The sequence below is a fragment of the Toxorhynchites rutilus genome, chromosome 1 (genome assembly GCF_029784135.1).
Source record: "Toxorhynchites rutilus septentrionalis strain SRP chromosome 1, ASM2978413v1, whole genome shotgun sequence".
Lineage (NCBI taxonomy): Eukaryota > Metazoa > Arthropoda > Insecta > Diptera > Culicidae > Toxorhynchites > Toxorhynchites rutilus.
The window spans coordinates 19,903,505-20,047,683 of NC_073744.1; the positions used below are offsets into that span (position 1 = coordinate 19,903,505).

The 144,179-nt window shown below is 39.2% G+C and overlaps 6 protein-coding genes across 14 annotated transcripts; all 6 read left to right on the forward strand.

The window, feature by feature from the left end:
• The first annotated feature begins 16,936 nt into the window (after window positions 1-16,936).
• LOC129761987 (neuropeptide CCHamide-2) lies at window positions 16,937-38,123 on the forward strand. 3 transcript variants are annotated; one of them, XM_055759895.1, is made up of 5 exons: window positions 16,937-17,120; window positions 17,188-17,357; window positions 27,361-27,471; window positions 37,043-37,335; window positions 37,525-38,123. In XM_055759895.1, exons 3-5 carry the CDS (start codon window positions 27,399-27,401, stop codon window positions 37,630-37,632), a joined length of 474 nt encoding a protein of 157 aa, XP_055615870.1. In that variant the 5' UTR covers window positions 16,937-17,120; window positions 17,188-17,357; window positions 27,361-27,398; the 3' UTR covers window positions 37,633-38,123. The 3 variants fall into 3 exon arrangements, with proteins under 3 accessions (XP_055615870.1, XP_055615871.1, XP_055615869.1); XM_055759896.1 differs by having other exon boundaries at window positions 17,193-17,357; XM_055759894.1 differs by having other exon boundaries at window positions 16,937-17,357.
• Window positions 38,124-47,859: 9,736 nt separating this feature from the next.
• LOC129761747 (uncharacterized) lies at window positions 47,860-89,212 on the forward strand. The gene is made up of 7 exons (XM_055759496.1): window positions 47,860-48,111; window positions 76,107-77,111; window positions 77,177-77,519; window positions 77,610-77,733; window positions 77,799-77,877; window positions 84,244-84,383; window positions 88,741-89,212. Exons 1-7 carry the CDS (start codon window positions 47,954-47,956, stop codon window positions 88,947-88,949), a joined length of 2,058 nt encoding a protein of 685 aa, XP_055615471.1. The 5' UTR covers window positions 47,860-47,953; the 3' UTR covers window positions 88,950-89,212.
• A 2,292-nt stretch (window positions 89,213-91,504) lies between these two features.
• On the forward strand, window positions 91,505-106,605 carry LOC129763134 (adenylate cyclase, germination specific-like). 7 transcript variants are annotated; one of them, XM_055761924.1, is made up of 11 exons: window positions 91,505-91,725; window positions 96,465-96,840; window positions 99,056-99,934; window positions 103,998-104,133; window positions 104,260-104,477; window positions 104,554-104,577; window positions 104,656-104,781; window positions 104,845-105,325; window positions 105,379-105,660; window positions 105,715-105,988; window positions 106,051-106,605. In XM_055761924.1, exons 3-11 carry the CDS (start codon window positions 99,666-99,668, stop codon window positions 106,272-106,274), a joined length of 2,034 nt encoding a protein of 677 aa, XP_055617899.1. In that variant the 5' UTR covers window positions 91,505-91,725; window positions 96,465-96,840; window positions 99,056-99,665; the 3' UTR covers window positions 106,275-106,605. The 7 variants fall into 7 exon arrangements, with proteins under 7 accessions (XP_055617899.1, XP_055617898.1, XP_055617900.1 ...); XM_055761923.1 differs by lacking the exon at window positions 96,465-96,840 and having other exon boundaries at window positions 91,505-91,841; XM_055761925.1 differs by lacking the exon at window positions 96,465-96,840 and having other exon boundaries at window positions 91,505-91,841; window positions 99,092-99,934.
• A 4,570-nt stretch (window positions 106,606-111,175) lies between these two features.
• LOC129777612 (nucleoporin Ndc1) lies at window positions 111,176-113,276 on the forward strand. The gene is made up of 3 exons (XM_055783988.1): window positions 111,176-111,312; window positions 111,379-111,710; window positions 111,764-113,276. The coding sequence occupies exons 2-3, from the start codon at window positions 111,394-111,396 to the stop codon at window positions 113,175-113,177; spliced, it is 1,731 nt and encodes a 576-aa protein (XP_055639963.1). The 5' UTR covers window positions 111,176-111,312; window positions 111,379-111,393; the 3' UTR covers window positions 113,178-113,276.
• Window positions 113,277-131,344: 18,068 nt separating this feature from the next.
• Window positions 131,345-133,208, forward strand: LOC129779790 (adenosine deaminase 2-like). The gene is made up of 3 exons (XM_055787496.1): window positions 131,345-131,348; window positions 131,675-132,711; window positions 132,765-133,208. The coding sequence occupies exons 1-3, from the start codon at window positions 131,345-131,347 to the stop codon at window positions 133,206-133,208; spliced, it is 1,485 nt and encodes a 494-aa protein (XP_055643471.1).
• A 1,977-nt stretch (window positions 133,209-135,185) lies between these two features.
• On the forward strand, window positions 135,186-136,948 carry LOC129776720 (small glutamine-rich tetratricopeptide repeat-containing protein beta-like). Its single transcript, XM_055782525.1, has 3 exons — window positions 135,186-135,670; window positions 135,868-136,305; window positions 136,369-136,948. Exons 1-3 carry the CDS (start codon window positions 135,345-135,347, stop codon window positions 136,622-136,624), a joined length of 1,020 nt encoding a protein of 339 aa, XP_055638500.1. The 5' UTR covers window positions 135,186-135,344; the 3' UTR covers window positions 136,625-136,948.
• Window positions 136,949-144,179: the final 7,231 nt, after the last annotated feature.

Genomic DNA, 144,179 nt, shown 5'->3' on the forward strand with positions numbered 1-144,179 from the left:
CTTCTTCTTTTCTTTGTTCACGGAGACTTTAAATTATTCTCCTTCGTTGCTTGCCAATAAGTTGCTCGTTATTGACGGCATGGGTTGGGAAGCTCACAAATGAGCAGAACAAATATATAGGAGAATGGAAATGCTTCTAGTTTTCATCAATTTAAACCGTTTACACATCAGGTGTTTATAAAATACAGCATAACAAAAAAATCTTTTCCCGATTCGTTTGGTATGTAAATCGTTAAAGTCTGTTCGCGGCAAAAGTAGTTAATAATGTTAACTTTATTTCGTAGAAACGTGACCTGTTTTTTGATTTGGAACCCTTAAAGAAAGATGTAGTTCCACGTCAGAACGTTCATTCATCAGACTCAAGTACCTATGATCTAACGTTTACAGAGTCAAATTTCGCCTTAAAATAAAACTTATTCTCTATATACAGGTCGGACACGATTATCAGAGGTATTTTTTTTTCATTCCGAATAATCGAATCATGAAAACATGAAAAAAATAAAATCTCCTGGTAAACGTAAACTAACTATGATTTATTTGTATCTGGCGCCCCCTGGGAGGAATGTTTTGAAAAACAAAAAAAAATCATCGCCTTGTTACAGCCGATGGACCAAAATATTATTGAAATGGTCGAGTAGCAAAAGCTCATGCGTGAGCTTCTTGGACGTCAAGGAGAGTTCGATGACATGGTTAAGGGAATCAACATTAAGGATGCTATGTTTCGGGTAGTGGAGGCTTGGGACGAGGTACCGGCTGATTCCATTGTGAAGTCATGGAAAATGCCTGTATCCCGTTGTCGGCTGTAAGAGAACGTATATTTTTGATTCAGCAGATATTGATGGACCAAGACAATACCGTGCACGACGAGGATGTGGAGTTTGAGGCTCGGAACGACGATGACATAGTCAACATTGTTTTGCATCCAAACCCATCTTTCACTGATGATAAACATTTAATTTATCATCGCGTGTTAATTGTGGGAACAGTGAAGTGCGCTCAACAATTCCCACCAGCTGGAGTGAATAGCTTCTCACAGCAGATACTGGTGAAGGTCTATAGAGAGACACTTTTGATCGCCGAATCATCGCCATTTCCACCGCCGACGTAGGTGCGCTCGCTCACCAATACACCTACAGCAGTGTAACAATAGACGCCAACACGTGATCAACTGGACGGTGCAGAACGGATCGAATATTATCTGCGCGGGGTGCGCATTTAGGTGAATACGCATAAAAATACATTTAGAGCAAATATATATAAATATTATATTTTATTTTATTTTTTTCTTGAAATAGTATAATTTTTTATTTTATTATTGTGAAATATTTAAAAAAAATAGAATTTAAGTGCCATTTACAATGGCAGAAGGTGGGGGGTCTCCGAATATGGAGATCTCAGACAATGAAACCAATGAATCCCCCCCATCAGGTAAAAAAGGGAAAACACTTAAACCACTGGGTCGAATTCTTCTGAATCTATAAATATGGCATATGACCTCACAAGACACATTGACTGGAAAAAATATGCGGACGCGATTGCTCTAGCCATCAATTCCAGAGATGGTTTACCTCCATTGGAGGAGTATAACTTCCTTTCTCGTTTGATCTATGACAGCGCAGTTCGCGCTCAAACGAAACCCATCCCAGGTTCCACCATTTGCCGAAGGCCTCCCAATCTATGGTGGGATAGCCAATGTTCCAAGCTTTATATAGAAAAATCGAATGCATTCAAAGCTTTTCGGAAACGTGGAACTCCTGAAAATTTTCAAACGTATTTAGCCCTTGAGAATCAGTTCAAAAATTTGATCAAAGGGAAAAAACGTGCTTATTGGCGAAATTTCGTGGGAGGTTTGTCACGAGAAACGTCAATGAAAAAATTATGGAAAGTGACTCGAAACATGAGAAATCGCTCTTCAACGAATGAAAGCGAAGAATATTCACATCGATGGATTTTTAATTTTGCACGGAAGGTTTGTCCCGATTCCGCTCCCGTGCAGAAAATTGTTCGAGATATACCACAAGATAGGTGCGATCTTGATTCCGAGTTTTCGATGGTAGAATTCTCTCTTGCTCTCCTTTCATGTAACAATTCTGCTCTGGGATCGGATAGAATTAAGTTCAACTTGCTGAAAAACCTCCCTGATGTGGCGAAACATCGCTTGTTGAATTTATTCAATCGGTTTTTGGAACATAATATTGTTCCAGATGATTGGAGACAAGTACGAGTTATAGCTATTCAAAAACCCGGAAAACCCGCGTCCGACTTCAATTCGTACCGCCCAATAGCAATGTTGTCTTGTGTACGGAAATTGTTGGAGAAAATGATCTTGTTTCGCCTTGATCGATGGGTTGAAACGAATGGCCTACTCTCAGATACACAATATGGGTTCCGCAGGGGCAAGGGGACGAATGATTGTCTTGCGTTGCTTTCTTCAGAAATTCAAATGGCTTACGCCGAAAAAAAACAAATGGCTTCAGTATTCTTGGACATAAAGGGGGCCTTTGATTCTGTTTCAATAGAGGTTTTGTCAGACAAATTACACTCTCGGGGACTGCCGCCTCTATTGAATAATACGTTATATAACTTGCTTTGTGAGAAACATTTGAACTTTTCTCATGGAGATTCGACAGTAAGCCGGGTCTCCTACATGGGACTCCCCCAGGGCTCATGTTTAAGCCCCCTTTTGTACAACTTCTATGTAAGCGACATTGACAATTGTCTTACACAAAATTGCAGCCTAAGACAACTTGCAGATGATGGAGTGGTGTCTGTCGTAGGATCAAACGAATCCGACCTGCAAGAACCCTTACAAGATACTTTGAACAATTTTTCAACCTGGGCCATTGGGCTAGGGATCGAATTCTCCACGGAGAAAACAGAGATGGTGGTTTTTTCTAGGAAGCATAGACCAGCAAAACTAAAGCTTCAACTTTTGGGTAAACCGATCACTCATGCTATGTCATTCAAGTATCTTGGGGTCTGGTTCGACTCCAAATGTACTTGGGGGGCCCATATTGGGTATCTGAGTAAAAAATGCCAACAAAGAATAAACTTTCTCCGTACAATTACCGGCACATGGTGGGGAGCCCACCCCGAAGATCTTATAATGTTGTATCGAACAACTATTCTCTCAGTGATGGAGTATGGCAGTTTCTGTTTTCAATCAGCTGCCAAAACACACCTCATTAAACTCGAGCGAATTCAGTATCTTTGTCTCCGTATTGCGTTGGGATGTATGCCCTCAACGCATACCATGAGTCTCGAGGTTTTGGCAGGCGTACTCCCACTAAAAGATCGCTTCAATTTATATCTCTTCGGTTTCTCATCCGGTGTAAGGTTATGAACCCATTGGTGATCGGACATTTTGAGCAACTGATCGAGCTAAATTTTCACTCTGGATTCATGAGTTCATATCATGAATTCATCTCCATGCAGGTTGTTCCTTCTTCGTATATTCCCAACCGTGTTTGTTTTCCTGACTACATCAATTCCTCTGTACATTTTGATCTGTTCATGAAGGAGAAAATCCATGGAATTCCAGATTATCTTCTATCGGGGATCGTTCCTACGATCTTTAATGCAAAGTATGGGCGTATCAATTGCGATAATATGTACTTTACTGATGGGTCCTCTATGAATGAGTCCACAGGATTTGGAGTGTTCAACGTATTTTTTAGCACCTCACACAGTCTTCAGTATCCTTGCTCAGTGTATATTGCTGAATTGGCAGCAATACACTGGGCGCTGGACAGCGTCGCCTCACGACCTGTTGAACACTATTACATTGTAACGGATAGTCTGAGCTCTGTCGAAGCTATCCGTTCAGTGAGGCCGGAAAAGCACTCGCCGTACTTCCTTGAGAGAATACGAGAAATTTTGAGTGCTTTAACCAGACGCTGTTATGTCATTACCTTTGTCTGGGTCCCTTCACATTGCTCAATTCCGGGTAATGAGAGGGCTGACTCATTAGCAAAGGTAGGTGCAATTGAAGGCGAAATTTATCAGCGTCAAATCGCCTTCAATGAATTTTATTCTTTAGTCCGTAAAAATACCATCGCTAATTGGCAACGCAAATGGAACGAAGATGAATTGGGCCGGTGGTTCCACTCAATTATCCCTAAGGTTAGCTTCAAACCATGGTTCAAAAGTCTGGACTTGAGTCGAGACTTTATTCGCACCTTCTCCCGACTCATGTCCAACCACTGTTCGTTAGACGCGCTACTCTTTCGTATTAATCTTGCCGACAGCAATCTTTGTGTTTGTGGCCACGGTTACCACGACATCGAGCACGTTGTTTGGTCGTGCGAGTTGTATCTTGTCGCCAGATCGAATTTAGAAAACTCCCTCAGTGCTAGAGGAAGACAGCCCAATGTGCCGGTGAGAGATGTGTTGGCTCGGTTAGACCTTGATTACATGTCCCAAATCTATATTTTCCTTAAAGCTATCGATGTTCGTGTGTGATTATCCTTATATCCTTATATCCTTTGCGTGCAATTGGTCCCCTTGCTACAAACAGTAGAATAAGTTGAAATGTAAATACACAATAGATATACGAATAGATTTAAGAATTGAGTGTGTGAGATTATCATTATTGTAACAATTTCCTTATATCCCATCCTTTTCCTGAACAAATATGTCACCCTACTAAACTCGAGTAGGACGCGAGTAATCGGTTTTCTACCTTACTTACCTTAGATTTAGAAAATATTTATGTATAGTAATAAAAATATAATTAAGAATTCGGCTCCTTTAAACTTATGTAACTGAGCCTGTAAAAATAAACGAATTTAATAAAAAAAAAAAAACATTTAATTTCGACCACCGAGGGAGTGCATGCTTCATCATTTATGGAACCACATCAGGTTTATGAAGATGAAGAGTTCGAAAATTGTGCTTCATATAAAAAAGCCTTATGTGGAACCCAGAACGTTATTACTTGGGCTGAGGAAAACGGTTTGCCATTGGAAAACAATTACTGCTGCGAAAATATCAGAAATATTTCAGAGACAATCATTCATTCCCAAAATGTTAGCTTTTAATTATATTATGAGCATTTTATGAACAATGGAGAGTCAATGGATGTATGAGAACAATATGACTTTAAAATTTTTGAAAGGGACTTCCTACAAAATGTTGATTCCCGCTAAAGAATACCCTATGCAAAATTTTAGCTCAATCTAACTTTATTTAGTACACCAAAGTTCATTTTTAGCACATGTGTTGGCATCCCGATTTATTACATTAAATGAGCTGATAAAAAACAGAAAATGCTCTACTCCCCAATACGTGTTTTGGCATCCCGATTTATTACATTAAATGAGCTGAAAAAAAACAGAAAATGCTCTACTCCCCAATACGTGTACCTCACATCCACGTTTTCATACTAAGCGCACGTTCATGGGTCCAATCGCAGAGCTTTTCATTGATTGATCTCCTAATCTACCCTTTAAAATTATTTTTTACTATAAAATTTCAGTACTTCTACCAAAACTCGACATTATAATATCAGATTATTTTCAGACACAATTTTCGTGCAAGATTTTTCATCCACTTGCAAAAAACATGTTTCTCCGTTACATAGAATAAATGTTTGTTACAGAAACTATGATAGAATGAAGACAACCCCAAATAGGACAATTCCTTTCTCGAGTTTTGCTCTTATCAACAAATTCCGCGATCCATTTTTATTAATATTGATAGAAGACGATATAGGAGTGCGGTTTATCACATTAAAATCCATTTCCACTTTCGAACGAAGATCAATTTAGTCATGCCCGCTACAGAGCCGATACAGTCCCGACGAGGCCATCCTTGTTTTTGATTGACTATGAATATCCTCATTCAGAGAAATCCAGAAAATTTCCTTTGCGAAAAATTCCTAGACCGGCACTTAAAAATCTTTCAATTTAATATCCGTGGCATGCGCGCCACGCTCAAACTTTTGTAGACTACTTTCAACTTTTTTCAACTAATACAACTATAAAAATGAAAATCTCTATTCAAATGTAAAACGACCTGATTCAAATCATTAGCTGCAATGAATAACACAGTATCATCTGCAAAAAGGTTAATATCACAAAATCGTGAAACTCGTCGCATGTCATTGATGTACACAATAAATAACAGTTTCGTGTCCCCCTAGACCTTCGCATGCCAAATTTGGCTCCATTTGCTTGGTTAGTTTTCGAGTTATGCATAAATTTGTTTTTCATTTGTATGGCAGCTCCCCCTTAGAGGGGTGTGGGGGGGGGTCTGTGGTGGAGTATCTAACTACCATAGAAACATTTATTGCACCCTTAAACCTCCACATGCCAAATTCCGTTTCATTTGCTTAATTAATTCTTGAGTAATGCAGAAATTTGTGTTTCATTTGTATGGCCGCTCCCCCTTAGTGAGGAGGAGGGGTCTCGAACTCTCATAAGAACCTTCTCCGACCCCAAAAATCCCCTACATACCAATTTTCATGTCGATCGGTTCAGTAGTTTCCGAGTCCATAAGAATCAGGCAGACAGACAGAAATCCATTTCATATCAGGTACACCGGGCTGGTTGAAACGATTTTTTCGAAGTTCAACTTGAAAGTTATCTTAAAAAATGATGTTTTTCGATAAAAAATAGTGATTCACACTGGATTTTTCGAAAAATAACAATTGTGAAAATGTTTAGTTTTCATATTCATTGTTCCAACTTGCCGTAAAGCCGGTTAAGTTGAAACGCGAAACTATCATAAATTTAATGTGCGATTTTGCTTCTCGAACTATCTACAACTGTTTTGTGAAATACTAAATTGGAAGAACATATATACATTTGGAAAAAGGGTTTTGGTACACATGAGATGTAGGGGAGTAGTCTAATACACACAAAATGGACACTACATACTAGGTATTAATATACGAAACAATAACATCAAGAATACTATTTCAGACGCTTTAACGTCAGGGTAGAGCCACTCAAAACGGCGACTAATGAGGTTTATGGGATCATTCAAATATTCAAATATTACGTAACGCACTCAAAAAGGGAAGAGGAAATGGCTTGTGGAAACTTGTTTATTAATAAATCCAACTAAATCTAAATAATTTTATGCAAATGACCATTTGTTACATGTTATGTAGAGAAGAGGGAGTCTAAAATAGTAAAAAAATGCGTTACGTAATATTTGAACGAGCCCTAGCTGCAAAATTAACAAATTTTACTTGTATCATGTCTGTGTATTCATAAATTATGTAGAACATACTGAGGAACGAAATATGAATGATTCATATTTTTTATATTTATCATCATTCATTCATACAGCAATCATCAACAAATAACGTCCGGCATCTGCAGCCATGTTTAAAAAATAGTCGATTTTCACTGGTTTCAATTTGAAAAAAAAACATGGGGGGAGTTCAAATGCTCAGAGCTATACGGAAGAAGATTTTTCAGTTTAGTTTTCAAAACCACTACACTTGATTATCCCTATTTGATTACCTGACGTGCAAGTTTGGCGACATTTTTCAAAAAATCAGTGTTTTCGGGCCGATTGAGTCTGCGCGCAAAAATGTTTGCCTTGATTTCACGGAACAAGGAAAAGTAAACAAAGGCGCGGATTGCGTTAAAGCATTCCAAGATTCTGGTAATGGCTGTCATATGGTGGGTTGAAAAATAATGTTTACTTTATATATATTTTTGTCACGTCAATCGATCATTCCTAGTAAAAGTTATGGTTTCCGTTTTAACTTACCCCGATGTACCTTATACAGGGTTTTCCAACTTTAAATTCCGAAAGTAAATTGAAATAAAACACACTTAGAACTCGAATTTCGATGAAACTTTTATTTCAAATTAAAGTTTGGTTTATGCCATTATGTGTGAAATACAACATCATTCAAATGTCCACCTAGGGCTTCCTCGCACACCTTGATCCGGAACAGGTAATTTTCGATGACTTTTCGGCACGAATGTTGTCTTTCGAATGTTCAAGAGTTTGCGGAGAGTTGGCATAGACACGGTCTTTCGCATAACCCCACAAAAAAAAGTCTAGCGGGTTCAAATCGCATGATCTGGACGGCCAATTGGCATCACCAAAACGCGAAATTATGCGTCCCTCAAATTGCGTTCGCAATATGGCCATGTTCGGTCGTGTTGTGTGGCACGTGGCGCCGTCCTGCTGAAACCACATGTCATCCGTATCCATATCTTCAATTTGTGGCAAAAAAAATCGGTTAACATGCGGCCATAGCACTCACCATTCACAGTTACCGTCTCATTTTCAAAGAAATACGGCCCGATGACTCCACCAGACCATAATGCGCACCAAACAGTGACTTTTGGCGGATGCAATGGCCTCTCAACAATCACTTGTGGATTTTCTGAGCCCCATAAACGGAAATTTTGGGTGTTCACATATCCACCGAGCTCGAAATGTGTCTCATCGCTGAAGAAAATTTGATGCGAAAATTCAGCATTTTGCTGCTGTTGTTCGTTCACCCAATCGACGTATGCCCGACGCATTCCATTGTCACATGGTCACGCTCTAATTTTTGTACCAGTTGGACTTTATATGGATGTAGGTGCAAGTCCAAATGCAAAATTCGCCACAATGATGTGTTTGACAAGCCCAATTGCTGAGCACGCCGTGGAATCGAAACATTCGGGTCATCCTCCACACTGGCAGCAACAGCAGCAATATTTTCGGCCGAACGCACATTACGATGATGCACAGGTTTCACAATATCCGCTACGGATCCAGTTTGTCCGAATTTACGCACTACATTAGCGATTGTGTGCTCTGTAGACCGTCCATGACGACCAAAATCCGTCCGTAATGCTCGAAAAACATTTGCCGGTTTTTCATCATTTTTATAGTATAATTCAACAAAATTAACACGTTGTGTGATGCTAAAACGATCCATATTGTAAAATGGCAGACATTCAACTAACGATATGACGCTTTGGTTGAGAGCTATGTCAAACGGTTGTCAGCGCAGGGCTGTATACTTTCGGAAGCCCGAAATGGAAAACCCTGTATAAAAGAAGATTCTTTTATGAAAACCAGTCTGCAGCTGAATACTAGTGTTCGGACGATAAGAGATCGTTTGATTCAGGCAAAACTTACTGCCAAGGTACCATAGAAAGTACCCTTTCTTCGGAAACGTCAGAAAAAGTCCTACTTCAATTGTGGGACTAAATCGTTTAACAGTATAATATCGATATTTTCTCATAATAGTCTCGAGGATCAGAATATGCTATTGTAATAATTCAATGTAGATTCAATTTACTTATATTGTGCAATGCGGTTCTCGCTCACCGATGCATCACAACTTCTAGTTTCAACACGCAATACACCGAACTTGGCTATAACAAAAAATCACGTCTGTATACTTGTGTACGAGAGAGAGAGAGGAGCAGGGTATCCTCTACTTTGCCACAATCCGGTAATGCTCGAAAAGTCGGAAATAAAGAAATTTATTATTGCAACAAAGCAGCTCCACACAATATTCCTTCCAGCCTCTCGAAAGAGTCATACCGTCATAACCAAACATTCGCCGCCAGAAACCAATGAGGAAAAGCTGCCCCATTCAACAAGTTCAGCCGGGCGTATGTTTCATACTTATTTCAAATTGTGGCTGCTTCCGCGATGAAATTTGAATCTATTTTCGTACCTTCTTTTCAACCCCTTCCACGCAGTTTGGGGCATCGGTTGATAAGTGCTCTATCTTCCTGTGGGAACTTTAATACGCGCCAAAAGAATGATGTATCACTTATGATAATATTCCTGTTTTCTTCACGTTCAAATCGATGATAGGCAATCGCAATTCGTCCCTCAGTATGGGGGGAAGATTCTGCACCGGGTCACGTTCCCATGCGGAAACCAACTGCTGCTGTTGCTGTTGATGTACAAATTAAGTCTTTCGATTACCCTTTGTTGTCATATTCACCCCCAATGTGCCGATAACGTTTACCAAGTTCACGTGTTCCGGCGATAAATAAGCAAACCACAGAGTGACCAAGTGGGACGAAGAGGGTTCTACGTACCCTCGTACGTATGCTAAAGCATATTAGGGCACATTACAGCAAATTAACGTTCTATCTTTTTGCGGGCATTATCAATGGCCGGAAGCTCATCACATGTTACTAAAATATTGTCACGCAAAAGCACAAGCAATTTTGATTGTTACTATCAGTGGAATTCAAGTAAAGTGTCACGAGGTATCATAAACAAAAATCAAATTATGTACACACTCGATTGAGAAATCCATTTCGCGTAACAAGAACTAGTCCACAAAAATCGAACTATAAATATCGAAACATCGACAGTTGCAATATTCCAAGGTTCGGTTCGTTCTCAATACAATCAGCCGTTATGCAAGGATAGATGCTGTTGCTGGTGGTTTTCCTTCTATTGTTGGCAATGCTCAAGCTGCGAGACACCCGAAAGACAGATACTTCCGCCAGCTATGAACTATCTCTTCGATGCGTCGAGGTGATTGGATTCACCTTGCATCAACCCAAGTGCAGCGTTCGCTTGGAAATGGTGCACTGTTTTTAATTTCCCCAACGATTTTCTTCTCACAAGGCGTGATGTTCTGGAATCGATATTATAGGTAACCAAGTTCGATGATAATTATTAGATGTGCAAATAAAAACCCGCCGTCTGAAAAAGGTTGTGATAGTAGTAATATTTTTGAGGCTCAAAATTTATCACCATTTATCATGATTAAGAACTTTCTTCGGTGTAAGATATTTTTTTGCGAGAAGCGTCGTTTGTTGGAAGATATACGTTGCGTGTCTTATTAGAAGAAATACCGGCTGAACCTAGGTTGAGCTCGATTTGAAGTCGAGAAACGTCGATCGACGTTTAATTGTAAAACCGGTGGATGAATTTGTATCGTATTTTCGCGAAAAAATAGAAAAAAACACTTGCTCATGATTACATTAAAACTTGACAGTCCAAATCTTTTAACAATATAACGATGGTACTAACGTTCCCAGTGGATCTTTTTAATTTCTATGAAAAACAAGCTGACCCGGCAAACGTTGTTCTGCAATAAAAATTATTTGTAGGAAATACGTTGGTTATTAAATAAAAAATAACTAATGTATTGTAAGTACGTGTGTTACATGTTTTAAAGATCTACACATACGTGAAACGTTTGTGACTCTTGCGTTCATACTTGTGTTTGACATACTGAGGAATAAAGTGATTATTACCGATAAATATACAAAAAAACACAAACCATTCCTTTTATTAGTTCGATGTATTTCATTAACGAATCTGCCATGTTTGTTCTCTTGAACACATAGCAGACCCAAATTGTCTTTATAATTTTTGTTTTGAAAGCGTATTTATTTCATTCGAAAATTCATAACAATTTACGCTTCACATAAAAGGGACACGAAGCTCAATGCCGTCTATATCGCATTGCGTTTCAAGGTTGCCTAATTTGCACAATCCGTCGAAGTCGAACGGATGACAGAATGCGATATTGCAATCGATTCGGGTAATTTTGACCCGATCGGATTTCAGAATACGAGTGAGTACAGGGTGTGTCACATCAAATTGCATCACGGAAAAAACGCTGTAGTAATTCGCCCAGTAGACCGATCCTTTTGAAAATTTTAGACAGTAAAATAAAAACTATTAAACAACTTTTGGCATTTTCTTTTTATTCATACTTCGAGCCCAAGCCCGTATGCTCGCACCTTCCTCTTTACCCCGTCCATAAGGTTCTGTACAACGTCAGGTTGTAGTTTTTTTTGAACAGAAATCCATTTTCTCTTGAAGTCCGCCTCCGATTTGACAACTTTTGGGTTCTTCCGGAGGGCCTGCTTCATAATCGCCCAATATTTCTCTATTGGGCGAAGCTCCGGGGCGTTGGGCGGGTTCATTTCCTTTGGCACGAAGGTGACCCCGTTGGCTTCGTACCACTCCAACACGTCCTTTGAATAGTGGCACGAAGCGAGATCCGGCCAGAAGATCGTCGGGCCCTCGTGCTGCTTCAATAGTGGTAGTAAGCGCTTCTGTAGGCACTCCTTAAGGTAAACCTGCCCGTTTACCGTGCCGGTCATCACGAAGGGGGCGTTCCGCTTTCCGCAAGAGCAGATCGCTTGCCACACCATGTACTTTTTGGCAAACTTGGATAGTTTCTGCTTGCGAATCTCCTCCGGAACGCTGAATTTGTCCTCTGCGGAGAAGAACAACAGGCCCGGCAGCTGACGAAAGTCCGCTTTGACGTAGGTTTCGTCGTCCATTGCCAGGCAATGCGGCTTCGTCAGCATTTCGGTGTACAGCTTCCGGGCTCGCGTCTTCCCCACCATGTTTTGCCTTTCGTCGCGGTTAGGAGCCTTCTGAACCTTGTATGTACGCAGGCCCTCCCGCTGCTTGGTCCGCTGGACGAATGAACTTGACAAATTCAGCTTATTGGCGACATTCCGGACCGAACTTCTCGGATCACGTCTAAACTGCTTAACTACGCGCTTGTGATCTTTTTCACTGACGGAGCATCCATTTTTGCCATTCTTCACCTTCCGGTCGATGGTTAGGTTCTCGAAGTATCGTTTTAGTACTCTGCTGACCGAGGATTGGACGATTCCCAGCATCTTACCGATGTCCCGATGTGACAACTCCGGATTCTCGAAATGCGTGCACAGGATTAATTCACGACGCTCTTTTTCGTTCGACGACATTTTTCCAAATTTACGAAAAATTGACAGTGAAGCATGGCCAACGTGATCTATACACTCTTATCTGATTATAAGCGAAAGCTGAAGATATAATTCCTAAAAATTAAATTTCTACAGAGTTTTTTCCGTGATGCAATTTGATGTGACACACCCTTTAGTTGATCAATAGACGTATCTGGAATTTTTGAGGAAATTACACCATCGATTTCCTTAAGGCATATTATGTCGACTATGCAAATTAAAAATGCGCATATGCGCATATGAATTCTCGCTTTTGTTATTCAACCAAATACATTCAGCAAGGTGTGGAACCCAATACGTGTAATGTTGCAATGAAGCTCATTCTTCATTTCATTCATTGTTTTGTTTGAACACATGTGCTGTAATATCATGACAAGGCACGCGTTCAAGCCTGACAATAGCAAAGGCTGTGACGGTGTTGCCCATGTTAGCGTTTCGCAAGTGAGTGTATTTTTCCTCACACCGCTTCTGATTGTCTAGAATCACAGTTTTTCGATCTCTACCTCTTTATCGTTCGCAAGTAATTCTACGTTGAGATGGTGAACGTTAGGAACATTAGGAACGTTAGTACCATTGAAGAAGGAGAACGTCGTTTGAATGGTGTATATCAACGATTATTGTTTCTTCTTCGAATCACAATTTCTCGCGTCACTGTGCAGTCGCCTACTATGACTCCAGCAATGCTCTCAACAGCATACGCATTGAATGTATACACGTGTTCTCCAGTCGATGTTTCATTAAGATTGATGACAATAACGTGATTGTCACCTTGCAATCCGAGCATGTATGATATGTAGAATTTTAATAGTCATTATGTTTATTCAAAAATTCTTTCAGCTCGCCGGGAACACGCATGGGTTTAGAATTGAGGTTATTGGCGCATATGTGAATGAAAGTTCGATGAAGCGAACTTAGCGCCCTTTGTCATTTAACAACGTAAATAAATTCGTTCTCTTAGAAAACCGAACGACGAGTCAAAAATTTGTATATTGTTTGTACCAAAATACTAAAACCGCGATTAAAAATATGGGGGTATGGGGGTTTGAATTTGTGGTTATATGTATTGTTGAGGAAAAATCAGTTTTTTCTGCATAGAGGCACTCTAATCGGTATTTAATATTTAGTTATCGGTATCCTAGCGGTATCGTATATAGTTTACAACCTATTCTCATGCTTACGAAGTTTTTTGTGCATAATTTTACCAAAATCGGTCGAGCCGTTTCGGAGGAGTTCGGTAACTAACACCGTGACACGAGAGTTTTATATATATAGATGTATTAAGAAGGGACCCCTGTCTGGAAGGTCGAAAAATAATGAAATTTCGTGATTTCTTTTTCCAGATGGCGACCATTTTTACTAAAAATGAGTTATTTTTCATGACACACAGTTTAGAAGCTCATAAAAAATCGAAAAATGAAACATCAAAAGCGGCTATGTAAGGATTCAGATAATTTATTTTTACATGCTGATAAAAAAAACTCAGCCAAATCGATCGAGTAGATCCTGAGATATCGATACCACCAGCTGAAAAACATGGTTCCGAGAAAAACGCGTTCAAAAATTGTCCCGTGCCATGGCACGCCATTTTTGTTCGGCACGCACTCAAACAGAGATGCAACCGTTTGAAAATTGAAACTTGGAACTTTCTTAGTTGCACGCTGATATAATTTGGCACAAATCACTTGATGGTTTTCTTCATTTCCTTCAGAAATATTCCAGGTGATTCAGTTTCGAATGTGCATGACAACTATATCCATGGTCACAAGACCGCAATGAGCATTGCAATTATTTTTTGGACGGGTTATTCAGAACAGATGTCAATATGGCACGTGACAAACACCTAATTGTCCATCACGTTGCAATCAGCCCACGTGTATGACAGAGAACCCACAATTTGTGAAAGATGAGTTAATTATGATTGATTAGAATGAATTAACTTTTTGCTGCGCATTGACAATGCTGTTGCCAATTACGTTATTATGAGATTGTTATACAATTTCTTTTCTTAAGTTCGATAGTTCTCTTGATCGTTCATTAAACTGGCTGTTACAATTAGGTTGGAGAAAAAGTAACCCATTGTTTTCCCGGTAGATGTCTTTAGTGATCAATATCTCGCGTAATATCGACCATGCAATTTAAAGTTTAGGCTCGTTGTAAAGGTGACATTTCACACCTAAAAAAAATTGTTGCTATTTTTTGATTGTTCCATTCAGTTGTGCGTTACAGGGTGTTAACTGTGGAAGAAAACAAAGAGAAATTTCGGCTTGTTTTACACTTTTTTCTTTTATAAAGGCGAAAATGCAATTTTTAAAAATCCTTTTCTAGTGTTTTAGTACACTAAATTAAGATCTCTACAGTCAACAAATGGACGGTTCGAAGCTAGCGATTGACCAGAAGCGTTCAGAATTGGCCAACAGAAAAGGTATGGAAATTCACAAACATATACAAAAAAACGGAACGTCAAATGTGTTGCGAAACCCGAGCAAAGAATCGTCCGATTTGAGCCGTCTTTATTTTGTTGTATTCGTCTCTACCCGTAAATCAATGATTTGGTGAGAAAAAAATGATTTTTTCTAAAAACTTTAAGGAAAAGTTCGATTAAAATTATTTCTCAATATATTCTACAATGATCGTTATTAGTCCAATTGGAATTCGGATTGCGGAATTATGCTCGGTGTTCTGTTGGTGTCAAGCGAAAATGGCAATTAAAAAAAAATAGCTTCAAATGTGCGGATAGCTATTTGCGGATTTGATAGGTACGTTTTGACTCGCTGAATATTACACAGATTGATGTCAGCAATTTAACAGGTATTCAATTTATCTTCATTTATTTAAATTAGGTCATTTCACAACATAAAAAGTTTTACGACGCGAAAAGTTAGTGTACATAAAGCTTGGGCTGCTGTCCACTCAAACGTGAGCGCTTCTGAGAATTGTAGAAATGCATATGATTTGGCATCAAGAGCACAACTAGATATTAACAAATGAAGCATTAAATCAATGTCCTTGAAAAACAATAAATTATACATTCCGCCGGAGCGGAAGTTATTCCATGGTTCCAATATACATCGCCTATGGGAAAGTTTATTTTCCTCAGTTAACGTGACGCATAAACAATAGAGTTTTCACCCTTCCGGGAACGAACGCCGAATAGTAGAAATGATCCCTTCTAGGTCTGTTTTGAAAGCATTTAGGGCACACAAGTAGAGAAAAAAGTTGTCTCTCAATCGAAGAAATCGATGAAAGAATATTTCATTGGACAGCAATAATATTTGGTATCCTTTTCGCTTTTCTCTGTTATGCAACACAACACGATAATAAAAAAAATCAAGTAACATGTGAGCTTAAATTATTCGAATTCGCTTAGTTGATAAACTGAGGCACGGAATAATTGGAAAACACTGGCTGTAATTCCTCTGATGACAATCCTTGCGATAGTGATTGTAAACTGAATTAATTTCTTATTTTCGTTTTGCCCATAGTATAATTGGTGATGTAACTTTTCATAATTGACTAAAGCCTTCCTTCGTTCACCTCCTTTTGGCTTTGTTTACAAAAATAATCACTAGCGATTGTGAAACGTAACGCAAGGACGGTTGGATGCAACTATGTTCCATGACTAATTGTTGCTGTTCTCTGTGATTCACATGATTATATTGTCGATCCTATGGATATGCTACTATCAAACATCGGATTTTAATTGGAAATTGAAAATTCGGTGATGAATGCAAGTTTTGTTGCTGACAAAGTTCAACAATTGTTTTCGCGGTGATTAAGACGATTAATGAATAACAATTAAACACCTACTATTCGCGGCGTCAGCCCACGTGCATCCTCGGCGCGGCAAGAAATCCGTTGACTGATAAGCGAGTAAGTAACGGCTGAAACTTCTCGGTTATCCTCCCCGCACGAGAGCACAAACCTCGAGCACCGGTGATGGCCTCGGTGAATCACTAGCGAAGGCAAAGGTTGGTAATTTCGGGACACTGCTGTGTTATCAGCTTTCGTTTCTGTTTTCGTATTTTCAGAAGCTACCGTTGGTGCTGCTGCTGCTGCTATCAGCGAGGGCTATCCTCGCCAGCAGCCAGCCAGCAGCAGCAAAAATTTTCTACCCTATCTGTATGTTGTGCTCATCCCCCCGACACAAACGCACAGCAGCCAGGGCACACGGCGCACGGCTGACACATGGACTAGCCTGATATAAAAGGTACAACATTGTCTTCAGGTTCAACCATTTGTTGCTGCAGCTTGCTCCTGTCAAGATCTTACCGAATATCTCCTCGTTCTGTTCGCAACGAGGACGCGACAAGAGTTCGTGGATGTGTGCGGCGCGCTCAAACCAAATTTTCCGAGGATAGGATAGACTTAGTCAGTGACCGTTACATCCCAGTCGGAGGAGACGCTTGGTGGTCGTCCAGCTCGAGCTTGGAAGTGTGTGAGGTTGTGTGGTTCTTGATTTTATTAGATTATCATCTCGTTGCCGTAATTTTTTTTCAAGTGCAGTCGGGAAAGTGGTGATAAAGAAGTAAAACATTGTCCATTATTGGTTCGATAAGTGTTTCGGTTGAGCACTGATAAACGATATCATAAAACGAGCCGCGGTGGATGTGAGGATCGTTGCTGTTTTAAACTTAATCCAACCGCCGTTTCTTCGTTTCGCTGAATAACGTACGTAAGCATTTTTAATTAATATTGATTACAATCTCCAGTGACGGCTACTGCCCCTGTCATCGATAGGGGTGACTCTATTTCCCAAGATGGACATCTCGTTAGGTGTTAATAATTAAGCAGCTTTCTGAAGTGATTCACATCGCGTTGGGAGGAGCAATTCGAATGCACATTTCCCCTCGTATGCGCACCAAATTGGGTTTGTTTGGTGGAAAATTAGAAATTGTGCCTTGCAGGTGTAGCACGTGGCTCTATCAGCATATGTGCCTAACAGATTTACGGCTCTAGAGAGTCCAGTAACTGTTGAGTTTAGTGCATATGGTGTTTTTTGTAGCCATCATGCTGCTAGCGGAATCCACCCGAGCAGTTTAGGTAAATTTGACTGGGTAAACGACCGGAACAAGTTGGCGAAACAGCTCAGCTGTAGCCATAGAAGTGCTTCTGGTGGAAAGTTTTGGCTCTGTTTGTGTATCACCTCGCACAAAGTTTTGTATAAAATATTTAATTTAGACAAGTTCACATTCCACATTTATTTCCGAATGTAGCATGCATCTGCATTGTTGGTGTTAATGTTTAATTTTCTTACTAAAGGCCATGGACTCTATACACGAAATAGTGAAGTAGATTCCAATATTCTTTCGGATTTGTTCTTTTGTCACAAAGAGTTTGAACATAAGTACACTAACACAGAAAGCTGTAGTTTATCCGGAGACACAAAAAACAGTGCATGCAGAGTCAGTTATATTCTTCTCGCTAGTGTTTGGAAGGTGAAACGAAAGACTCAGGCCTTGAATCATTGATATCAATTCAATTTCAAACTTTTTGACTGCTTACATCTCCATCCTAATCAAATTTTATCATTCAAAACTTGGCTAACCAAACGTACCGTTTTGAACGAAACAGCACTGTTTTTCGACTATTTTTCAATGTCCCGTTTTGACATAGGACTATGTTTTTGATTTCTATATAGGGGGTCACTCAACGAAAAATGTAACGATTCATTAAGGGTTTTCAAACACATATTACTTAAAATCGTTTTTGCGACAAATATGTTGTGTTATATACCATTAGACAGAAAATTTATCCTGCAAACTGTGGATATAGTAAAAAAAGTTAACAATTTGACGATTTAAACGGGCATGTTTTCTTTCGATTGCACTAACCACTCGCATCTTTTTGCCTAAAATCGGGCGTTAGCTCACGATGTAAGTTTATGCGTATATTGAATTATTCTCCATTTACCGCTACACTCAGGTTTTTTTTTACGCGGGGGTTACGTACCTCGTAAAAAATCCGCGTAAAAAAACTCGTTAATTCGAAAATCCGCGTGAAAAAAACCATGTCACATAATAATAGATATCAAATGGGACTATCCTTATGTATAACGGAAGTAAAAAAGTTAAGTGTTGCTCGCTTCCGAAAACCCGTAGTTTTTTCCTGCAATTTCGTTGGTTGCTAGTAGCTATAGTTCGATTTTCCTCACGAATGAGGTCATCTGCATGTTGCTAAAAGATTCTCTAGTAATTTGTAATAGACATTTATCAGTTATTGTGTTGTATGTTGCCCAATCAATTCGTGCTCAATTCTCGTTTTTATGTACTAACAATTTATGTAATTGTGGTCCAGGATGTCATAATATCGAGCATTTTGTTTGGTAAAGTAAAAAATGCATTTGATGAATTTAACTGGCTGCTGATTTAAAAGAACGAAAGGGTATACTCGAGCATATCAGATTATGATAGCTTGAGTAGTCTTCTTCTTCTTCTTGAATGGCACTAATGAGTAGTCTTCTTCTTCTTCTTCTTGAATGGCACTAACGTTCCTAGAGAAACTTCGCCGTCTCAACGTAGTAATACTTGCGTCATTTTCATTAGTTCTTAGTTGAGATTTCTATGCCAAATAACACGCCTAGAATGTATTTTGAGTAGCTAGCTCTAGAATACGCGTGACCGAAGCGCAAGACGGAGGAAATTTCTTTAACAACAAATTCCCCCGGCTCGAGTTGTCGCGATCTTTATATTCTACTCCACATATATATCTTCCTAAGAAACCCTTTTCAATTTTTCGTATGCACGTGCCCATTTTCCTTTCCCTTTCCTATACATAAGCAGAACTCAGCACAGAATGAGATCAATTCACTACAGCAGCTACACGAACTTCCCAAGAGAGCACTCATGGTCATAGAATAATCAATTCACATCACCAGGCTATAAAGTTATTACAAACAACGTTCGTGGTAACGAAGGAGAAAATGCAATTTTTATCCATAATATATTTCAGTAGTTATAGATTTATTTGACTTAGGCTTATATTTATGTAGATCTTAAACTATTTAGACTTTCAAAATGATACATGATGTCTCTTGGTCTTCTTCTGCAAAATTTGAATAAACAGAAGAAAAGAGCACGGTTTAAATGGTATTTTTGTGTACATTATTGAACGGAATGTGGTTCCGGATTCTACCACGTCATCTCATCTAATCCGTTGAAGGATACAAATTCATATAGGAAACGGTTTTTCTCAGGGCTTTCATTTGATGTATCAAATGAGAAAAAAATACAGATTTTGAACAATGAAAAAACTTAATTCAAATGCAATGACTACACACAATCACAGTCCTTTGTCAAGACTCCGTTCGTGCCCCTAGGCTCAGACCCATCATCTATACCCAATAAGTTATAGATGGACGGGATTAATTTGCAATATCTCCGCTCCTCACAGTGTCTGTATGAACGAACGCCGCATTTGCAGCTCGAGCGAGCACTTCACTCGTTCACTCGTTCATTTCACAGTACAAATGTGTGCGAAAATGGACATGCTTCCAGTTTTTGTTATTTTAAATCATTTATGAATTAGGGCATCATAATTCGATTAGTACGCAAATCGTTGTCCGTTCATCCGTCAACATCCGTTGACAGCAAAACTAGTTATTCACGTTGAAACTATTCCATAAAAATTTGACATCGGTTTTGATCTGGCACCCTTTCTGAGGGGCGTTATCTTGACGTAGAACTAGTTGACTCAGATGAAATACTGGAGGCTAAATTTCTCAAAACTGTGCAATTTTTTCATGATACTGCATTGGAGTACCTTGAAAAATGAAATACTAGTCTAGGAGATACATAACAATTCTATATTGAAATCCATTCCGGTCATTTAAAGTGGTACTAGTAAAAAAATCCAGCTTATATAGATTACAGGAATTATAATTAGTGAGATGAAAAGGTGGAGTAAATAATCTGTACCAGTTGCAAATCGTTGTGGGCAAATATTTTTAGATTAATTTTTAGACTGTAAGGAATTCGGGAAGCCTACTGATTATATTTAGTGTCGGAAGGATTTTTCTACGATGATCAATATTGAGACAACAGAAATGTCATGGTATTAAAGCTATGATAGTTGTCAAACAGAACTTTGATCAATTATATGATAAAACTTGCATAAATCATAATCTTCTTCGCGAAATCTCTTCAGCATCTGAATATTCTATGGTTATAGGAAGCTAAGCAGCTATATTCAAGAATGTTTGATTGATCGGATTTATTCTTGGTTATTCACTCAATAAAATTCTTCAAAACATATTGAACAATAAATATGTATATATATTTTTGGTTCGCGTGTCCCGTTTTCATTCATTAACTATTTGGTCTTTTTGGTTTTTTTAAACCCATCTGATGGTGAGAAATGATGCATCGGAAAATCGTTAGTTAATAATTGATAACTCTCTATTAACGAACTATCAAATTCAACAAACTGTTACCCTGTGATCAAACCTTAAACTGTTGGTCTGAATATAACGTTTACATGAATTTTGAAATCGCTCCGATCGAAATACCACATTTTTCTACGATTTCACGGTAGCTCACATTCGCTTTCGATTTTGAAAAGATCAGTTTCCGAATTCCCACCGACCTTTGGCCCATCGCCTAAGTATTGAATAAATATGCTTAATATCATCTAATATTTACATAGTTCGGAAATATCTTATGCTTCTACCTTTGTCGCGATACCGAAAACGAAGCTTGACAAACATACAACACAATTTTGACAAATATTTCGACGAGATCGAATAAACCAACCTTGTTTACTTTTTATTTTCCCACAGCAAATCGACAGAACTTCCCACGAAAATTATGATCGCGCGATTATGTGTGAATAAGCAGTGTAGTTGTATTTGGTGCATCGAGGTATCCTGACCAGATTATGTAGGGATAATCAAATCACATATTATTAATCGTTACTAGTAGTAGTTACCAATTGTTTCTTTTCATTTTTATTTGTATAGATAATTGAATAATTAAAACCCTTACATTCTTTGGGGTATAGGCTTCATTTTAACATCATTTACAAGTATCGATACAGCCTATAATTTTTAATGCTAAGCATTTGCAAAAAATAATAATAAAAAAAAAAATGTGTTTCCGTTAGCAAATTCCGTAAAAAACGGAAAAAACAAGCATCTTGAATTTCCTAGTTTTTGTAGATGTTTTATCTATTTTGTTTGCTGTTTTCATGTTAAATGCTAGAAAAGGTAAGCTACTATACATGGATGAACAAATGAGGTTTGATGCAGAAATATTCATTAGAATTATCTTTTGAGTAGTGTTCGAAATCTGAATAAAGTTTCAACGCATGATTCATATTCCAGCAGTAGATGTTAGAACACTCTATTTTCAGGTAAATACAGCAATAGTTCACAAATTGGACAATCCAATTCTGGAGCAACAACATGAAAAGACCATTTGTGAAAGAAATGTTTGTGAGTTCTTTTCTTGCAAAACGTAGGTCACTGGCGCAAACCAACGAGGGTAAAATTGATTTTCTTAGTCAGTTTTTGTGTGGAATGACGAATGAAGTCGTCAGTGGTACCCAAAGATTTCGGACCTAATAGAGGGCGAATGGGTCGAGTGTACCCACTCCCCACTTTAAACTGTCGCCTGGTATATGCAGACAGTGGTTTTTCTAAATTTTAATTTCCAAAGATACGATGAACATATCATTTGCATTTTTGCTGTTCGAAATTTGTGTCAGTGACATATTTTTAGTTTTTCACCATGAATATTTGTAAATCATTTTTATTGTAATCAAATGAGAATAGGCTCTATTGTATCCAAAAATCAGATTAAATTCGCGAAAGATTACCATTTTGAGTAACAAGTTTCATGACCAACAAAGCTTAAGTGTTCGAAATTTGTGACAAAACGGTACATGGTTTTCTTGTAAGCTGAGGTTTTTTTTATATCATATATCCAAAAATCAAAGATTTTTTTTTTATCTTCGCTTATTTTTCGTCGGCATATTTCCGCCACTTCAGTGCCAATCACCGACATCAGGGAGGCGACTTCACCTGTCCCTACCTATCAGACTCACCTATCAGTTGTTAACTCATGAGCCGGGCCAACTTCTTTTACTTCCCCTCCGAAGGAAGACGTAACCAGAGATTTTTCGCCTCAGAAAATCCCAACGACGCCAGCTGGGATTGAACCCAGACCGATCGGATTGTGAGGCTGTTACGCTAACCACACAACCACTAGCGCCGTCAATCAAAGATTTGATTTTTATCGTTTTTTGAAAATTAACCGTTGGTCCAAAAAATCATTTTTTCCCCTTTTTTTTTTTTTTTTCCGAAAATGACTTTTTTCAAAATTCACATATCAAATTGGATAACAAAACGACTAGCTAATAGGGTTTAATTTGATTTATCGATCATCTGAATCGATCCAGTAGTTCAAAAGTTTTTGTTTTGTGAAAAAAAAATGCATTTTCGCTGTTCGGAATTGGACATAAAAGTGTTCGGAATATGAGTCAGTGAAAAAAATGGTGTACGGAATTTGAGACAAATGTGATTAAATACATTTTTAGTTTTTCACCACGAATATGTATTTGTAAATCAATTTTATTGTAGTCAAATTAATAAGGAGGCTCTATTTTTTTCCAATTCATTTGTTTGTAAGGCTCAATCGCATGAGCTTTGCGGAGCCACTAATTCATGATTTGTTTATACAGAATTTCAACTTAAATCTATGTTTAGTAGGTTTCGACCGATTACTCGCGGTTTACTCGTGGTAAGAGTGGCAACAATTTTTGTGGGACGGGTCAGGTTAGGGATATGGATATGAGGTATCGTTATCCCAATCGAGAGTTTCCGCACGCACTGTAGCATTGTGCATAATGACCAGGGATAGCATCTGGTGTTCAACTATCTGTCGAGGGTGGGCGACGTGAGATGAGGGAACAAAGGGAGGCTCTATTGTATCCAAAAATTTTATTAACTTCGCAACAGAGTACCATTTTGAGTAACAAGGCACTGCTTAATGATCAACAAAGCTTAAGTCTTTGAAATTTGCGACAGAACGGTACATGGTTTTCTTGTAAGCTGAGTTTTTTTTACATCAGATATCCAAAAATCAAAGATGTGATTTTTAGCGTTTTTTGAAATTTAACCGTTGGTCCAAAAAATAATGTTTTCCCCTTTTTTCCAAAAATGACTATTTTCAAAATTTATAGCTTTTGAACTACGGAATCGATCAGATGATCGACATATCAAATTGAAGCCAATCAGTCGGTCTTCTTTGAAAAAATATTAGACTTGCAAAAAGAATTTCCCATGCTCCTGTCCAATAAGCTTCCGCAACCAAAACATCTCAACTTTGGAAAATCATAATTCAAAAACAAAAAAAAAACTTCTCTGATATGTTATGTAAAAAACAGCATTCAAGAAAAAATATAAAAAAGGTCCCGAAACCATGTTAACTATAAAAATCAAATTTAATCAACAATTACGAGAACAAAACACAATTTTTTGCAAGGATAACATTTTTCCAAAAACGACTAGCTAATAGGATTTAATTTGATTTATCGATCATCTGAATCGGTCCAGTAGTTCAAAAATTATGGTTTATTAAAAAAAATGCATTTTCGCTGTTCGGAATTGGACACAAAAGTGTTCGGAATATGAGTCAGTGACAAAAATGGTGTTCTGAATTTGAGACAAATGTGATTAAACATATTTTTTTCACCACGAATATGTATTTGTAAATCAATTTTATTGAATTAATATAATTTCGCGAAAAAGTACAATTTTGAGTAATGAGGCACTGTTTAATGGCCACCAAAGCTTAGTTGTTCGGAATTTGAGACAAAACGGTAATGTGTAACAACACATTCTGAACAAAACATCGCGATTCTTATCTGTGTGAGTAATTTTGTGCATGATAAAAAACATATAGCACACTTCTAGGATATGTCGAACTACTTTGGCCTGAATAATGCATAACACTACAATTTTACCTTGATTTTATGATTTTTGTCTACGAGACATGCTTGCAATGTGAAAATAGAATTAGATAATTTTTGTTGATATGTATTTATTTCAATAAGCATATTTTTGGCAGAAAAATCAATTAAAATTAAATAATTTAAAAGGTGGCTATTTTGGGTCTCCCTGTTCGGGAGTCTATGATGGTTTTTCATCACGTTTAAGAATTTCATGAAATGAAACGCCTTTCCCAGATGGGTTTTTTTTTCATATTTCTTCTTTGGCGGTTAAGGGTGCTGGATTATGTCACAATAGCGGTGGTAGATTTTTCAAAGCGACCTATGCAAAATGGTAACAAAGGTACAATTAATTAAGAAAAATGTCGAATATATTATATATTTTGATACGTATTTCTGTTAAAAAACTAAAATGTCTGAAGTTACCCGCGTGTCAAAAGTAATCAAACGACGGTACTAAAGGGGGACCATCTATTTGAACATATCTGTAAATCAAACAAAGACACCACCATCGTAAAATATCGTTCGCGACCTATAGTCGGAGTCCATTTATTTAAAACTCCTATTTCCGCTCAACTACGCGAGGAATAATCGATGATGAATTATTGATATACACTTGAGATAATGAATATTAGTATTTGTTTAGCGTGACAAATCGTTCCGCTCACAAGTGGCAGATTTTGAAATTTATACAGAAGTGTAGGGGAGGTGGGGGTAAAACGGACATGCTAAGAAGAACTTCAATTATATCTTTGGAAACTCATGTTTTCCAAAACTTTGATGCAGTTTCTTGCAATTCAATATACTGTTTTTCTTCCTACCTACCTAAAATATTTACAAAAAAGTGTTTTTCAATGTTGTTTTTACTGAAATTAAAACAGACCGAAAAGTACAACATTTTTTTAGATGCGGGTAATATGGACAGGTTTGTAATATATGAAGCTTAGAGCCATACAAATGAAACCAAATTAGGCATATTGAGGTTTTAGGTTGCAATAAATGTTTCTATGGTGGTTAGACTCTCCACCTTCCTCTCTAAGAGAGGGCTGAAATACAAATGAAACACAAATTTTTGCATTACTTGAGAACTAATCAAGCACAACTTGGTATGTGAGGGTTTTTGGGTATGAGAAATGTTTCTATGATGATATAACACCCCTCCCTCCTCTCGAATGGAAAGGGGGTCCCATACAAATATTACACATATTTCAACCAAAAATATTCCAACCAAACATGACAATTGAAAATTTATGGAAAACTCTGAAAGAAAAAGAGGAATTCGGAAAATTAAATTCCCATATGTTCTACAATTACATAGTGACAAGTGCTGTTAGTCCATTTGATGTTTGCGCTAGCGAAATTGTTCTTTGTTCTAAACTGGAAATGGATTTCAATGTGATGAAACGCACTCCTATATCTTCTTATATCTATACCAAAAAAAGGATCGCCGAATGTGCCGAATGTCTTGAACGAGAATTGTGTCTGAAAATAATCTTATATTATAATGATGAGTTTTGTTAGAAATACTAGGAATTTTTAAGTAAAAGGTAAATTCAACGGGGTCGGATAGAAGATCAATCAATGAACAGTTCTGCGATTGGACCCATGAACTTGCTCATAGTAAGAAAACGTGAATGTTTGGAGGTATTGATAATAAAAAAACAAATTTGGGCGGGAAGAAGTTTGCCGGGTCAGCTAGTGTTTAATATAGAAGCAGCTAAAATTACATACACACGCAGAATCATGTATGTTTTTCGGTTTCTGTTTCTTTTTTCCACTTTTGATCAGTATTCATTGCCATAGGGTGGCTTAAATATTATAGAATAACATGTAGAAGATATTCTCATCAACAGAAATCTGAAATTCAAAATGTAACTATACAAATCAACCACCTGTCTATATTACCCCCACTGTCCGTATTACCCGCGGTTCCCCTACATTCATGTTTCGATTTTAATGATTTCAACCATGTTCATAGTCAAGAATTTTATTCATAATAATCAAATTTGGCCAAACTGAATAAATCCAGCAATTTCTTAAAGAACAAAATTGCCACCATTCGTCATTCCAATGAAGAAAACATTCCATCCTCTACTGAAATATTATTATTCCAATACGGTCCTCAGCCAGGTGTTTAGGGCTCACTTGGGATCGCTTTGAATGCTTTCAATTGGCGTATTTTTGTCCTTCATCTGCCGTTGAGGAAGTGAAGCAATTTAATGAAGACCAATGCTAAGAACACATTTCGCTGGAATATTAATACGTCATGAAACATTACTAAAGTGACCTTTCATCTTAATTTACTACGCGAAAGGATAATGGAAAGAAAATCAGCACTTGACCCAAAAATGATGAGAGAAGGTATTGCCCAACCTAGGTTACTCCCAATTATCCAATGACTCAAATAAGCATAAGCGTGTAAGAATCTCGATTTAAGAACCACTTGGCAAGACATAACACTAATCCAAGTTTCTGTTTATTCTGCATATATGTTCATGTGGAATGCAATATAAGAAAACTTTTTCGGGGCAGTAATCTCTCGGAGAATAAACAACTGAACTTTACCTATTACTCCAAACTTCGCGTTAAGTTAACGTGGAGTCCGCTCTAAAATAAATGTCATAATTCTCACTCATCCCAGTCTGTATTCCACTTTGTTCAAAGGACCGAAAGTATTAGAATTATTAAAATACATTCACCCACGCCCCTCTTCCTTTTTTATTTACAGCACAAATACACAAATCTACAAACGAGAAAAAAAGCAGAATGTCCCAGTTGTCGGCAATTTGCATCAGCCTGGTCATCGCGTCGGTTCTGATCCACAACGCCAGCGGAAAGAGTAAGTATCTACCTACTACCTACTGGAATACCTTTTTGGTGGAATTTTCGGATAGCACTGGTTACGCACAATCGCGTGTCCGTCCGAAAAGTGACAGTGTGGGAATGTATGGTTCAACTTTAAACGGTCACGGCGAATCCCATCAGTGTGTCTCTCCTCAGTGATAATTAATGCATAAAGCCATTAATTGAGTAGGAGAAGGTGGATGTTGTTGGTGATGATTGTCGCTATTATTAGATGCTTCTAGTGCGTTACAGCGACCGTTGTTCTGTGAGAAGATGGAACAGCTTGAACTTTAGTGAGACTTAACTTTAACTTCTGCGAGATAACTTTGAAACTATTTTATCACTTTAGCGCCAACGACGCACCGATAGCGATTAAAAATTCTAATCGGGGATTATGAAGACTACGTTCACTTCAACGAACGGAGAGTTTTTGAAATGCAGAATTACTCGGAAAAGAAAAAAAAAAGAGTTGGGAGGTCTCAATGAATATGTTGTTATTCTCGATTTCCTGGATAGTGCCCGTCAGTTCAACGGCGATTAAACACGACAGAGCCCGAACTTCGCTAGGTTAGAGGGTTAGAGTGCTTTTCTTAATTATACGAACACGCATGAATCTTTTTAATCAGATGAAAATCTGAGGACCAAGTCATATTTTTCCAGATCTCAACCAGGTTATTGAATCAGTACACTTCTTGCGTTGTTCGACTGGTATATAAGTATGTACACTGGATTCTTTTTTATGCGATTTTTTACGTTATTTTATTTTGCGCAATTTACTCGAAATTACGCGTTTTTTTACGTGATGTTCTTGGCACTGCCGCTTCGTTGGAAGAGAAAGAGTAGAAAATTCTATGAGAGCGTCAATAGCTTCATGTTCTTTTTCGGACATGCTACTATAGAGATCCGTCATTTGCAGGCGGAGTTTTTATATTCCACATTCTTCGTGAGTGCGAAAAAGATAGCAACGCAGCTGTTCAAAAATAACACTCGGAAATGTCAAAATTCGAGTTAGAAACAAAAAAAACAAAGGATTGAGGGTTTGATGCAGTATTCTATAACCAGAAAGCGTGTCCCTAAGCACATCAGTTAATCACATTATCGAGCAATAAATACGCGATTTTTTCGGTTTTATCCAAATAAAACTGTATTTCCTAGAGGTTCTAGAAGAATAGATCCTCAAATATTGTAATGTTCGTATCAGTTCGGTAAATTTATGGTTTATTTCGCTATTTTATGAATAACATATAAATATTGCACGAAGCTCTGTAGTAAATTCTATTTATCAAGCACTGAAATAGGTAAAAAAAAAGATTTTATATAAATCAAAGAAGTCGATTTTTAAGGATCCAGTTTTTTTCCATTTTTTTAAGAGCAATCTTCCAGTTTTGTGAAAAATATTATTGGCAACCCTGCTGGTAGTGCAACTACTTTTTTGCATCAGAAATCAAGTTTTCGTTTCACTTTATATGGACGTTAAAATAAGATTGTGTACGCGGGTAACGAGGTTCATGTCAGGGGAAGTAGTAGTGTGAATTGATGTCAGGTTGAATGAAGAGGCAGATTTGTATTAATTCGTCACGTCAATAAGAATAACTATTTGCTAGAATAGTCATCCTCGCTCTTAACGCTCATCAATTCATTTCTAGTCAACCCAAATCATGTTGACAGCGAATGCCGAAGTAGTCCTATTCGAAGCGAAGGGATTAAGAGGAGAGTCGATCTCCATTTTTCATCTTCTAAGATTTCGGGTCCTGCACAATTTCCTGGATATCGTTTCAATCTTAAATATTCGGAAGACTTTGTAGAACGTTTTAGAACTTGATTGCAGAGTGTAATGTAAAACTTTGTCGAATTGGTCTTGAAATCCGCTACGGCGTTGTGTGCAATTTTGAATATTGGTAAATATCATTGATCATCATTTCGATAGCAGTACCTACATAAACATTATCCAAACTAACCTAATTTTCCAGATCGAACTGAATATCAATAAAACGGAGGCAACTTTGTTAAAAACATGATACCATACTTCTGTGTGCTTATAACATATTGATAGATATAAATATAGAAATACGATAAACATCATAAAGGTCTTCGATGTGAGTGAACCGGAGTAGGATTTTCACAACTGGAAGAAAATAATATTATTTTGGGGAGTAAAAAACTTGAAAACGTCGAAAAAATGAAAAAGGCCGGATTAAACTGTGAAAATAAAAAAAAATTTCAGCAGGACGAATGCGTTTGAACGCAATGTGGTACGTTGGGTGCCATGTAGGGGTTGAGAATTTCCCCTCTTTCAAATTGTATTGGTCGATAGCTAGCCGGTAGCCCAGATAATTGATACTTCGCTTCCGCCAGAAGCTCTCTGTCCGTTGGATGTTTCTGTGTTGACCGCTAGCCATGTTTCCAAGTATACCTCTGTTATTGATGTTATTCCTGCTATTGATGGGGTTGTTTCGATTGTTGTTTCTGTGGTTGTTGTTGTTATTGTTACGGTTAGTGTGATTGCTCCTGTTGTTGTTGTTGTTGATACTGTTATTGTTGTTATTGTTGTTGTTGTTGGTGTTGGTGTTATTGTTACGATTGTTGTTACTGTTGTTGTTACTGTTGTTATTACGGTTGCTATTGTTGTTGTCGTTGTTGTTGTTGTTACGGATGTTGTGATTATTCCTATTATTGGTGTTATTTCTACGATTGTTGAAATTATTCCTATTCCTGCTGCCATTGTTAGGGCTACCATTGTATCTGTTATTATTATTATTGTTGTATCGGCGATTTTGTTTACGCCGTTTTCTGGCTTTATCTGCCTCTTCTTGTTGTTCTATTCTACGGAGTTGCCGTGCATTATACTCAGACCAATCTGGCTTCCATCTCCTTGTTGAATCCAAAATTCTCCAGCCTGAGTTCTCTGGAGGGTAAAATGGGGGATTAACTGGAGGAGTAAGTTCCGCACGCAACTCATCAGCTAGACTCCTGGTTTCCTGTTGATATAATAACGGCTGACAATGTTCTTAATTCCTCTAATATTTCTATTTCGACTTGACTATCCTGTGGGGTTTGATTAATGTTTGCCGCTATTTCCAGTGACAAATTCCCCAGTTGTTGAATTTCTTCCCGCATTTGGCTGAGATCGCGATTCAATTCCATCGTCGTTGATTTAATATAATCCGCTATATTCTCTTTCGTGTTACTCATTGCGATGTCAATGAGTGAAGTAATATGATTTTTTATCGTCACCGCAAAGAGACTGCTGCTTTTATTTGCGGACAATTCATTTTTCAGATCGACGAGCTGACCCTCAAGTCTGTCGACGGCTTTATGTACAACACTTGCATTTTGTTGTTGCAGTGTCAGCCGATGGATCACTTCCGTATTGTATTGTAGTTGCTCGTTGAATTTTTTTTGCTGCTCGGTAAGTTCACTAAAGTCCAACTCGGCGCGTACGTAATTCTGGCCGTTACAACACGGTAAAACATATGACGTAATGTCAACGCTCTTCTTGCGATGTACGCCGATGCAGGCGGCGTGGAATCGTCGCGGGCAGCCAGCACATTTCCACAAATTGACACTGTCGTTGATTCCGGTATCACAGCAAATTTCGCAACTCATGTTGATTTTTTATTTACGTTTATACGTTACACTGGGTGAAAAACTAGGTCAATATAACTGAATCGTTTGCAAAATAACTGCGTTTATTCGCGGGTGCTTCGAGCAATTTGAAAACACGTCCACTCTGATCGAAGGCTAGAATATATGTTATACGATACACGACCGCATTTTTGACGCAGGACAACGCTGTTATTCAAGTCACTTGTTCATAACTTCGGATATTATTTTAGAATGCTGGGAAATGTTAGAAATAACTGTTTAGTAGAATGGTTTGGTCGCCCTCCAATATATTTCAAGTCAATGTATTGAAATTTTATCTCGAACGCTATTCCGGTGGTCTTTTTCGCAATGGTCATACACTCGACTACAGGCGACTATATACTTGTTGCACCAACACCATTATTCCAAAGCTTATTACTACATCAATCTATCTTTGGCACCGCATGGAAACAACAACAATTGCAATACTTGCAAGTATTAAATATCATGCTACGTGTTATTTAGTAATGCCTCAGTGGAATCGACCCTCTAGACATCGTTCGTGCAATGAAAACCAACCAGCACCAAACAAGCGTTCAACATACCATGCATAAAGAGCCATACATCGGTGGCTTGAAAAGACTAAATATATAAACACTTCTCACCATTTTGCGCTATTCTCAAAAGGAATGCATCCTGTTAATATTACTGGCCTCTGAAAAAGTTGCATTACTTTCTCATGCTCGAGATAAGCGCAGCTGTTATCCTTAGTGGAGCAAGTTTTGTTTCTGGCAAGCGAAACCAAATCACATACAAAATTCCAGAATGGCTTTTTTTCTTGATGACTAAATAAACTGAATAAACTCTTTCTGTTAATCTTAATAACATTGAAAAGAGTTGTATTGCTTCATTATGATCAAGATTAGCGCTGATGTCATCCTCGTTGAAGGCAGTTTTTCGACTGGAACGAAAACCCAAATAAAGTGCGATACACATTCAATGCCACCGTCATCGTTCCGTCAATTATTCTCTTGGATTTATCTTACCGACGTCGAACTTGGAAATTTTTTTTCGATGTTTCATTCTTTTTAGTTGACTTTACAACGACGGGTTTTTGTATGTGTAGCGCACATAACTCATAACATTTCCATCATATTCTAGCGCAAATATTGCAATATGCATACCGGAGCAGATTCAAATGGGGTTTAAGCGTAGCGAAGATGTGCTATCTGTAGGCACGAATTATGAAGCACGCACCTACATACACAAAGCTATATATCGAAGGCTTGAAGCGACTAAACATACACACACTTCTCTCCGTTTTGCGCTTTTCTCAACAGAATACCTATCTGTTAAGATGGTCGGTTCCGATTAGCGTAGTTGTAATCCTTGGTGGAGAGAGTTTTGCGACTGTCGTGCGAAACCAAATCACACACAAAATTGCAGAACTATTATTTTTTTGTGAGTCGATGAGCTTGGTGATTCCCCACACAAATGTGTAGCTCAGAACCTAAATCTAATGGCGTCAATTTGATGAAATGATTGTAATGCCAGAGACATCAGCGAGTGAGTAACTAGGTCACGTCTACAGTTTTTTTTCTCTTAAAAACGTGACCTGTTTTCTGATTTGGCACTCTTAATTAAAGACATAGTTTTACGTCAAAAACTGGCAATATACAGGAAAACTGGAAGGTTGGCATCTTTGGCTGTATTCGAAACGTACTCATTGAAACGAATGAAGAAAAAGTCACAGTAGGGTTGTGTCCGAGACACGACCGCTTAGTTGACGTAGGATTCCGTTAGGCTATCTGTTAATTTTGGATATGTTTGAAGAATTACATCGTTAAACTCTTTGATAATGATTAGGTGGCCTCCTGAAAAGGGCCGTTTTGTTTGGTTGTTGAGTATTGTTTGGTAACTCCACCAGTGTTTATCGAGTGATGATGACAAAAGGATGGTAAACAGTCGTTGGATAGTGCGAATCATATAAAAGATACCGAAGTGGAACGAGATATGATGAAAACCGCCCTCTGTGATCCTAGACGAGATGCCTCCTGTGTTATGTATGAAATAAATAAAGCAAAAAAAACTCACCAATGTAATATAAGATTATTACCAATACCGAACACAATTATCAATTTTTCTCATCAGTATAAACATGTTAATTTAATATAGAGAAAACATATTTGAAATGGAAAAGGTAATTTTCCTTTAGAATTTTTACTTTCTCTGTGTTTATTCAACCCAATTCGAATTTTAACTGGACTAACAACACCTAATACTATATGTAGAGCAATCTCTTTTTCTAATATTTCTTCACTTTTCCAATTTTTCTCGCTGTGTAAACTTTCCTTGGGTGAAACTGAACACAACAAAACAGACAGCTTAAACCAAACGACCCGTTTTCGAGCGGGAATACAGCATGGTTTTTCATTTATGAAAATTGAAATTAAACGTTTTATATATCAAATCATTTTTAATACAACTGCTACCATATATAATTTTACACTTACAATTGTGGTAAATTTTTCACAATACACGATCAGTGGAATATATATTAAATTTCACGAAGTAATCAACATTAAAGTTCCAAATTTACATTTTATTTGCTAAAATTAATCGTATCACTCACTTTACTTGCAATACAAAAATGCCCCCGGCTTGCATATATTTGCAATGCCGATTTCCCCCGGGCACCTTGGTTTTGATGTTTCTGTTAGGGAACAATTTTCGGTAGGAACAAAAGTTCTCCCTACTTTCATGTATTTGCAATGCCGATTTTCCCCAGGCAGCTTGGTTTTGAAGTCTCTGTTAGGGAACACATTCCGGTGGGAGCAAAAGCTCCCCCTACTTTTATGTATTTGCATTCGCTTGGACGGCGGAATGGTGTCGACATTTGGGTACGATATTAGTTTGTATGAGGCCAATAATTCTCTATCAGATTAGTCGGCCCTAAGGCAGTTTTAAATTGGTGAAATATGTATGAAAATATTTTGACGTAGGACTACGTCTAACCGGAAGATATAGGGGGTGAAATGAAAATCTAGGCACTGAACAAGTAGGAAAAAATGCAAGATTGGAACGCTTATAACTCGAGCATTTCTCAATAGATCGCAAAGGTTTTTGCATCAATTGATAGGAAATATATCTACGCATCTATCATAACGAATAACATTTCATTTTTCTTGAGATAAATAATTGAATAATTGTGAAATATCAAGCATTGTCCAAATGCACTATATGCCCATTTTTGATTGGTCCATTTTGTGCTCCTCAAATCGTACCGACCAAAACGGGCAACCAGAGCAGCAGCGAAATAGCACGATTGGAAAGGAAAAAGAAAAAAATGAACGAAACATTGGTCGCAGTCTCACACATGCGTAATTCTCGAGCCAGCCAGTCAGCTTAAAATTCCCCGCTCCGCTGCCGTAACGATCATTCTTTGTGTGGACACCGACTGGACAACATCGTTGCTGGACGAGCTGGACGGCGAGGGATCGAGTGCCTTTCTCAAGGCAAGAGGGCGGAGGTGGTAGCGCTGGAGTAGAGTAGAGTAGAGTTTTCAAAGGGCCTTTCTCAAGGCTAGAGACGAAAAGAACTGCAAAAGTTTAAAGTCTCTATAATACCGTATACTATAAGGTCATCCGTCCCTGTATTTACTGTTGGTTTTTCACTTACAGCTCGTTTATTTCTCGACAGATCGTAGAGTTCGTCTCCAAAACCTCAGTTCTTTTTCATTTTTATTTACTTTGTTTGAGGAGACTACAAATCTTACAATTCATTCGTCTCCGAAACCACAGCTTAAGGTACGGTAATGTGCTCAATAGTGAAATATATGATAGTGAACGAGCTGATGACCACCTGTGTATTCCCTATCACAGCCATCATTTTGATTGTACGATATGTGTATACGCCGAAAGATGCCCGACGTTGAACATTTAATAAGTACAAAGCCTTCAGAAAAAAATCAAGAATCAAGTTTTTTAAAAAAAAAACGCAAAAACACAACACCAAAGGTTCTTTTCAGAACCCCCAACATGTTCATAAAGAGTAAACAGTAAACTAATCCATTTTTCAGGTAGATAGGTAGGAATTCACGTAGGAGAAGAAAATAGAACAATATATTTAAAATATATATTTAGCAAAAGCTGTCCCCTTTGTATAGTCCTACGTCACTCCGGTTATCTCCCCGACATTACCCACCCGTCTTTTTTTTGCGTTGTTTACCAACTAGAAGTACATTGTTCTAACAATGTGTCGTCAATTTCGACCAATCAGAAGTGGGTATTTTCGTTAGGGTAGGGGTTGAGATTTTTCAATTGTTCGATAGTTAGTTCCATGACATATATTATTTTATTCAATATAAAAAATTGTTATGGAGTGTCGAAATCGATTGACGCAAAAATTTCATCAATCCATCATGAAACGACTGAGCAATAAGCGTTTGAAATTGAACAATTTTCACGATGTGCTCGATTTTCAATTTTCAATTTGTACCCCAATATGTTCCCGAAAGACGTAATCCTACGTCAAAAAGAGATGAAATGTTATGCTGTAGGGCAGCATGAGTAATCAGTTACTTATCTGAGTTCAGTTTCCAATATTAGTTTTGAAAATGACAAACCATGACAATGAAACCTTCAAAATAAATTCGAATTCGTTGTGCCTGTGTGATAGATGTAATTTTGCTACATAACTCCAACGCTGGTTACGTGAAATTAAGCTTGTGTTGCTAGACTTAGCTTGATGAGTCCATTTTTCCAAATGAACTGAACTTTCCAATTATGTAGCTACATATTTATGAGTCCTGTTCCGTTCTGCGGAGGCACTGTCACGGGTTTTTTCCTGCATAAAACCTGTGCAGATCCCCTCCCCCACTAACAAGCCCATAAGTGATTCCTCATTGTGCTGTTGTGCTATATTAGTGGGAACGTTTCCCTGCTCATCTCAGTATCAATTGAAGTTTCATCCTTGTCCCGAGAAAGCGTGGAGTGCAACCGCTACTTCATGCAACCCTGCTGACACTACTGTCTTTTCTGTTGTCCAACAATTGTGTGGCAAACACCGTCGATAGCGTCGACACAATCATTATTCTGGGTGCATTTGCGAATGGGGAAGAGCGAATTGTGCAGCGGTGGTGGCGGCTTGGAAAAAAACACCCCCGCCGATAATAATACCATTGACAATAATATGAGACAATGAGTTGCCAAGTCAACTCCATGTTCATCTGGAGTGTAGGCAGAGACTTAAAAAAACAATTAGGATTTGAATTCACAAGCAGTGGGTAAGAACATACATATATGAATTGAATCCTATCAGCAAGTAGACGAGCTGAACCAGCCGTGGAACCGTAAACGAACGTGACTAAATCGCAGCCCCAGGTGAAGCGAGGAATCTCGGCTGCATTCAAATTCACCCAAGCAATAATTTGTAGGATAAATTGAAAAGTTTGATTACGGGGTGTGGAGTTGTTGTCGAACAATGTGGAAAGTGGCTTCCCCTTCTAACATTGTTGAAAATTTATTGCAACATTTTGTAAAGCTTCGAAGATGATTCGTGTTCATCCACTTAATTGATCTATAAAGAACTAAAATTGTATTTCATGTGTTAATATGAAAACTGAGGGACTTGGGAAACCGTTTTTCCATAATTGTTATTAAATTTCGAAAAGTTGGTGGAATACAACACAACTTTCACTGGTGTCTTCCCGTTCCATGGGGGCAATTTCGATCAATTCTTCTGCCCCACAATGTACGAAACGTTTACTCTCTCATGCAATTTTCGTGGAAGACGACGGGCTCGCGCCTCCAAACTATTATTAGCAACAAGTTCTCACATCAACTCTGCCGTGGATGGGGGAGTTAATCACATTAAATGCGATCAGAAGAACTCTACCGTTGAAGGCATCGTTTCGCGACTCGTCCTAAATGAGTTACAAGTGTGTTTATTCATGTTTTTCTCTCCCTTTTTGTTCCAACTAGGAGGCTGCGCAGCGTACGGACACGCCTGCTACGGAGGACACGGAAAGCGATCTCCTCCGATGACCCAAGGTATGCTGTTCGATGATGGGAGTGGTCAGCTGGAGAGCTTACCTCCCCTACCGTACGCGAAATTGGCGCTAATAGATCGAAGCAAAAGTTTGGACGTCGCTCCCGAGCTGGGACCGATAACAACTAGTGAAGAGATGCTTGCGGCACGTGACCAATCAGCATATGAGCAGGAAAAGTTCGAGAGGAGGGTGCGATTTGCGGTGAATGCTATTCTGAGACAGTTGGTGAGTTTCGGAGTTTGAAAAAACGTAAGAGTGACACGTTAAGCTGCGTTCTTCTAATTACTTGATTATGTTTCTGCGATTTTTCCAACGAATCCAACGTAAACCAATCGCTACATAATTTAGTTGCAGCTTCCAGTTCAAGCAATATGTTTATTCGAATTTGTTTTCCATTTTTTTTTGCCGTTCCAGATCGGAACCGAAAACGAAAACCAACCAGCATTCCCAAAACAACGACCGGAAGCGAGTTATCAGAACAGCGAATCAACCCGACAGCTACTGGGCAATGAGGACAAATAAACATGTCCACTTGCAAAGCACAATTGACCCACCCTTATTCATCGATGGCCGCCGCCGCCGCACGGAGGAAGAATCCAAACTTTATTCATCGAAGCTTTCGAATTTTTCGTATGTGTAATAAGTAATGAGCAGCGAGTATTTATTGGTTTTATTCATTTCGGGGTAACTTTTTTGGAATTGTTCGCGCTCTAACGCTCTAATTGATTGGACAAAAGAACGCAACAGTTGAGTCGGGAGATGGAAATTGTAGCTTAAATCAAATGGGGGATAGAATATCATGTACAGTTTTGACGGTTTAGGCAATACCCTTCTAGGAAACCATAAAGGCAGGAGCTATACAGAAACTGTGTCAATATGCAATAATTGTTATTTACTTTAAATGCAGAACAAGCACAACAGATGATGCTTCAGGAAATAAGGAAATGATTGACGAAAGCACGAATAAGAAAGTGAGCAAAAAATATTTAGATAGTTGAATAAAACTCGTAAGGCTGGACAGTTTTATTGAACTATTTCAAACGATGTTGCGTTATAATTTTGATGCCGAAAGCTCCTACTTCTATGTTTTTATAAATATTATGGCTTTGGATATACCGTTGTGCCGGGACACTGTCAGCACTGAATACTGAGTTTTTTAATCTTTTCTTACAGAAACACATTTTTTTTATTTATACCATATCTCTGACATTTCTGTGTAACAGAATATTTTCGACGTAGAACTACGCAATTATATTATGCAATCCACTTGTTTACCACTTCGAATATTATTTTAGAATGCATTGAAATTTTTGTAATAACTTTTTAGTTTTTTTTGTTGTTACTAAAAAAATGCAAAAGTAAAAAGTTTCATTTGAAATTCGAACAATTTCAAACTGGTAGGCCTGGCATGGTAAACTGATAGAGAATAATATGGATATCGCTACCAGACTGTAGATTTACATATTACACCAGAATTTCTCATTCCCACTCAGATATCGATCACAAACTATAAACACTGTTGCTCCTATATTCCGCTTGAGGTGGAATCGAACTCCACAACATGCAACAGTAAGGTTTGTAAGATTTGTTTGAAATATTCGTTGTATCTAAATAAATGCAGTTTTGTCTCATATTCCGAACAGTCTCAAATTCCGAACACTTCATTTTCAAATGCAAATTTACTGAACTTTCATGTTATAAATAATTTAATAATAAAAACCCTGACATTCTTTGTGGTATAGGCTTCATTTTAACATCATTCACAGGTATCGATACTGCATATAACTTATAATACTGAGCATTTGCAAAAAAGTGGCTGCAAAATCAGAGATAAAACGTTTGCGTTAGCAAATGCGGAATTTGAATCAAGATTCGAAGCACAAAATCCAAATTTTTGGGAGTATAGTATTTTTCCAAAGAAGAATAGCTAATTGGCTTTAATTTGATACATCGATCATCTGATTTTTTTTATATGATGATGGTCCCACCTCATTCCCCTGCAAAGGTTTGAGCGGGACGAGTTATCTTATTGATAATTATTATACTACGGTATTTAAATTTTTCATCAACTAACCAGTATACAAATTAAATTGTAAAACAAAACGGACTTGTTATCTCGCAGACATAGATTACTAACGAAAGGACAATTTAAGCCATTATCTGAACGCATTTATTCCATGGCATGTCGAGAGAATTTCTAACCCGGGAAGACCCTAGACCGATCGGGAATTGAACCCAATACCTATTTCAGTATTAGCCAAGAATTTACAAGGGAAATCCCGCTTTATCAGATCCCCGGTCACAACCTGCAATTGCGATCATTCCCGAGCTCTAGCAGCTGAGCAAACCCAAGCCTAATTATAGCCAATAGGCTATGATTCTGATTCGGTCTAGTAGCTCATAAGTTATGACTTTTTTTTAAATTGCATTTTTAGTGTTCGGAATTTGAGACAAATGTAATCGAACATATTTTTAGTTTATCACCATGAATATTTATTTTTTATATCAATTTTATGGTAGACAAATGAAAGAAAAGGCTCTATTGTATCCAAAAACCACATTAATTTCGCAAAAAAGTACCATTTTGAGTAATGAGACACTGTTTATTGGCCAACAAAGCATAAGTGTTCGGAATTCGAGACAAAACGGTATATCGATATTCCAAAATTCTGGATACTCTTCCATATTCGCACTAGCACAAAAATTTCCCTATGTTGTCGTGGTACACTTTGATACAGAGGGCTTCCTCTTCTTATATCGAGCTGTGTGTGTATACAGCTCGGACTCGATTATATACAGTTTTTGATTTCTTTTCACTGTATATAATCGAAACTTGTATATAATCAAGTCAAAACATTTTTTTTTCATTTGTTTTTTTTGCAGATATTTTTCGTTTTTTGAAAATAAAAGAGGACTTTGATTTTTTATTCATCCCCTTAAAGTCAGAAAACACCTTTCTCACATGAAAAAAATAAATTTATCCAGATTATCACAGGAGGTGATAGACGATCATATTTGATGAAAAGAATCTCCCTACGCATATGTTCGAATTTCAACATTGACAGAGTTTTAGAACCTTTTTTTTGCTTCGGACTCTGTTACCTCAAACTGGCTCTACATTCAAAAGTATGCTACGGAAGACGATTCTGTTGCTTTCATTAGAAATATGAGTAAATTTAGTACAGGATATAGTAGTGGAACAGCAAATTTAGTGGATTTTAATAACATTTTGGAAGTGAATAACTTAAAAGTGCATAATTTTTAATGTGTTATTATTATAATTTTATCCTAAAAATTTATATTAAACTAGATTTTTTGTGTCAATTAAATTGAAGTTCTTTAACCGCTCTACAATTTGTTCTTTGACGACCAACTTCTATCTTTCTTAATTTGGCTGCAATACCGATATAAACAATTCCTGATGAAAATTTAAGCAAAATTTTCAAAAATCACGATTTTTAACCCACTGTACATGTAATAGCCACTTAAACTTCACCTTAACGTTGAAACGTTACATTTCTTCTTGATATAAACAATATTTTGAATATAAAAAATCCAAACTGTATATAATCGAGTCCAGAATTGTATATAATCGAATCACATATAATCGAGTCCGGCCTATATGTGTTTGGAATCAGCATCCGGCATGAATGATATCCGCTCACTCGCAACTGTGGTTTTATTCCAAACATATTCCGGTCTGCACAACTAGCGAGTAAAAATGTACATAACACCAAAAATTACCCCCGACTTGCGTGTATTTGCAAAGCGGGTTCCCCAGGTACATTAATTTTGAAGTCCGTGTTAGGGAAACACAGCTCGGTGGGAACAAAAATACTCCCGACTTGCATGTATATTTGCAGAGCGGATTTCCACAGGTACATCGATTTTGAAGTCTGTGTTGGGGAAACCGTAGATCGGGCCAATCAAAACTTGGAAGTTGGGGCGTTTAAATAACGCTTGAAATTTGCCAGTTATTCAATTGTTCATCTCATTAAAAATAACATTTTATGATTTGTGATAGATGCTTAGAAATATTTCCTATCAATTGATGCAAACATATTTATGAAGAAATGTTCGAGATATAAGCATTTTAAATACGGGTTAGCACACAAATCGGCAGAACAAATGAATGGGAAAAAGGAAATTCTTCCAGTATTCATGAATTTAAACCGTTTAGAGATCAGCAAATTGTAATGTATAGCTTATCAAACAAATCTTAGAGAATTTCAGATTCGATTGGTATGCAAATCATGAGAATTCGTTCACAGTTCGTTTCTGATTTGGCACCCTTCATGAAAGACGTAGTTCTACGTCAAAATAACGTTCGAACATTCGTTATGGCTTTCTATAAATAACATTATTCCCATCTCACCAATTTTATTCATATACAGCGGTGGGAAAAATAAAAGGTGCGAAGAAAATTTTTCAGTAAATTTGATTATAAATTGTGGATAAACGACTTACTTTATAGTTTGATATATCCATTTTATTGTTTAAACTTGAATTAACAATTAGTTACAAAATTATAGGATAAATACAGAAAGACACTAAAATATTCCGCAATATTCACATTTTTCGGTGGAAAATAAAATAGGTGCGAATCATTAATTAAAAAGAAAACATATTCATTGTTTCAAATGAATAGTATGTTCTATTGAGTAAATTTTGAGAATTTAGTCGGTAATCCATTAGTTTTCAATACAGCTTCGTAACGTCTTGGCAGAGGATCAACAAGCTTCTGGCATGTTTCTACCGGAATAGTTTAGCAAGCTTTTTGAATCGCGTACCACAACTCGTCCTGGTTTACGTGTTCTATATTCGCGATATTTCATTTTACCTCGTTCCAAAGATTTTTTATTGGGTAGAGATCCGGAGACTGCGCTGGTCAGCCCAGAACGTCAATTTCTTTTTCAACGAACTATTGTTTCACCTTTTTCGAGGTGTGTTTAGGATCGTTATCATGTCGGAATCTCCATTTTAATGGCGTTAATTACTCTGCATAAGGCAACATTATTTCATTCAAGATGCCAAGGTATTCATTCTGCGAAAAAAGCATCACCATTTCATAATGCATGTTGCCTCATTCTGTTATTGTGATTGTAATAATAAAGTTACTTACTCAGCACAATGTCAACAAGCAGGACCTGGTAACTGTGTGAACATCCATCACACCGCAATGAAGCGTTGTATTTTCATAATAACTATGTCAACCAATGATACTAAAGCTAAGGATATGTTCAAATTTGGACTCATAAATTGAATACAGATTTCCTGAGAAAAAAACTATGATGAAATGATTTTTTGAAACCAAAAATATGTTAGATGTGTACTTTTGCAAGGTATATTCTATGTTCAGAAATCGCCCCGTCGCACAGTTCTGAAAATAAGTGGTCAAAAATCTTTTCTCGTTTAACCTTACACTCATACTAAGTTACGATACTTGCGTACTTGCTAGATAGTTGAGTGTTGTCTTCAGAAAAAAAATATAGGAGGTTGTGTTCAAGACACGACCGCATTGTTGACGTAGAACTACGCTGTGGTTTAATTCAAGTCGCTTGTTTATAACTGCGGATATTATTTTATAATGCAATGCATTTTATAATATAATTTCGAAATAACCATTCTACCAGTTGGGTCACTCTGAAATGTTTTTTTTATTGTAGAATCATTTGACGATAATTGTTATGATCGCAGAACAATACTTTGCTCGAGATAAGCGCAGCTGTCATCCTTAGTGGAGAAAGTTTTGTTACTGGCAAGCGAAACCAAACCAAAACCAAATTCCTGAACGACATTTACTTTCTTGGTGAAATAAACTCTATCTGTTAATCTCAACAACCTTGAAAACAGTAACACTGCTTCATTATGATCAAGATTAGCGCAAATCCTAGTTGATAGCAGTTTTGGGACTGGCACGCGAGCCCAAATGAATTAATAACTTAATAACCTATAACTTGTTGAATAACTTGGTATTCCCCAAATATTTTTTTGGTGTACAACCTTAACACCTGCTTCACCATAGCGTCAGTTCAGTATCTCCGTTCTGCGCTCTGCCCAACAGAAGCCCTTTCTGTTAATATTGCCAGTCTACATTAGCTTAGCTATCATCCTTTATAGAGAGAGTTTTCCTACTGTCATGCGAAACCAAATCACTGACAAAATTCCAGAACATTTATTTTCTTGGTGGCCTAGCTTGATGATTCCCACACAATTGTGTAGCTCAGAACCTTAATGCAATGGCGTCAGTTTGATGCAATGATTGCAATGCTAAAGACATCAGCGAGTGAGTAATTTGGTCACGCCCACAGCTCAATCCGAAACGAAGACATGTGATGACGCAAAACAAGGAAGAACAAGCGATTGTCATTGCTTTGAACACAGAACGATACTGAAAGTTTGCCTTCCTTCCTTGCTTGAAACTTTAAACTTCTTCAGTTCAATCGTCTCTAACCTTCGAAGAGGCCCTTAGAGAACTTTACTTTATCCATCATATTACTCCTTCACCCATATTGCCTTGAGAAAGGCATTCGATCTCTCGCCGTCCAGCTTCGTTGCTCGTCGATAAGTTGCTCGTTATCGACAGCTCGATTCGGGAAAGCGCACAAATGGACAGAACAAATGTATGAGGAAATGGGAATGCTTCCAATTTTCATCAATTTAAACCATATACAGACTATGGAATTATAATGTATATCATATCAAACAAATCTTAGGGAATTTCCGATTCGTTTGGTATATAAATCACCAAAATCCGTTCGCGGGTAAAATAGTTATCAACGTTGACTTTATTTCATAAAAATGTGACCTGTTTTCTGATTTGGCACCCTTAATGAAAGACGTAGTTCTACGTCAAAATGTAGAACTAACAGTTTTTGTTTCTTGGAATAGTACCTTGAAACTAGCTTTTTAACTTAAGTTCTATCTAAATTGTATTATATTGGGTTGGGGAAAAAGAAATGTCGTATATTGTCAATATATGGCAACACTTAAACATAGCCGTATCTTAAACATACGGCTATTTAAAGACGACAACCTGTGCTACAAGTGTTGTTGTGATTGTCCTTTTCAGTCTCAAGTTATAACGCGTCAAAGATGGAGTCCACCAAGCAAGAAATTCGCCATACTTTACATTTTTACTACCTGCGAGGTAAAACTGCAACGAAGGCGGCCGAAAAAATTCGTGTAGTTCATGGACCCGATACTGTAACGATTCGCACAGCACAGCGTTGGTTTGATCGATTTCGCTCTGGTGTAGTGTCTGTCGAAGATACACCCTGTACTGGTAGGCCAATCGTCGTGGAAACCGATAAAATCGTTGAAATCATCCAAGTAGACTGGCATGTGAGCACTCGCTCGATTGGCCAGGAACTGGGTGTAGACCATAAAACCGTTTGGAACCATTTGCTGAAAACTGGATTCCAAAAAAGCTGGATGTATGGGTGCCACACGAGTTGACGCAAAAAAAATCTTTTAGACCGAATCAACGCCTGCGATGCACTGCTGAAACGGAACGAACTCGACCCATTTTTGTAGAAGATGGTGACTGGTGTTGAAAAGTGGATCACGTACGACAACCTAAAGCGAAAAAAGTCGTGGTCGAAGCGCGGTGAGCCGGCCCAAACCATCGCCAAGCCCGGATTGACGGCCAGGAAGGTTTCGCTGTGTGTTTGGTGGGATTGGAAGGGAATCATCCACTATGAGCTGCTCAACTATGGCCAGACCCTCAACTCGGTTCTCTACTGTGAGCAGCTTGACCGTTTGAAGCAGGCGATTGACCAGAAGCGGCCAGAAATGATCAATAGGAATGGTGTTGTTTTCCACCAGGACAACGCCCGGCCTCATATATCTTTGATGACCCAGAAGCTACGGGAGCTCGGATGGGATGTCCTATTGCACCTACCGTATAGTCCGGACCTGACTCCAAGTGATTATCATCTCTTCCGGTCCAAGCAAAACGCTCTTGGTGGTACTAAGTTGGCCTCAAAAGAGGCTTGCGAAAACTGGCTGTCTGAGTTTGGAGGTGGAGGTATAATGAAGCTGCTTTCTAATTGGCAACAAGTTTGCGAACAAAATGGCGCATATTTTGCTGTTCGATTTTCCGTACGCTCGGCGCAAAATATGTTAATAACAATAAAAATGACCAGAACTGCTGTACGATCGCGCCCCTTTAACCTCAATTCTCACCTGGTTTTCAGATTAACTTAGAAGTGACATTTTTCTCGAAATTCAGATAGTTTACCATTGTAAATATTTTGTGCGTGTGCTTGAAGATTCTATACTGTCAACCCTCAATTTCGAAGCACATTTGGTCCTTGTTTGCTCAATAAATCACAAAAAAATTGGAATCGTTACATGACTCATGTTTTGTCGGACAGAAAGGTTCACTGCTTGCAAATAAGCTTTCAACATTGTGTACAATCCATGCTTCATTGCAAGCAGCTTCGAAAGTTGCGTTTCGCGTGCCGCTGGGAACAAATGATTTCGTGTGAGAAGTACCATGCGTTTCCATACTGCTTGCTACGAAACAAGACATTGTAACAACTTTGCGATTGATAATAATTTCATATCCTCTCCCGTCTTCTATCATAGGAATTCCTCAAAGCGCAGTGTCCGAAAGCGACACCCCAGAAGTCCAACTCGGAATATATCTTTCACATTGGAAATGGAATTTCCTCTGCGGGATGTAAATTATAGTGACTTCGTGGTTTCCCACAGGCATAAATCATGTTCGGCTCCATCGTTACGTTCAAGGTTGTGGGTATTCTTGTTTCAAGACTACTCGACACGACTCTCCACCGAATTGTACTCGATTGGGAAGGCAGCAGTATGATTTATTGCGATTCAGCATCCCGCACCCAAAAGGTTAACGATCCCAAGCATCGGGCCCGCGGGGGGAGTATGGTGGTGGTATCCGGTATCGCAGCGCGGCAGCGCTGTTCGGTCGGAATAATCAACTTGACTGAATTAATGCTGAATGTTCAGAGAGATGGAGACGAAAGCATCGCAAGCAGCTGCTCATCGGGACAAACAAAACACCATCCAGTCTCTCCAATGGAGCCAACCTGTTGCGTTTGGCTGTGTGAAGCGTCATCTATCGGGGGCGATGTGTGTAAACAGAACCTCTTGTTTGGTGGTCGGCCCATGAGTGAATCGGCTCGACAGCAACGCGACGAGAGAGAGAGAGAGATAGAGAGAGAGAGAGAGAGAGAAGGAGGAAGAAACGAATGAATTCCGAAACCTCGCAGACAGCGTTCCGTTCATTCATGATTTTTGCTTCGTCCACCCACATCATCATCGCATCGCTGCCAAACCACCCCGCAAACGCTTTGCGGTATTTGCGAAAAACCACGATAATGTTACGCCGACAGCGTAGTTAAGCTCGTTTAATTGATTCACTTGCTGTACCAAGTGGCGGTTGGTTGGTTGGTTAGTTGTTGGCGGGCTGTTCTTATGACAGTTGTGGATGTTGGGATTGCGCCGTTCCGTCACAAGGAACAACTGATAGCATGGCTTTTTTTCGGGGATGCGATGGGTGGCGGAATGTGCGAACAAGACTTTTCTAGCGACCGGGTACATTGACCCGTTTATTAATAAATAAGATTTTTTGTGGTGAAGATGTGATGCCGCCCGAAAAAGATATCGTCCAAATGATCGCAGAGGGGGGAATAAAGAGGGTTTCATTTTGGTCTTTTATTAAAGGATTTTCCGTTTATCTAATGAACTTTATGGTTCCATTACATTAGTTTCATAATAAATTCGTGAATAAAGAAACTCCAACACAAATGTGGTAGAAATTCTGTGAGGAACCTGAAACGACGGAGCATTCGTTCCGTAACAAATATGCGTACTTTCTCATCGGTAATATTGGTGATCTCTGTCACAACCTCAGCAGTTCGCAAGACAATATTCCCGAAAACAATATTCCCGAAACCAGGGAAGCCTTATTTGATTGGGGCCAAAATAAATTCAGAGTTTTTACAGTACAGGATGACTTCGGTTCTTCCATTCTCAAACACACACACACATACACACACACACACACACACACACACACATCAATATCCGCTCTCCACCTGTACGGAATTGATAGTTTCAGTCGATAGTCGACTTTTGCACTACTCCTACACCTTGTACTGTGGTTTTGAGCACATAAAGCTTGCGGGAGGCATACGACAAGAGTGGCTTACACACAAATTGATGGATATCCTTCCCATTCTCCCATTGCCGCTGCATTCGCACCTGCCGCTCAATATAAACACACATCCCAGTGTGTCGTTAGCTGGTAGTGCTTCTAAGTTGCACAAAACGGAAATGGTAGCAAACTCCAACGAATTTTTAAACATTCCACAGGTGGACTTTTCCTTCCCTTGGACTGTCGGTGAGATCAGCAATTTTGTCGGCGTCGCCTATCCAACCACAGCAGGATTCAAACTCACAGCACGGCCTCCCCTAATCGCTTCTCCATCGTAATCGGCGTGATAGATTGTATCGCAATAAAAAAAAACCGAACCATACTCTTTCCAACCGCCAACCGCAACGAAGAAGACGGCATTGGGAGTGATGTTTATGGCCAGAGGTTGTCTAGCAGAGGAACCACCGCACTATGGGTGTGTGTATGTGTCTGAATGGGGTGGCTGTGGGATTTGCCACGAAGGACATTCGCTTGGCAGCGGCCGGTTTGGCTTTGGCTACGGGTTGCTCGATCAGCACATTGTCACAGCGGCTTCAGTTCAGTCCTCGAGCTCAACGCGTTCGCTTTGTTCCTTTCGGTTGGTCCGGTGGTTTTGCTTTTTTGTTTCCTGAGTCCACAGAGTTCAAGTGTGTGTGATCCGCGTTCAGGATGGAATCTGTGCATTGCAGCAACGCTGAGATTGATAAGCAGCTTGAGAAACCATGTGAGAATACCGGTTCGCACAATGGTTCGAAAAATGGGCTGCACAATGGTTCCCGCAACGGTTCGCAAATCGGAAGTATATCCGGAGATGGGATGATTGAAAGGTTATATGGACTCACATTTGATGTTATTTGTGGATAGAACCGCGAAATCGTTCTGTTGGCTGTTCGCCATGCCATGTGGATGTGGTCATTACAAGTGGAATCGTGCGATTACTCGAAGTTTTCTTGAAGTGATTTTTCGTGAAGAACTCAAACAAGGGATGAGGATATTCGTCTTGTGTTTTGTAGCGTTCGGATTGATGGAGACACATGATTTTTCATGAATATTCATAATATTTGCGCCTTCGGCATTTTCGGGTATATTGGGTTAGAATTTGATGGAGTACCGATTGTAATCGAAAAGTTTTATTTCAGCGCGTAGTTGGGTGATCTGTTGGCGATTGACTAATAATTAGGCTGATCAAACGTACCGTTTTGAACGGGACAGTACCGTTTCTTCGACCCTTTTTGACTGTCCCGTTTTTTACGGTACAAGTTGTATCGTATTTCGAGTATAAAGAAAGAATATTTATTTCTTTGTCGTTATTGTCATTATTTTTAATAACACAGTGCTACAACAATCAAACTTTTCTTCTGCCGTGAGTTCTTTCTATGGTTCTTCATGAGCTTCGGCATAAATATGGATGTCCTTGAGTTTGAGCCCATTTCATCCAAATGGAAATGAATTTTTGATGAATCTGATTTTTTTGGGTTTGGGTTACCATTTTTCTTGAGGCAAGATATCAGAAGACTTGAAAGGGTACCAGTCATATGTTTTACAAATGCATTGCTGCAAATAGAAATCGGTTGGTAATTGCGTCCAACAGTTCTTTTTTCGAAGTCATCTCAGCGTGACCTCCCTAATTATTTTCAGATACTTTCAGAAACCTTTACGAAGCTTATGAGCAGAGCCGGTGACTACATTGCGACGTTTAGTTTTGAGTCAAACACAAATAAAATATCATTAAAAGAAGCCAGAGAAAAAATGGTTGCACCGTGTAATTTTATCCGAATTCGAATTTGGATTTAAATTTTACTCATTGTTTTCGCCGAAATTTTTCACAGCTGTCATCGACAAAAAATTTATTGTTTGGCAATCGATATTGAAAGCTGCGCTGTGAAAGTTCACAAACATTTCCATATCTACACGGTTCGGTAGAGCAATTGAAAAGTTGTACTGTAAACACTATGTTAAATTGCATGGGCATGGTAACAAATGATTTCTTTCTCTTGGATCTTTTATCGAGAGGAGTATTTTTGACGGATTGCGCTCATATTTTTTTTCAAAGGAGAAATGTCCTGCGACATTAAATTCATTTTTCATGCCTTTAACACTAGAACTGGTTGTCTTAGAATCTCTGATAGCTAAGACAACTGTGAAACAAAACTTCGATGTGAAATGTCACCATTTCTATGACAAACTTTTTAAAAATCCAGATCCACTTCACAAAGTTTCTCCACCATCTGACAATGAACGAATAAAATTCGTTGTTGAGTACAAAGAACTGAGTGTTGAGTTTTAAAGCTGAGTCAGTGCCAAACTGACTCTGTAATAAAAAAACGTTTTCAGTTTCACGAATGCGGTGGTTTGTTGGTGTGTGTTATATAGTCTGACTAGCTGACCCTTCTCGCCCAAAGTTTATTTTTCGTTATCACATCCACGTTTTCTTACTAAGTGTTGTTCATGGGTCCAATCGCAGAAGGAGGGGAGACGGGTCAGCTATAGATTCATTTATTGCACCCTAAAACCTCCACATGCCAAATTTCACTTCATTTGTTCGATTAATTCTGGAGTAATGCAGAAATTTGTGTTTCATTTGTATGGCAGCCCCCTCTTAGAGGGTGGTGGGGTGGAGTGTCTAACCACCATAGAATCATTTACTGCACCCTATAAGCTCAATATACCAAATTTGGTTTTATTTGCTTAATAATTTCTCGAGTAATGCAGAAATGTATGCTTCATTTGTATGGCGGCCCCCCTAAGAGAGGGGGAGGGGTATCTAACCACCATAGAAACATTTATTGCACCCTAAAGTTTCCATATGCCTGCTTTGGTTTAATTTGCTTGATTAATTCTCGAGTAATGCAAAAAATTGTGTTTTATTTGTATGGCAGCACACCCCTCCCCAGAGAGACGGGGAGGGGTATCTAACCACCATAGAAGCATTTACTGCACACTAAAACCTCCACACGGCAAATTTCGCTTCATTTGCTTGAATAATTCTCGAGAAATTTAGAAATTTGTGTTTCATTTGTATGGCAGCCCTCCTTACACAGGGGGAGGGGTCTCAAACTGTCACGAAAACCTTCCCCGGCCCCAAAAACCCCTACATACCAATTTTAATGTCGATCGGTTCAGTAGTTTCCGAGTCCATAAGAATCAGAAAGACAGAAAGACAGACAGACATCACTCCATTTTTATATACACCCATACCTCGCTATACGGCATTTCGCTATAACGGGTTTCTTCAATTCAGGCACGTTTTCGATTTACGGCCTGAAATGTTTCGTTATAACGGCAAAAAAAAAATTGAGGATTGATTCAAAATCACTTTTGTACAGAATAAAAAAAATATTTGCGAGACAATAACTCAAGCAACAAAAAACATACATATATTTCATGTAACATGGAGTTGTTTATAGATTACTGTTGGTTTTTATGCATGTATGTTGTATGTATTGCATGTATTTTTGATTCAAATAAAACAAATTTAAATTAATGGAAATTGATTGAAATGAAATAAAAATAAAAAGATAAAATGCATTTTGAATGATAAATCATGTTATACATTCAACAAATTTGGAACCGATCTGTATTGAATTTGTATTAGAATAATTGATTCTTTATACGGCTTTTCGCTTTGCGGCCAAATTTCGTGGAACGTATCTAATCCGTAAAGCGAGGTATGGGTGTTGTTTGATTACCTAACACATATAGTTCTAAAACTCACTTAACCATTTGTCGATGCATTTCCTGTTTGTTCCACAAATAATTACTATTTTAATATAAAATCATCATTGGACACAGTTTTCGTTCAGTATGTTCCTGTTTTGATTTATTTTATTAGTTATTTTCACCTTCCAATGAAAGCATATGTAGCTTAATGCCGTCTACGCGAATATACTCTTCAAAATCCGAATTGGATTACGATTCCAATAATACAAAAGCAAAAGCATTTTTAGATTTTCCAAAATAAACTCGGAACTTGACAGTTCAGTATAGTTGTATTGGTGAACCCGAGTGCCAACCCGTGAAACATCTCAGTGCGAAACTAACAGCTTTCGGGGCGAAGCTAGTGCGACATTAGGTTGAAACTGAGTGAATAAAAAAACGTTTTGACAGCAGTTAGTGCGGCACTGGGGTTGAAACTGAACAAAAACGAATTCGATATAAGAATGTTTAATTGTTCGGCTTCATTCCCAGTTTTATTCACTCATTCGTAAATTTTTTTCCAAAAATTACATTTTTTTCTTACGTATCCCGTTTTTATTACTAAACCATTTCAGCCTACTAATAATTCAATCGTTTGTTTGAGAAACCCCGTAAGCCCATATAACGCACTTGCGAGAGAACGACAAAAAACTGTTATTCTTAAAATTTTGACCTGGTCCTCCGATTTGTTGGTATGAGGTTCGATTATTAGACCCAAGACATATTAAAGGGTGTGTCACATCAAATTGCATCACGGAAAAAACGTTGTAAAAATTCGCCCAGTAGACCGATCCTTTTGAAAATTTTAGACAGTAAAATAAAAACTATTGAACAACTTTTGGCATTTTCTTTTTATTCATACTTCGAGCCCAAACCCGTATGCTCGCACCTTCCTCTTTACCCCGTCCATAAGGTTCTGTACAACGTCAGGTTGTAATTTTTTTTGAACAGAAATCCATTTTCTCTTGAAGTCCGCCTCCGATTTGACAACTTTTGGGTTCTTCCGGAGGGCCTGCTTCATAATCGCCCAATATTTCTCTATTGGGCGAAGCTCCGGCGCGTTGGGCGGGTTCATTTCCTTTGGCACGAAGGATACCCCGTTGGCTTCGTACCACTCCAACACGTCCTTTGAATAGTGGCACGAAGCGAGATCCGGCCAGAAGATTGTCGGGCCCTCGTGCTGCTTCAATAGTGGTAGTAAGCGCTTCTGTAGGCACTCCTTAAGGTAAACCTGCCCGTCAGTCTTCCGACAAACACTTACACATGTCCACCCGATGTGAAAATTACATGTCTTTGTTTGAATTCAAACATGATTTTCGCTAGTGTTGAATGTCTATCCCAAACGCGAACAATGATACACAAACATAAACATTGTAAACAAACACGATGTTCATAATTCACGAACATCATGTACAAACATATCACCCGATGTCGCAGTATTCATTGCTTTCGTTTCGTTTCTTTTCACGCACGGAAAGAAATTATTCATCCTAAAATATTTCTTCGTAGAATACTTTTTCACAGAAACGAACTTGAAATTTAGTTCGCATTACAAAAATTACATGAACTAAGAGGCTATGAGTTCATGCACATTTTGCAAGTCTGATTATATAATCCTTGGTTTCGTGCAAAGAAAACATTCTCTGAATAGAAAGAAGTTTCTATGAGATTTTTTTGCGTGCATGTTGCCAATTGAAGTCTGGGGAAGCGACTGCACCATTGTCATGATAAATGCTTCCCTTCCCTTTTCATATCAACGCACCAACACACCGTGTGTTGAGTGGTGGTGGTGTGCTGTCTAATTCGCTTCTTTTACTCTACACACTGCTGTTGCTTGGGATGAAAATGCGAGAGAAACTGAACATCATGTTTGAACATCATGGGAAACAAACATGACACATTCTTAAACAACGGGTACAAAAAATAATGTTTGTCTGCAAACATAAAACTGCGTGAGTAGGGAGAACACTGTTCGTCTCGTACCCAGTGTTCAATGTGAAACACGGAAGACTGCTGCCCGTTTACCGTGCCGGTCATCACGAAGGGGGCGCTCCGCTTTCCGCAAGAGCAGATCGCTTGCCACACCATGTACTTTTTGGCAAACTTGGATAGTTTCTGCTTGCGAATCTCCTCCGGAACGCTGAATTTGTCCTCTGCGGAGAAGAACAACAGGCCCGGCAGCTGACGAAAGTCCGCTTTGACGTAGGTTTCGTCGTCCATTACCAGGCAATGCGGCTTCGTCAGCATTTCGGTGTACAGCTTCCGGGCTCGCGTCTTCCCCACCATGTTTTGCCTTTCGTCGCGGTTAGGAGCCTTCTGAACCTTGTATGTACGCAGGCCCTCCCGCTGCTTGGTCCGCTGGACGAATGAACTTGACAAATTCAGCTTATTGGCGACATCCCGGACCGAACTTCTCGGATCACGTTTAAACTGCTTAACTACGCGCTTGTGATCTTTTTCACTGACGGAGCATCCATTTTTGCCGCTCCTCACCTTCCGGTCGATGGTTAGGTTCTCGAAGAATCGTTTTAGTACTCTGCTGACCGTGGATTGGACGATTCCCAGCATCTTACCGATGTCCCGATGTGACAACTCCGGATTCTCGAAATGAGTGCACAGGATTAATTCACGACGCTCTTTTTCGTTCGACGACATTTTTCCAAATTTACGAAAAATTTACAGTGAAGCATGGCCAACGTGATCTATACACTCTTATCTGATTATAAACGAAAGCTGAAGATATAATTCCTAAAAATTAAATTTCTACAGCGTGAGTTTCCGTGATGCAATTTGATGTGACGCACCCTTTATTTGGGCCCACTAGTTCATCAATATAACAACTTAAGCTCAAAATATAACGCTTCAAAGTTGGTGGACTTAGGGGGTTTCTAAATAGAATAGAAATCCATTAACCGTTTGCAAAAATGTGACAGTCAAAACCAATGATTAAATGTTTGCGTTAGAAAATTCTGTAAAAAACAAGCATCGTTTATTGTTTTCATGATAAGTGCTAGAATTAGTACGAATCTACAATAAATGGATGAAAAAACGACATTTTATGCAGAAATCTTCATTCAAATTAGTGTTCGGAATATGAATCAAGTTTCTACGCATAATTCAAATTGCGAATACTTCATTTTTCAATGTAAATTTACTGAACTTTAATGATGCAAATAATTTATTAATCAAAACCTTGACATTCTTTTGATTATAGACTTCGTTTTAACATCATTTACAGGTATCGATACCGATATAGCGCCCTTGGTCCCGAAACCATGTAAAATATGAAAAACAAATACAATCAATAATAACGAAAGCGAAAAAAAAATAGCTGATTGACTTTAATTTGATATATCGATCATGTGAATCGGTCCAGTAGTTCAAAAGTAATGATTTAAAAAAAATGCTGTTTGGAATTTGAGACAAAAGTGTTCGGAATATGAGTCAGTGACAAAAATGGTGTTCGGAATTTAAGACAAAAGAGATTAAACATATTTTTAGTTTTTCACCATGAATATGTATTTGTAAATCAATTTTATTGTAGTCAAAAGAAAAAGAAGGCTCTATTGTATCCAAAAGTCAACATAATTTCGCGAAAGAGTACAATTTTGAGCAATGAGACACTGTTTAATGGCCATCAAAGCTTAAGTTTTCGGAATTTGAGACAAAACGGTACTTTTACTGTTCATAATGCTCATACCAAGTAAGAATGAGGCTGTTTTTAAGTTATGTTCTGCATCGAAGAGGGAGGAGTAAGGGGAGTCGAAATAGTACTCTGATTTTTGTTACATAAGGAATACAAAAATACGATATGGAGGGGGATCGAGGATATTTTAAAATACTTTTCGAGTTACGTGATATATGAGAAGTACATAGTACTACGGAACTTTGTCTGCCACTCACCATAGTGTTCTTCATCAGTTTTTAACTCTTTGTGGTCGTTAGTCTGCTCTCAGCCACCATACCTTTTTTTTACCGTTCTGGTCGTTTGTTTGCTTTCAGCCACCACAGCAAGAAACTATACTTATCTTATATTTTACTCAACTAAATATCAGTTTATGCTTTGCCTAAACGAAGCTTGATGTCTAGTGAACCTGTTCACGAATCAATACGGTGCTCCCATGAGTAATAGATAACGGTACTCAGTATCAAACATAGTAGTCACCCACACAAAACAACACACAATGTGAGACAAAAATCATAACAGCAGAACTTAGCCATTGTAACACTTTGGTGTGATGGAAAAGATTGTTCATAAGTATCATAACTACTGTCTCATGTTATTTGAATAATCGCATAAGTGTCTCAAGCGACAAAATCTTCGTTCATCTGAGGTGAAAAGTTCTGATCATTTCGGATACGCAGAAATCATTATTGGAGTAATTACTGGTTCAAATTATGTTGAAGTAGTTAATACATATACAGGAAAACCTTTTTCTGTGCGGGGGATAGGGACCGCACAAAAAAGTCACATAAAAAATCGTGCAAAACTTCACCAGCAGCTTTGAAATATCGTGTTCGGTACACATTTTGGAAGAAACTTTTTTTGTGCGGTAGATAGGGACCGCATAAAAAAAGTTTCCCCCAAGAAAATAACTCAAATCCACGCCGTTTACCCTCTCAATTTCCTTTTGTTTCCCTACTTTGCGATAGGACAGGTTGCCTTTTCGGTTGCGCGCGGCTTTTTTGTGCTTTTAGTTGCATGCCGAAACGTGATGCTGTTAGATATCATGTCATGCAAAACCTTAGAAAAACTTAGAGAGGAGAGGAATTATTTCAGAAGTGGATAATTGAGACGCAAATATGCTTTTTTTCGCACTGAAATGCATAAACCATCGAAAAAAACTGAATGGACGATAACTTCGTCAAATATGCTTCTTTTCATACACCGCACAAAAAAAATCGCACAAAAAAAAACTGCACAAGAACAGAAAATCGCACAAAAACAGGTTTTACTGTACATATATAGTTCACAAATAAAAACAGAAAAAAAAAAAATGTTTTCATAATCACAATGTGTCAATGCTTTTTCAAGGAAAAATAATTCCGACCAGTACGATACCCATGCTCAAATTTAATACGACCGCAAAGGGTTAATAGAGGGCTAACTATACCTTTCCGAAACATCCAATCGTGCATTGTGTGGCAGGGAATGCACAACGATACGCTTATTTCTCCAGGACTGTCGAACGAATTTCTAACTCATACCTTCTTGACTATCTTCAAACGTTTCTCAAATCCGTCGGTAACACGTACATTTTTTTATTGAAAGTTGAATCGGACAATTCGTGCACGTCTATTTTTAACTATATAAGTGACCACTCAGCGAAAAATTCCCAAAACGATGCATCTTTTTGCATAAAGTTGGGTTCTATCAGCACTAACTTTGCTACAACACAACGGAAATTCAAATGATTAACAGCATTTCTACAATCTCTGTGTTTGTCGTTTTCGAAAGGTTCGTGTCATTATTAAACATGTCTTGGTATATTGTTTGGCGAGACTGTTAACGCAAAATTTTATTCCAAGCGATTCAAAACTCATTTACGGAAACTTCTTAATCAAGTTAGTACACCCATTACCTCCTGCATAATTTCAACCACGGGGGATAAATTTCAATAACAAAAATGTAACCAGCTCTTAGAACTGCTGTTTGGAGTGAATTAATAGAAGGATTATTTCAATTTCATTACTGTCGCTATCGGATAATCAATTCACATAAAATTGATGTTCGAAATGTAAACATCTTTTAAAGACACGAGACAAAAGTTCTTATTCTAACCTTTTTATCATCCCCCATAACTTCCCCGCAAATATCACCAATCATGTTTACAACCAAATATAGCATTCGAAGATAGGTATAAAGTCAATTTATATCCCTTCGGTCTAGTGCAACTTCATTTCATTATGAACAAACACACCGCGAACGGTTGAATATATCTTTCGCCGATTCTTTTACTGCAACCGTTCCCTGATAATAAAACAATGGAAACAACCTGTTCACAGTTTCCAAGGCAAGATGTTCTCCTCCATTCCTACTTGTATAGGGGAAGGGTGGTAAAGACGGACACACTATGTAAAAGCTAATTTTTTCGAGAATTTCACAAAAAAAATTATAGCTATCTTGTCACAAACTGATAGTGTAGGTCTCTTTTTATAATAAAATTTGTCTTTGAGGCAGAAATTTTGAAAAATGAATGTGTCCGGAATCTTTGGAATAAGTGGAGTGTCCGTCTTACCCGATTTGATTAGTAATTTATTTTCGTCAATATTTTTGGAGAAAAATGAGCAAACTTCACCGCTTCACATTCACGTAACGAAAAATAACGATGAGAACCTTATGTTCTGCAGACGAAAATTTACATCGAGCTCTCTATAGATTACTTTTTTGAAAAAGAAGAAAATTGGAAGCAAAGGTACTGTATATACACTGTATTTCAAAATTGTACATCATTAAAATTTAAAATAAAAATGTAATTAATCAATTATACAGGGGTGTCCGTCTTCCCTACCCTGTCCGCCTTTCCTGACTTTCCCCTATTACAATCATTCCCGTTCGCTGGTGCACTCTCTCATCACAAGTCGATTTCATTCTCTGCGCACAATTTTCCCATAAATTAAAGTGGCTCCCCGTGGGTTTATAGATACATTCACTTTGTACACAGGATGAATTGTGCCAGAACCAGTCGCAGATTAGTACACAATGTCTTCCTACACTGCGCTTCAAAAGCTTCGGGTGAAAATTAGTTGCATGCGGACGACTGGCGTTGCGGCGTATAGTTCAAATGTGTGCAGTTATTCGACAAAAAAGGGAAGATAGGAAAATTTTTGCCGGCATTCAACAGTTTTCGATGCTTTGAAATGTCATCTTTATTTTGTGTTCTTGCTCACTTCTTTCAGTTGCCTTTAAATGTTGCATCGTCTGTATGTATTACAAGTAGTATTGTAGTGTACGGGTGCTATTGTAATACATCCAAGAATTTTCAATAGCAATTTTTCCCCGTAGTATCATATGTTATATCATCTTTCAATTAAGTAAAAAAACATCCATCACGAGTAGACGCTTCTGTTCGTACATAAAACCAATAACCTCTCTTTGATTTTCGCAAAATTGAAATACCCAACATCACATTACACCAGCAATCTGCAGCCCTCTGGAATCTTTTGGTTGGCCAACCTGGTGTTACCTTATTTTAAACCATTTTGCATGTGTAAACATCGCAAAATGGTTTAATTTTTTTTTCCCTGTTGGTGGAAAAAAGAATATGAAAATTTATCTCGCAGCGGTGGTGTCGACACTACCACCTTAACACAACCGATTCGGTTCGGATTTTTTGTTGCCGTTTTACGTGTTCATTGGGGGTGATGTTTTTGGGAACGTTCAAAATGTACTTTTGCTACTAAGATAATACTAAGAAACACTGAACTTGGTGAATATCCAAGTATTCAACAAGTTCGGTGTTTCAATGTAGCTCTAGACAGCGAGCAACCAACAGTACATGTGAATTCTGAGAGTATGAGAGTAGTACTATCTGCTTAAATTTAAAAAAATAATTTTGATTGATTCGCGAAGCGTTCGCGACATTCATTCAGTGAAGGCATTCATTCATCGGTCCTTGCCAATGCTACCAAATGTTTGTAGTAAACAATTTCGTTCTTAAATTTTTATAATATTTGTTCTCGTCAGCAATAATTTCGCAGTCCTACGTTAACAATACCGTCAAGTGTCTCGGACTCTACCCTTCCCTATTTTTTTTATTCTTTGTGGCCCGCGCCACCATGATTGTAGAGTGTTTGTGGCCCCAATGCAAAAAAAGGTTGATTACACCAATACCTTTTAGATTTTTCCGCTACGCATGTCTGGGCGCCCCTTCATGTATGCGATGTCTTACAGTTATTGCTTAAGCTGCATTATAAGAACGCGTACTGTGCATTAGAGTGCGAATAAATGTACGGGAAAATCGACCTTTAAATTTCAAAAAGTTATCCCATATAAAATGTTCACCACCTATGCAAAATTTCAACTCAATAGAACTTAAGGGAGAATGGCGCAAAGCAGCCAAAGTTTGAGTTTTTTGAAAATCGAAAAATCACCCAAAGGGGAGGGGGAGTGGTTGTACATGAAAGTGGTGTTTTCGAAAAATGTGTTCGTGCGTACGGTTTAGGGTGCCAATGAAAATGGTCATCTCGATTTTTATACGGAACTTCGTGCGAAATATTGATTTACACAATAAAATACTCAATGTAAAATATTAGCTTAATTGGAGTACAAAAATTGTAATTATAATACAAAAAAAAATATCGTCAAGTGTTTACGCTAGCCGGGCAGTGGCAACTATATTGTCACCATTTTTTAAAAATATTTTTGGTTGTTTTGCGAAATGAGACAAAAAAATGTTTTGTATATTTTAGCATGTAGGGGAAAAGGGGGGAATCTGGACCACCAAAGCAAATCGCCTAATATTTCCAAATCAATACGGTCTAAATAAAAAAAGGCCAAATTGTATAGTAAGCTACACTTGTTTTCTCTCAATCAATAATGTTTAAGCATCATATCAAGCTTTAAACTACCAAATATGTCATAAAATAAAAAAGATGATTTTTGGACATTGAAATTTGATGCGGGGTGATTTGGACCATCTGTGGGGTGATTTGGTCCAGTGTGTGTTTCATCGAAAAAAACATACTTATGTTTATGTAAAGTATTTTGGAATAATGTTGCAATCAGTAACAGTGTTCTGGGATCGATACCAGGTGTCTTGGCCAGATTCCAGACCAGAAAAATTGGATTGAGGCCATTCCGAATTCTGCATGGATTTTTTCACTGTTGTTCAAGCATTTTCAAACATTTTCGATGCTTGGTCAAAGAAAATCCGTTCTTGATGGCCTGCGGCCATCCTCCTCCGGGCTCCTCCTTCTTCCAACGTTGTCTGCCCATCTTCTTTTTGTAATTGAGCGGCATCTGGAATCAATTAGACCTAAGAAAAACCTCAAATCTGTAGGACCAATTCACCCCACAAAATCGTGTCCATGTCACCCCACACAACATGCAAAAATTAAAATGCAATCAATTTCATTTATTGTTATCAAACTTACAGTTTCGCTGCATCAAATTGTTCCTCTTCTGTAGACGAACAGAACTTTACTGCACAATACACGAAAAGTTTGTTTGATCAGTGGGAAAAACCTTAAAACCACGATCGGAAAATTCACATTTTTTGACTATCAAAGTGCTTGCTGTGTTCATTCTACCATTTCCTTCCACCTGTCGAATTTAACCAAAGTTCTTTTTACGTTAGTTACATAAGGTTCATTAATAAAAGAAGATGACATTATAAAAAATCCAAGTTGAGCCGCAATGTTTGAGATAATGGGGTGGTCCAAATCCCCCCGTATGTCCAACTCACCCCGTGTTACCCTAAGCATGTCATTGTATTGGAATTTGGCAATTATATTGCCACCAAAATTTACGTTTACGCTAGCCGGACAGTGGCAACTATATTGCCACCAATTTTGTTTTGCGTATTGAAAAAAAGGGTGGGTTATATCTATGATATAACCGCAAAGTTGACGTGGGACTAACTTAGCTTAGCAATCATTTGTTTGTATTGATTGAATGTTTGATTGAATAAAACAACTTCCGAATTCAATCAAATTCAATATATTTGCTTTGTGAGTAAAGAGATACATTCCATGTAAGGTCAATTCATGCATTGTGATAGATTATGTTCTTCGTTATAAGTCCTTTTACGTTTGGTATGATGCCTAGGACAAAATATGCGAACGGAAGAATTATCAAACAAATATTTTATTTTACATTTTCCTCTGAAGTTTGCATCTCTCAAGTGTACGTACTTCTCGAACCGCGAATTTGTTTGATTTGATGAAATTCAGGTACTCAGTGCCAGAAATTCAGTGAGTAGAAGATATGAAGGCATATCCTTCAATGCAATCTTGAATAACCGAGCCAAAGCGTTGTGTTCGTACCCGTTTTCGTAGTCCGTGTTAGGAAGACACTTTTCGGAGTGCAAAAAAAAACATGCGGGTGCAGAAGTATTCCCGGCTTGCATGAATCCATAACTTCAACTTATACCGTGTTCAGGAAACATATTCTAGCATGCACAAATGCAAGCCGAGTACAAAAGTACTCGCAGTTTGCATTTATTTGCAAAACCGATTTCCCCAGACACTGTGGTTCTGCGTCTGTGTTGGGGAAAGTCGGAACAAAAGAAATTTCCCCACGCTCCATGGATTTGAAGTCTGTGTTGGGGAAACACATTTCAGTCGGAACAAAAATACCCCCGACTTACATGTATTTGCAATACCAATTTCCCCACGCTCCTTGGAATTAAAGTCTGTGTTAGGGAAACACATTTCAGTCGTTACAAAAATACCCCACACTTTCATGTATTTGCAATGCCGATTTCCCCAAGGCTGCTTGGTTACGATGGCTGTGTCGGGGAAACCGTACATCGGGCCAATCAAAACGAGATAGTTTGGGCGCTTAGATAACGCTTAACATTTTACAGTTATTCAATTGTTTATCTAATGATAAACACTATTTTATTAATTCCGATAGATGCGTAGAAATATTCCCTATCAATTGATGCAAACATCTTTCCGACACAGTAAGAAATGTTCGAGTTATAAGCATTTGGAATCTTCCATTTTTTCCTGCATGTTCTGCGTTTAGGTTTTCATTTCACCCCCCATATACTCCGGTTAGACGTAGTCCCACGTCAAAATTTTTTTGTGTGTTTCAGCATGTAAATATGTCGTTGTACTGGAGTTTGCGTTGATTACATGCCTAGTTCTCACAGCCCGTTAAAGGGTTAAGTCCGATTGAGCTGAAATTTTGCATAGGATGAGTTACGACTCGTTACAAAAAATCGGACAAAACAAAAAGAAAACATATTCTCGTTCGTAGCGCTAATTTTATTGCATAAGATTACAACACTCGAAATCTACAACACAAATCAAACACTTAACACTAAAGTACACTTCAACATAGTAATCCTAAATCCGCACCTGAAAAAAATAGTACATTATATACACAATAATATTAATCGCCGTTTACCTTTCCACCAAGAATACAATTATTATATTATATATTATATATTATATATTATATATTATATATTATATATTATATATTATATATTATATATTATATATTATATATTATATATTATATTAAAAGTTTGCTATCTGTTTTCAGAATAATGGTTTTTATTTCTTCAAAAATGGCGAATGTATGTACTAATGTATGGAAATTGACTCAAACTCATAATCGTACGCTGGTTGAAATCTCAACTCGATTCCGAAGGCTTTGGCCAAATTACATCATTAGTATGGTATACCTTATTCATTGCAATTATCTTCAGCTGACTTCAGCCTTATCTACGAGTTTTTTGGTGTATTCGGAAGGTATATTTATCAATTTTTTCATAAAGTGGTTTTTCAAATCGTTATTTTTAGAAATTTAATGGTTTCTAGATTTCCTACACAGATAACTTCCTCAGTTTTTCACTTGGATTGATGTCGGAAGATTATGGAAGAATATCAATAACTTTTAAGTAATTTTAATGTAACCATGTGCGAACTTTTATTGAGCTCTGGGCCATTGTCTTGACAAAACTTGAATTCTCTATTCCATTTTATTGGCACTTTGCTTCAGGATGTTCAAGTAAACATCGAAGTGAATTAGTGAAATAGTGAAACTATCTACTGAAATTCACTTGAAACCGAGAGAACGTTTCCTCTCATCGAAAAGTGGAATTCCACACAGAATTCAATCCAGTCGGATTGCAATGTTGTATATGTAATGTTGAGCAAAGAATAAAAACTCTCAACGAGTGAAGTGTTTGGTCGGTCTAAATATTAAACGTTGGGAAGTGTTCGATTCCAGTTTCGAGCTCACCAGTCGTCGATTATCTTCCGTAACAGGGTGTTTTTTAGAGTTTGTCAACATTTTTTTATGGGGTAACTTTTTGGAGTTCAAGATGACCATTTTCATTGGCACCCTAGTGTACAGTTTCCGGATTCGTGACTTTCCCACCGATTTGGAGCTTTCGGCACTTTGTACGTATGCAGTCCATCCCGGTCCTTGGTTCTCTGGACGAAAGACTTGGACAGATTCATCTTTTTGGCCACATCCCTGACCGAAGCTTTAGGACTTCGCTTAAACGCTTTCAGCACACGCTTGTGATCCTGATCACATCTGAACAGAGTTTCGTAGTAATGTTTAATCACACTACTCACCGTTGACTGCACGATTCCGAGATGTTCCGATGAGAGAGTTGAGGATTTTCCATGTGCTTGCGCAAAATCAATTCGCGACGTTGCTTTTCGGGTGAGGCCATTTTTTCCAATTTTAGAAAAAACTGACAACGATATCTATGTAATTATATATCTATATTTTAGTGTAAACAATACACTCTAAACTATTTCTACCCAAATTAATAAGAGAGAATATCCAATGAATGATTTCTGACTGCGTTTTTCCGTGATGCAATTTGATGTGGGACACCCTTCAGTGGGAGCCCAAATTTCGAATTGAAATATCTCAAAGTAATGTTGCTGTTGCTTTCCGGGGCGATTTTTTCCGGTCACGGTTTACGAGATAGGTTATCCGAAAAAATAGTCGAATTCAATCCAGGTCGTTCAAGAACAAACACGCGGAAGCTCTGTTCCAGACTTTCAACGTTTCGTTCCCTTAATTTCGATGGGAATAATTTCCGAAATGGTTGCGCTGAGACATCCCATATTTTATTACGAGTTCATTCGGTGGAAACAAAACGGCATTTTTCCGACATACATTTCGCGCAACTGATAAACATCGTTCAATCAGTTGCTTTTGTGACCATGTTCCATTCAGAAAAATCGTGGTTGTGAAAATAAAAGCTATTTACGGAAGCCATAAAAATAGAAAATACAGAGAGTCGACCAAAAGGACATAGCGGGGTAAACAACTTCACGATGCACACTATGCGCGGTTTTGATTTTTTGTTTTGCTACTTCTGCTTCCCGCTGACTCATGCGGCCATGTTAATCATCATCCTGTCAGCATCATCAATTAATGTGATTAAATTATTATTGATTATAATCACCTATCAATAACCGCCGGTTGGTCGTGTGTTGACTGAACGGAAGCAGACCACGCGGTAGGATTCATCTAACAAACAAAAAAGTGAGCTGAAGCCTCGCTATCATTCCTCGTCATTTATCATACACGAATGGAGGACAAGTTTGTCAGTGTGTGGGTGTGTACGTGTGTGTGGATATGTGTATCCTGGTGGGTTCCCCAGAGCCTGACATTACATCATTGCTTGCTATCGTTACCGACAATCGTCGCGTGTGCTGTACTCCTGTATCGTACGGAAAATTTCCCCCTCATGTAATGATTACACTGGTGAAAATAATCGAAATTCAGAACAATATTTTTTCTGTGTGTCACGTCTGGTCGGGGAATGCTGGCCCCAACCTGAAAGAACACACAAAATTTGCTTGCACCGGTAGGTGCAGACCAAAACATCCGTGTCTCACGGCGCAGCCTGTGTCTCCACGAAAGGAAAGCGGAGACTGTAAATAAGCCAAAGTGCAATGCTATCGTTGAGCTGTCATATGTATGTACACACTCAACATTTTTCCGAGCAAACATAAGTGGCGCAATGATGGTTACGACGAAGGAGAGTTAACCGCATTGAATTGGCGTAAACACACTTAAAAGCAACAGTTTGTTTATGCATTGCAGAGAGAGTCGAACATTCGTCCCTAGCGACGGTTGAAAGATGGTAAGGTGGTGGATGATTTTCTATGATGCACAAACTGGATTGACTAGGTATCTGAATGGTAATTGAACTCGACACTTCTCAAATGGTAACCCATGTGTACAGAGAAACTCGGATATGTGTGACTGAGAAGGGGGGGGAGACGGAAAACCCTTCATCCCAGTCAACCTTCAGCGGCACAAGGTTTATGGGAAAACTGAACGTGGGATATGTTATGATAAGATAATTTATTATCTGATGGTTTGTTTTGTGTTGTTTCCTGTATATAGCGATAAGTTACGGGTTCTATCGAGCTGAAGGTTCCACACCTTCGTTCACACAGTTGTTTTCAACACTACGGAGCGCATTCGCTTGAAGAGAAAGAGGTGTCTGTTACGTGATAATCTTGCTCGGGAGACATGTGATAAACATTCAAGAGTAAGTTTACAATAAAAAGCAACGTTTAACGATATATTGTTGCATTTGTATTTAGAGACGGAAATGGGCTCATTTTCCATGAGCTCCGGCGCTGTTTTGTGGTGTTGCATCCCGCATCCCGTCTTGAACAACTCTAATCAGTTGATTGCGTGTCTCCATCCCACCAAGAAGATAATCTTTTGCAGTTAAACTTTGCTTGCAGAAGATACTCGTAAAATGCGACGCCTTTTGAAATTAATTGCGCTCCCCCTCTGTGCGCTTCCTGCCCGCTCGTGTAAATTTTCCTCTTATTCAAGCGCGATTATTCTCGCTTTTTTTTGCGCCTGTAGGTGAGAGACATTCAACAAGATTATCATTATACCTCAGACGCTTTCCCCAGGCGAATCGAAGATCTTTAAAACACCGCAAAACCGGGAATGGCAGTCTCCTGAATTGTGGCATTTTCCTCCCACCCGCTGTGATATACAATTCACCTCCCGCTTGTAGAAGCAAAAAAAAAACAACAGACCGACCAACCGACCGTCCTTTGGCAGCAGACTGACGAAGGCTTGCACGGTGCGGCAGTGAAATATACTGTCCCTATAAATTCGATGCAAATCGTGATCTCACGCAGCGAGAGGTAAAATTAGAGCAAAACCTCCAAAGCTATTCTTGATAATCTGCTCAGATTTACATCTTATCATTTGGTCGAATGTTCAACCGGTGTGTGGCCAACGGAAACCTTTTTTTTTGTTTTTATCAATGTTGATTTTTTTACGGGAAGACACAGTAGTATTCCAGGCAAGCCTATCCTGTCATCAACACATGGACGTATCTGAACATATATAAACACCCACGTAAACATTTTCTATGGCTAGTGACGGACCGTCGAACTTATTTTTATTCATATTGCGCGGTCAGTGACGGGTATTTTGTGACAGTCTTGTTAGGAGATGCTCCAAATGAGAATGTTGTGATGATTGATTTATTTATCCCCCGGCAGGAACACACCTCCTAACCTATCCGGGTGGATAATCCGTTTGCCCCTGCATGTCCGACGGGGGAATGGGGGCGCCTCGGGCATGTGTTGTTTACTATCGCATATTCCACCACTAACTCGATCGTGAGGGGAATGGCCCTGGGTGATTTTCCATGCCATTGAATGGCTTCTTTCATTTCCACGAATACTTAAACATACAAAAGCAAATGGACTGGCACGGACGGACGAACGGACGAACGAAATGCGTATTATGATTGACCGGTTGGACGACATTATGACGTGGGATAGGCTTTTGATTTCCTGCGTAGGGACAAAAGGGACGACATAAACAGCAAAACAATCTCGTGTAATCCCGATGTATGCCATAATAAATCTTCCAGAAATTCGCTTTTCTTGTTTCGCTCCCTTATGTTTATATTGCCGATTACAACTCTATGAATATGCCATTTGATGTCTTCATGCAACTGGTTCGGCAGCCTTCACTTCCTACTAGGTTTTATAGGATTTTGATATGATTAGAATTGTTTGAATGATGAAATGTTGTTTTCCCTCGAATTTATTCCTGACTACCATCTTAACATCTAAATTCCTTTCACGAGGACAACAACAAATAACTATACCGGTGGTTTGCGAGCCACTTGCAGCTTCCCCTTATTTGCCAATCACATCTAACTTTATTAGTCATCAAATCGTTATGACCCAAAAGTTAGGCTCAAGACACACTGAAGTAAGTTTCGTTGAAAGGATGAATCGGCATCCTATCATCGCCTTGGCCTTGAGTGTGCGATTCCCTTTAGCGTCGTGCACAAATCACGTAACGCGAGAAGGGGGGGGAGGTGGTAGGTGTAGATTTTGCGTTACTTACTGTATATCAGTGATAGGGAATTGTGTAACGTATGAGGGGGGGGGGGGGGGTGGCAGGTGGTCCAAAATCCGGAATTTTAGCGTTACGTAATTTGTGCACAACGCCTTTTGTGTATTTTCCGTTTTCGCACTGTTTCAACTCATAAAAATATCCATCGGTTAATGCTCAATAGAATTCCGAGATTTGATTGATACGCATTCTGTACGGTTCCCGTGCGTGTGTGATAATATACATCTTTATGGCGCTTCCCATCCTTTCAAGTTTTAACGATGTCTACCAGACATTTACCAGACAGTAAATGTAGTGAACAAAGCACAGGCAAAAATTTGATCACTTCAAAATAACTCTTTTGTTGCCACACTTTCAGTACTAAAATACCATGCGTTCCCCATGTGGTTGACATATAAGACTCAACCCTCCATTAAAAATCAAGCTTGAGATGACGGGTAGCAATTGTATAACGGTTTTCCTCACAGCGTAGGGGAATATGTTCCAAAACGTCATCCCGGAACAAATCGCCGTTTTGCTATACTTCGGCTGGAGGCAGTATTATTTACGATATAACAGTTCGGCTGAATATTTTATAAGGTAACACAGTAAAACTATTTTTGTTTTGCAAAATTCAATTTTCTTAGATCTTGCAACTTTTTGATACCATTTTTATAGTACTCTTTCGGGGTTTCCTCAAAATGGGCCTCACTTTCGGTAATCACTTCTTCATCGGTCTTAAATTTATTGCAAGCGAGCATTCTCTTCAGGTCTGCGAACAGAAAGTAGTCGCTGGGGACCAGATCTGGAGAATACGGTAAATGCGGAAGCAATTCGAAGCCCAATTCATGCAATTTTACAATTTTACAGTACACGAAATTCAAATTTTTCCATTTGTTTTCACAATAACAAATGTTGTAACTCACGAACCAATCGACCGATTGCTGTCAAATTTTGACACGTATCAATTGAAAGATGGTGCTTTGTGATAGTCTAGTAGATTTTTGCAAGAGGCACCATCTAGACGTCAACCTTATGAACTTTTTAGCCGAACTGTTAAGTGTCTAGACAAATCATCTGCATTATTTCTGTTAAGATTCCAGTGTGTAAAAGTTTCAAACCAGTCCAAACACAAAGTCATTGCTCCTCTGTACTTTTTCTTCCAAAAATCTGCACCTAAAATGTGTACCCTCGAAAATATTCGTTGTAGAGAAAAATCTATTTTATTAGCATGAAAACAATATTCATTTATTTTATACAAATACTACATTTGCCTTTGCAGGTCATTCGTATGTTTGATGATGCTTATACATAGTTTTTCTGAATCTGGATTGCATTGCATTTCAAGGTGCCGTCACTCAAAATTGCATTACATTTCAAGCTGCCGTGATCTCAAAATAACGTTTATAGTATCTTTGCAGAGTCGATTTTGCAGCCTGATTTTATTCTGTTTATGTTCAGAAAAAAATCGCTCGGCAGTTGTCGTGGAGTGAGGCATAGTGAGAATGATACAAACAAAGCATCGAAGCGCCGAAAATGCGATCGAACCGTTAATTTTTTTAGGCATCCAATTTTTGTTCACCGATCCTGCCCATGTTGGTTTTCCGAAACTGTGATTTCCTTACGGAGTAATTTTATCTTTAGGCTACGGAATACATCCTCCAGATCATGTATATTCCCATCGTAGAACTAAAAACGCCTCTAACACAACGTTGATGCTTGTCGAAGTGAAAAGTGGAAAAGTTTCTGGGATTTAGCATTGCCGCAGCGTTTGGCGTCGAGTCATCAAAATCGAATCTTTTTCTCATTTTCTTGATCAGCTCCACGAAAAAACTGTCACAAATATCCTTCGAAATGATCTGCCTTTCACTGTCAATTGTTCTGACAGTTTCTTCTGCTGCCATTCCAACCTGAACATTATGTTCATATTTTATAGCATTGGATATTGAAACAAAGTAAGTTTCCTCGCAGATATTAGTGAGAAGGCAACAAAACGGCGCATATTTGAATGAAATTGGATAATTTTAAATATGTTAAATAAAGCGTCAAATTTCGATCGGAAATACGACATTTCTATTTCCCCAACCCTATATAAACCAGAAAACAACCGAATAAAGCACTTGCATTCGCGGTGTGCCGTTCAACACTTGCATTTTCGAAAGCAACGTCTACGCTACTCTATCCGAAACCCCATAAGGGAATCTTGCAAATTAAAAGGCTTAGCAAGATACGTACGATAAGTAGTCCCCATGTCTACGATCGACGCGTCCAGTCTAGAGTTTTATTTCTCTTTCGGTCTAGCAAGATTCTTGCTTCGTTCCCCCTTCGCTCTCTCGATTTTTAAGCCACAACCTTAAAATAGCTTTGTTCCAATGTGAAAAAATCACACGCGGAAAAAATCGGTAACAATCTGTACTTTTTGACGAAAATCTGTACCCTGTACCGTACAGAATCTGTACCAAAAATAACGAAAAAATCTGTCATTCCAGACAAATCTGTACGTGTGGCAACACTGCCAGTGAGTTCATACATATTTTTGTTTTTGTTTCAACAGTGTGAAATTCAACAAACAGCTCCCAGAGTGCGGAAAAGGAGAAAATGGTCGTCGGAGCGTTGTTATTTTATAATCATATCAAATTACGCAAGTGAACTGAATTAGTTATAAACTAGTATCAATCCGAAAGAAAATCATAAAACAGTAGCTTTCGCGAACCTTTGCTAGATATCCGTGTTCATTTGAATCAGCAGCTCAAATAGCCACGCAGAATTTCTTGTCGGTAGCAGTTCGGAATGACTGCGTTTTCCGGCATCGACAGCGGGCCAAATTGGCCACGCAGGTTACGTTTTTTAAATTGGCAGCGTGTTAAATCAACCCGCATGATTAATCCGATTGCGGCTAGAGATGATCGCGCTTGCTAAAATTCACAGCGGGCCTGATAAGGAGAGTCCATTATAACCACGTTTTCTACAATTGACAGCGGGTCTAATAGGTCGCGCAGGATTTTTTTCGGTAGCGGATCGGGATGACCGCGCTTTCTAAATCTGGCAGCGGGCCTAATAGGCCGCGCAGGATTTTTTCGGCTAGAGATGATCGCGCTTGACAAAACTCACAGCGGGCTTGATAGGTCGTGCATAATTTTTCCGGTAGCGGATCGGGATGACCACGTTTTCTACAATTGACAGCGGGTATAATAGGCCACGCAAAATTTTTGCGATAGTGGATCGAGATGACCGCGCTTTCTAAAATTGACAGCGGGTCTAATAGGCCGCGCAGGATTTTTGCGATAGCGGATCGGGATGAGTGCGCTTTCTAAAACTGACAGCGGGCCTAATAGGCCGCGCAGGATTTTTCCGGTAGCGGATTGGAAAGACTGTACTTTTTCCAGTTGTTTGCGGGCTAAACTTGTTGCGCAAGAAATTATTGGTAGTGGTTCGGAATGACCGCATTCTTTGAAGGTGTTCATTGGAATAAGCTTGTAGTGCTATTCATTATACCATTTCGGAATACTATGGTATAGTAGCTGGTTAAAATGATTCAACAGGTTGAAGTAAAGGAATCAAGGAATTGACTAGATTCTTGTAGTCATTACTATATGACGTCAAACGAAAGCAAAAAACAAGTACATACTGAAGATAGTAACCATTCGGATCTAGAAGAGTACTACAGTCTCGATGATTGAAGTATTACCTGCATTTTTTTTCGCCGTAGCATGTCGAAACTGTCGCGATGAGAGCGCCAACCAAATTTAACACGTTGAGCCTCACGTCGGTCCCTCGGGTCGGACATTGAGCTGTTTGGTAGGAAAGCGGACTGACTGGGACTGACAGTTACAAAATAAGAATATATATATATATATATATATATATATATATATATATATATATATATATATATATATATATATATATATATATATATATATATATATATATATATATATATATATATATATATATATACAGGGTTTTCCATTTCGGGCATCGGGCTTATACTATAAAAATGATGAAAAACCGGCAAATGTTTTTCGAGCATTACGGACGGATTTTGGTCGTCATGGACGGCCTACAGAGCACACAATCGCTAATGTAGTGCGTAAATTCGAACAAACTGGATCCGTAGCGGATATTGTCAAACCTGTGCATCATCGTAATGTGCGTTCGGTCGAAAATATTGCTGCTGTTGCTGCCAGTGTGGAGTATGACCCGAATGTTTCGATTCCACGGCGTGCTCAGCAATGCAGACAGCAGACTTGCACCTACATCCATATAAAGTGCAACTGGTACAAAAATTAGAGCGTGGTGACCATGGAATGCGTCGGGCATACGTCGATTGGGTGAACGAACAACAGCAGCAAAATGCTGAATTTTCGCATCAAATTTTCTTCAGCGATGAGACACATTTCGAGCTTGGTGGCTATGTGAACACCCAAAATTTCCATATATGGGGCTCGGAAAATCCACACGTGATTGTTGAGAGGCCATTGCATCCGCCAAAGACCACTGTTTGGTGCGCATTATGGTCTGGTGGAGTCATCGGGCCGTATTTCTTTGAAAATGAGGACGGCGAGACGGTAACTGTGAATTGTAAGCGCTATGGCCGCATGTTAACCGTTTTTTTTGCCACAAATTGAAGATATGGATACGGATGACATGTGGTTTCAGCAGGACGGCGCCACGTGCCACACAACACGACCGAACATGGCCATATTGCGAACGAAATTTGAGGGACGCATAATTTCGCGTTTTGGTGATGCCAATTGGCCGTCCAGATTATGCGATTTGAACCCGCTAGACTTTTTTGTGGGGTTATGTGAAAGACCGTGTCTATGCCAACTCTCCGCAACTCTTGAACATTTGGAAGACAACATTCGTGAAGTTATGACCGAGATACCGCCCCATATGTGCCGAAAAGTCATCGAAAATTACCTGTTCCGGATCAAGGTGTGCGAGGAAGCCGAGGAAGCCTATTCATACAATAAGTATCCTTGGGAGCTGGGACCGACACTGATATTGTGCAAAACCTCGGGCTGATGTGGGCTGAATGGAAAGCGCAGCAAGAAAAATCCGGGGCTCAACGTATTAAACAGAGACATATTAGAATGGATATAGGAGGTATGAGAAACCGAAATATTTTAAATCCTGCGCAACTTCCGACAGGCACTTCGTAATATAAATTTCATCGTTCACGGCCAGTCCGGAGCTACAGAAGAGCGGTTTTGACATCCCCTTCTCGCTGATTGTCAGCCACAGCAGCACCTGCTAGGGGACCTTGGTGTGTGAAATGATCTCCACTTCGGAGCTCACTTCCATCGTGGGGGAAGATAAACACGAAGTGCCCTGCCAGTCGTTGCCATCCAGGGTGAGATAGGTCTCGTCGTCCATCACCACCGCCACGTCGCGATTCGCCGGAAAAATCGACTTGATCATCTTATTTAGCCGCTGCCGCTGCGTCATTGGCTGCAGCTCCGAGACCAGTGGACGAGACTTCCAATTCCTAACAAGTATATCAAAGTTCGCCAGATACTTTTTCACTGTTCGGCCGGTTGCACCGACCTCCTGGCCAAGCGCACGCCGCGATGTAGCCACTTTTCCCTCGATGTTCCTCTTCAGCATTCTTTGGAGTTTCTTGTCGCTCAGGGTCGTCGGCCGTCCGGAATCGGTCTTTCTTTCGATGCTCTGATTGTTGTCCAATAGTGCCAGGATGTTGTAGATGCCGGAACGGGCATATCCGGCGTCCACAAAGTCCCGCACAATGTCCGTTTTCGACGCAGCGGGGTACCGTTCTTTGAACGCGCACACTTCTGAACGGAGTAGCTTCACTGTTTTCGCCATCACGGTCAGTGCGGGTGAAAGCAAACCCATGAAAAAATTTTTCAATGCAAACGTTATAAACATCATTATTTATTTTGAATTAATATTCATGAACATGTGGTTAGAAAAAACAAAACAAACAAGAGAGTGGATTTCTATCTATATCATATGATGATTTAACGCGGTCAGGACATTGTCATGATATTACAGCATGCATTTGCGAAAATGGTAATGGATTTTCAGGTGGAATAAGCACGCTTTTGAAACAAAAATCAAAAATCAGAATTAACTTGAACGTATCGAAAAAAAGTATTACTCCTCCGGAACGGCTCGACCGAAAATCATGAAATTATACACAAAAAATTTTGTAGGGATGAGAATAGGACGTAAACTATATAAGATACCGCTAAGGTACCGATTACCGAATGTTTAATGCTGATTAGGCTGGCCTTATGCAGAAAAAAAATGATTTCTAACATCAAAGGTACACCCGCAACATCTATTTTAAATCGCCATTTCAGTATTCCGGTTTAAACAATATCCAAATAATCGTCGTTCGTTTTTCAAACAGAACAGAATTCATTTACGATGTTGGATGACAGATGGCGCTACGTCCGCTTCATCGAACTTTCATCCATACAAACACCAATAACCTCAATTCGTCTAAAGCCATTCGCATTGCCGGTGAACTGGAAGCTTTTTTGAATAAGCACAATTAATCCTTGAAATTCTTCAAAACATTCATGCTCGGATTGCAACCCAGCAAACAATTAATCGTATAATTTTGCACGTGTCAAGTCTTACAAGAAATCCGAATAAATCGCAATCGCAAATAATATCAATCAAAGTATATATCGTGTATATTTGAAATCGCATAAAATGTAAAAACTCGATTTTATATACCATTATCAAATTAAGTCGCAATTCGCTATAATAAATATCAATTTAAGATGTACATTGTCGTAAAATATATTTAATCCGCATCATATGCATATTACGCTGATGCAGTTTGTGTGTCGTATAAGCGTATAATTTTAATCGATTAAGTACCGTAGTAAATCGTGTTGCATGCTGAAGAAAATCATGAAACAGTAAGTCATATTAGATCCTAATAAAAAAACAAATTACATCATATTGAAATGTCAATGAAATGCTGATGCACTCGAAAGTTTTAACTGCTGTTGAATTAAATTTCAGATAGCCGCGCGAGATAGCTGGTGGATGATAATCCAGACGACCGGAGTTCGAACCCACATCGCAGCAGTTTTCACCAAACATCAATCTGTGCCATTTTAAACATTCATATTCCTCTCCCAACAAAAGTCATTCAAACAATTATTATTTCTACAAACATAAATACTCATGTATAAAAATGGCGATTCGTAAGGCTATATTAAACATTTCACGAAAATATTTTGCGCCATTTGTTTTTTCTATGTCTGTAATAAATCGTATAAGAGTATGAAATCGTATTTCGTGCTTTGACATCGCAATTCAATTCAACATAATCGCTATTATAGCCAGTCAAAGTTGCATATTCATCCAAACAAATTCGGTAGGCATTTGCCATGTATGTATATAGCCTCCACTTTTGCATGCATATGCCAGTTTGGCGCATTATATGCCAACCAAATTTTAGGGCATATGATGTTATATATACGCTTGTTATGCGATTTAATGTTTGCTGGGAAGGTACCAATCACGCTAATGTCATCAAGTCTTATAAAACACTGACTGGAGAGCACGTGTGTATATTCAATGCACATGTTGTGACATGATAACGACAAAATAATGCGCTACCAAATTGGCCGGTACATCAGCTCCAATGAAGTTGCCTTATAACCGTATCTTTGGTTTCCCAATTTATGAACGGGACCCAGCAGTTATAAATTTAGCCATCTTGAAAACGAGACAGCAATTGAACGAAATTTATATTAATTTTCATTATTTAATTTTTCTACTTTACGACAAAAACATGTTACTGTCTTCACTATACTTTCAACTTTTAATAGATCAAACATGTCAGATAATAAAACACATCGAATTAAGAAAGTTTGTGTTTTTTGTCAAATTTTTGACGGTGGTCATCGACTTGACGCTCCATTTCTCGGTATGTCAAACACAAGAGTCACGAACGTTTCACGTTTGTATAGATCGTTGAAATATTACATTAGTTATTCACTAGAAATAATTCTTATGGCGGAACAACGTGTGCCGGGTCAGCTAGTATTCAAATGAGAATTAGACTGATTTTTGAAAAGAGCTGAAAAAAATTTCTTGATTTTTTATATAAAATTGTAACTCAAAAATTTTAATACATAAAAAATTCTGTTAAAATGATGGAATGTAGCAAATTATTTAAATTTTCATGAAAAATACCAAAAAAATATGAAAAATAACTCTTAGGAAAAAACATTTGTGAAATTATCACCATTTATCACCCAAATGTAGAAAATTATTTCATTTAAAAATATCAAACGAATTTAAAAAAAAAATCATTGAAAAAAAAAGTATTTTGAAAATAAATATTCATTTTTCTTTCCAATAAGTCACTTATACATCGGAAGATGGGCGCCTTTACATGGGGAAAAATTTCAGACAACAATTTTTCATGTTTTCTTCGAAAAATTGCTTTCTATTTAGAAACATGTAAAGAACATGTCGTTTCAAAAGATTTCAAGTATGCAAAGTTGCTCAAATGGTCAATTTCTTTACACCCACAACGTTTCACTGCAATCTGATATGGTGCTGCCAATGTCCAGTCTTGTTGGCATGAAATTCGTCATTACGGTTCGAAACCTTGGACTCCAAATGTAACGCTCTCGTTTTCGAAACTTCGAACATGCATCCCGGTACAGAAATGAAGGTTTAGTCCTACATCAAAATACTTCTTTCGAGCCTTTATCTTTATCTTTGGAAATGTATGCAAAGTTACTTCCAAATAAGCTTCACATTATTGTCCGTTTTCGGAGAATCCCACAGCAAATGTATTGCATCAGTGAAACATATCTGAGCCCAGCCAACCCACCGCCCAGAATGCTACTCACAACAGAAGCACCATTGTGGCTGCGGTGAGTCACGTATACTCAACCTTTCGCACGGTCGCACGCAATGCTTACAGTTTCCAGCATCCTTTCAACAGGGGTCGTCTTTCCCGCTGCGAGTGCATTCCAAGTGGCATCAGACAGAACGGCATCGCGCGCATTTGCCCCCCGAGAATTCCCACTGAGAGGAAAGTTTAGCTTATTTATTTTTTTCCCGCTCGTATTTTTTCAGCCCCGCGATGGAGCCACGCGCCAACCGTGCGTCTATAATATCGGTCAGCTCCGAAGACGTGAGCACGGCTGCAGTCAACTGGTTCGGGAAGGATTGCTGCGGTGCCGAAGCGAACAATCCTGCCTTCAAACGCGGACGTCAGATTCAGCTGATGCAGATGATCATACTTCCGTTCATACCAATCCTGGCGCTGATCATACAAACTTCGTACGAAATGATTGACATCGTGAGCTACAGAATGGAGGCCACGGAGATCGAGGGCCAAGTCACGATGGCGACCGACCTGGGGAAGGTTGTTACCAGGTTGCAGCAGGAACGATCGGATGTGGCGTTTTTCATCTACACCAATGGGAGTACACTGCGGGGAAATTTAACCAGAGGTTTCCTAGAGACGGACCGAGCGCTAGAAAATATGTCTTCGTGGCCTGATCTCATGATTGCAACACCGAACGATGGGAAAGTCACTTGGTTGAACATGAGTGAATTCCGAGAGGAGTTGGTGGATTTCAGGGAAAATATTTGTTCGGAGAACAGCACGGTTAGAGATGTGCTGCACTGGTATACGACCGTGAATGGAGCCCTGCTGGAGCACTTGACCAATCAGATAAAGGATGCGAACAAGAGTGGCGTTTGGCGATTCCTGCTGAGTTTCAAAAATATGCTGAAGAGTATCGAAAGTTTGGATATATCGTCGGTATACGGAATCAATTACTACGGACGAGGATTTCTGCGACCGGATCATTATGTGACATATATTCAGCATGATATTGTCGGGAAAGAGTTACTAAATGGCTCGTTGAATTATATCCCGAAGTTGAAAATGATGTACAAAAATTTAACCCGGGGGATGAGAAACTATGGGAAGATCAAATTGTGGAGCGCAACGATCCGATTGAACGCCCAAATACCGGCGAATATTACCACGGCTCGGGCTTACTACGAAGCAATGGCATCATACATTGATGAGTTGAGAAAGTTGCAGTACAAGATTAGATGGATTATTCGGTAAGGGTGAACGTTTCTGAATGTACAATAACTAGTTGCATCAATTGTTATGAACTATTTTGCAGGGAGGAGGTGCGTAAAGTTCTCCAGAAAGCGGATCGAATGGAGACATTTGGCATTGCAATTCTTGTCGTAGTCCTGATTGTGTCCCCCATAATCATCGTCTTGGTTCGCAATGCAGCGGCCACCATCCAAATGTATGCCGTCAATTTGGCACACAAAGCGATCGAACTGAAACGGGAGAAGCGTAAATCCGATTCGCTGCTGTTTCAAATGCTTCCTCCACACGTGGCCACCCAACTGAAGCAGGCACGAAACGTTCCCGCAAGGTACTATCCAGAAGTGACGGTTTTCTTTAGCGACATTGTTGGCTTCACTGAAATTTCTGCTGAGTGCACACCTATGGAGGTAGGTAGACGTTAATTGTTCGTTAATTTTTGGAAACATAAATCCATATAAATCCATAATAAATCCATTAATCCATATTTATGTTTTCAGGTGGTTGCTTTCCTGAATGACATCTATGAAATGTTCGACCGGCGCATCGAAAGCTATGATGTGTACAAGATTGAAACTATTGGTGATTCGTACATGGTTGCGTCCGGGCTGCCGGTGCCGAATGGTGAATGACGTCTGAGTTCAGTTTCCACACTTTGATCACGGTATAATTTTTTCTTTTGTTTTTAGGCAACAAACACGTTTCGGAAATCGCTACCATGGCGCTGGACTTGCTAGACGCCTCCTGTTGCTTCAGTATTCCACACAAGTGAGTGAGGGAGTGATGCTTTTGACGTCTATTTTTAAGGATTGTAAATCAGAAAACATGTCGTGTTTTTAAGAAATAGTTTTAACATTATTAACTCTTCTTGGTGCAAACGAATTTAACTCTCTCAAGTATAACTTCGAGTCTCTCTCGTGGTGCGCTTGCATACCACAAGGCGCTAAGACGCTCAGCAGAGAAGTGAATTTACTCGATGTGTGACTCATCGAAGCATTTGAATTTGGTCCGGTATTTCGAAAATTAAATCGTACGCAAAGCGGTTTAGAAGGTATTCTAGTGTACAGGCACGAATTTTGGACGTTTTCTCGAGCTCCGAAAAAATAAAGCAAAGAAGATTTTTACTATCAATTATATCATTATTTGTTTATCTATCTTTTGACAATAAAACAACAGTGAGGGGATTTGAAAAAAGTTGTGCCAATGCAGACACAAAATATGATTCGTTCGCAATTTCTGAAAACTTTCACTCCCAACGATTTGCAACTGACACGGATTCTTTGTATCACATTTTTATTTCATCTATCTATATATAAGGCTGTCAAAAAAGTCCTGCGGTATTTCCGCGAGGTGTCGTTATAAGCGCGTAGTTCTAGTTGTATTCATTGTATCTAGTCATACTATAGCTTGTTGGAAAGGTATTTTTGCTATAATATAGTCCTTGACAGTGTTTTGTTTGGTTATGTCGTTCGTGATTTATAGTGTCGCAAATATGGAGCAAAATAAAGAGAAAATCCGACATATTTTACAGTACTACTATGACAAAGCCAAAAATGCATCTCAAGCTGCCAATAAAATTTGTGCAATTTATGGACCCGATACAGTTTCCATTTCCACCGCACAACGATGGTTTCAACGTTTTCGTTCTGGTGTAGAGGTCGTCGAAGATGCGCCACGCTCCGGAAGGCCTGTCGTCGAAAATTGTGACAAAATCGCTGAATTAGCTGAGAAAGACCGGCATAGTAGCAGCCGTAGCATCGGCCAAGAGTTGGGGATAAGTCATCAAACCGTTATTAACCATTTGAAGAAGCTTGGATTCACAAAGAAGCTCGATGTATGGGTGCCACACACGTTGACGCAAAAAAACATCTTTGACTGTATCGACGCATGTGAATCGCTGCTGAATCGCAACAAAATCGACCCGTTTCTGAAGCGGATGGTGACTGGCGATGAAAAGTCGTGGTCGAAGCCCGCTGAAGCGGCTCAGACGGTGGCCAAGCCCTCATTAACGGCCAGGAAGGTTCTGCTGTGTGTTTGGTGGGATTGACAAGGAATAATCTATTATGAGCTGCTTCCCTATGCCAAACGCTCAATTCGGACCTGTACTGCCAACAACTGGACCGCTTGAAGGTAGCACTCATGAAGAAGAGGCCATCTTTGATAAACAGAGGCCGCATTGTCTTCCATCAGGACAACGGCAGGCCACACACTTCTTTGGTGACGCGCCAGAAGCTCCGGGAGCTCGGATGGGAGGTTCTTTTGCATCCGCCGTACAGTCCGGACCTTGCACCAAGTGACTACCACCTGTTTTTGTCCATGGCGAACGAGCTAGGTAGTCAGAAGTTAGCCACAAAAGAGGCCTGTGAAAATTGGCTATCCGAGTTTTTTGCTAATAAGGAAGCGAGCTTCTATAACAGGGGTATTATGAAGTTGGCATCTCGTTGGGAACAAGTCATCGAACAAAACGGCGCATATTTGACTTAAAACAGATGATTGTAACTAATTTTATGAACAAATGAAAATTCAAAAAAAATACCGCAGGACTTTTTTGACAGCCTAATATATAGAAATGGATTTCTGTCTGTCTGTCTGATTCTAATGAACTCGAGAATTAATCAAGCATATGAAATAAACTTTGACATGTAGAGGTTTTAGGGTGCAATAACTGTTTTTACGGTAGTTAGACACTTCATCCCCCTCTCTAAGGAGGAGCTCCCATACAAATTTCTGCATAACTCGAAAACTAATCAAACTAATGGAGCCAAATTTGGCATAGAAAGATTTTAGGAGTCACGAATCGTTTCTATGATGAATCCTCCCCTCTCTCTGAGGGAGGGGGGCTGACATACAAATGAAGCATACATTTCTGCATTATTCAAGAATTAATCAAGCAAACGGAACCAAATATGGCATGTGATGGATTTAGGGGGCAAGAAACTGCATAACTCGAGAACTAATCATGCAAATGGAACCAAATTTGGCAAATGGAGGTTTTAGGAAGCAATACATGTTTTTATGGTGATTTGACACTAATTTTCCTTCACTAAAGGGGGGGAGGGGGAGGGTGCAACAACTCGAGAACTAATCAAACAAATTGAATCAAACTTAGCATGTAGATGTTTTAAGGATCGATAAACGTTTCTATGGTAGTTCGACACTTCTCTCCCCTCTCTGAAGGGTGGCTCCCATGCAAATGAAACACAAACTTCTGCATAACTCGAGAACTAATCAAGCAAATGGAGCCAAATTTGGGATGTGAGGGTTTTTGGGTAGGAGAAATGTTTCCATGATGGTATGACACCCTTTCCCCCTCTGGAAAGGAGAGAAGGTCCCATAAAATAATGCACAATTGAAAATTTTCGGAAAGCTCTGAAGGAAAATTCGAAAAATTCAATTCGCATTTGTTCTATTCGATGTTTGCTGAAACGAAATTGATCTTCATTCGAAAGTGGAAATGGATTTTAATGTGATAAAACGCACTCCTATATTGTTTTCTATCTATAAAAATAAAAATGGATAGCCGAATGTATTGATAAGAGCAAATCTTGAGAAAGGAGTTGTCCGATTTAAGGCTGTCTTCATTCTATCATACTTTCTGTATCAAAAATTTATTCCGTGTAACGGAGAAATATGTTATTTGCAAGTGGATGAAAAATCTTGCACGAGAATTGTGTCTGAAAATAATCTGCTATTATAATGTCGAGTTTGGTAGAAGTACCGAAATTCTATAGTAAAAAATAATTTTAAAGAGTAGATTAGAACATCAATCAATGAACAGTCCTGCGATTGGATTCATGAACGTGCGCTTAGTAGGAAAACGTGAATGTGATAACAAAAAATTAATTTTGGGCGGGACGAAGTTTGCCGGGTCTAGTCAATTATAAATAATTCAATCATACAAATCCTACAAAATATTTTCAACTGTCTGAAAAGGAAGTTTTATGTTAATGCTATTTTAAATCTCTGATCATTCAGGAATGGACATTTATACAATCTTTTTATACCGTTCTGAATCATATTTCGGACGCTCAAGGCATATGATACAGAAACCAGATCTAAACATTATGCACAGGTATTATTTGGTTGATATTTTAAAAAAAATAGTTCAATATGCTTTCAAGCTTTCTACTTTGGTACCTATTTGATTGAAAACATAAAAAAATCATCGAATAAAATGCTTTTCAAATGAAGCGAATGAGAATCAAACTTCGGACACTAAATTAAATTTCGGACAGATTGAATTCAAATTTCGGACACTTTATTTTGTAATTTTTTGGACGAAAATTACATTACACTTGATTATATTTTATAGTCAACTGCGAACACCTACCAAGTAATCACAGTAAACTGTTAACGATGATGAGAACTGATGAAACACGGGAGAAATTTAAATATTAATGAACGGGTAAATTCTACGTGCTCACGCTAAGCAAACTTCAAACACAAACGATAGTGAGTAGTGTTGATACATTTTTGCCGATTATGAAATGTAGTTCTCATGTGAAATGATAGTGAAACCAAGGGATTACTCTAAAGAAGCAATTGTGATATTAATTTGATAGTTATATCATCAGTGAATTATGCATTTCATGATATTAGAACAAAGTGTCCGAAATATGATGTTGTCCGAAATATGATTCAGAACGGCACTTTTGTGCTTCTTCTAGACTAGCATTCCACTTCCAATGTACCCCAGTATCGTTAAAAATGCCCACTGTTTTGGTAAATTTTGCATCCTGTATTTCCTTTTATTCAATAAAACTTTTCAAAACATTTTGTAACTCACTAGTATACTTCTTCCTTTTCATCTTGAAGAATTCTAATAAAACGATCAAAATAACCAGCAACTTCAGTACATCACCTCTTTCAACAAGGCCAACAAATGTTTGAAAGGTCTGACTGATCTCTCGTAAAAAGCCACTATAGAACATTTTCATGTTATGGAAAATAGGACCAACATCTGTCAAGAAACGTTCGAAGATGTTTATTCGAAAACAATGTATTAAAAATATTAAAAAGGAATAATTTGTTTCTTCACATTGAAAATACGGTACAAGTTGATAAAAAGACGGGATTATAAAAAAAGGTCGAAAAAACGGCACTGTCCCGTTCAAAACGGTACGTTTGGTCAGCCTAGCCAGAGCCCAATCGGAGAAGTTTCGGTGCTTCATATGGTTAATTGGAATTTGATATTGTAAGGTGTTAGCCCAAGATCTTTTCGAAAAATACACCACAATGAGATTTGAAAAAAGCCCAATTCATGAGAACGTCGTGCAATTGACAGATTTGGGTCATTTCGGATGGATTCACTTCTCGTTGGCACGGGAACATCCAACAGCGAAAATGTAAACTCAAATTTGGTCACTAAACCATGCACAGCCTACCGGCTGGGACGATTATTACGGTCGAAAATTGGAGTAAGCGCTCTTAAAGTTGCAACCACCGGCTCTGAATTTCGGTTTTCAATACTTATAGAGCGTTGCTCGTTCGTGTACTTCATCATGATGAAGATGTTGATTTTGGTTAACGATTTGACATTGACAGATCTTTAAAATGTTTTGAGGGTTCGTGCACACGAAGACACATTTCTGTCAAGTTGCTAATGGATGACCCTTTACAATAAATGGACCCAGGGTTCTGAATTATTTTAGAATCGAGTTCCGCAAGTTCGGGAGAAATAGCTGTGTCGGATCGACGAAATAATAAAGCATTTAATTCAACCTTTATGATAATCTTTATATCTACACACAAACTTCACAAACGATGTCGTCGCGATTTACTCCAGTTCTCAACTAACCGTCAATCAGTGCTAAGTGTATACTAATATACTGTGGTGTGTGGGTATACTATAATCGGGCAAAGCGGATTTAAATCTATTCTTTAAAATATCCTTCAACACCGAGGTTCACTCGAAGGAATTCGAAAACTGCATTTCACATTCCTGTGGTTCAATGGTGCCTCAGAACTTTTTAAAACTCTTAAAAGATGAACCTATGAACCTCTCCACGAGGAACATGCTTCATAATTCGTTCTACTGACACGTGGGATGAATCATCTGACAAATAAGTGTATTGTGCTTCCTAATATTTCATAGTAATTCGATGGATTCCGATCGCTGAAAAATTGATAAGCAGGAAAGCAAGACCATCAAAATAAAATGATAGAAAAGCATCATAGTCTAATGTATTCGAAGAAAAAGTACAGCATACATCCTATGGTACGACTTTATCATCTTCTAGTTGATACTCGAACGAAAATGTTTTGAGCTGATTTGATTTTCCTGATCACGCCGTCGTTTAACAGGGCTACGATTACTGTACTGCCAAATGAACTGACCATCCCCAAAATCATGAATTAATTTCGGATCGTCGCTCCAATTTTGTCGTAAAAAATTGCTGTGCATCGAAGGCTCTTCCTTCCTTCCTGCAATTACTGGGACTGTTAACACCATGCACATTTGGGCAGCATAATCACCTATCGTGATCTAATGTTAGGGTTAACACGGTTCTTCATGGGGACCATGATCTGAGCCGAATCGGCATAGGTAAGGAATGTTGAGTCTGGATCTAATACCTAGTGTTTGAGACTAGAAGAGCTTCGAACGAACCTGGAGTCTTCATCGGGACGGATGCAGTCGAATTAGGTCACTTACCGTTTCAGTAACTTCCACCCTTGTTTACTAATGTAACAGGAAAACACGACTGTAACTCTTGTGTGTGACAAGTCTGTTGTCTGTTGAACCATCGTATCTTTATTAGGATCTCGCTACTGTATGCGGACTTTTCTCCGCAGTCTCTCTTGAGGGTTTAACCACGCCCATACTCGCATTGACACCTAATAAGTCACCTTTTAACGACAGTGGAAGAGAACACAGTCCAAGGCGTTATTATAAGCCTACGGTATGCGTTCATGGGCACTATCATTTTTGAGCGCAAAAGTTATTCCTCAAATTTTGATTCATTCTAGAAAAAATATTATAAAGTACAAGTAAGCTAAATAATAAAAAAAATTATTTCATAATCCTACGTCAACAATGCACCGTTCTGTCTTGGGCATCACTCTCTGTATTTTGTTTTATTCATATAATTTCTCATTCAGCGTGAACTAACTAACTAACATTCGCTGTTGTTTCAGAGCTAACGAGCCGGTGCAGATTCGAGTTGGAATACACACGGGCTCAGTGGTGGCAGGAATCGTTGGAACAAAAATGCCTCGGTATTGCTTGTTTGGGGACACCGTCAATACCGCCTCCCGAATGGAGTCCACTGGAGAAGGTAAGGTGGAACAGTTTAAAAATACCGCGAAGAAATCTCGATCCTTTGTTGTTGGCTAATGAAAACAAACATGTTCATTACTAAAATAATAAAACCAAGAGTGGGTGCAAACTATTTTTAAAAATACGAACATTTAATCCCGCATTCACTATCGTAACAAGGATGTTTCCATGCCAACCCTGCCAACTCATCTCCGCGAATTCTGGAAACTGCGATTGTGGAACAATGATCAAAGGGGCAACAAATTGCATGTCCCTGCGGGCGCCGTCAGGGAAACCGACACGACACAAATTAAATTATGAATAAATGATGATGATTTGGCACCAGTTAACTGGCGGATCCAACATTTAGTTTCGTACTTTCATTTGTTCATCAAAATTGTGGTAATCTCCATTAATTTCAGCTGTCACGCTTATGATATTTGCAGCAATCGGCTGTGTAGAGCCCCGAGGGAGTAGTTTGTGGTCAGTTGGTTCTTTCCTACTGACAATAAATCTATGTAATTTAGTTTAACACTAGTAGAATCTGTAGACCTATCGAATCATTCGTATATTATCAACTGTACAATGTCGCCGTGTCGCAGTATTCTCTTCCTATCATCACTTCTATCAACACTGGAATCCTAGGAGGTCCTGTTCTATACATTATATTTAAATCATATGGCTTAGAATAACCATTGGATACCGTAGAATACCGTTTTGTGGCTTTAGTGATATGTTTTGGCGGCCAGACGCGTCTTCTGGTTATCCTTTAAATGCTCTAAGATTTTTTCAGACTATACGGTCTGTATCCGCAATAATATGAAACTCAAAAACTATACAGACATGAAGCTATAAATTTCCAATGTAACTGGTTATTTCACAATTATCAGATACAGTTTATAAATCCATACGTTCAAAACATCATCTTTATGCATTGATAAAAAAAAACTTAAACTTTGCACTCCATTACAGCCGTAAGAATTTATAAAGATTCCTCAGAGACGTTACAGGCAGCTCTGGCTCAGAATTATTGAAAATATATGGCTGCTTGGTTTCCTTTCGATTCTGAACGTTTAAAAAAATGCTTTTAACACACTGTCATCCTTTGGTCAAATTCAGCTTTTTTTAGGACCTCCTAGTTGACGTATCGGTAGATAGTAATTTTCTTCATGGGTTCACGAGATCCGTTCGTTCACATTTTTCATTCGTCGCCATCTTGAAAACTGTTTTGGGCTATCAAACATACTCTTTTTAGTACAGATACCTTGTTTATATGAAATATTTCACTCATGGCTGCAATATTTCAACGGTTAAAGCGTTTTGAACGTGTCCAGATTAACATGTCATGATTTTGTAAACAGATTCGAAACCCCTCGAGAACAGGTTAGCCACATCGAGAGAAGTGCTGGCAGTCATCTCACTGGGTTCCACTGTGTCCGGGATACGACTGCTCAATCGCTGGGACATCACGAACTTCCAGAACTTCAACGTGTTTCGATTCAGGACAGCCAGTGGTTCAAGATGTTCTAAGTTCTCGAGCGATTCCACTGTGCAATAGTACTTGAATTTGACCGCGATAAACGGTTACGGTCGGAACGGAAGAGTTGGTAATCCGACGATAGCTCACAGCCCCGAAAGCCCGCTCGAAATCAGGTTTCAGTTGAAACCAGAGCATTGTAATCACATGACGAAAGCATTCAACGAAACCCGATTTTTCTTATTTTTTCAAAGCATGTTACAAATGTAAAACTTGCATAGTAGGATTCTATCATTGACTAGCACGATTGCCTATGTCCATTGCATTTCTATTCTTGCTGTTTTACGAGAAAACCAGGTGGGTCAAATTGCCCGGCAGGTGCGTTTTTAGACACATCTCCTCTACATTGTAGATTCGATTAGGAGGAACGCCATGAGTTACTTTTTCTAGGAGTTGGAAATAATTAGTCATTATAAATGGATCGACATTTCTATTTCGAGCAATCTCAACGGATTGAGCCTTTTTTGAGATAAACAGTGACGTTTCTTGAAGTTGTAAAAATATTCACCTACGGACAAACAATGTTTGAATGGATTGGTAATACTGTTTTCAGTCAGATAACGTGCGATGAACAGTAGAACCACGGTCTTGGATAAGCCAAAACCCCATTGATCGGAATCGGGTCTTCCTCCTGTAGTACTTTTAACGTCTCTTTGTCCGTTAATTTGCTTTTGTAGAGTAGATCTAGGGATTACATAGCATCGTGCAGCTTGGGACACTGTCATTCTTTTATTTTTTATATATAACCTTCTATGGCCGCATCTAAAGAAGCTTTAGAATATTCCGCTGCCGGCCTTTTCTTCACGTATGCCTGAGCCATTGCAGCTGGAACGATATAAGGAATAAATTGAATTTTCTTTTGAACCAACAGGTAGCGAAATAAGCCGACTCATTATGCTGCACTCTAAGTAAGCAAAAAAATTGTAAGGGGTTGTATCTAGGACAAGACCACATATTTTCGACGTAGAACTACGCAATTATATTATGCAATCCACTTGTTTACCACTTCGAATATTATTTTAGAATGCATCGAAATTTTTGTAATAGATTATGTTCTTCATTACAAATAAATTTGATGAACGTCCTTTTACGTTTGAAATGATGCCTAGGACTACCGAAATATGTGAACGGAAGAATTGTCAAACGATCATTTTATTTTACATTTCCCTCTGAAATTGTTGCACATCTCATGTTTACGTAACTCTCGAACCGCGAAAGTTCATTCACCTCTAGTATCTGAAATGACGATTTTCCCAGGCTTCTCAGTTACGTTTTAGGGAAACATATTCCGGTCTGCACATGCGAGTACAAAAATACTCAACACTCAAAAATATACCCGACATGCATGTATTTGCAAAGCGGATTCCCCCAGGCACATTAATTTTGAAGTCCGTGTTAGGGAAACACAGCTCGGTGGGAACAAAAATATCCCCAACTTGCATGTATATTTGCAGAGCGGATTTCCACAGGTACATCGATTTTAAAGTCTGTGTTGGGGAAACCGTGAATCGGGCCAATCAAACTTGGCAGTTAGGGCGTTTAGATAACGCTAGACATTTCACAGTTATTCAATTGTTCATCTCATGAAAAATAATATTTTATTAATTGTGATAGACACGTAGAAATATTTCCTTCCAATTGATGCAAACATCTTTCCGATTTGTTTAGAAATGTTCGAGTTATAAGCATTCGAAATACGGGTAGCGTTAGCACACAAATCGGCAGAACAAATGTATGGGATAAAAGGAAGTTCTACCAGTTTTCATGAATTTCAACCGTTTAGAGAATAGCGAATTGTAATGTATAGCATATCAAACAAGTCTTAGAGAATTTCCGATTCGATTGGTATGCAAATCATGAGAATTCGTTCACAGTGAAAATAGTTATTAACGTTAACTTTATTTCATAAAAACGTGATCTGTTTTCTTATTTGGCACCCTTCCTGAAAGACGTAATTGTACGTCAAAAGATTCACTTCCCCCAGTTAAAGTGAATAATTGGGGAAGTGTATCATGATGGACATATTAGCTTATAATGCTTGAATCAATTGTTATTCGTTCTAGACTCGTTTAATATTTTGTTCTAGTTATCTGAAAATCAAAATAATGGTTTTAACAATTCTTTTTAGCGCCTACCGAAGCTTACATCGACGTCGCAAAATAACTTTTTCTAGAGCTGAAAATGACGTTTCGTGTATTGCGCTTCATAAATGTGTACATACACTAGATTTGTTCGTAGTATTGGTGCAGGGGTATCGATAGGAATCGATTCGTTATAAGACGTTCATTTAGATCGAAACGAATTGTACAGTAGATTTTACAAAATTCAATTGATATACTTACCCCGATGGTACACTTACCGCGGTGTACCTTATATAAAGCCGTATATAACGATATACGATGCTTGTTACACTGATATGCGATTTGACCTGACAATATTATTTAAAAAGAGCAGTTTTTGCATCTTATGCGACTTGAGATACACATGATGCATCCTTTGATTGATATTTTATACGATTGCAATTTGATACGAATTAATATGCGACCTAGCATGTGCAAAAGTTATACGATTTAATGTTTGCTGGGTAGTGATGGTCAATACTTTACATGATGTATTAATTTATTTTATTGTTCATATAAATGTGTATTTCATGCAAAAACTAACGATACGAGTTAAGTTGCAGACCCAATATTCTGCCTCTTTGTTAATTTTTGTTCTTGTCCGTCATCCACAAGTCATCCGAGTTTTATTTCCCTCGTGTTTTATTATCGAGATGTCCCCCAAACGCCTATCTCTAAACATCTTTAGTACCTCAACCATCTGTATTTCTCCATTGCAGCCCTCAAGATCCACATCACAGCGGAGATGAACAACGCACTGATGAAGATCGGCGGCTTCAAGACCGAGCACCGGGGTTTGATCGACGTCAAAGGCAAAGGTTTGATGGACACCTACTGGCTGACGTGCAAAGAGGCTACACCACCGAAGGAAGACGGTGAGGTGGCCTGGTATGCAGACATGCAACCCGTGTGCCTGAAGGTTGTATAAGCAGCAGTCGATAACCGCCCCAAAATAATGGCGACTGATTTCCCGCACAAATGATCCGAGCAATTAGTGATTTAGTGTAGAACCTTTTTTTTAAGTGTAACGCTGCTCTGTATTTGTAGAGTGCATCTACCTCTACGTCGGTGTGTAGATTATGAAAGTCTGGTTACTCAAAATATTTCGTATACACACATATATATAACTATATTTACAACGACAAAATAACGGTGGGAAACACCCAAGCCAAAGATAAGATTGATATGTGCGAAACAAAAAAACAAATTGTTCCTCTGTGTAAAACTATGATTATTCATGCTGCAGTAGTTTAATGTTTTGTATCTGAAATGAGTTTGAATATATGCTTACACAGTCAAACAATATATGGATTGTGTAAATAAAATATCCTTCAAATTTGAACAATGTTTTTCTTTCTCTAAAATAAGTCTACCAGAATAATGATTTGAAAGAGGGAATTTTCTTCCTAGAAGCTTTTTTGATTCGATTCATATCTTAGTAATATCCGAATCTGTCCTTCCAGGGTAGATATGCAACAATAGCAGTCAATGAACGGTTAATTTATATATCGCACTTCGTCTTTTGCAAATGCTTTTATCCCGAGATCATCATCACAGCTAATTAGTTTTTCATCAAACCCGCCAAACGGACCACGTTTGATGCTATTTCAGTGCGCTTATTCGGTTCAAAATATGGAAATGTTTGTCCAGCATTACCAACACAAAAAAAATACGAACTCAAGCGTGCGTATCAACGATAAAATGTGCGATAGTATTTCGCAGGACCGATATCATTGATGAAACAAGGAAGCACCAAAAAGACTGATCTCTGTGCTAATTATTCATCATTCGCACCAAACCATTCCGAGGAAATGGAGTCAACGCCTCGTGCAGGTTACACGTTTTGCATTTCGTGTGCTAAAATTAAGGACACCTTCTGTTCGGCGGAAGTGTCACAAGTTGCGGAACTCCGCTTTGTAACATAACGAATTTTAGAAGCGGAATGTAGAGTTTTTTTTCAGGACTTGAACCCAGAACAATCCCGCATCGAAACACTGACAATATCCTCGCAGGCTACGAAGCAACCAGTGGGGATATGTACGATTCCTGCAGTCGCAATGGCAACTCGAGACTAATGAGCTGTGTGGGGTTTTGTGGGATGAACATAAATTTCGGCGCGTGGGTAATTGGATGCGCGCGGAATATGAATACACAAATAATTGGGCACAACAATTGCAATTATTGTCAGCAGCGTTTAAAATCTGATTATAAGAATGAAAAAATAAAAATGATTGTCGCGCAGGGTTGTTGAGAGTTGTACGTTCTGCATTTCAGTGAGGGTGCAATCAACAAGCATATTTACCACCGGAGAGCATCGTTCAAGGGCATCACGTTTGGCATACTGACCGAGGAACCAAGGTTAGTTATTGGGCGTTATCTAGAGAAAATTGTTATGCTATTATTTTTGTGCAACCAACCGAATTATTTTGATTCATTAAGTAGCATAAACTTTTTATGCTGACTCTATTCGAATGGTTCTCGGATTCAAATGTTGTCCGGTTGGGGCAATTGTGCTCGAAATAGCTATAATTATAACGCGAAGAATTAGTTCATATTTTCACCATGTTCGAGCTCGCGGAATCGAAATAGTTTTATCAATAAATGATGATACACGCGTGGTGCTACTGTCGAACCGCATTGAAGCCCCTGCTTGGTCTATTGAGCCAACATAAAATATGGTGACCTGACACCGCCTATTAAAAGCAACATTGAAACCCAACTCCAGCCTCTACTATCGGGATTCGTTTAATATTGATAACGCATTGCAATAATTGCCAACCATCGAAACGTCGGAACACGAAATAAATACCCGAATCGAGAGCAATGCATTATTCTAATTGTTAATGTGAGAAGAGCTTCCATCCGCATTGCCGCGTTCCCGCCAAGGGTTAGATTACATTGTCTTGATAGTGGGTGGCAGTCCCGAGGTAGAACCACGCGCTAGCTGGCTAAGAGCTGATGTTTCACCGCAACGAATGTGGATGACACTCGACGCGACGACATGCTACGGAATACCTAAACAGGTGGAAGAACTTTCATTTTCGTTTCACTTCCAGCGAACCTGTGGTAGAAAACCAAGCCGGTTGAACCGGAAGCAAAATGTGAATATAGTGTGTCTTTGGAAACTTTTTCACTCACCGTCAGAGGCGAACATTTATTTCTGTCACATGTTTTTTCACGTATCTCATTGAAAACAAAACAAAACAATGTTCAACGACAATCGACATTCCTATTACTACCGTTCCTTTATACCACCATGAAACCAAATCAAAGCCTACCCGACAACTTGTGCCAAGTCGTTGCAAAACACCCCAGCATCGGAACTGAGGGGGATCTCGGCATTAATTTTAGCTTACCGCCTCAGAACACAGAGATACCTCTCGGCGGTGGATGTGCCAACAGCGAAACGAAACGTAACGAATCCTGGCATCCCCATTATAAAAAGGCATCCCACGATGGCACAGGGATTCAGTTTCTCGTGCGCCGCGTCCGGATTCGCAACTCGAGCTGCTGCTGCTGCTGCTGATTCTGCTTTAGAATTTGCTGCATTCAGCCAATGTGTCTTGCTGTCCCAATTCCGCTCCTATCGAGATGGAATAATCAAACATTCTGTGCGTGTGGGCTTCACCTGATAGTGCAAGGACCTCCCCGTCTCATCCTCCAGCCAATGTGGATTATTTTGATTGCATTTCGTTGATTTGCAGGTAAAAGTGCAACGAAGAAATTTCGCACCGAGTGTGATGGTAGTGAATGGCTGTTCAATGCGGCAAAGGCAAGGATAAGATTAATTCGCAGTTGGAATTCAAAGGAAAGAGCTAAGGTGTTTTCAAATTTACTGACCCCCAAAGCGTCGAATTTGTGTCTGATCATGTGAGCGTGAATAAAGTTTCAGGATGAAGCTTAGAATCGAATCAATACCGACGATGCAAATTGATTTGGAAACATTCCAAAAATGACCGTTCTATACCAACAACAAAAATCTGCAACATGTGCAGGATATGGTGGATACGTGTTTCAAATCACCCAATCCCAATAATGGAAATAAATAGCTAAAGCGACAAACCATCGACCAACCGCTTTTAGTAAACGCTCACCAACGTAAGAATAAACTATGTGTTTAGTTCGACATACAATTTGAAAATAAACATGCAAATGCTGAGCAATCTAAAAACCTTGAGGAAATTTGTAATAATATTTTAATGGTCGCTGAGCCACATTAATTTTGCACTGAAACCATTTGTGAAATGTGAACGATTCACGGTGGCATAAAGTGCGTTCCAATGTGAATAAAATATTTAGTTTGGAAGAAAGCAAATTAAGAAAGTTTTTTCATGAAAGATGAGGATTTTTTAAATAGCATATCTCGATAGCAGAGATGCTACTTTTTCGTTTTTGAGTTATGATTTTACAATGTGAAATTTCAATGTTTTCACTACAAAAATTCATAACTTTTGAACTACTGAACGGAATTATATAGTCGCCAAATCAAATTGAAGCGTATGAGTTAGTTTTCTTTGAAAATATATTACTTTTGCAAGAAATTAGGATTTTCGTTCTTCTAATTATTGATTGAGTTAGTTTTTCATAGTTTTCTCGGTTAAAGATAGAGGGCACTATATTTCTTTATATTTTCTATGGAAATCTAAGGATTATTCACATAACATATCTCGATATCAGAGATGCTTTTTTTCCGTTTTTGAGTTATTATTTTGCAAATATAACATGTTTTAAGTCTTCGTTCAATATTTCTATGTGACTAGACTAGACCTATGCGACTAGAATCCAATCTTCCCGCAAGTGTGATATTTTTTTATATATTTTTATAAAAAAGATTAGATTTTTGTCTTCAATTTAATATGCCGATCATCTCAATCGGTTTCGTAGTTCAAATGTTATGATTTTTTGCAGAAAGTCATTTTTGGATAAAGGGGAAAAATGATTTTTCGAACCACCGGTTAACTTTGAAAAAATAAATCTCAAAAACGAAAAAAATAGCATCTCTGATATCGAGATATGTTATGTAAAGAATCCTCAGCTTTCAATGAAAAATATGAAAAAAAATATAGTGCCCTCTAGTGAAACCATGTATCATGTACCATGTACCATGTATACATATAGTGAAGTGAAGCCATGAAAACAATAAAAAACGCCTGCAAACAATAATTACGAAAATAAAATCCAAATTTTTTTTTTCATTTTTCAAATATGACTTATTTAAAAAAAATGTTGTCTATCAAATTTAAGTGGCTTTTATATGTACAGTAAGGTAAAAATCGTGATTTTTTTTTTGAGATTTTGCTTAAATTTTCACCAGGAATTGTTTATATCGATATTGCAGCGAAATTAAGATAGATAGAAGTTGGTTGTGAAAGAACAAATTGTAGAGCAATTAGCTTCAATTTAATTGATAGAAACAATCAAGTTCAATGTGAACTTTTCGGATAAAATTAATAATAACACAATAAAAATAAATAACTTTGAAGTATAACACTTCTCAAATGTTATTTAATTTCACTAATTTACATGTTTCACAACTATATTCTGTACTAAATTTTCTCATCTTCCAAATGAAAGCAACAGAATCGTCTTCTGTAGCGTACTTTTTAATGTAGAGCCAGTTTGAGGCAACAGAGTCCTAAACAAAAAAAAGTTCTATAACTCTGTCATTGTTGAAATTCGAACATATGCGTAGAAGGATTTTTTGTATCAAATATTATCCTCTGTCACATCCTGGATGAATTCGGATTTTTTATATGAGAATGGTATTTTATGACTGTAAGGGGATGAATCAAAACTTTAAATCTTCTTTTATATTCAAAAAACGAAAAATATATGCATAAGAAACGAAGAAAAAAAATTTTTTTACTCGATTATATACAGTGAAAATAAATCCGAAACTGTATATAATCGAGTCCGCGCTGTATTTATATATTTAATATTTTTTAATATATATATATATATATATATATATATATATATATATATATATATATATATATATATATATATATATATATATATATATATATATATATATATATATATATTAGCGTCAAAATAGTCCTGCGGTATTTTTTTGGAATTTTCATTTGTTCATAAAATTTGTTACAATCATCTGTTTTAAGTCAAATATGCGCCGTTTTGTTCGATGACTTGTTCCCAACGAGATGCCAACTTCATAATACCCCTGTTATAGAAGCTCGCTTCCTTATTGGCAAAAAACTCGGATAGCCAATTTTCACAGGTCTCTTTTGTGGCTAACTTCTGACTACCTAGCTCGTTCGCCATGGACAAAAACAGGTGGTAGTCACTTGGTGCAAGGTCCGGACTATACGGCGGATGCAAAAGAACCTCCCATCCGAGCTCCCGGAGCTTCTGGCGCGTCACCAAAGAAGTGTGTGGCCTGGCGTTGTCCTGATGGAAGACAATGCGGTCTCTGTTTATCAAAGATGGCCTCTTCTTCATGAGTGCTACCTTCAAGCGGTCCAGTTGTTGGCAGTACAGGTCCGAATTGAGCGTTTGGCCATAGGGAAGCAGCTCATAATAGATTATTACTTGACAATCCCACCAAACACACAGCAGAACCTTCCTGGCCGTTAATGAGGGCTTGGCCACCGTCTGAGCCGCTTCAGCGGGCTTCGACCACGACCGTTTGCGCTTCACGTTGTCGTAAGTGACCCACTTTTCATCGCCAGTCACCATCCGCTTCTGAAACGGGTCGATTTTGTTGCGATTCAGCAGCGATTCACATGCGTCGATAAGGTCAAAGATGTTTTTTTGCGTCAACGTGTGTGGCACCCATACATCGAGCTTCTTTGTGAATCCAAGCTTCTTCAAATGGTTAATAACGGTTTGATGACTTATCCCCAGCTCTTGGCCGATGCTACGGCTGCTACTATGCCGGTCTTTCTCGGCTAATTCAGTGATTTTGTCGCAATTCTCGACGACAGGCCTTCCGGAACGTGGCGCATCTTCGACGACCTCTACACCAGAACGAAAACGTTGAAACCATCGTTGTGCGGTGGAAATGGAAACTGTATCGGGTCCATAAACTACACAAATTTTATTGGCAGCTTGAGATGCATTTTTGCCTTTGTTAAGTCATCAGCAAAATAAAGAGAAAATCCGACATATTTGACAGTACTACTATGCGCCACGCTCCGGAAGGCCTGTCGTCGAAAATTGCGACAAAATCGCTGAATTAGCCGAGAAAGACCGGCATAGTAGCAGCTGTAGTATCGGCCAAGAGCTGGGGATAAATCATCAAACCGTTATTAACCATTTGAAGAAGCTTGAATTCACAAAGAAGCTCGATGTATGGGTGCCACACACGTTGACGCAAAAAAACATCTTTGACCTTATCGACGCATGTGAATCGCTGCTGAATCGCAACAAAATCGACCCGTTTCAGAAGCGGATGGTGACTGGCGATGAAAAGTGGGTCACTTACGACAACGTGAAGCGCAAACGGTCGTGGTCGAAGCCCGCTGAAGCGGCTCAGACGGTGGCCAAGCCCTCATTAACGACCAGGAAGGTTCTGCTGTGTGTTTGGTGGGATTGTCAAGTAATAATCTATTATGAGCTGCTTCCCTATGGCCAAACGCTCAATTCGGACCTGTACTGCCAACAACTGGACCGCTTGAAGGTAGCACTCATGAAGAAGAGGCCATCTTTGATAAACAGAGACCGCATTGTCTTCCATCAGGACAACGCCAGGCCACACACTTCTTTGGTGACGCGCCAGAAGCTCCAGGAGCTCGGATGGGAGGTTCTTTTGCATCCGCCGTATAGTCCGGACCTTGCACCAAGTGACTACCACCTGTTTTTGTCCATGGCGAACGAGCTAGGTAGTCAGAAGTTAGCCACAAAAGAGGCCTGTGAAAATTGGCTATCCGAGTTTTTTGCCAATAAGGAAGCGAGCTTCTATAACAGGGGGATTATGAAGTTGGCATCTCGTTGGGAACAAGTCATCGAACAAAACGGCGCATATTTGACTTAAAACAAATGATTTTAACTAATTTTATGAACAAATGAAAATTCAAAAAAAAATACCGCAGGACTTTTTTGACAGCCTAATATATAGAGCACCCCCAGCTTGCATCTATTTTCAATTATGATTTCATGCGACTGCTTCATTTGGTAATCTGGTCAATGGGTTAAATTGGTATGATTTCAACAGTTTGCTTTTAAAGCAGTTTTCACGTTTTTGAAACAAGTTTTCGGGTCAATATGTAATCTTCCGAATGAAGTAATTATTATGCCACTTCGTTTATCCGGCGAAAAGCTATTAATGATCAAAACCTTGTATCTCCAACGTAACGCTCTCGTTTCTGAAACATGCTTTCTGTTAAGAGGATAACCTGAACTAAGCTTGTGCTTGCTAAGCAAACTGTACGCGAAGGCATTCGCTAAACAAAAGATTCACAAAAAGAATCGCCCCAAGGTGAATAACGCGAGACGCACGAAGTACATTCTCATGCAAAATATGGAGACAATCTTGTAGTTCTTCAGGCTCCGTGTTCGGATTTTGCCCGGTGAATTCCCTTACGTGGATCTCCACACGCCACAAGCGGTCAGCCCCTCACGCAGTTGCATTTGTGATGAGGGGGGAAATCCCAAATGGCGGTGCGAAAACTCACATCGTTGTCCGAGCGGGAAAAAATGAGGCTGCTTCATCGGTTCGAAGCGGAAACGGTTGCTTGGCTAGCAACTGGGCGAAATCTAACCGAACGGGAATCAGTGAACACATTATTCGTGGAAACCCCGAGAGAATATTTTAATATACACGAGGAATGAAACGGCACTGGATTCAGAAAATGGTAGGTGAACTCACCTCAAGTAAAACTGTAACTTCACTTCTAATAAAGAACAGCTTCAAGAAAGCGAAAATTCAAATTCTCATTATGTATAAAGGCTTCACAGCTTCCAACCAGCTTCCAACTCAACCAATGAAAAGCATTTGAAAGGAAGATTGTTCGGTAGAGTTTTTTTTAGGTGAAATTTACCCTGTCGGCTGTAATATATATAGGGGTAGTGGGGGCATATTGGTCATGGGGGGCAAAGTGGTCACCCGCTTGTTTGGTAGTATAACTATTGACTGTAGATGCTGTATTGATAGTCACCTTATGTTTGAAGAATTTAATGACTTTTGAGTCACCCTGTACTTCAGTAGAGCTGTCGCATGCCAAAATACAAATAAAAACAGAAATTACTCTCTCGATAGCCATTCGGCCGTAGTTCTGTGCGCATGGTATCTAAGGTATTTCTCGTGAAATTTAGTTTATTCAATCTGATATGTTGGACAATTCATCAGTTTGGACGACTGTTCACATTCTCTAGAAGAGGTGAAGAGATATTTTGTTTAATATCAGCGATTAATTAGCATAGACATTATTTTCATGTTTGTGGACAAAGTGGTCATAGGTGAATAACAACTTACAATGTTCTGTTCACTAAAGCTGATATACCTCATCACATTCTGCTCTTGAAAAATATCCTTTTGTGGCTTTGACCCTGGATAAATATGCCACTCCAACTAAATCAACGGAACGTTATGTGTTTCTTACTACGCTTTTGTATGCAAGAGAAATTTAAATTGAGACTCTAGGTGAATAGGCCAAGATTATTTCATGCATGTACCTACTATAACAAATATGATTTGAACAAATTTGGACGAAAAAAACGCATAAATCTATCCCATTTAGCTTGATATGGGCGGGTGACCACTTTGCCCCCACTAGGTGACCACTTTACCTCCAAGCAAAAAAAAAGTTCGATTTTTGACCTTTTTTCCTAATGATGAAAAGTGTACATTTTGAATTTTTATAGTAAAAGCCGTTTGCTATTTTGAAGAACAATGAGTTGAACTATTATATTCTTCGAGAAACGGGAATTAAATCGGTATGTGGGTGCTGGAAATGGGCATATTACTTTGGGTGAAAACTATGCCCCCACTTCCCCTATTATCAAATTTCAAAAGCCGATTAGAATCAAAAGATCGGTTTGAAAATGATGAAAATAAAAACTACTCAACTTTTAGAGAGCAATCAATTTTGGGATATGGATAATGAAAGAGGGTAAGGAAGCAGTGTGACTCCGGGAAGGTGCTAGTTCGGGCAACTGCTAATACGACACATATAACTTTCGTTCGCTGGTGCGATAGTCAGCAATTCCGAAAGCTTCGCCAGCATCTTACATAGATCTCGTATATTGTACAATCACCCTCATGAATGGTATTGTATGCACTCAAGTTTGTTGCAAATTCGCTTCAGAGCAATTCTCGCATGCCTCGCTCTCTTCAATTGCGATGAAACGTCGCGATTATTCAAAATGTGATAATGCCACACGCTTGGCTTGGCTTGTGCCAACTGAAGTGATAATGTTAAAAACTATTTCGGGTTATTTCAAATTCGATATAACGTACCCTCGATATAACGTCACTCGATTTAACGTACATTTTACCTCTATATAACGTACACATTATCAAAGTCCAATTTTTTTTTTCTGAAAGAACAATAGATTATCTGTATTTTGATACCAAAGCTTGTGTTGTAACTTTAACCAATCCCGAAATACAACTGTTTTGTGATTCCGGATTCTAAATGAATCAAACTTCAATCCACAGAACGAGGGGAAACATCATGAGAAAAGTTGGTTTCGTCTTCTTATTGATTTTATTCATCAATCTTACTCAAACAGCAACACAATAAAGTAATATAAGCTACGTTTCAGAGTTCTTTATTATGCTCCTATATAACATACAATTTGATACAACTTACAATTTTGAAAGTAAAATGTACGTTATATCGAAGTTACCCTGTAACTGGGCTATGTGAATGATGAAACGATACTTACTCTACGTGTCGATCCACAAAATTGAAACCAAATTTAGGAAAATTAGCACATCTCAAGCCGACGGAAATCGGCCGAATTAGTGAAACGATGTCGATGTTGATTTTTATTTTTAAAAATCGTTATTCGATTTGAATAGTTCTTTATAAACTATACTAAATTAAAATGTAAAATTTATTGAAGTGAAATTACAATCGATGTGCTTTACTCCGAGAGAAGAACCAAACCATTCGAAGAGAAACGAAACAAAATATATTTACACAACACAACACAACGACCCAGATCAGACAACGAAAAGTTTGCGGATGTGATCAGAGGAAGAACCAAGTGATTTGAATGTGAGAAGAAAATAGTGCAGGACTCGTAAATTATTATTCTCGCCGTCGTCGTTATCGTGTTCATCGCACTGCACACAGCACTGTATCATGTTCCGTTGGGCGCTACAATTGCTGCATTTTGCATGACCGCCAAGCGAGCAAATAAAAAACAAACCATAATAATAACAAAAATCAAATAAACACACAAAACAGCGGATTATCTGAGCAAAACCACGTTGACCGAGTTTAAAAATACTCGCACAGCTGCACCAGCAGCAGCGCCCAATCGATATTGGTTTTAATTTGAAATCATCCCTCCCCCACGTGTGGCCACCCCGTGTGAGAGCACCCACTTGAAATGCATTCGTCCCATAAATTCGTAACAGGTAGATCACTGGGCGGATATTGCATTGGGCACAATCACCGTATCGGAAGAAGCGTTCAACAAGGCTGAATATCACCACCGGCAGCCAAAAATGAAGGTGTTCGACCTGAAAGGCGGCAAGTCAACAGTTTCCCACGATACCACCAATCCCCTGGCGCTGGAATCCGTTGTGAACGTGAGAGTCGAGAGCTATCCATCGAGCGTTGGGGTAGGTCGCGAAAGGGATATAACTTCGCGTAGATCTACGCCCTCCATTGCCAACTCTTTCTCTCGACCTTCCAACAGTTCTGATCTGGCTGCACCGGAACGATTCCAAAATGTTACCATGTACGGTTGTGTCAAATTCAATCCCAATTCAAGGTAAGTGACAGACCCGCTCAAAGAGCCACCCACATAACGCCCACAAAAACGACATACATATCCACTAGGGGGGAAGGTCAAATCCCAACCATGTGTTTTTTTAGAGGCTGACAATCTTCTGACACCATTCGTGGATGGAGGGGGTGAGGTACTGATTTGTACATTGTACATTTTATCTATTTTCACTCGGCAAATTTATTCCGAATTGTTACGAACGGTAACATTCGAAGCCTTTTGAATTGAAACTATTTTCCGATTGAGCTCACCTAAAAGAAATTCAAGTCAGCGGGATTATAAATTATTCGTCTGTCTGTTTCTTTATTTTATTCTCCTACAGTTTGATCCCGACGGTGAAGCCTAACTGCACATTCTGCACCTCGCGTAATATGATTTCGCTTTGGCCAGAACAATTTCACTGCGTTGACTGCTCCACGCAATGTGGTCTGGAGAAAGTAGAACCTCTTCTCTTTCAACGCATCATGTTTCACAAAAGCTGTTTTTCCATTGTTGCGGACAAAAGTTTACAAAATGCTCAAGGATACGGACAGGAGCTAAAACTATTCCGCTTCATTTCACTGGCAGCGGCTTCGTGTGAGGATGTTTCAAAAACTGCGATTCTGTAACATAGAACCGCTGAAACCATAAATTATGTTGTCCGGAGGATAGTAGCGAGAAAAACCGGACATGAAGTCCTTCGGAGACTGGAGGGAGTCGATAAGATTCGAGATTGCGTTCGCGATGTTTGAAATTAGGAAAAGTACAGTTACAGTACAGTTGATTCTGAACTCGAAATGCTTTTACTGCTTCCATTCCTTCCATTCCATTCCATGTGCTTGGAGGGGAGGAAAGAAAAGTAGTATCAAATTCGGACAAGAATATATTAGGGTACAATGCTGAAGGTTCACAATTATGTATTACTTTTCGATACTAATGTTAATATATTTTACCCAGCGGAAAACAAGTTTTTTCTTGATTTCGTCAGCGAAGAAATACTATTGACTTTCCTTTTTTCACCTCAGCTCAGACTATGTGTAGTGAGTGATTACTCTTGAGGTCTTTCTTGAGTTAAGAAAACACATAAAAAACGCAGAAAGCAAGATCCGAGGACTGGGGGTGGGGTGAAATTGGTCCAAACTTACGTTTTTTGTTATTTATTCTCGTCTGTAACACACCGTGATAGCCATCGTGTGCTGGCTTTACGGTGTCCTTATTGGTACACAATGAAGTCAAGACTTGCCGGTTCACCACAACATGTGTGATGCCGAGGGTTAGTAGGTTCGATTCTAACCAGGTATCACACCATTCAGAATTTTAATCGACAAAAAAAAATCGAGACAAGACCGCTTAGGACGTAGGACTACACAATCTTTTTATTTTTTAATTTCTTGGTTTATCATTTCGGATATTATTTGCAAATTCGTCGAAATTTCCTAAATAACTCTTTAGTAAAAAGTTCCGGGGAACCTGAAAAAATTGTATGGCTTGCGTGGTTTTGTAGAATCATTTCGAGAAGCAACGATTCCTCGCCTGTGCAAAACAATGCACTAATTGGTCATATGTAGCATTTTGTTCTTTTATATTAGGTTGGGGGAAAGGTAATCCGTTATTTTTGAGTGGAATTCAAACCTATTTTTAATATGTTCGGATTGTTCGATTTGTGTGAAATATACACTGTTCTGTTGGAAAATTTGTTGCCATCCTAAAGGTAGCTTCAAGATGTCTCTATCATAGAGGTCTTGGTTCTTATTAGCAAAAACCATAGCAATAGATTTTTACAATCTTCTCTTGATCCCAATTTTTTATCACTCTGGAAATTTTTAATGCGAGAAAAAGGTGATAATCGTTTAATGCCAGGTCCGGACTGTATAGTGGAATCATTAAAACATCCCAATCATCTCTCAATCACATCTCTCGGAATTGTGTGGCCTTGCGTTGTCCTCATAGAACATAACACCTCTTCCACCGTTGGCCAATTCTGAACGTTTCTGGTCAATCGCTAGCTTCAAACGTTCCATTTTTTGACAGTAGAGATCATAATTTAATGTGTTACACTGAAAAAAAATTTAAAAACAAAATTTTTTACAAAATTTATAATAAATTTATTTGGGCGTATTTTACTGTTGCAGTATCGGAATTATAAACACCAATCACAATTTCAGCGGCCTTGCTTGCATTTTCGCATTTATAAAATAAAAAGTGTGAAATGTATCGATTTTTTTTATCTGTGTTATAGTGACTTTCAATTCATTTGGCTGGTTCGTCACTTTTACTTCCATTTTTGGAAGAATGTCAGGAGTTAGAATTGAACTCGTGACCTTCAGCGTGAGAGGCATGGATGTTACCACTACGCCAGATCGCCTCCTCGTACTGAATTTTCTCTTTGTTGACCTCCATTGTTAACACCCTGTAACTCAAAACTGAATGGAGCAAACAAAAAACAACAAAAGATTTTTTAGTGTGAAAAATCGGTTAACATGCGGCCATAGCGCTCACCATTCACAGTTACCGTCTCGCCGTCCTCATTTTCAAAGAAATACGACCCGATGACTCCACCAGACCATAATGCGCACCAAACAGTGACTTTTGGAGGATGCAATGGCCTCTCAACAATCACGTGTGGATTTTCTGAGCCCCATATACGGAAATTTTGGGTGTTCACATAGCCACCGAGCTCGAAATGTGCCTCATCGCTGAAGAAAATTTGATGCGAAAATTCGGCATTTTGCTGCTGTTGTTCGTTCACCCGATCGACGTATGCCCGACGCATTCCATGGTCACCACGCTCTAATTTTTGTACCAGTTGGACTTTATATGGATGTAGGTGCAAGTCCAAATGCAAAATTCGCCACAATGAATTGTTTGACAAGGCCAATTGCTGAGCACGCCGTGGAATCGACACATTCGGGTCATCCTCCACACTGGCAGCAACAGCAGCAATATTTTCGGCCGAACGCACATTACGATGATGCAAAGGTTTCACAATATCCGCTACGGATCCAGTTTGTTCAAATTTACGCATTGTGTGCTCTGTAGGCCGTTCATGACGACCAAAATCCGTCCGTAATGCTCGAAAAACATTTGCCGGTTTTTCATCATTTTTATAGTACAATTTAACAAAATTAACACGTTGTGCGATGCTAAAACGATCCATATTGTAAAATGGCAGACATTCAACTAACGATATGATGCTTTGGTTGACAGCTATGTCAAACGGTTGTCAACGCAGGGCTGTATTCTTTCGGAAGCCCGAAATGGAAAACCCTGTACTTCAAGTGAAATATTCGCTAGCGTTCACAGCGTTCGGCGTTTTTCACTATACATTGCGACGGCAGATGAAAATTTTATATCTTGTGAGTAATGAAATTGTCAAAAAATGACATGGGACAACTATGCGTAGAACGGGAGTATGCTTGTCAAAATTTCTCTTTCGCAAATAAAAAGTTTTCTTCATCGATGGGTTGGTTTTTTTTTGCAAGAAAAATCTCAACTTCTGGACTTTATAGGATCCCTTACGATATTACCATTCGCGGAACAGTGGCGTCGAGTGGAGCTTTCGCAACTGGGGCGGAAGCGTCTACTTGCACCCCTCTCTCTTTGCTCTCTGCATATGCTGTATGCCGAATGGTTAAGTATTTGTTAATGTGGGGGTTGTTGAAGTTGTAGATCAACATGGTGTAACATACTATTTTTTCCTGCTAAAATAAATTACAAACAGTTCAATTTAGATAGCGTGGATCTTTCATGAATCCATGAATCCGAAAATAACCTCGCTTTAATTCTGTTCCAAAATGAAGCCACCGAGAAGTGTAAGGGAGTGAACAGATCCTGTCAGCATACTTGATTTAGAATTCAGGAAACACAATCTGATTTCGTGGAAACAGAAACACAATCTGATGATAAACGAAATTATTCTCTATGATGTGAATCCGATATCAGAACTGGTTTCGACAAAACCCTCCCTCAAAAGCTCCCTTCAAGTGCTATACACCACCGGAATACATCTTATCAATGAATCCATGTTCCAACATGGCTCTAATGAATCCCTATTTTTTATTCCTCCCAGGAAAGGTCGTCGTCTATTTATGTACCACATGCTACTGGTGCTGCTGTTACCCATCGTGGCTGTCGTGCTGCAAAATACTGTCCTACTCCACCAGCAAATCACGAAATATGATACAGCAAAACGCGTCGGCGAAGAGGTAAACTAATAATTTAACACTCTCCTCTCCACTCCCGCAACTCCCGCTAAGCCAAGACGGTGTCCGCCACCCACCAGCAACTCCACCCTAAATCCTTTATTTATTATTCTGTTGTCATGTTTCCAGATCCGTGTGATCATGAACATGACCGGCCTTGTCAAGGCTGTGCAAAACGAGCGAAAGTTACTGACCTACTTCGTGCTGACACAGCGGAGCATAGCGGACGTGGAGCAGGCCATCACCGATACGGATTATATGCTGGCGAATCTACTCGTTCGCAGCAGAAGCTGGAACATCGAGTACAACGAGAGCATAAACCAGTCCATAATCCACGATAATTTAAGGTATGTGAAATGATTATTTTTTATGGTTTTCTTTTGTGGTTGCATTACTCAAATAAGATATGCCTAATTTTCCAAGCAAAACGAGGAAATTGCTTCTAAGGTAACCCTATCGGGCTTCAGGGTTTTATTCTTTAACAGTTCAATATTGTAATTCTGAAAACGACTTTACACTTTGTAGGACCCCATCGCTTATCGAAAATAACAGCATTTCTGTTTACCTTGAACCTTACCATGAACTGAACAGACATATCATTGACCATTTAAGTCAGAGTGTTGGCTTGTCTTTCAGTGGGAACGCTTGGCGGTACGTTCTTATGATACATGCTGCTAATCGAACTAATATTCGCTCCCTTCGCTTCCTTCACAGACATTTGATAGTATATAAGAACGTAATCGAAGCGGTGGAAAACATCAACATTGCCGCCATTTTGGTGCTGCAGTTTATAAGTCGGGGAGCGCTGGTTCTGGATGATTTCTCGCAGTTTGTCCGTCGGGATGCCGCAGCGATGGACCATCTGCGATCGGCAGAGAACTTCATGACCGATATTGTGATCATGCAAAGCAGTGAATACCACGTGCTGAACAAGTGGCGCCATCTGGTGTTGATCAATTCGTCCAGCGGTGATCGAGAGGATGCTCTTTTGGAGTATTTTCAGTCGGTGAACAGTTTCATTAGGAATCTGGAAAAACTACAGACGAGTCTCCAGGAAGTGTTCATCGACACAGTCGACGAGGAAATGAGCGATGCTCGGATGCGTCAAACAATTTGCATTGGATTGATGCTGCTAATTTTCATCATCAGTCCCATGCTGGTGTTGATGGTTCTCACAGCAACTAACACGATTCAGGTGAATACAGGTTATCAGTTTGACAGGTCAGCATTTAATTGGTACACTTTCAGAACTTTTCCACTCAATTGATCACACGTACTTTCGAGCTTCGCAATGAGAAAAGTAAAGCAGACCGTTTGTTGTACCAAATGCTACCGCCCGCAGTCGTCCGTCAGCTGAAGCAAGAACGCCAGGTTCTGGCGGAAACGTTCGACTCGGTGACAATTTTCTTCAGTGATATCGTAGGATTTACGTACATTTCAGCCGTCAGCACAGCGATGGAAGTGGTGACGATGCTAAACACGCTCTATCGGTTATTTGATTCCATTATCTTGAAGTATGATGTTTACAAGGTAATGTATTTAATTCATTATTTGGTGAAAAATACTAGTCTCTTTCTCCGTCAGGTCGAAACTATCGGCGATGCTTACATGGTCGTATCCGGACTCCCCCAGCGCAATGGAGATAAACACGCCGGTGAAATTGCATTGATGTCTTTGAATTTACTTCACGAAATTTCCGGTTTCATCATACCTCATATGAAAAATCGAACATTGGAAATCAGAGCCGGAATCAACACTGGTTCGTGTGTGGCTGGCGTTGTAGGAACCACAATGCCACGATATTGTCTATTCGGTGACACGATCAATACTGCATCCAGGATGGAGTCAACTGGGGAACGTTAGCATTGTTTGAAAAAATTGTCCACACAATCATTGAAGTCTTGTTTCTGTTCATTCCAGCTATGAAAATTCACGTCTCCGAAGACACCAAAGTAATTCTGGATAAGTTGGGTGGATTCAAAATCAAACGCCGAGGAACGATCGAAGTCAAAGGAAAAGGGACCATGGATACATACTGGCTACTTGGCCATACAACGTACGAACATCTTTTTCCCGAAAGTGCGATTCCCATCTACAAACCGGAGGTTGTCACGGAACCCGAATTTATGCAGATAATTTACTAGGGACTTCCCGGGCTTTTGATCGTAATATTCCTCAAAACTTCACAAAAGCAGTGATTCGTTAGAGTGAGTTTTGATGGCAGAAATAAATGTTTATGTAACTGTTATAATACCACAGGTGCAATAACTCTGGATAGATATAAATGTCCCCCTTTTGCGTAACGTTTATAGAGGTAAATTTTATGAAAAGTAGAAAAAAGGAAAACTGAAGAAACGGTGGCCAATCAACCATTTACTAGTCGACACATTTTGGGACCACTGTAGGAAGTCGTAGACAGATACCAATTTCCACCTTTTATATGTAGGGTAGCGTTGATTTGGATGAGCAATAAAGTCTTTATCGTATCGTGTCAGATAACATTGACTATTATGTTTTATTTATTTTACTCTCCCTTCCCGCAATCAATGGTTAAAAACCATCTGAGTGGCATCTGGATCTTACTGGCTGTGCTCGGACCGTCAATGGAGTTCAGAAACTGTCAAAGTGCCATTCATATCCATCAAGCCTATCTTCGTTTTTGAGTTTTCTTTGAAACTATCGATTAATCTATTTTATGCCAAGTGTTCGAAAAATCGAACAGCAACTTTGATAATTTTTCATTGCTTCGGAAAGCAACCATATGGTAAGGTTTTGGCATGAAATGATAGCTCTTAGCTACCAATTACTGTCAATTTAATTCAATTTTATATAACTTTATTAGGGAAAAATACTTTCAGCAACTATGTGCGGAAAGTAAAGAACCTAACATAACCTAACAAAAAACAAAACCCAATAAAATGCAAAAATATATAAACTTTTCTAAAGTATTACTTTGATTAAAGAACACACATTGTGATGTAGAAAAAAAATACCATCTTGATCCTCCCTTTTGTTGGTATCAGGTTCGGTTATTACACCCAAAACACATAATTCTCAAACAAACGAATATTTGCACCTCGCTTTAAGGGGGCTCATTGAACTTACTTTTTTTTAAATTTCGAAAATCAAGTTTTCGTTTCTCTTTATATGGACGATTGCGTACGCGAGTAACAATATCGTTCCTAGGGGGGTAGAAATGTAGATTGAGGTCAGTTGAATGAAGAGGCAGTTTGTATTCATTAGTCGCGTCAGTTAGAATAAACACTGACTGGACTAGTTCATTAGTCATCCTCGCACTCAACGTTAGTCAATTCATTTTCTAGTCAATTCATTTTCTAGTCAATTTACTTTTTGTTGACGGCGACTGTCGAAGCAGTTCTAGTCGAAGCGAAGCTACTGAGAGTAGAGTCGGTCTTCTTTTTTTACCTTCGAAGATTTCGGACCCTGGTTATTCTCGAGTTCCAATCCATCGGAGAACCATCGATTAAATTTGAAAAATCATAGCTCAAAAATGAAAAAAATAGCATCTCTGATATCGAGATATGTTATGTAAAAAATCCTTAGCTTTCAAGAAAAATATAAAAGAATATAGCGTCCTCTAGTTCAAAGCCACGAAGACAACAAAAAACGAATACAATCAATAATTGAGAAAATAAAATCCACTTTTTGTGCAAGTTCAACATTTTTTAATAAAAGGCTTATTGCTTATTGGCTTTAATTTGATATGTCGATCATCTGAATCGGTTCAGTGGTTCAAAAGTTATGATTTTTTAAACGGTTATATTTAGCTTGCCCTGTAATATGTTTGTATGTTTGTACGAGGGTCGTTCAAAAAATAAGTTTCAGTGCCTCAGAAATCGCGGAAAAATAAAGTTAGGACAAAAAACAAGATGATTTTCGTAATCAACGTTATATTTTCTATTTTTCTACATAATCGCCGTAACGTTCGAGGCATTTTTCATGACGTGGCACGAAATTTTCTATTCCGAGCGCAAAGTGCGTAGCGTCCAACTTTTTGAAGAACGATGTAACTGCGTCACGAATTTCTTCAGTGTTATTGAATCGTTGACCGCCGAACGCCACCACAAAATGGCACAATATATATAGTTTTTTTTTCAAAACTTCTTCAATATGGGTATCAGATGGAAGGGTTTCACTAGTAGAACACAGTTATACAAATCCAAGATGGCTGCCACTACAAAATGGTGGACTACATATTTTCTCAAAATTTCATAATAAGGGTATCAAATGAAAGAACATGACTAATAGAACATGAAATGATTATGAAAAATTCAAATCCAGGATGGCTGCCACTACAAAATTGCTGACTCCATATTTTATCAGAACCCCATTAATATAGGTATCAAATGAAAAGTAGATTACAGTAGATCGTGAAAAATCCAAATCCAAGATGACCGCAATCACAAAATAGCAAATTACTTTATTAGACGGTTTTATTTAGCATGAACTGTTTGTATGTATGTTCATATGTCTGTAGGGTTGTCCCAAATTAATAGAAATTTTACCAATAGGAGCTGACCGAATTTATGAAACACCTTTATTTCTGCATGATCTTGAAAAATCCAATATGGCCGCCGCTATAAATTCCATATTATCTTAAAAAAAAGTTGATTGAGATATGTTTATCAAACGAACTTGACTTGAAGAACACGCTATGTATTTTTTTGCAATCCACTTAATATCAATATCAAATGAAATGATTTGACTAATAAAATACAGTGCAATGGTTTTATTGTAGAGAAATATTCAAATGAAACAGATAATGTACTTAAAACTAGAAAATAAAATATGTAAGAAATTTTTTTTAACTTACATGGTTTCATTGTGATTAAATATGTGAATAATAATGTACTAAAAGCTCGAAAATAATTAGGCAAGTAGCAGTTGGCAGTTATCACACCTCTTTTTCATTTGTCTAGGGCATTAATAAGACTAAAATAAAATCGTGGGGCACGTTGAATTTCCATTATCTACGATTAGCGACTTCATCATATCATAAAGTGACCAGATGATCAGAGGTCTAACGCGGGACACAAAAACAAAACGTTATGTATATACGTTATGTAAACATAAACCCTAGTTTAGCGAGTCTAAACTGATCAGTATTATTTCTTTCTGAGTATCGGCACTCAGTTGTGATTTTTCGGTGGTTTATATCTTGTTTACGCCCGAAAATGACTAGCTCAATCAGAGCACTTACGCCTGGCAAGCACGATTCAAATTCTACAATTTTATTCAAATTAGCGAATGGAATGCTCGAAAATTCCAATTCATTTTTCATCGATTTTAGTGTTAACGTGTGCATTCAAAAATAATGAACTAATTTCGGATGGCGATAAAAGATAATTTATAGGAACAAATTTTCTTCAAATCTTACGTTTATGAAGTCTACAACAAACTCAAGGCTGTTGATTCACTGCAGTAGCACTGTCAAGCCACTTGATGATTTTTCCATACTGCAAGCTCCACCCCACAACGAAATGAAGTCTACAACAAACTCAAGGCTGTTGATTCACTGCAGTAGCACTGTCAAGCCACTTGATGATTTTTCCATACTGCAAGCTCCACCCCACAGCGAAAGAGTTGGACATCCTGAGGCACTTTGTGTCCGCCAGATATAGCCGATCTGGTATTTACAATATCATCTCTTTGCCGCACCTTAAGCCGGGAGATCGATCGCAACCAGCCAAACGGTGGAGAAGAATCTTCATTAAACAACCCTGCCTCTTCCTGTCGAGTTTTTCCGGCTTATTTAAAACATTAAGCCCTGACCGAGCTAGCGGACCAAAGATGAACTTTCCGTCTGAACCACGTTGGTCCTTGCGGATCAATAGGGGACTTTTATAAAAATCTTTTTCCAATTTTGTTGCTGTGGTTTCCAGTTGACACTCTCTAAACAAAAAGCCCAATGTCGGTGCGATGAAACCAGCTCAACGTATTAATCTTTGGATTATTAGAAGCGCTCTTGAACAGTTTATCATATCATCTTCATCATAAGGTATATACATTTTTTGATTCATGGGAAATAGAAGCGTTTTCCAAAAAAATAATCATTTCAATGAAGAAGAAGGAACCTGTAGGATCACTTCTCCAAAGATTCGGTGTGTGCACTTATGTAATAATTTGTTTTTCGTCTTCCACTTCCTAAAATCCATGAGAGTTCTCGGAAAAATAGAATTCAAATGGTTTTTACATAATCGCGATCGAAACCCGCATTCAATCAAACTAGCAAGCAAAAACTAGCTGATTAACATTATTTTGGTGGTGTCTTCACCCTGGCGGAATGAATGATGTCCTACAACCAATGGAAACAAATCGAAGTTCAACGACATGAAAAAACTAAGGATCATTTTTATTTCACTAATATTGAATACATACTCAAAATGGACGGAAAGTAAATATTATTGAAAATGCAGAACAAATGTCATTTATTTTTTCATATAAATGTGATTTTTTAGAAATTTTTACCTAACGTGTCCACGTGGACCATATCTATACCCCCACCTTCCTCCCCGTGGACAGACGTGAACATTTTTATACCTCGTACCACCCTAAAGTCGTCCACGTGGTATGTAGACAGCCCCACAGGATAGCTCAACAAATAAATATAATTAACCATAAAAATCATCGGCTTAGGTGTCTATTTGAAATTTGTATTTTGCTTCAGAAGGCAGGCCTGTATTCCGCGATTCGTACATACTCACAACCAGTGGGCACAACCGGTAAAATAATGTTAACGAAACTGAATGCTACTCCGGGATGCCAGGTATTTTTTCAAATCTTTTACACATGGCAAGAAAAAGTTCATCTTGGATGCTACGTTTGAATGTTTGCGATGAAGATTGGAAATGTCTCCAAATATGAGCGCGGAAAATACAATTGATATCGAAATAAAGATTATCACAGTGAGAAACTCAACCGATCAAGAAACAAAACAAAATAATTAGATCTCTTCAAAGTAAGTCAAATGCCTTCAAAATGAAAACATGTCTTTACATCTGGCATCTCTGATGCGACCGTTGGACGAAAACAATCTCAAACTGTCATAAGATTTTGCAGCCGCGCGCTGCGAATGCCGGTACACATTTCATTCGTTAGTGAAAGGAATCACTGCCTAAAAGATTCTCACTTGTTATCGAACGATCTCCTTATTTAGCAGAAGTAAGTAAAATTCGAAGCACAAGTTGTGTGCCTGTATAATAAATGTCTCACCTCCCCCAAAACCAGAGCAATCGGCCTGCAATGGCTTCCGCAGTGGAGACCATCTCATCGCGAGAAATCGAGTGCCGCAAAATTTGCATAGAACGATTCGTTTACGCTATACTCTACAGCGTCGGGGCTCAGTTTGTACTCCTGACAGTTTTCCTGCTGCTCGTTAATCTAAGCTTGCTCCATCCAATCACTTGGATTGCGGGCTCATTCCGACTTGTCTTCTCGCTATCTACATGGCTGTGGATCATGCCTCTGATCAGTGCTGTGATAATTCATGGGATGTTTCTGGCCAAATCATACCTCTCGGAAATTAAGTATTGCCCAACGAGGTTCCAACAGCTTTATAGGTAAGTTTATTCTTTCAGTTATGTTGTGCAATTTTAATCGCCTATTTTTTCAGAACATTCAAACAAAAATCAATTCTGTTATCAGTGAACTGCGTTGTCGGATTTTTGACGGCCTGGCTGTATACACGCTTTTTACGGGATGAGTATCGTGTCCTTTTCCTCCCCAGCGAGAAAGGAACATTCATACTGAATGAAAAATATCTCTTCCTTCTCGTGGGAGGAACCTTCGCTGGAATATACTATTTCCTGAAGACCAAGAATGACGAATACTCTCTGAACTTTCCGCCTATTCAGCAACCACGATACCTGCAAATCCGGGCTCATCTGTACAGCATCGTATATCAATCCATGTTTAAGTCCTTCGTTCCAACGCTGGTCTACGTGAGCTTCCACTACACATTCAGCTGCGTTTACTTCCGATACAAACTGGCTGCCTTGTTCTACGGTGTGAAACTCGCTGAAGAGTCCTCATTTACGTCGCTCTACTCTACTGTAGCTGACATACGTATGATGCTCTACTGTTGGATTTTATCTTCCCAAATTCTGAGTAATATGAGCTTGATACAAATGCTATTCCACATTTTTCTAACGGAATGCAGACAGTTTCCGTTGGAAAAATCGGCGATGGTCGATGATTCAGCAGTGTCAATAGTGGAAGCGTTGGCCAGCGATAAAATACCAATCATACAACAACTAGCTGCCTTACACCTGTTCAATATCTCCGAAGACTGTGATCCCGCCGGAAGAGTGCCATTGTATGCCCTATCCATTCCGGGCGGTCATCCATACAATTGGCGCATGGTCTCTGGAGAGTGCATCCGGCTTATTCGGGAATTTTCAACAGAGTTATCCAAATCAATCGAAGGCGTTGCGCCCAAAATGAGACCGGAAATGAGTAGGCTTCGCCCGACAGCTTCGATGGACGCTGAGAAAACAATCATGAAGCAGTATAATGAAAGCTTCGGTATACGAAGTCTGTCCACCAATGGTCTGCCAGCGGATTCACCACAACAGTCCGGTACAATGTGCAAAGCAATCGATCGTCGCCTCGATTCATTCCGGGCCACACTTCGAAGCATCCCGGGAATCTTTTACTTGTTTGGTGAATCAAAAACCGCCAAAACGTGCTATCTGCTGTCTACCCAGTCCAACCAGATCGTGTGGACAAGTCAAGCTCTGGCCTCGCTGGCGGCGCGTTCAATTACGGAGGACCAGTTTGGTGTGGTACAATCCGACTTACCGTTGATTATACGAACGTTACTGCAGCTGAAACAGGTGCTGGATAAGGTTGGTTCTATTCAGCTGGACGTGAAGAAAATCGATCGGAACTATGTAGCCTTGCGGGCGGCCACCAAGCGGAGCTTGTATCGGATTTCCTACGCTTTTGCGGACTACCTAAACGATATCGTGCTGGAGCCAAGCGACGTGGAGGCGATGCACGGCTTCGTCAACTATCGGGAGGCGTAGTGGCGGAATAGATTAATCGCGTACTAAATATTCAAACTCACTGGCATTATTTTATATCGTATCATTTGTTAAATAAAATATGTTAATTTGATTACTTTGCATGTGGCGTTTTATTAATGGAAGAGCAGTGCTATCGTAATTTCTGCTAAACTGGCAACATTGATCGTAAGATGTTGATTCGTTATGAATCAATAGAAGAATATACAGTATAGGACGGAAATAGGTTTCTAGAGCTTTACAATACGTTTGTCATCATATGCATGGAGATCACATGCATGAGATTTTATTTTTTGAAGCGCTCGTCATTTTCTCTTGAAGGAAGGCGAGTCTTGAAATAAGGAGACTTGCTCGTTTTGTATTTCTTTTTAGAGGCGAATGAACTGAAAAGTTTAAAGCCTCTTTAATCCAACATCATCATCATCATTTTGTATTTCTGTAAGCGGATATTTCCGATGAACAATTGACGAATTTACACAAAGCTGAATCAGCTCATGCTACATCTACATTTGGAGTTCAGATTCACAAAAGTGAGGGTGTTTGTTTATTTTACGCACTGAAAAGCAAGATTCGGTGGTGGATTATTCATTTTATTTCAATTTAGATTCATTTCAACCATTGAATGTCGTCAGTATATGGTAAGAAAGTTGGAGTTTTGTATATTTACGATGGTTTCAACACGCGATTTGACCAAAGTCATAGATAATCTTCGAAAATTTTAAGTTTGATAATGCATACCGGTTATTGATACTATGGAAAATTGCGATGAAATCGATATCATATCAAATTGGCTGATATCATTGATTATGTAGGGGCCGATACGAGGAGGATTTGCAGTATTTTTAGCGCAAAACACCCTATTCATCGTTTACTTAGTTGAAAAAAATTAAAGTTACAATACTTATAACAAGCCATTCCTCGTAATACACATATCACATTGTAAAATGAAGATTTTCTAACCTTTTCAGCTTGGAAAGAATACATGAAACCGGGAAATTTGAAGATAGATTCTGATTTTTCCAGAAAATTTGAACGAATTTCATACCAAAAACAACACATCCTCATTTTACTCGCTGCGCCATCTGGTTGTAAATCCAACGTGAATTTGTCAATTCTAGAGTGTCTTTTGTAATTCGCCTTTATTATTAACCTATTAACCCTTTACCGCCATATGAATTCCAATTCTGCATTACTCGATAATTAATGAAGTAAACGAAACCAAATTAGGTATATGGAGGTTTTAGGGCGCAATGAATGTTTTCACGGTGGTTAGACACTCCACCTTCCTCTCTAAGGGGGGGTTGCCATACAAATGAAACACAAATTTCTGCATTATTTGAGAATTGATCAAGCAAACGAGACCAAATTTGGCATGTGAAGGTTTTAGGGTGCAAGAAATGATTCTATGGTGGTTAGATACTTCTCCCTTTCTTAGGGTGGGCTGTCATACAAATGAAAAAACTAATCAAGCAAATGGAACCAAATTTGGCATGTTAAGATTTTAGGGGGCACGAAACGTTTCTATGGTTAATTGACACTCCTCCCCCCTCTCTAAAGAAGAGGGAGGGGTCTGTGTCTGAAAACTGAAGATCAATCAATGAACAGTTCTGCGATTGGACTCATGAACTTGCGCTTAGTAAGAAAATGTGATAACAAAAAACAAATTTTGGGCGGGACTAAGTTTGCCGGGCCAGCTAGTTTAAGATAATTTTCTTAGACAAACATCAGTTTTAAGTAGAGGAAAAAGTCTGAAAAAATTGAAGTGAAATTGGTATCAATTAGTGATGAAACGGATAGTAGTTTGCCGGATATCCGGCAGTCAGACATTCGGCTTTTTATTTGCGAATACGAAACTGGATAACACTGCATTTGTGCATGAAACGAATAAAGGATTACATTTTAGAAGAAATAAACACATTTTTACATAAAACAAATTAAAGGAGGTTGTGTCCAGGATACGACCGCATTGTTAACGTAGAACTACGCTGTTATTTTATATAAGTCGCTTGTTTCTACCTTCGGATATTATTCTATAATGCTGTGAAATTTTCGAAACAACTGCTTGTAATAAGTATCAGATTTCGTGAATTAAAACATCGCGAAAGCATACAAAGTACTTTATTATAAACGATCAACATCGCTCGGCGGTCACGGTTTCACTGATATAGGTATTTATTTCACATGAGTATGGAACTAAAACAGTGTTGCCAAAACTAAAGAAATACAATTATCTTACACGCTTTCTTTCCCTTTTGTTTTCTGTTACTAACTAAACAAACTAATCAAATTCATATCTACAAGGTGGTTTTATTGCCCTACCACTGCGTGTTCTATAGGACATGTTCGAATCATTGGGCACATATGGATTAAGCGTTGGACACGGACTTGACTGAGGAACTTCAGATCTAGAGGGCAATTGAACCTCTTGGGTGGACTTCAAGTCATCTGATTCTGCATCATAATAAGTGGACGAGTTTGGCGAATTATATTCTTCTGGCACTTGTTGATGAATTAAAGGCTGAGTTTCCTGTTGAAATGGTGGAGCTCCTTGTTTTTTCACCTGTTTATCTAGTCGGTTCAAAGCTTCCTGCAAGTGTTCCTCATACAAAACTTCATTTGGATCAAATTCTTGATTTTAAGATTTCGCTATATATCTTCGATTTCGTCTAAAATAGTTTCCATGATCGTCCTTAATTATGTATGATCGATCATTAACGTTACGCGAAATTTGGCCATAGTTCCATTCCTTATTGTTCTTTTTAAATATCACATCGTCACCACGTCTCAGAATCGGCAAGTTTTTCGCAGAACGATCATAATATCTTCTTGACGTAGGACTACGTCTTTCATTTCTATACCGGGGTGTAAAATCAAAGTTTCGGAAACGAAAGCGTTACGCCGAAGACCGAGATTTTGAGTGTTAATAGCTCCTAAACAACTGAACGAAATGGTATGATAAACACTTCATTCGAAAGATAAAATGTCTACGCGTTCTATACTTGTTACTTTCTGATCCAAAAACTTGTTTCAATAGTCTTAAATTTGCTTTCAAAATAGGCTATTGAAATCACCAATCGGTATATAAGCGAGCGCCGCTCGGAAATCCACTCAGTTCAAATTGAACAGCGATTAGAGCATGTTGTCGCTGTTGTGGTGAAGCTCTTCGTTTATCATGAAAGCGCGGATGAACGGTGTCACCAAGAGCCTGTTTGTGCACCTTAGGCCAGAAGGGAATCCATCAGGAGGAGAGTGATGCTACAAACGGTTCCCCGGGAAGATCTCGAAGCAGCCGCTACACACACACACATACACGCACGGAATTCTTTCCGTTTGGATCGAGAAAGATCCGGAAAATAATCTGCCAGTTCCTCTAGGAATTTAAAAATACATTCATGTGAAAGAGTTTATTTGAATGTTTTCTATCCATGTAACACTGTGACCAAATATGTTTCAATCAAGTGCTATTAACAGATGGTTATCGAGTTAGCATTAACCACTGGTGGGCTTCCAGTATCGAGGAAAATGTGGAAATATCTAATCGTTACTGAAAATAATCTGCCAGTTCCTCTGGGAATTTAAAATTACATTCATATGAAAGAGTTTATTTTAATGTTTTCTATCCATGTAACACTGTGACCAAATACATTAGGTTTTGTGATTTTTCAATCAATCGCAATCAACAGGATAGCTTCTGAAGATTATTCTTCCCCATCAGTAGGATATTTCCGTATCCAATATTGGATGCATAAAACCTTGTGCCTCCAACGTAACGCTCTCGTTTTCGAAGTTCTCCAAATATTCATTCATTCAGAATGAATTCAGATTCAACTTCATACAAATGATCTCTAAATCAACGATAGTCCTACGTCACCCTTGCGGTTATACCATAGATATAACCCACTTCCTGTTTTTTTTCTTTCCTTGTGCGGTAATTTGGGACAAACGATGTGAAAATGTACCGGAGGTCAGAGTGTATAATATATGTGGTATACCGAGAAGCGGAGATTATGCTTTTTTGTTCTTTCTTTTCACGCGTAGTGATGTTCGATAAACGGAGTAAAATGTACCGGGAGACGGAGAATATAAGTTTGTGGTGATGTAATCCAAACAGTAGAAAAAATTAACCGAGAAGCGAATAATATGTTTTTTCTTTCTTTCCTCGTGCGGTTATGTCAAACGGACTAAGCCTGGTTGAAAAGTAAATACGGCGGTAAAGCGCTAGTGAAAAAAATGGTAATTTGGTAGCGGATCGAGACGACCGCGCTTTTAGTGTTGGCAGCGGATCGAGACGACCGTGTTTTGTTCACGTAGCGGATCGTGACGACCGCAATTGTTAGAACGGATAGCGGATCGGGACGACCGCGTTTGATAGCTGTGGTAAGGAAAAACGGTAGCGGATCGAGACGACCGCGCGGAAAAATTGGCTTACATTACTGGAAAATGAGCAATAAGCGAATGATAACGATTTACTGTGAATTTTTATTTTTCATGTATTTTCATGTATTCTACCCGCTAATCTGAGAGAGCGAGGATAAAAACTAAAACTAAAGTGAGTGAGAAAAACATACGCGCGTTTCCTCGCCTTTCTGTATAATTCAGGAAAAATCCACGATATTTCGCGACTGGCGAGTCTGTGAAGAAACAGCTAAACCACATGAATGAATGTGAGAGCGACGGCGTAAATTCTAGTTGCAAGGAAGGGTTCAGTGACGGCGGGAACTCCACAACCGAAGAAGGTATCTTTACAGTACATTCAGCAGGTCGTAGAACCCAGAGCACTACTGTACAGCCATCCCAGGCAGATACATCACAGCCTAGCGTTGTTGAACGTCCAATACGAGCGAAGAGAACTCCTGAATATTTGGAAAACTTCATAAGAGTGATTGAAAATGAATAATTTAAAATCTAGCATTTTAACAATATATATTTTCAAATGTTTCCGACAATACAGTTAACAATTTACCCCTGAGTTTTTTTTTTTTTTTTGAGGAGGGGTGATGTGTGGATGGTGAATGTAATCCTCTCTTTTACATCTAACATATTTCGCCTGAAATGCGCTGCCTACCCTTTTATACATACCGTGTCTATGCGACACAGCCCTGTCACCCATATTTCGCCTGTTTTGAGGTTCGTGCTAGCCCTGTATCATTCAACCCAATCAAGCAGCACGAGTTCTCGGCCTCTTTCGGATTCGGACTGCGGTATAGATAAGTCGTGTTCTCTGCGGCTCTCTGAAACATTTCCAAAATGGCTGGTGTCTTGATGGCTGGAACCGCACAGGTTGAACAAGAAATTATTAGCCCAGTTAATTACCCGACTGACTGGGTTAATAATATGCAAATTGTCGAAAAACCCAATGGGTCGTTGCGTATATGTTTGGATCCTAAGCCTTTGAACGCATGCATTAAACGGGAACACTTTCTGATACCTAAGGCAGAAGATATCCTTAGTCGTTTGTCTGGGAAACGTGTTTTCACTGTGCTAGATCTTCGTAATGGATTTTGGCAAAGGGAGTTGGACAGAAAGAGTTCTGATCTTACAACTTTCATGACACCGTTTGGTCGATATCGTTGGATCCGAGTGCCTTTTGGTATCTGTAGCGCTCCCGAAATGTTCCAGAAACGCATGGTTCAGGTGTTTGGAGATATACCTGGAGTAGAAATATATTTTGATGATTTGTCAATTGCTGGGAAAGATGAATGTGATCACGACAGAATTCTAGCGACAGTACTTGATCGTGCCAGGAATAACAATATCAAATTCAACTCATCTAAGACTCAGTACCGATGTGATAGAGTGAAATTTATGGGCCATATAATATCTAAGGATCATGTGGAACCTGATACTTCGTATGTTAAATCCATACTTAACATGCCAAAGCCAAAAAGTAAGTCTGATATTCTCAGGCTGTTAGTATTGTTTAAATACTTGGGAAAATTTATCCCTAAGCTGTCTCAACGTACAGCCGCGTTGTGCAACTTATCCCGGAACGATGTAGAATGGAAGTGGACAGAAAATCACGATCGCGAATTACAAGATCTGTTGACATCTATATCAACCTCACCAGTGCTGGCTATATTTGATCCTGCAAAACCAGTAGTAATTCAAACTGACAGCTCAAAGGATGGCCTCGGTAGCGTAATCATGCAAGGAGGATTGCCGGTGGCATAAGCCTCTCGAACACTGTCTAAAAGTGAGCAAAAGTGGGCGCAAGTTGAGAAGGAACTTCTGGCAATTGTGTTTGCATGCGAACGGTTTCATCACTTTCTCTATGGATGTAACTTTGTGGTTCAATCAGATCATAAGCCGCTTGAATCGCTTGTAAAGCGTAATATCGATGAGGTCACCCCTCGTCTTCAGCGAATGTTTTTGCATTTATTAAAGTATCCAGGTCTTCTTCTTCTTCGATGGCACTAACGTTCCTAGAGGAACTTCGCCGTCTCAACGTAGTATTACTTGCGTCATTTTTATTAGTACTTAGTTGAGATTTCTATGCCAAATAACACGCCTTGAATGCATTCTGAGTGGCAAGCTCTATAATACGCGTGAACACAGTGCAAGTCGGAGGAAAATTTCTTTTGACGAAAAATTCCCCCGACCAGAACGGGAATCGAACCCGAACACCCGGCGTGTTAGTTATGACGCTAACCACTCGGCCAAGGGAGCACAAAGTATCCAGGTATGAACATTATCTACACTCCAGGCAAAGATATGTTAGTAGCCGATTGTCTATCTCGAGCACCGCTGTCTGATGATACTGATTTTAGTAAAGAGTTGTCCGGAATGATCCACTCAATTTCGCAAAAGGTGTGCTTGTCGTCGGACAATTACAAGTTGTATGTTGACGTATTAAACAACAGTGGACGTTATCGTAGGATAGTGGAATATGTAACAAATGGTTGGCCGTCTTATCATCAATTGGATGAATTCAGTCAGTCGTTTCATAAGTTTCGGGATTGTTTGCACTACGAGGAAGGATTGCTATTTAAGGACCATCGATTGATTGTCCCTACAGAACTCCAACGTCGAATTGTTAACTGGTTGCATGGTCCACATCTAGGAATAGAAAAAACGTTATCACGAGCAAGACAGCAGTTCTTCTGGCCTGGAATGTCTAACGACATCATTGAGTTGATTAAAAGCTGCAAAATCTGTGAAAAGTTTACTCGTAATATACAGAAAGAACCACTTGTTCAAGATACGTGTCCAGAATATCCCTTTCATCGTGTTGGTATAGATCTATATGAATATGCTGGTCGTGATTATTTGGTTGTGATCGATTCTTATTCGGGTTTTACTGTATCGGAAGTGTTGAAACAAAAATCGGCTGCTAGTGTTATTGAAGTGCTTGATCTCATCTTCTGTCGATACGGTTATCCAACTCAGATTAAATGTGACAACGTACCATTCAATTCAAAAGCATTTAATGACTATGCTAACAAATGCAATGTTCAGTTTGTATTTTCAAGTTCTCGGTATCCTCAGAGCAACGGATTGGCTGAGAAAGGAGTAGCTATAGCTAAAAATATCTTGAAGAGATGCCATGAAGTAGGTCAATATGAATATTTTCAATATCGACTTTTGGAGTACAATACGACAGTGGTCGCGAGCACCGGATTTACGCCAGCCGAGCTGTTCTTTGGTCGTCAGTTGAAAACTCATCTACCAACTGCTGCAACACTACTCACTCGTGCCAACATGAATGAAGGTGATGTAAAACAAAAGCTAGAGTATAAACGAGAAAAACAAAAACAGGAAGTGGGTTATATTTATGGTATAACCGCAAGGGTGACGTAGGACTATCGTTGATATGAATTTGAGTCTGAATTCATTCTGAATGAATGAATATTTGGAGAACTTCGAAAACGAGAGCGTTACGTTGGAGGCACAAGGTTTTATGCATCCAATATTGGATACGGAAATATCCTACTGATGGGGAAGAATAATCTTCAGAAGCTATCCTGTTGATTGCGATTGATTGAAAAATCACAAAACCTAATGTATTTGGTCACAGTGTTACATGGATAGAAAACATTAAAATAAACTCTTTCATATGAATGTAATTTTAAATTCCCAGAGGAACTGGCAGATTATTTTCAGTAACGATTAGATATTTCCACATTTTCCTCGATACTGGAAGCCCACCAGTGGTTAATGCTAACTCGATAACCATCTGTTAATAGCACTTGATTGAAACATATTTGGTCACAGTGTTACATGGATAGAAAACATTCAAATAAACTCTTTCACATGAATGTATTTTTAAATTCCTAGAGGAACTGGCAGATTATTTTCCGGATCTTTCTCGATCCAAACGGAAAGAATTCCGTGCGTGTATGTGTGTGTGTGTGTGTGTAGCGGCTGCTTCGAGATCTTCCCGGGGAACCGTTTGTAGCATCACTCTCCTCCTGATGGATTCCCTTCTGGCCTAAGGTGCACAAACAGGCTCTTGGTGACACCGTTCATCCGCGCTTCCATGATAAATGAAAAGCTTCACCACAACAGCGACAACATGCTCCAATCGTTGTTCAATTAGAACTGAGTGGATTTCCGAGCGGCGCTCGCTTATATACCGATTGGTGATTTCAATAGCCTATTTTGAAAGCAAATTTAAGACTATTGAAACAAGTTTTTGGATCAGAAAGTAACAAGTATAGAACGCGTAGACATTTTATCTTTCGAATGAAGTGTGTATCATACCATTTTGTTCAGTTGTTTAGGAGCTATTAACACTCAAAATCTCGGTCTCCGGCGTAACGCTTTCGTTTTCGAAACTTTGATTTTACACCCCAGTATAGAAAGACGTAGTCCTACGTCAAAAACGCATGTCTTCCGCCTACCGATAATTTTTTCACTTACATCACTTACACATTATACCCCAAAACTGTAAATCCAGAATGGCCGGTATCTAAGTGGTAGAAACTATACTTCTAAATTGTTCTTCCCAGCTGACAAAAAATCAGCTCCTGGCAGGATCGCCAATGTGCGGTTCCGGCCACCAAGACACCAGCCATTTTGGAAATGTTTCAGAGAGCCGCAGAGAACACGACTTATCTATACCGCAGTCCGAATCCGAAAGAGGCCGAGAACTCGTGCTGCTTGATTGGGTTGAATGATACAGGGCTAGCACGAACCTCAAAACAGGCGAAATATGGGTGACAGGGCTGTGTCGCATAGACACGGTATGTATAAAAGGGTAGGCAGCGCATTTCAGGCGAAATATGTTAGATGTAAAAGAGAGGTTTACATTCACCATCCACACACAACCATTGAACCAATCTCTACCTTTAGGCGATCATGTAAGCTGAGCGGAATACGTTTCTTATAATGCAGACTGGGTGATGCATTTTCCTTCAAGATAATAGAACAAGCACCAGGAAATTTTCCCAGGCCCTCGAACACATCACTGTTTTTCTCAATAAACAACTCACGATTTACTGGGAATTGTTTAACCGTTTGTGCGGCATTCAATCTCTTGATCAGCCCAAAGTCAATACACGAACTTAATCCAAGCAACGGTTCGTAGCTATCATCAACGACTAGAAAATTAGCAATATGACTAGTCTGTTTATCGGGGTCAATACACGAGAGTTCAACCAAACCATGAACATTGATCTTATTCGAACTATAATCGATTACATTCACGGAAGTATCATTAACAACAGGCACTTTCAATTTCGTGACGTACTTCAGAGGCACACAGTTGACATCTGCCCCAGCTTAAAATGTATGGGCTGCCCCCGAACAAGATATCGCTTCATCCATCTTACATGCATTCCCTCATCGTGACGTGTGCTTGAGTTTATTCTAAAATCAGTTTTAGGAAGGCAATGTGATGTTAATTCTTGCTCGACCTGACTTAAATCACTCAAATTTCCAGTACCAGTATCAGCCCAGTTCAAAGTGTGAACTAATTTGTCACGCTTCGGTTTGCCATATGATCTTCCTCCTACACCTCGGTTGTCTCCCACCTTAGATGATTTGCAGAATCTCTTAAAGTGTCCTCGCCGGCCGCAGGTGTCACAATTCACACTCCTGGCGGGACAGTTCTGTCGATGACGTCCATTGTATAATTGACCGCAGTTGTAGCACAGTGGCGCCTGGATTGCCGCAACATCATTCACAGCATCGCTCTTTTCTTCCTCGGTTGTTTTCTCGATTGTATGCACATCAATATGTTGGCCCTTTTGTTCCAAGAGTTGCTTGTTTTCGTTGGCTGCTACATATATCTTGCACATTTCCACGATTTTGGACAATGGTTCATCCTTTCCATCCAACAGCTTGAGCTGGAGCTTTTTGTCCTGCACACCAATAATAATACGATCTCTGAACATCCGGTCAGCATACGATGAGTGGCACGATTTGCACAGGAATTCACAATATGCCAGTTGTGTTCGGAGAGCTGTTTCGAAATCCGCAAATGACTGTTTCTCCTTCTGCATAATCATATTGAATTTGAAAGCTTCCATCGCGGGGTTTTTACGAGGCAAACAGTATGCATCAAATGCCTCAATAACCTGCGCAAGCGTACGCGGCGTTTGCCCCACTGGTAAGCGATTTTCCTCTTCAATAACACCACTAATATATCAGACCCAGCGGCTCCCCCAGCAGCAACTCCTCCATCGGCAGCAAAATTTCGATAACTGTTGTTCCTTATGTCAGCACCAAACATACTATCGGCATCACCATTGTTTGGAAACAAAGTGTTATAGATTTCCACACCACGTTCTCCGATTAACCACAAAAACAAAGCAATTTTGTTCCGCTCCGGCTCAGTATGCTTGTTAGTCGCAATTAAATAAATATTCAGCTGCTGTTTCCATTTCGGCCAATCCTTTGCCAAATTAGAACAATCCAACGGTGGAGGCAATCGATCCATCTTTAGCGACGCACTTTTTACGCTTATGCTTTTACGTTTTTTTCATACACTTTTGTTCGTTGAAATCTAGAACCCTCCCGTTTACTGACGACACGCACACACAAAATGGTCGTTTTTTTCCTATTGTTCTGGGCGTTCACACCGCGTTTCACATTCGAGTGACGCCACTCTGTTTCTGATTGCTTTCCCCAAATATTTTTTTGGAGCATCTCCTTAACGCCTGCTTCGCCATAACGTCAGTTTAAGGCATTGATGCATTCTCAAAGGCACCAAAGAAGCCGTTTACATTTTCGACCGACGCGCCGAAATCGCCTATTTTGCTGTTGTTCGATGCGGTGTCACACTCGCGAAGGCTCGGTTCAGTGCGAGCGCTTTTCTTTACACCAACATCGCGTGCATCATTAGATGACGCTTGCTCGAAAGTTCGTTGCCCCTGGCAATTCTTTTTTTGCAGGGCTGGAGCCTGCCTCCCTCATCTTCTTGCTCATCACACACTACGCGAAACGTCCAATTTATGACGCGGGAAGAAAAACATACGATACGAATAACGAATAACGAACAGAAAAAGCAAAGGACGATATCCAAGTTGGATTACCACTGGTGGAGTCCAATCTTAGATCGAAGCGCAGCGATAGCAACGTGAACTGGATTGCTCAACAGTCCGATGCCGAATGAAAGTTTGCCTCAGCGAGATCGACTGTTTATACTAAAGGCAAATATTCCCCTTCATTCTTCTACTTTCCCTTTGTTCACGGCGACTCCAAATTCTACGATTTCCCCTTCGTTGGTCGTCGATAAGTTGCTTGTTATTGACAGCTCTGTTCGGGAAAGCACACAAATGGACAGAACAAATGTATGGAAAAATGGAAACGCCTAAAGTTTTCATGAATTTTAACCATTTACAAACCAGGGGATTCTAATGTATAGCATATTAAACAAATCTTAGGGAATTTCCGATTTGTTTAGTATTTAAATCGCTAAAATCCGTTCGCGGTAAAAATAGTTATTAACGTTAACTTTATTTCATAAAAACGTGACCTGTTTTCTGATTTGGCACCCTTAATGAAAGACGTAGTTCTACGTCAATAATGAACTATGAATAAATTTACCTTTTCCGAGGATATATTTTAATAGAGATTCAAGTTTTCTGCAAGTAAACTTCAACAGGTTTTTTTTCTGATAAGGATTCAATTACTTAGTAGAAGATCAGAATTACTTAACTGCAATTGTTTTATACCCGAGGATCAAGTCAGATTATTTAGGAATTCTTGAAACGTAAACAGTATCGCTGGCAATGTTATTTGAGTACATAAAATATCTTGCGACGAATCTTCTGAGAGCAACAGCTCATCGTCGTCTTCAAGACCTGTAAATGAAACAAAAGAGACGAAACAGAATTAAACCTCATATACGAAACTCACAACACACATTTCAGGAAAGTGGCAAATGAAAAGAATAGTTAGAGTCGCGTTCAGAAAAAAAATCCCGTTCTCTGAAGTTAGCCTGGTTTACGAAGCAAAGCGTAATCGGTTGTCATCATCAACTTTCGAAAATTTATTATTTATTCATCATAATAAAATCATTGGGTAACTTTGTGTACTGTTCATAAATTAATGTTATGATATATTTATATTAATTAAAAAATATAAAATTAAAAATATATTAATTAAAAAAAGACGGGTGGGTAATGTCGGGGACATAACCGGAGTGACGTAGGACTATACAAAGGGGACAGCTTTTGTTAAATATATATTTTAAATATATTGTTTTATTTTCTTCTCCTACGTGAATACCTACCTATCTACCTGAAAAATGGATTAGTTTACTGGTTCTGAAAAGAACCTCTGGTGTTGTGTTTTTGTTATCACTCGATATTCCCAAATTTCCAAAAAATTGTTCGGTTAAACCTTCCTGTTTAGCTATTGCGTTTGCCACTCGCCACAGCTTTCACAGTTGGAAAATTTCTTCCCATCCAGCTTGTGACATGTTGTTCAGTAAATTACATTTAATGCGACATGTCGGAGAAACACTTTGCCACTCACTGAAACTAATTGTTGCCTTGATGAGCGCCAAACCGAAGCTGCTCTGCTCTTGATGCGGGTTTTCTGATTGTCGTGAGCAGCTTTGCAAGCCAACACGAGCACTCCGACGGCCGAAACTCTATAATCGCTGTTAGGTATACTGGTGCTCCGGCACCAATCCGTTCGGCCTAGTTCCCCTTGCGGAGCAATCAGCGAATGCGACCAACAGGGAACTGGAGACCTGCACGGTTCGAGTGAGACTTTGCCTTTCCCTTAACTTGTCCTCCTTTGTTACGTCCACGATGCCGATGCCGTACAACCACACGGGTTTACGGTTTGAAAGAAAATAAGGTATTTTTTTGGGGTCCGCGTGTTTTATACTCTAGCGGTACACACTCACAGGATAGAGACAAATCGGCAGACTCAGCCAGAGGGGCGAGTCCAACGAGACGAACGAATGAGCGTTAAAAGGGAGCGATGGCAAAAAAATACATTCATTACGATTTGTTCGCTCGTTGGATTCACATGCAGGCTAAAAAGGGTCCTTTTCAGGATCACAAAATTATCTTCAATCTAAAGAGTTTATTGTTTTGTTATCACTCGATATCCCCATCTTGTTCGGCTAAACCTTCCTGTTTAGCGATTTGTTGCCACTCGCCACAGCTTTCACAATTGGAAAATTTCTTCCCATCCAGCTTTGTGACATGTTGTACAGTAAATTACATTCAATGCGACGTGCCGAAGCGCCACTCAGTGTCGCATTGGAGGCGATTTTAACCTGTAATTGAACATTTGCGATGACAGTGGTACAGTGTCGACTTTCAATGTGGGGTCATAATTTGGATCTTTATGTTTACAAAAATGTCCAGCTAAATAAGTCGCATTACATGTCCGTCCAATTAGCTAAATGTCGAACTAATTGTAAATTACTGTACTTTCAATCTGGAAACAATTTAAGAATTGGTGAAAATTGAATAATCAGGAAATATCAATAAGCTCAGAACAACTGCCAAATTCACATACTCATCAGATCCTGGCAAACAAATTATGAAAAAAATCAATCAAAAATCAATGTGTTTTATTATTATTTTGGATAATGTTTTAGAAAGCATTGAACTGTATTTCCTAAACTCTTTTTTGGAAGGTTTAATTGCCCTGAAAAGCGCCGTGTTTTATGGAATGGTTCCAATTTAGAAAACTTAGTACTCGTGGATTTGAAAAAAACCATTTCGAACGCCCTCGATGCCGCCTTGTTCTGGATTTGCCACCAAAGCAGTTTGTATAAAGAACAAACTTTTTTCTTCTGCTACCTGATGCCGTTTTGCGATTGTGTTTGCCACTCGCCACTCGCTGCAACTGCCTGTTGTCTTGATGTCCACCGAACCGAATGTTTTCTGTTCCGAATGCGGGTTTTCTTATCGTCGCGAGCAGCTTTGCCAGCTAACTCGATCACTTCGGCGGCCGAAACTAGGTGGACTGGTGCACTGGTACAAACGCGCTCGGCCTAGCTACCCTGGCGGGGAACTCCAGATCAACACGGTTCGAACGGGATTTTGCCTTTCCCTTCTCTTTTCCTCCTTTACCATGTCCAGACATGGCTGCTTGGGTTGTTGATGTGTTGTGATGCGAACCGATGTGGTGTACGGTTTGAATGAGAATGATCGTTACGGAAGGAAGGCAGGTCTTGTATTATAGAGACTTTAAACTTTTGCAGTTCATTCGTCTCTAGCCTTGAGAAAGGCCCTTTGAAAACTCTACTCTATTCTACTCCAGCGCTACCACCTCCGCCCTCTTGCCTTGAGAAAGGCACTCGATCCCTCGCCGTCCAGCCCATCCAGCAACGATGTTGTCCAGTCGGTGTCCACACAAAGAATGAAATATTCTCCCCGACGGGGAATCGTTACGGCAGCGGAGCGGGGATTTTTAGGCTGACTGGCTGGCTCGAGAATTACGCATGTGTGAGACTGCGACCAATGTTTCGTTCATTTTTTTTTTCTTTTTCCTTTCCAATCGTGCTTCATTCTATTTCGCTCTGGTTGCCCGTTTTGGTCGGTACGATTTGTGGAGCACAAAATGGACCAATCAAAAATGGGCACATAGTGCATTTTTTTTTTATTTAAGTCATTTATTTTTACAGGCTCAGTTACATAGGTTTAAAGGAGCCGAACTCTTAGCTATACTTTTATTAGTATATATCAACATGTTTCCTTAAATCTAGGGTTAATAAAGTAGGAAACCGATTACTCGCGGTCGACTCGAGATTAGAAGGGTGACATAGTTTCTTTTGGAAAAGGAGGGGATATAAGGATATTGTACAATGTTCACACTCGCATTCACACTCACGCTCATCATACTCAATTCTTAAATCTATTATTATATCTATTATGTATATACATTTCAGCTTATTCTATAGTTAGTCAGAAGGGAAACAGTCGCTCGCGAAGGAAAAAAAAGGAGAGGATAAGGGTGTACGGACAATCACACACGAAGATCGATAGTTTTAAGGAAAACATATATTAGGGACATGTAATCGAGGTCTAACCGAGCCAACACATCTCTCACCGGTACATTGACATAGTGCATTTTGACAATGCTTGATATTTCACAATTATTCAATTATTTATCTCAAGAAAAATGAAATGTTATTCATTATGATAGATGCGTAGATATAGTTCCTATCAATTGATGCAAAAACCTTTGCGATCTATTGAGAAATGCTCGAGTTATAAGCGTTCCAAATCTTGCATTTTTTTCCTACTTGTTCAGTGCCTAGATTTCCATTTCACCCCCTACATCTTCCGGTTAGACGTAGTCCTACGTCAAAATAATCTTATCGATACATGTGGTAAACTCCACAATGTCGCGTTTTCGGCGTAGTGTATTCCTTTTGCTCCACAGTTCTCAGTTGAATCGTACTAAGTGAGACAGTTGATACGAAGCTTCCATTGAGAGATGTTGGATCTTCATTACTTGATTATTGTTGCGTGGTCGGCAAATGAACATTCTTTTCGCGTTGATAACTACCGAAATTTGTGTATACCGTTACATAATATATTTATGAAATAAGAATAATTTAATTTTTTGTCACACTATTTTAAGCTTCGTCCTAGTTAGAGAAAGTAAAAGTTAAGACACATCAGCACTCCATTAGTGGGAGAAATTTTTGCACTGCGGAGGATTCTGCTACTATCATAATTTCACCATAACATCCACCCTTGCCGAGCTGAAAAGCCATAAAAAGGATTGAAACTGTAACCATTATTCACTCTTTTAGCGAGAGGCGACCACACACTTTGTGTGAAAGTTCTTGCATGTTCCCGATTTAACATCATATTTTAAAACCCCATTAAACAACCGATTATAAGCGAGAAGCAAAATCTGTTATTTATTTTCGCAAAAAAATCTCATAAAATCGCCATTCGATCGTCTATCACGCCGGTATTGCTTGTCATTTCACGGCGCGTGACGGATTGACATTTTCGGCTTTTGTGCATTGCGTGATTTTATAATCCCAAATTGAGAGTGGGATTAATTTTTTTCATTTTTTTTCTTCTTTTTTGACATGTCGACCTCAATTTCGGATCAAACTTCGAAGGTCCCAGCAGCGTGGTGCAGCAACAATTGATTTTGAGGTAATGGATATGTTGTTCCAAGCCTGCTTCCTCCTCCTTTTAAAAATGATTATGCATTTCCTATCCAAAAAAAGGCCTGATTGTGGTAATTCCATCAAATTGAATTGAGAATAGATTCGAACGATAGGTTGGGTTGAACAGTAACAGATGGTGAGTACTGTTGATTTCAAATAGCGGACGGCTTGATTATACAAAAAAGTTGAAAGCGGGCAGAAATGAATGCATTAGTTGCTCGTTATTGACGGTACGGCAGAACAAATGTATGGAAAAATGGGAATAATTCCAATTTCCATTAATTTGAACCGTTGAAGGATTAGGGAATCGTAATGTATAGCATATCAAACAAATCCGATTTGACTATCTTCGATTTAATTGTTATGTAAATCATCAGAATTCGTTCGTGGCGCAATTTGTTATTAATGTTAACTTTATTTTATACAAGCGTAATCTGTTTTTGGATTTTCCACCCTTGCTGAAAGACGTAGTCCTACGTGAATGAATTAAATAAAAGGAAACTGAAAATATTTACAGTTTGGTTATAAATACTGTCCACGATAGTTTTTCATTTACATCGAGTACTAATTTGAAACGGAGAAATGAATATTCATTCATAAGTTTCATTTTAAAAGTCTGTACATTCCGCCTGAAAATCCAATATCATCTTTGCTGTTTCTCAAACTCATATAACGAGGCTAATGTCTTCAACGCAAATGATTTAATAATGCATTCATAAACCATCCTGATATACCCTTGGTATCGTAACATCAGGTTTTTTATATATAACCCGAGTGATGTAGTCAAATACAGTGCATCAATATTTCTTCATAAACCTCTAGCAATTAATATGTCCCGTTATCTTATATTCCTCAGACATTCCATCGTCCAGATTAGAATGCATATGTTAGGCGCGACTCACAAATTACCTTTTGAATGACGCAAGACAAACCCCTATCTAGAAACCATTTACACAACATCCCAACTCACCTATACCCCCACCCTTTGTTTCAAGCATCACGTAGTTTTTGCCGATACCTCAGCAACGTCGAAAACAGCCAACACCACGCCCAACCAACTCTCTCTCGCCGGGTGTTTGAAGCATATAAAACCCAGCTCCACCCTCATCGGGCTGACTAGTAGTGCAGAAATTGCAGAGCTAATCAAATAAGTGAGAAATGAAGTACACCTAGGTTTTTTTTACGCGGTTTTTTTTACGAGGTTTTTTTTACGCGGATTTTCGAATTAACGCGGTCACCGCGTAAAAAAAACTGAGCAATATCAAATCTGTCCCTCATGCTTCCTGAGACCATATGACGGAACTTAGTGCTATTGACGGATATTAGTGCCGCACCTATGTGCCAGGTTCGATGCATCTGTAGCGAACACAGATTCAATTTGCCCGCGTTGTTCACCACCGCCTATGCCAGTTTCAATGGGAACGACCACGTCAAGTCGGAGGACAGATTTTGCAACGCAAATGCCTGTTCTGTCAGAATTAGACCAGAAGCAGTTAGAGTTGGGACAGAGGCAATTAGCGCTGCAGAGAAAGCATTTCCAGGAGAAATACAAGCTGGGTCGCTAGCTGATGAATCTGCAAGTGCAAGAAGAAGTATCTCGAGATAGCATAAAGCTTGTGCAAGAATGGGTTGATGAGCACACCACTGCGAAGCAGAAATCCTCCGTACGACCTTCGTGTGCAACGAAGTTTCATCCATTTTTTTCTTTACGGGGAGTTTCCAATTAACGCGGATTTTCCAATTAACACGGTTTTTTTACGCGGATTTTCGAATTAACGCGGTTTTTCCAATTAACGCTGTTTTTTTACGCGGATTTTCCAATTAACGCGGTTTTTTTTACGAGGTAGGTATCCCCCGCGTAAAAAAAAACCTGGGTGTACCTTCTGTTATCGTTGCCCTTCTTGTTCTGGATTGGACTCTACGAAGCGAAGGTAGTCATCACAACGGATACTAGAGAGTCCACCGTCCACAAACGACCGTCTCTCGAGGCCTACAACGAGCAATGTCCTTGAAACACAGGAACAGCACTTTTTGGGCGCCAGTTTGATCCTGACCAACGAAGAGAAGATTGTAAATAGCCACATCATGAAACTGAAGAGGTTCGAGCTGGAAGAAGGATTCAAGAATGATTTTGATTTAATTCCGGCGCGACATTTCTTCGAAAAGTTGGAGCAACTGAACAGCTCGAAGCTTTTCCAATTAATTCGACGAATTCCGAAAGGGGCGGTGTTGCATATCCACGACTCTTCAATGGGGAGTACAGATTTGCTGATTAACGCTACGTATAGACCTTATCTATGGCAAAATGGTAGATTCGAGCAGAACACACCACCGACCTTCTTATTCTCGAAAACTAACCCAACCGGAATGGGTTGGGAACTTGTGTCTGATATTCGCAATGAAATGAAAGCGGATATTTACGATGAGAAATTGAGAGATTTGTTTGAAATATACACCAAGGATCCAATCAATACCTATAGAAGTACCAATGTCGTGTTTGAGAAGTTTCGACAGATATTCTACACCCTAGCACCAATTATTAATTATAAACCAGTATGGAGACAGTATTACTATGATTCATTGAAAGTATATTACGACGACCAGATTAATTACTTGGAATTAAGAGGAGTTCTGCCAGATGTCTATGATCTTACCGGGAAAATTTACACGCCAGAGGAAATTGTTCAAATTTATTTGAACGAGACCGAAAGATTAATGAAAAACTATCCAAGTTTCCTCGGAGCTAAATTTGTGTATACTCCCGCGCGTTTCGGAGGTGACGATGTTTTCCGTGGTGTCATCAACACTTTTAAGAGTTTGCACGAGAAGTTTCCAAATTTTGTGGCTGGATTCGATTTGGTAGGTCAGGAGGATAAAAGAATTCTATTGTTGAACTTCGTTCCTGATCTTCTGAAGTTACCAGAGTCTATTCAATTCTTTTTCCACGCGGGAGAGACAAACTGGTTCGGAATGGAATCCGATTCGAATATGGTGGGTACAATTTGTCGATTAGTTCAACATAACCGACAAGAAACATTTTGTAGATCGATGCAATCCTCCTAGGGACCAAACGTATCGGCCATGGTTTCGCACTGATCAAGCATCCCCTTCTACTAGAGGAAATCAAACAGAAACAGATATGCATTGAAATTAACCCCACATCGAACCAAATGTTCAAATTGATGGAAGACCACAGAAATCACCCGGCAGCGTTCCTATTCGCCGATGACTATCCCGTGGTTGTATCCTCTGACGATCGATGTTTCTGGCGAGCAGCTCTACTAAGCCATGATTTTTATATGGCCTTCGTAGGAATCGCTTCAGCTCAGCATGATCTGCGATTGCTGAAGCAGCTGGCAATCAATTCGATTCGGTTCAGCGCTATGGACAAGATTGACCAAAATAAGGCTCTGCGTAAATGGGAAGGCATGTGGAATTCGACGATGAGTACACTCGCGTCAGATATATTGAGTGGGAAACTGGCCTAGATAAATCATGTACTATGCAGTAGTTGTTCGTCCATTTTAATTATTTTCAACTATTGGGAAATTACAATTATTCATGACAATATATATTGTATCCCATCTATTCCACTGGACCTATTGAATAACGTGGCCGTCATTTCATCTAGATCAGCGGTATTCAACTTTTTTTTTCAAATGGGCCACAAACACGTGTCAGTTAAGGTGTCGCGAGCCGCAAAAAAATAAAAGTGGTGTCCAAACCCAACCGGAAATTCATGGCAGCGGCAACGAGGTTTTCCGAATGGCCTTTCTCAAATGTTTAGTTAGAGTGGTAGGCGAATGAATTGAAAATGTCTGAGAGTCTGAGAAAGCCTCTTTAGTTCAAAACATCATCATCATCAAACCAATAAATCCGAACATGCTCCTCCATTTATAGAAGCCCTCTTCGAGGTTGGTTAGGACAAACACAATGTTTAAGTGCGCTACACGTACAACGTCCCGTCACTGTAAAGTCAACGTAAACGAATAAAATGTCAAATATTCTTCCATGGGAATCGTATGGTCGCATTCACATACACCAGCAACAGACGTCGGTAAGTCTATCTTCGGACTCCTGAAAGAAGGCGATAAGAAGCTTCGTTACTCGGCGTGGTTCTCCCTTGGAAATATATTCCGACAATAGTTCCATAGTTTTCTCGGAGCAAGTTGAGACCTGACGGACGAAGTAAAGGAAATGAACATGAAGCTCAGCAGTACTTTCTCCAACGCGAACACGCAATGGCGATTCAATTCACCTTCTGTCCACACATGAGAGGTTGATGGGAGAGAATGGTTCGGGCTGTAAAAGCAGCACTAGGATCAATTCAGATGTTCCGGAAGTAGGATCAAGAATCACTGGCAACCATCATAGCTGAAGCGGAGGACATGGTAAATTCACGGCCCCTTACTTTCATCCCCTTGGAAACGGCCGATCATGAAGCTCCAACTCCGAACCATTTCTTGTTGATGAGCTCGAACGTAGTCCGCGAGTCTTTAAGAAACATGCAATATACTCTGGATCATTTTTGGCGTCGCTGGATAGTGGAATAAATTTACCTACGATCACGAGCCGAACAAAGTGGTTTCGTGATATAATATCAATAAAGGATTTTTTGGGTACGATTCCCACGCACCATCACCCACTAACGGTTAAACCTTAAACTACAGCTGTCAAGCTGTCAGACGTGATGATACGCGTGGAAGAGAAATGAGGAAGCAGATAAAAACAAATAAGAATTGTAAACAATATATTTCTAAATCAGCATCATTGTTAACCTATATTTAATATAATAAATTAGAGTTTGAAGTCGAAAAACACCTGGAAAAGAGTTGTTTTAATTCGCTGGGAGAACTCCGATAAATCTGTCTCAACACACATTGTCCGAATAATAAACGCTGCATTTACTATTTCTATTTCATGAATACTGAAAGAAGTAGTCCGTAATAAAAAAAAAAGTAAGTAAGAAAAAAATAGGTAATGATTTTTTAGGTTTTCGTTATTGTTACACATACAAAATAGTTTAAAATAAAGTAACACCAGCTGGTCCAACCAGAAGAGCCCGCCGGGCCGCAAGTTAAGTATAGCCGATTTAGATCGTTGAGACCTGTCACCATGTGATTGTATCGATCGCACCTTGAGGGCCACCAAATTACCCTCAGACACAACCCTCCTGTAACTATTTTTGGTCAAATGAGATATTCAATGTTGGATAAACTCTTATTCAAATGTAGCTGAAGTTTCCTTGCTCGAATAAATTCAAGATATCCGAGCCGTAGATTCATGACCATCCAAAATTTTTCGTCCTCCATTGTAATGGGAAAAATAATTTCAAAATCATTTCATCTTGCATGCAACAAAGCATACTATCTGCGATGAAAGTCTTGATATCGCTAACAACTTTGCTTTTGCCGAAATAAACGTTTCAATCAGACGCTAGCCGCTGTTCCTTCGATTGACAGCTGTCATATTTAACGATTCTCCGAATTCTCCAGACCGTCTTCTGCGTATCTCGAGCAACTAATCAAAATCATTGTCGGATCATCGCCACCGTATCGCTTATCTGGAACCCAAATACTGCAGATTGTAACCATAAACGTTCAGTTCAAGCGAAGGAGAAAACGATGACGGATATCGACCAAAAATATTTCGTCCGGTCGTTTATAAGATTTCTGAACGGGCAGATCGAGCAGCCGAGCTTTAGCTCGGATTCCCGGGAAAGCTTGGAAGTGGCCATTCAGTGTTTGGAAAATGTTTACGAAATTGGCCAAGAGGAGGGCGACGACGGCAAGGATAACCCGTTGAATCACGTTGATCTGTATGAAGTGTACCGGAGTACGTTCACGAACGTCTCGCCGGAACGTAAGCAGGAAGCGGAAAATCTGAAAAACGAGGGCAATCGGTTGATGAAGGAGGGAAAATACCAGGAAGCGTTGAACACTTATAGCAAGTATGTATCATCATCATCATCATCATCATCAAAAAGTTGCCCTTGCTAAGAATTCGGCTCCTTTAAACTTAAGTTACTGAGCCTGCAAAAATAAACGAATTAATAGAAAAAAAGTTGCCCTTGCTTGTGTGGTTTGCATCTGTCACGCGTAAAATGAAGTTATGACTATGATAATCTAAAACAAACCATTTTTTTAGGGCTATCAGTCTGGACGCAACCAATCCAGTCTTCTACTGCAACCGTGCTGCGGCTTATAGCCGCATGGAGGATTATCAGAGTGCGGCTAACGATTGCCGCATGTCGTTGCGATACGATCCGAACTACAGCAAAGCGTACGGTCGGCTTGGGTTGGCAAATTCCAAGATGAACAAACACGAACAGGCTTTGGAGGCGTATCAGAATGCGCTGAGAATCGAACCGGATAACCAGGACTACATAAACAACATGAGTGTGACCCAGCAAAGGCTAGAGGAGCAACGGAATGCACCAGTGGGGGCCGCTGGAGTTGGCGCTGGAGGAATGCCAAATCTAGGTGTTGGAGGTCTCGGGGGCATTGACTTCGCAGCCGCATTGAACAACCCAGCTCTGGTCCATATGGCAACGCGGATGATGAACGATCCGGCGGTGCAGAACATGTAAGTGATTAGGACCAATGAACATGAGATTCCTCTTTATTGAGTTGTTGACATCACTTTCAGGCTGGGACATCTAAGCGGCATGGATAACGTGGATGCGCTGCTCGAAACAGGCCGTCAGCTGGCCATGCAGATGAGCAACCAAAATCCGGACGTGTTTGCAAATGTGATCCGACAGATGGAGCAAGGAGGAGGAGGAGGTGGCTTTCCAGCGAACGGAAATGGTGCTGCGCCGAATGCCACCGCTCCGGACAACAACCAGAACAGTAACGGAAACAACGATAACGCGCAGCAGCCGCCACCGCCAGCTGATTCGTAATCTGTAGAATAGATCAATTTAAAAAAAAACGCATTCATTTTAGCGATTTAGACGAATGATGATGGTTTTTGGCCGCAGAAGCAGCTGACGGACTCTTCCAGCAAATTGGTTAATTATGTTTAGTGTGTTCTCCTGAATAGTTATTTTCAACGTTGACTTATTCAATCCACCGTAGAATCTGTAGTGATTTGAGTACCGTAACATCGCAAAACAATTCATACACCCATGCAACGTTATTTGTTTTTGGTCAATTTTAGGGCGCTCGTAATATGATTTACTCAGTTCCTAAAGAAAGTCAATAAATTTATTCTAACGGAAAGAAAACGCAAGTATTTGATATGAATTTATTAATAAGGTCAAATTGGTCTACGTCCCGTCAATATTTATCGTACCTCAGCTTCTTCAGGTATTCAATTTTATAACGCGTTGAATGACGCCATATTTTTCCCCGCTCTCTTGACATTTCTCTTCGGTAAGGTTTGCCATTTCATAATGGGCAGATATACGATCCACAATGAATCGAGATTATTAAAATTTACTACCGAAATTCGAAGTCAATGGCCTCAACTTTAAGAGCGCTATGCCCAATTTATGGTCGTCATAATCGTCCTGCCAGATCAACAATTCAGCGTCTAGTGGAAAAATTGAATCCACAGGCACAGCGCAAAATGTTCTAGTGCCAGTGAGAGAAAGAAGTGCCCGTAGTGTCGAGAATATTGCTACCGCTAGCGCATCATTTGAGGAAGACCCACATCAGTCTTTCACACGTCGTTTTCAAGCGTAGGTCATGTCTGTGACGTCGTTGTGGCGAATTTTGCGAAAAGATCATGGCTTGTATCCTTACAAGATAAAATCAAAGATCAAAAAGAAGCGTCGTATGTTTGTGAATTAAGCGATGATGCTCATCTCTGGATGAATGGCTTCTTTTTTTTAATTCTTTATTTGAGAGGTTTTCAGCCTCCTGGGCTGGTTCACCACTTTATCGACGGCAGCTAAAGTTACCGTACAATTCCTTTTAACACATTTTTTTTATTAATTCGTTTATTTTTACAGGCTCAGTTACTTATGTTTAAATGAGCCGAATTCTTAAATTTTATTCAAAACTATATATATATATATATATATATATATATATATATATATATATATATATATATATATATATATATATATATATATATATATATATATATATATATATATATATATATATATATATATATATATATATATATATATATATATATATATATAACCGATTACTCGCGGTGTACTCGAGTTTAGAAGGGTGTAACATTGTAACAATGTTGATGAACACTCAATTCTTAAATCTATTCGTATATCTATTTTAACACAAATAAAATAATATAAAATAAATAAGACATTTTAATAAAGTTACATTCAATTTGCACTTTTCTTTTTACGGAGTCTTAATACTGTATGTTTCTGCTTTAATTATTCTCCTGGATGCGGTTGAAGGCTTGGATGTCCGCCTTCTATGGCTCCAGGCCAGTAGGGGGACGCCCGTGCTGTCCGGAGACTCCGGGGGTTCTTGTTCCCCTTGTCGCGAAGGGGAAGGAACTGTGATCTCCGGGTTGAAAAAACACTCGCAGAAATTCGGTTCCCTGCATGTACATCATTTTGTTGTTTTCGCATTTCTTGACCCACGATTGAATGTCCGAGGGCTGGTCGACGGTCGGGCAGGCTGTTTGTCTGTTGACCACACTTTACGTCGAGTGTCCTTAGGTGGTTCGCTGGGTGGAGAATCTATTTTCCGTTTGTTAGATGGTCTGTCATTGGCGGGGGCGATGGTTTTTAACCGAGTGGGACGGTGTATTGGCGTGGGTGGTGAAGGTGTTTCTCGTAGGAAGGGATTCTGTTCGTCCGCATCACTGTTGGCATCTGAGCAGATGTCCAGCCTGGTGTCTTGAGGAGTTGAATCCTTCTTTTCTTCTGCAATGGGTTCCAGAGCACAAACAATTGTGGCCGGCGGAGTGGAAATCTGCGTGTTTGTTGTGGGTGTGAGAATTGGTCTGGCGGACTGCGCTGCGGATCTGGCGACGACGATTTCCTTTTGTAGTGTGTCGATGGTTTGTTCTCTCTGGGTCAAACGCTGCTCCAGAGCCACAAGGGTATAGGTCAACTGGTCCATTCTAGAGACCAACGATCTGAAAACCTCTTCGTTTTTGGCAGCTTCTGCGCGCTGTGTTTCAACGGAGGCAGCCATATTAGCGATAATTGTGTCTTTTTGTGCGATTGCTTTCATTAATTCATTGATTCTTTGGTCCGTGATTGCTTCGTGAGTCACCGTATAATCTAGTCCTCTTCTCTCCCGAACAGCGTTTGCATAGGTTAACGGTCGGAAATTTCCTGCATCAAAGATGGAGCGTGCTGTGCGATAGTCTACGTCGCGGTCCACCTTGATCTTTTGTATTTCGTTCTCTTTGCGGTAATTCGGACAAGAGCGGGAAGCACTGTGTTCTACTGATCCGCAATTTCTGCAAAGTACGGGGCTCGTTTTCACACGCAGATATCCGAAATTTACGAATTCTGGAGTGTATGTACCATCCACGGTGAGAACGATTGTCGGTATGTTCTCATAAGCATTCGGACCCGTCTGTCGCTTGATCCGTCTAGCGCCGATGACCTTTTGGTCCTGGAGACATTCGACAATCTCTTGCTCCGACATGTTGACGGTTTGACCACAACTCACCACGCACTTAGTACTGTTGCGGTACTGGTGTCGGGACACCCGTACCCGTGTACCATCCGTCAGGCAAGTCAGTGCCAGCAGACACTCCATTTGTTTTTTATTGCGAACTTTCAGCGCATACGTAGAACTGCCACCTTCTGGAAATGCGCCTTCGATTTGCCCGGCACAGTCTTCTATCGACCTACGGATGAGAAAAGGCGCGATGGGGAGCGCCTTGTCTTCACCTTGATTGTCCACGCCCGTGATCCGTAGGACAGTTAGTTCTCCATGGTTGCCGTCGGGATCCATATAATCCGGTAGTGTGGCCCCTGAATAGCTACCGTCAATAATTCGGTGGTTCCTGCCACCATGTTGGCCCCACAAACTAGGTGCGGGCCGGGGGCACCGCCATTGCGGTGGCCCAGCAACTGTTCAAACTGTACCAGCACCACTGTAGTTTTTTCAAGAAACGCACATGTGCAATGGGGGAAACCCTACCCCTAGGACAGCGACCGGTTTGGCTTCACACTAAACAGTCTTTGACAATTGTTCACGATAGCATGCCTAGAATCAGTCCTAAATTTTGAAAAATTCAATGAAAATCATTCAATTCAATTATTTAACTGCTTAAACCCCGAAGTCCGACCCTTATTCAACAATAATAATAAATAGAATATTTCTCTCAGCTAGTCGCGAATGATTTTCACTCCGAAATTTGGAGCTAAGAGATATGTTGGCATAAAAAGTACAGTAAGTTACTTATCATGCGATATGCTGAGGCACCATTCAGTGTCGCATTGGAGTCGATTTTGACCAGTAATTGGACATTCGCGACTGGTGGCGATTTTCAATGTGGGGCTATAATTTGGGCTCCGAACTCAATTTCCAATTAAACGTATTGCATCACAGATCTGTTCAATTAGCTTCATGTCGAATAAGATATAAATTACTGTACAACCAAATCAAAACAAAAGCCGAGACACAAAGCCCACACAAAAACCAAACGAGCCGTCCGTCTCCGTCATTTATTCTTTTCTACAAATCCTGCCGGTCGTTTTCGTTGAACGTATGCTGACGGGTCATTACGTTGCCGGTGTATGTGAATGTTTCCATAAGAAATGCAGGATAGAATAACTGACGTAACGTGACGTGACGGAACGTGGACGTGACGTGGATGTTGTATGTGAATCGCACTTAACACAACGGAACGTCTAAGCGTGAGTACAACAATAAAATACGCGCGGTTGTTTCGCACAGATCGCCACAGTAATCGTACGGACAAAACAAAACAAACGATCACCGGCTGCTTGCAGTAATAGAAAAATATTTCCGTTCGCTATCGCTGTTGATGATTCAGTGATGAATGGCTTCGTTAATAAGCAAAATGTACGTTATTGGTCAGGCAGCAATCCACACGTACTCCATGAGTTGCCATTGCATCCTTACGGTTTGGTGCGGTTTATGGTCCGGCGGCGTCATTGGGCCGTACTTCGTCCGTGATGATTAAGGTGAAGGTGGAAGCTAGCCACAAATGGTTGCCACAATGGCGCTCATTTCTTTCATCTCCGTCCCTCACCCCTCGCCCGAAAATCAATAATTGCGCGAAACTATGTGAAGAAAATGATCGTTTTCGCACACTTCCCATGAAGTAATATCAACCAAAATCTAATCGATTACTCACAAGATATTAAATTTACATCTGCTGTCGCACTGTATAGTGAAAATCGTCGGAAAACTCGAGCAAGTGCTCTGAAAGTTAAATTTTCATTTTTCAATCTTGGGCAATGGTTTTGTTTGTATTGGTGAAAGCATCGTTATTTTTTCGACACTGATGCCAGACAACATCATCGAAACAGCTATCAAAACCACTCAATAAAATGTTATTCCTGAGTCATAGCCTTTCATGTCATGAAAATCAATAGAATAAAATAGTGTTGATATCAATACAATCATTATTTTTACGTTTAATGGGTCTATAATGTAAGTTTTAGCAACTTTAATATTGGGTAAGAAAATTGTATTGCAGAGCTCGGAACACTGCCACGGCTGCCTATGCTTTCAAAAACAATAAACGGAAAAGTATTACAATCAATCAAAATGTCTCAGCCAACGAAGAGAAGGGTTAAGGTTCTCCAACGTGAATATGTATGAATTAATATCAAAAGAGCCCCAATTCGCATGTGTTATAAATTTGCACATGTTACGCTCGCGTATAATCAGAATTTTACTTCATATGCAAAAATACCTATATATTTATGTTTGCAATTGGCATGGTTCATCGGAACATATCGTTCATACATTTAACTTCAGTATTGAATTGTTTTTTTTTTTTCAAATGTATTCAGAGACTCGTGTCAATGAAGCGCCACACAGTCTGATAAGTGAATTGATCTATTTACATGTGCTTTGCTCTTCTCTCACAAACACTATTACCCCATTTTTACACGTGGTTTTACCTATACTACTACAATGGCTAGCTTCCACCTTCACCTTAAGACCGGCACGTTACTGTGAATGGGAATCGCTACCGCTCAATGATATCCGAATATTTTTGGCCCGAATTGGATGATATGGACATGGACAAAATGTGGTTTCAACAGGTAGGCGCTACAAGCCCCACAGCGAATTTAACGTGTTATCTCACGGAATGGACTAGTGAATTGGCCGCCTCGGTCGTGCGATTTGACGCCGTTAGACTATTTCCTATGCCAACAAGCCAGCGATGATTGATGAACTTCGTACGAATATCGAACCTGAAATTGCAGCAGTATCGGCCGATTTATGCTTGAAAACCGTCCAAAATTGGGTTCAGCGTCTGGACTCATTTAAGAACCCGTCTCATTTAAGAACCCTTTAGGCTTTGTCCCCACTGCAGCGGGGCGTCAGCGTGGCTTGGGCGAGGCGTGTGACGCTTACGATTAATCGTGTGTGTTCTTACCGATATGTTCACACCAGGCTGACGTATCGCGAGCGTGGTTGTGGCGTGTGGCTGGCGTGCTAACGAAAACACTTCACGCCGGCGATATTTGTACTTCACCGCCTCTCTCTTGCATATGATTTTTTGTAGTAGTGACATAATTTAAAATTTTTTTGTTTTCTTTTTTTTACGTTAATCCTCCGAGTTTTTAGCCGAATACGTCCAACGATGTTGGAATATTTAAAAATACACCAATTTTCATTCATTCATTCAAAAACACACATTGACAATTTTCATAAAACACGTCGAAGACACGCCGCTGGCACGGTGCAATGTGAGTGAATCAAAATTTCGTGGCGAGAAGTGAACACGCTTCGCTCACGCCACGTTGACGTCCCGCTGCAGTGAGGACATGGCCTTACTACAGGTAAACTTCGATATAACGTACATTTCACTTTCAAAATTGTGCGTTGTATCGAATTGTACGTTATATCGAAGAATAATAAAGTACTCACAAACGTAGTCTATAATACATTATTGTGTTGCTGTTTTAGTAAAGTTAATGAATAACTTCAATCAGAAGACGAACCCAGCCTTTCTCATGATGTTTCTTTCGTACTGTTGATTAAAGCTTGATTCATTTAGAATCCGGAATCACAAAACCAGCTGTATTTCGGAATTGATTGAAGGCACAAAACTTGTTTTAGCATCACAATATGGATAATTCACTTTTCTATCAGAAAAAAAGTATTGAAAAAACATTTCCTTCACACTTTGGAAATGTGTACGTTATATCGAGGTAAAATGTACGTTGTATCGAGTGACGTTATATCGAGGGTACGTTATATCGAAGTTTCCCTGTATGCGCTAGGGATTGAAACACTGTTCATCGACCATTATTTTATTTTTTCATACAGTCTTAGCTCAATAGAGGCATCCGCTCAATGAAAGTTAATAAACGCTCATCTTATTTTCTAACAACAATAAGACAACTATTGAGTGTTTTGAGTGCATCTCATTGCTCTATTCCGGGAAATGAGATAGCGGATTCGCTAGCTAAGGTGAGCGCTTCAGAAGACACACTTTGTGATAGGTAAATTGCTTATAATGAAAGTTGGCAGCGCATATGGAGTGAAGACGAGTTCGGTCATTAGTTACACACAATTATTGCTGAGGTCTCAACGAGTGCATGGTTCAAGGGATTGAATGTAGGTCGTGATTTCATTCGCGTGATATCTCGGCTTATGCCCAATCACTACAATCTAAACGTGCATCTTTATCGCATTGGGCTCGCAGCAAACAGTCTTTGTGATTGTGGCGATGGCTACCACAACAACGAGCATGTTGTCTGGTCGTGTATCCGGTTCCATGCTGCCCGCTCTCAGCTCTCCAGAGCAATTAGGGCACAAGGCAGACAATCGGATATCCCCGTCCGGGATATCTTATGGCGGGTTTACATTAGGGAGATCTATAGTTATAGATGGATTTATTCACCCGAAAATAGATGTAAACGGGTGAGAATATATGATACACTTCTCCGAGGTGTATATGTATACGATGCATAGAATAAATTCAGGCATATGTAAACGCTGGTGAATTTCTCACTGGTAAGAAATCACTAAAGTTGGATAAGTTTGGTGAATAAATTCACCAAAAAAATAAAAATATAAAATATATTATATATCATTATATAAGTTTGCGCTAGTGTAAACGGTTGATGCGATTTCTATAATCTCATCATATTTCTTCACACGAATATATCACTAGTCTAAACCCACCGTTAGGTAGCCGTGATCCTGATCTTCTGCTTCATCCATACCTGTTCCTCAGAAACGCCGATGTCAACGTTTAAAGTAGTAGCCCGGTGTGACGGGTTCAAAAAAATCGATTTTTTTACATTTTTCGGAAGAAAAACATCTTAAAAATATACTCAAAAATGTTCAGAC

Coding starts and splice junctions, on each gene's coding strand:
- LOC129763134 (XM_055761923.1), top strand. CDS start 99,666: ATGAAGGTGTTCGACCTGAAAGGCGGCAAGTCAACAGTTTCCCACGAT. Junction 104,578..104,655: donor ACGAGGAAATTGCTTCTAAG/GTAACCCTATCG, acceptor TACACTTTGTAG/GACCCCATCGCTTATCGAAA. Junction 105,326..105,378: donor CAGCAACTAACACGATTCAG/GTGAATACAGGT, acceptor GTACACTTTCAG/AACTTTTCCACTCAATTGAT.
- LOC129777612 (XM_055783988.1), top strand. CDS start 111,394: ATGGCTTCCGCAGTGGAGACCATCTCATCGCGAGAAATCGAGTGCCGC. Junction 111,711..111,763: donor AGGTTCCAACAGCTTTATAG/GTAAGTTTATTC, acceptor CTATTTTTTCAG/AACATTCAAACAAAAATCAA.
- LOC129779790 (XM_055787496.1), top strand. Junction 132,712..132,764: donor TGGAATCCGATTCGAATATG/GTGGGTACAATT, acceptor AACATTTTGTAG/ATCGATGCAATCCTCCTAGG.
- LOC129761747 (XM_055759496.1), top strand. CDS start 47,954: ATGGAATCTGTGCATTGCAGCAACGCTGAGATTGATAAGCAGCTTGAG. Junction 77,734..77,798: donor CGGGCTGCCGGTGCCGAATG/GTGAATGACGTC, acceptor TTTTGTTTTTAG/GCAACAAACACGTTTCGGAA. Junction 84,384..88,740: donor AATGGAGTCCACTGGAGAAG/GTAAGGTGGAAC, acceptor TCTCCATTGCAG/CCCTCAAGATCCACATCACA.
- LOC129776720 (XM_055782525.1), top strand. CDS start 135,345: ATGACGGATATCGACCAAAAATATTTCGTCCGGTCGTTTATAAGATTT. Junction 135,671..135,867: donor GCGTTGAACACTTATAGCAA/GTATGTATCATC, acceptor CCATTTTTTTAG/GGCTATCAGTCTGGACGCAA. Junction 136,306..136,368: donor GATCCGGCGGTGCAGAACAT/GTAAGTGATTAG, acceptor CATCACTTTCAG/GCTGGGACATCTAAGCGGCA.
- LOC129761987 (XM_055759894.1), top strand. CDS start 27,399: ATGTCCCAGTTGTCGGCAATTTGCATCAGCCTGGTCATCGCGTCGGTT. Junction 27,472..37,042: donor CCACAACGCCAGCGGAAAGA/GTAAGTATCTAC, acceptor TGTTCCAACTAG/GAGGCTGCGCAGCGTACGGA. Junction 37,336..37,524: donor ATGCTATTCTGAGACAGTTG/GTGAGTTTCGGA, acceptor TTGCCGTTCCAG/ATCGGAACCGAAAACGAAAA.